This window comes from Peromyscus eremicus, chromosome 23, assembly GCF_949786415.1.
Source record: "Peromyscus eremicus chromosome 23, PerEre_H2_v1, whole genome shotgun sequence".
NCBI lineage: Eukaryota > Metazoa > Chordata > Mammalia > Rodentia > Cricetidae > Peromyscus > Peromyscus eremicus.
In genome coordinates, this window is record NC_081438.1 from 3,808,672 (window position 1) to 3,951,283 (window position 142,612).

Below are 142,612 nucleotides of genomic sequence, written 5' to 3' on the forward strand. Positions count from 1 at the left end.
AATTGAGAATTCCTTAGGAAATCTGCATGGGTTAGATATCCAGCTAGCCTTGCCTCCCAGATAAGAGTGTGTGTGTGTGTGTGTGTGTGTGTGTGTGTGTGTGTATGCGCATGTGTGTGTGTGTTAAACTGCGCACATGTGTGTGGGAGATCGGGGAAGTTTCCCTAATCCTTGCCCAGACGCAGGCCTTGCTCAGGCTGGTGCCCAGCCCACCCAAGCCCTACTTGGGCCAGAGCTCGCTGCCAGGCGCCACCCCAGCCTTGTGTTGTGGCAGATGTTTTCGGATATACCATGGCAACCGCAGAACAGGATGTGCCTCTGCCTCTGGATTGCAGCAGGGACAAGCCCACGCTCTCGGGCTGCCCTGCTCCCCTCCCCAAGGGAAGAACTGCCCAGGACCTGGGGTGGATTCTAGAGATCCTGTACTTTGGATGGGGTCTGTGGGGGAGGATGTGTGCACACCCCTGCTAAAGGTTGCTTCTCCAGTGACCCTGTGTTTGTGTCTCTTCGCCCTTAAAGAGGTACAAAGGAGGCAGGAAGCAGAGGATCTGGTCAGTGAATGGGCCACACATTGTCTTCCTGGACATTACTGTCCTTGAAGGATGACTTATGTCACAACCTGGACCAATGTCACACAATACACAAGATCACAGTTCAGGGGGTTTACTGTGTGCTCATTACACACACACACACACACACACACACACACACACACATGTTTTGTTTTTCGAGACAGAGTTTCTCTGTGTAGCCCTGGCTGTCCTGGAAGTCACTATGTAGGCCAGGCTGGCCTCGAACTCAGAGATCTGCCTGCCTTCCTAGTGCTAGGATTAAAGGCATGCACCACCACACAAGGCTAGTGATATATTTTTTTAAAATAGGATTTCTCTATGTGGCCCAGGTTGGTTTCAAACTCATAATCCTCCTGCGTCAGCCCTCCCAGTCGCTGGATTACAGCTATGTCACACTGTAATTGATTTACTTGGTAATTTTTTTTTTTGTAACTCCATGATGAGGTTATTTCTGTTTTCTCTCTCTCTTTTTTTTTTTTTTTGTTGTTGTTATTGTTTTGTTTTTGAGACAGGGTCTCGAGCAGCACAGGCTGACCTTGAACTTTTGCAGACCTGAGTATCTGTGGGATGACTGTGTGCCCTCCCCCACTCCCTGTCCTGTTAGTGCCTTTGACAGCAGCCATCTAGCGTGGAGTGCGTGCCGTGGACAGAAGTTTTACACACGGTAGTAATAGTTGTCACATCGGCAGACCTCACTGGTAGCACGTCTTCACTGCATCTGTGCGCACTGCCGTTTTGTTCTGGAGACAGAGCCTTAGTCTGTAGACCAGGCTAGCTTTGCATTTGGGATCTTTCTGCCTCAGTCTCCCCAGTGCCAGGTGGCATGTGTGTGCGCCTATGCCCACCTCTGGCCCTACTTTGCTATCCAATCACAAGAAGCCTAGGAAGACTGGCTGATATAACATTTTAGGGAGACATCCCCCCACTTTCTTCTTCTCTTTTCTGTTTTCAAAACAGAGTCTAACTATGTAGCTGGCCTAGAACTCACTATGTAGCCCTGGCTGGCCTCAAACTCATAGACATCCACCTGCTTCTGCTTCCCAAGTACTGGGATTAAAGGCATCTACCACCATGTCCTGTCAGAACATGCCTTTTTAAAAATTCTGACAATAGCCAGGCGGTGGTGGCGCACGCCTTTAATCCCAGCACTCGGGAGGCAGAGCCAGGTGGATCTCTGTGAGTTCGAGGCCAGCCTGGACTACCAAGTGAGTTCCAGGAAAGGCGCAAAGCTACACAGAGAAACCCTGTCTCAAAAACAAAACAAAACAAAACAAAAAAAACAAACAAAAAAAAAAACCGAAAGAAAAAAAAATTCTGACAATAGAGTTTCGTGTAACCCAAGCTGGCCTGAAGTTATGGTTCCTGGTCTTCCTGTCTCCCCGCTCCCAAGTGCTGGAGTTACAGGTGTGCACCACCACTTCTGGACCGTCAGGTCTCTCCTGCCCTCAAGTCCCTCGCTGTCAGGCTCAGCCACTGGACCATGAATCTCCCCATCTCGGGACTTTGAACTGTGCCCACTGGCTTCCCTACATCTCCAAAAGGTGGGCAGTGGAGCAAGGGGCTTCTTGGCCTCCAGGACAAGGTAAGACAAAGTTTTGTTTTAGAAACATGACTTCTTGTAGCCTTGAACTCACTCTGTAGCCATGGGTGACTTTGAATTTCTAATCCTTCTGCCTCCAATTCCTCAGTGCTAGGATTACAGGTATGGAACACCACACACACATTACTTTTTTTCTTTTCTTTTTTCTGGTGTTAAGGATTGAAATTCAGCCTCACACATGCTAGGAAAGTACTCTACCTCTGAGCCACATCCCAGCCCTGAGAATCAGTCTTTCAGTGTTAGGTGTGGGTACGTCCTTCTCTGGCTTGGGCGCTAATAAATAAGACATTTTATTTGCTGGAATAGTTTACCAAAAAAAGGAGTTTTGGGCCCAAAATGGGCTCTTTACATGTCTACTTTACTTGAATATACATGAATAGTATACATGAATACTATGTGGAGCCACCTTGTGTAGCCCAGCAGTATGGAACATGAAATGGAGCGGATTTCTGCAGGGCTGAAGGTCCATCTTCCTGCTACACCTAAAGAGACATCAAGGGCTTCAGAGATGGCTCACAGGCTGAGAGCACTGGCTGCTTTTCCAGGGGACCTGAGTCTTATCTAGTCCCAGCATGCACACGACTGCTCACAACCACCTGTAACTCCAGTTCCAGGAGATCTGACGCCCCCTTCTGGCCTCCTTGGGTACCAAGCACGCACACACACACACACACACACACACACACACACACACACACGTGCACACATTTGGGCAAAACAACCACACAGAAAAAAAAGCAGCATCTTTATACTGTTGTGAGGCTTTCTGAAATCCCAAGCCTTCTGGAGCGTCTTCCAAGCTTTTGCCATGAAAGGGCATCCTCAGCTCAAGTAAACACTAGGTTCCTCCCTAGCAAAACCACTCACACGGCAGGTGTGATCTGGATTGTACCCAACCCTGGGATGGTTACTCTGAAGATAAAATCAAGGTAAAGGCAGCTAGCCAGGTGAGGGACATTCTCCCAGGGCCTGGAGCTCACAGGTATCTGGTAAGTCTGAAGAACACCCACATGCTGTTGGGTGTGTGTGTATGTGTGTGGGGGGTGTTGTCTCAAAGTATGTGTAGAATGTGGTTGTAACTAGCCAAGTGTAAGCCTACATCACATTCTTATTTCAGTGGTTTCTAAATAAGGCTATCAGAATTCCCAGAGTAGTATGGGAAACGTACACATTGTTGGGCCTGCCCCTAGACCAGCAGTTCTCAACCTTCCTAATGCTGCAACCCTTTAATATAGTTCCTCGGGGTGTGGTGACTCCCCCCCCCCAAGTAACCATAAAGTTATTTTCGTTGCTACTTCATAACTGTAAGTTTGCTGGTTATGAATTTTAATGTAAATATCTGATATGCAGGATATCTGATGTGACCCCTGTGAAAGGGTCGTTCAAACACCCCCCCCAGCCGCTGCCACCACCCACCCCCACCAAATGGGTCTCAACCCACAGGTTGAGAACTGCTGCCCTAGATTGATTTGTGGGTGGAGCCCAGAGAGGTGTGGGCTCCAGGCTGGTATCTCTCCGCTTCCAGGGAAGCGCTCGCTCGGACCAGAGATCCATCTGTTTAAAACACGTCTGAGAGGAAGCTGGGGATGGCTGGGAGGTGAGGAGCAAGCCAGTGCTTGCTGTTCCTGCAGAGGGCTGCGGTTAACTCCCGGCACCTACATGGCGGCTCATTAATTTCAGTTCCAGGAGATACAGTGACCTCTTTTGATCTCCTGGGACATCAAGACATGCATGTGGTGCACAAGCATGCAGGTGAGCAACACATCCACACACATGAAATGTAAAAATCTTAAGAAAAACAAAACAACCCACATTTCACAGTGGGAAGTGCTACAGCTTGATTCTTCTCCTGGATTTGTGCCACTGGCCCCTCCCTCCTCTTCCTCGCCACCGTCTTCTTTTCAGTCAGAAGGTGGAATTAAGGGCCTTGTACCCTGGAAGCCGGTGTCCCACTACAAAGTATGCCTGGCCATACTTTGATCTTTTGGAGATGAGTTTCACGTTGTTGTAGCTCAGGCTGGCCTGAATCTCAGAACACTTCCCCTGCCTCAGCCTCCCAAGTGCTGGGATTAAGGGTGTGTGCCACCACTGCCTGGCTTGTATGCCACTTGTCCAATCCCAGGCACGGGTGAGAGGTCTGGGAAGGAGAACAACTCTGGGGTGGTGCCAGTACTGTTCTCCCGTCCTCCAACTTTAGAGAAGGGCCTCAGACTCAGCAGGTACAATAAACCTAAAAAAATGAATGCCCACAACGACAGGGGAAGAACACATGGACGTCTCAGCAAGGGCTAGCAGCAGAGCCCTCTGGTACACACGGGCACTCTCGTGACATTTATAAAGGAAATGTTTATTTTCATCACAAGAAGCACACAGATTATATACAGTACACACCAACAGAAGTAAAAAAAAAAGTGCACTATGCTCTACTGCAAATTCACAGTACAAAAGATACTGCCTTTTAAATATATCATATAAAAAAGTAAAAAAAAAAAAATCAAAGTTGTAATGTGATGCATGGGAACCGGCAGCGGCGGCCTTTGAAAGGTGAAGAACGCGCGGTCTGGTATGGCTCCTCTGGGGTGAGCCGTACCCACAATCTGCTGCCAGGAGCTCAGGGTATGGACAGGAGAACAGGGAGTGTGAAGGGGGACTAGGTGGTAACAGACCTCTATAAACCAGAGGACAACTGTGAGGGGTTTTGGGGGAGGTACCCCCACGGCGGGGCCTGCACCACCTCCCAGCTGCCTGGCAAACCAAATCACATCCTCCATCGGCTACCATGGGCTGTGGTGTTGGCCGATGTCAGCCTGGCCTGCAGGAACTCAACAGCGCCACTTCTCGAAGGCTCTGTGGAGCGGGTAGCGAACCAGTGTCAACTGCACAGCAGAATAAACAGAAGTGGAGCAGGGTGGGGAGGAACTCGGTTCCTGATCTCAACCACCAGGATGAGACAGAGTACCCAGCCACGAAAGATGAGAGCCGAACAGGTGCGCATAAATACACAGTATTTGTAAACGATCATTAAGGCACTCGATTGTAAAACAATAATTACAGTGTAGAGGAGGAAGCAGCCATCTTCTCATGCGGCAAGGCCAATGACCAGGCTGCGCGGTTAGGACTCCTGTTCAAGGGGACTGAGGGAGGGGCTGCGGTGTCTACTGCAAGAAGGAAGGATGAGGTGGTCGTCCTTCTCCAGATGGCCCCAGTGGATTCACTGCCGATGAGTCTAGTGTGATTTACTGCATAGCTGGAGGACCGTGTGTGATGAGATTGCATACACTAGGTTTGATCAGGTACACACACACATACACACACACTACATACACAAGTTACATACACATAGATTCACGCACATATATGCATGTAGAGTGGACTCTCACACTCCCACAGTAACAAAACAAAGGGCTTTGGATAGGGGACCATCAATGACCTTCATCTGGTCTTTCTCGTCAGCAGGAACTCGGGGATGGGGACCAGGTCAGATGCTTCTGCTCCATGCTGGCCAGATGACACCAAGCGTCTACCTACCCGGCTTTCTTGCCACAGGTATTTACCCCATGGAGTTGTATGTGCTTCTGGAGAGCTCTGCTAAGTGACCAGTCAAGCCCTGGGGAGATGAATTCTGGCACCAATAACTGCCAGCCACTCAGAAGTAACTCCCTTTCCTTAGGGTGTCCCGGGCGATGTTTCTTGACGTGGTCTTGTTCTTGCCAAGGATAAATGGTTCCTGAAGAGCAGGAGACTCGTAAGCCTTCCAGGATGGGCCCTGAGACAGGCGCACAAAAGCACAGGGTCTGTTCTCTCCAAACTTGGCTCCATCCTGCAGCACCCTCTGGGCTTCTCTGGGGCAGAGGGAAAGGCTCTAGATTAGCAGGGCTGGATCTTCTGCTAGAGCAGGCTGTGGGGCAGGACTAGAACGGGCCGGAGCAGCTCAGCTGTCTGGGTACCCGTGAGTCATCTGCATGACTGAGCCGTGTGGGGTTGGCAGGGGTCTTCACACTGAGAACAGGGGCTTGGGGACGCACCTTGCTCTTAGTTCACGTCATCGGGCATCCCTCTCTGTCCAGTATCCACCGCCCTCACACTCCAGGAAGCCTTCTGCGTCGAGGTAAGGCGAGGCCACCACAAGGTTTAGGCTTCTGGGAGGCTATGTGAATGCAGGTGAGTGGAAACAGGGGACGGGGGCAGCTGAGAACCCAGGGCATCAAGCTAAGGAGAAAGCTCTCCATTCAGCAAAGACATTCAGTGAAAACGGCAGTCAACGCTGCATAAATCCAGATCCCTCTGCTTGCCCTGTGTGCCTCTTCTGTGCGGACCTCATTTGCTAAGATTACATACAAAGCATTAGCCGGGCAAACTTTTTTGGGGTGGTGGTGGTGGTCAGGATCTATGCAGCCCTGAACTCAGTGATCCTCCTGCCTCTGCTGGGATTAAAGGCATGTGCCACCGATCCCAGCTGGAACAGGCTTTTCATGAGACAATGTGGAGTTGTCACTGCTGAGGTGAGCCTGGCTTGGCAGGATAAATGTCACAGAACCCTTTACATTAAACACCAGTCCACAGTGTTAACAGATAGATCCAACTCTCCAGGCCAGAATGAAAACCATCAAGACAGGGGACTCTTCTGGTGACTTGGGGGGGGAGGGGGCAGCGCCCTGCTGTTTGCACCCTGTTGGCTGACAGGCCAAAGACCCACTTAAGTTTGCCACCTTCCTGTCCTTATCCTTTGGACAGAACAGGACAAACTGTGGCTTTCAAGCTCCAATCACCCTTCCAGACAGGCTTCAAGATCTGGCGGAAGCCTATCATTACCAAATCTAAGGGATTATTTTGACACAAAAATTGATCTACCATGTGAAATTGAACTTGGCGACATCCATTAAAGTTGGCTTTTTTTTTTTTTTTCTCCTTAAAGTTTGCTTTTGTTGGCTGAGGGAGAGTGGAGGAAGCCCACAGGGTCTCAGGAATAAGTAGTGGATAATCACTTTTTAAGGTGATTATTGTTGACATTGGTGGGAAAACAAATCCCTGTAAAATAACACACGTGTTTTGTTTTTTTAAATCATGCCAGGGAGAAAAGCTCCAACACAGAGGTTCACGAAGACCCTGCACTAATGATGAGGACGAGCCTTGTTCCTGGAAACGTTTTGGGTATTCTCCAGGATGGCCGTTTTTGGGACTCCCTTCTAACTAGTGCTGGGTAACTCCAAACCATGCACTTCCGGAACACAGCCAGTCCTGGAAGGCTTTGGGGTCTCGCTCAGCTGTCTGGCTGAACCAGCCAACTGCAGGATGGAGCTGTGGTCACCTCCACAAGGACTCCCTCTGCACAAGAGGGAAAGGGAAATGCTGGCGCCGTTTGGGGCAGGAGGAGGAAGTATTTGGTCTGTGACATCCAAGAAGCACAGGAGGCCTTCTAAAATGTCCCATGTCTTCCTGTTGTACCACACGCAGCCCCGAGGCATCACATAAACCAGTTAGCAAGCTTTCTATGGAGAGCCTGACAGCAGATGCCTGAGGCAGGTAACACAGTCCCAGTCAAGGTTACTCTTTTTGAGGTAGAGTCTCACACTGGGGCCTAGGTTGGGCTTTAACTCATGATGGACCTGCTGGACCTGCCTCAGCTTCCTGATGCAGGAACACAAGGCTGTGCACCAACTTCATCTCTCTCTTGACAAACCCTTAAAAATGTGGCATCCTAGCCCGGGGCATGATGGGATTATACCTGTAATCTCAGCATTTGGGAGGCTGAGGCAGGAGGACTACTGTTGAGTCGGGGGCCAGCTTGGGCTACACAATGAGATTCTACCAAAAAAAAAAATAATAATAATAATAATAACAAACTCAATAGGCACAGGCAGGGAGGCCTTGCTGAGTTTGAGGCTTACTTGGTCTACATAGCAAGTTCCAGGGCAGCGGAAGCTACATAGTAAGACCTTACCTTATCTCAAATGAGAGAGAGAGAGAGAGAGAGAGAGAGAGAGAGAGAGAGAGAGAGAGAGAGAGAGAGAGAGAGCGCGCGCGAGCGCACACGCCAGGCGGCGGTGGTGCACACATTTACTCTGGGAGGCAGAGGCAGGCTGATCTCTATTATGAGTTTGAGGTCAGCCTGGTCTACAGAGTGAGATCCAGGACAGCCAGGGTTACACAGAGAAACCGTCTCAAAAAAAAAAAAAAAAAAACCACAAAACAAAACAAAAAAAAGAAAGAAAGGAGAAAGAAAAACAAAACAAACCCCTAAGAAATAAATCAGAGTAGAACCCACGCTCATTTCACAGGGTGTCTCGTCACAAGTCTGCCAAACACTAAACCAGGCCCTTCCTCTGGTCATTCTGCTCTCTCTTCAAAATACTTAAGCACTGTCATCTTGGTAAACATCAGACAAGGTCCCTAATCTAAACCCAGCGCGCCCAGGCCTCCTGATGCATTGAGCTAACCTGCGCTAACACCTGTGGTGTGGCCCGCCTCCTTGGCCTCATCACTACTGCATGGGAGAGCTGGAGAAAAGGAAGCAGTATTCTACTGACAGGAGGGAGTGTTCTCCCGTGGGAAGGGAATCTTGTAAACACCTGCGAGGCCTTTTCAACAGACTCACTCCTCTAACAGTAGCTCCTGGAGAGGGGCCCACGAGAAAGCATCCCATTGCTGACACGTCCTTCCTCTCACCAAATGTGGAGGTGGCACCTAATGAGCCGGGGAGTTGGGGTGGGGAGGGGGTGTCACAGTGTCTCAATAGGATAATCCACATCCCAGCCCTGTAACCTCATGGACACAAGCTCGTCCCATTCCCAAACATAACGATGCCTATTAGCAGCAGATGTGGCTCAGCGATGCCCGGAGTCCTTCCCCGTGACTGGATGATATGCTAGCAGCTGAGGACCCCACGTACCCCACGGCAGGTGCCAGGATGGAGGGCAACACAGACAACCGCTGCGCCTTCCTCTGTTGATTTCGCCTGGCTGTACTTGGGATGGTCAGGGTTCAAAGCCTTGAAACTTCTGGGGGTCCCCACCCTCCCCCCAAACATCAAAAACAAAACCCCCAACCCCCCACGATTCTCTTGGAAAACCCCCCTTCAGACACAGCATTGTTCCTCAGGACGAGCCTTGGTCGTTACTATCTTAAAAACAAAATGCACAGTGAGAACAGAGGTAGAACTTGTGTGTCGTCGTCGTTGTCTGAGAATTCTCCCTCGAGGACAGGAACGAGCTGGGAACGTGGGCTACAGTGTCGACATCACCACGGTTCTTCTCTCACAGGTTGCAAATTAAATATTTTGGATGTACAGACTCATTCGCCTCTCTCCACCAGACTGGCCTAAAACTCACTTTTATAGCTGAGAAGACTTTGAATTTCTAATCCTTCTGCCTCCACCTCCAGTGCCGGGATGATAGGGGTGCACTACCATGCCTGGTTTTATGGGGTGCTGGGGAATCAAACCCAGGGCGTGTCGTGTGGTGGGCAAGACTCGAACAACGCAGGCCCAGCCCCAGTCTGTGTGTCCATTCTCTTCCCAAAGACAGGGCTTTGGGATCGGAGCTGTTCGGCTCCTGAGTTTCCAGGTCGCCCAGGCCCCACACTGGGTTTCCTTCACGTGCGCTACGGTACTTCTGTGCACTACGGTACTTCTGTTCCTCCCCCCTTCTCTTTGGCAAGAGTGAGGAAAGCCTGGATGACTGAAGTTAACACAAATCAAGACGTGAGTGGCGAGTGGCGGTGGATCAGGACACCACGGAAACCTCAACCCATGCGGCGGAATGCTTGCTGGGTCAGCTTTTATTCATCCTCGACAGGCCTTTCAAGTGTTCTGGGACAGATTTCCCTGATGGTTTACAGGCTGCAGTGGGGTCCTTCGGGGCAGCCTGGGGTTCGTGCGAGAAGGAAGAGTGTGCACACTTGGCATCCTGCGAGTCGGCGATGGTGGAGGTGTCCGCCTCGCTGGACAAGTCCTCCGTGGAGAAGTTGAGACTTCCCAGCTTGGCCAGGGAGTGGGAACGTTTCAGCGGGGATGACACAGTGAGACCCGCCAGCCGGAGTCGGGTCTCGATCTCCTGCGCCCGCTGCTTCACCAGCCCGGGCTTCCCTCGGATGCTGTGGATGCTGTCACTGCTGGAGCTCCGGGTCAGGTTGGAACTCATAGAGGAGGAGGTGGGGGTGTAGCACACGGTCTTCAGGAAGTCTTTCGAGAAGTTACTGGTGTGATCTAGGCGGAGGAGGGTAGGCGTAGGGCTCTTCACCAAGGTTCCTTCTGGAGGCTTCTCTTCAGTCCCTGCTTGGCTGCACAGGGCTGGGTGTCCAGGCTCCTGGCCCTCCTCGGGGATGCTAGCCTCCAGCCTGCTGGTGGATGGTGGGTCTGAAGGCACGCTCTTCAATCTCTCCAGTTCTTTGGTGTGCTTTCGGACCAGGCCCGCCTTCTGCAGCTGGATGATGGACTCCTGATGCTGCATTAGGTAGCTATTGGTGGTCGGCTTCTCCGCCTCGTTACTGAACAGAAGCCTCAGGTCCTTTGCGGGCTTCGGGTCTTTCTTAGCTGGCAATTCTTCCTTCACCGTTTCCACGCCACTGGCGGCAGCGTGCTTATCACAGTAAGAGTTCTTCAACAGGAGGGACTTTGGAAGGGCTTTGGAGGTTTCTCTGGAAGGCTCTAGAAGGCTTGCCGGTGGTGGTTCTGGGGAAGCCCCAGCTGCAGATCCACCGACGGTGACGTCTGGCTTCCTCAAGCCTGCTGGTAGTAGGAATGGGGGGGTGTTGGCCGGACCAGAGGCCAGCCTCTCTGAAGCTTGGGACCTGCTGCTCGTGTGGGCCACCGGGGAGGATGCAACATGGGGCAGGAAGGCTGGCTGGGTGCAGATGGCAGGTGCACCGGGGTCTTCATGCCGTTCCACAAAGGCCTCAGGAGCCCCACCAGCCGCGGGGTACATGCAGTCAGCACAGGATGTGTAGGAAGGCTTCACTTTACTGAGGATCCCAAACACAGCATCGCGCTGCAAGAGACGGAGTACCATGAGCAAACGTGATCCCAAGCCAAAGAAAAGCACAAAGAGGTCCGCTGTGGCGGGGGTGGGTAGGGCTGGATGGCTGTGTGTGTGTGTGTGTGTGTGTGTGTGTGTGTGTGTGTGTGTGTGTGTGTGTGTGTGTAGGGGGCCGGGAAGCAGCGGCTTTCATTTCATTTGCTCAGGATTAGAGACCGTTTGGAACACACTGGATCATTAAGAACAGAGGTCAGAGCGGCCTAAGAGATGTCAATCTTTCTTGACTTTCCACAAGTCAAGACGACGTCCTGGGCAAACCTTAAGCCACAGGGCTGGGACAGAGTCTCCTAGCACCCTCCCTTCTCAATCTGTCTACACCATCCGCCAAGCTGACCCTGCCCTAGCCATCATCCGTTCTGGAGGACAGAGTGACAGGGTTGGAGAGCCGGCTCATGCTCCTCCAGAGGATCTGAGGTCAGTCTCCAGCACCCACGTCAGACTGCTCATGGTCTAACTCCAGCTGCGGGGTAGCCAACGCCTCTGGCTCCCACGAGCACTGGCACTTGTGTGTATGAACCCACACGCCGCCGACACGTCACTCAGAATAACATTTAAAAACAAAAGCGACTAGAATTTAAAAAGCAAACAAATCCAACGCAGCACAGAAGGGAGGCTCTCCCTGGCTGAGGGGGGATCTGAACCGGGGTACCTGCGGTCTGAAGACAGAGCCCTTCCTGGACAGCCTAAAGCCTAACTTGGGAACCACCAACCTGGCACGGTCTCACCATGACGGGTGGCCCGGCAGAAATGGCTCTTGGACTGTCTCCAACACAAACTCAAACACGTGAAACTACACGTTACACGGTCTCCCAAGGACATCTTTGCCCTTTGGTCACTGGGGCCTCAGTGAATGGGACAAGGAGGTCTCTCTCTTTGCCCTCGCCGGCAGGACCACCCTGCACCAGCTCAAAGGCTGATCAACGATGAAGGAGGTGAGCGGGAGAAGGGTGGGCTGAGGGAGCCAGCGCGTTCCCAGCTGCCCGACGGTGAGAGCCCACAGCCGGCGGGAAAGGGAGCCTGCCAGATGACGGCTGTGGAGACGTCTTAGATCTCTCTGCTGCAGGTTGAGCCTGGGTGAGCACTCTTCCGATGATTCCAGGAGGTTAATACCATTCTGTGAGGCCAACTCCAGTCTCGGGGGCTCACGGGCTCTGTTGTTGTCCACCAGCCTGGCTTGTCGGTGTCCCCAGGACACGACACACAGTCTCACCAACGCGCCAGGGAGGCCCCAGCCACTCCCTACCTGCACCTCTCACCACTGCCCACCACGACACGGACATGCAGCTCCTGTCCCTCACACCGGATTCTCTGCCCAGATCCTGACTTGCAATACAGCACTGCTTCTCAGCCTGTCCCTAGCCAGCTGCCCTCCCTCAGGCCATGACGGACCTACCGCCCCCTCGGGTCAAGCTCCGTCCTCCCTCGTGCCCTCCCTCTTGCCCTCCCTCACAAGTCTGCCTTCCCCTCCCCCCATACACGTGGGGCTAAGAGACACAGAACAGGGCAGCCCAGCACACCACAGTTCATACGAGGAGTCGGACATACAAACGGCTACTTGTCTCCAGGTCCAGTCCTCGTGGGTCCTGGTGCTGAGTCCACTGAGCCCCTACCACGCTGCTTCCCTGGTCACCATCCGGTGACTCACAGTCAGGCCACTGGACCTAACCACAGCACCACTGTCCCAGACAAAGGCATTTTATGTCATCTGTCCTCTCTGAGGGAAGTGGCGGGCAGTGTGTGTGTGTGGGGGGGCATGTAGTTCCTTTCTGGTCTGGAACGTATTTCATTACTTAAGAGGCCAGCAAGCAGATAAACCGCCTGGGGTGGTTAGGAGTTTTTTTTGGTTTGTTTTTGTTTTTGCTTAGCATTGGAGCAGAATGTTAATTACAAACCAACTTTCTACTTCAGTGTCCCAAGCCCCTGAAATCACAAGGCTTAGATATCCCTCACGCACGGCATATCCACTAGCTAGGCACATGCTACAGAGTCAGCAGCAGTCCCCTCCTGAAATAAACCCTTGTGGGCTGAAGGGAGAACAGCAGCCCCGCAGGGCAGGCCAGGAAGGTGCTCTGCGGGGTGGGGCAGAAGCGACGTGGCATGCTGTTCCCTACAACAACGGTCCCCTCCTCCACCACCTACCTCAAAGTCCTCCGGGCAGCTTCTCTTGCTGTTGTTGTTATTTAGGTTTTCCTGGTCAAGCAAACTTCTATCGAGCTGGGTGGAGGCCCGCCTCCACCTGCCTGCTCTCTGGCCAGCCCCCTTCTCCATCTCCTCCACCTGTGGCAAAGAGCCACCTCGGGCTTTGGGGCTCCCAAACTCCAGTTTCCTCTTTACGTCCTTTTCACAGAGCCTGGCACCTTCCTGAGGATGCTGAACCAGCTTGTACACCTCCGCGGGCGGAGCCGTATCCTCCAACAGAGCATCCCTCTCAAGATCCTCTAAGTGGACCAGGCCGCCTGCGTCATCGTGGTGGGGGAGGAGGAGGGGGGGGTCCGAGAGTCTCCGGAAACAACAGGGGAGAGAGGGTCCTCCCGGGGCCTGGCTTCCCGGGAGCCCCGGCTGGGTGGTATCCTCCAAGCATGGCAGCCGGGTATCCAGGGTGTCGTCCAGGGTCTCCGGCAAGAACAGGCTGGGCTCCGCTGCAGTGTCCTCGGCAGGCTGCTGGCCCCACAGCTTGTTGTGCCGCTGCTTACTGTGGGGAGAGAGAGCAGGAGGTGAGCCGAGAGGGAGGCAGCAGCAGGTCCTGGCAGGACAGGTAAGGGACGGCCTGCCTCAGACGGGATCAGCAGGCAGAGCTCCCCTCCGTCCACTCACCTGGGCACGCAGGGAGGAGAGCACCCTCCGTCACCACGGCCCACGTGAGGAGCCTTTCGGGGCCGTTGTCTGCCACGTGGTGACAACGTCTGCCACGTGGTGACAATGTGGCAGAGGCAGAGGGAGTTCTGACGGGAGGTCGGTGTCTTCGTGCTTGTGTTCATCTTACCGTGTGAATCGAGTCCTGTCACCGAAGGCTCTCACTCAGTTTGTTTTGTTTGTGTGTTTTTTGGTTTTTCAAGACAGAATTTCTCTATGTAGCCCTGGCTGCCCCCAGTTTGTGTCCTTTTTCTAAAACAGGCTCGCCGGGCGGTGGTGGCGCACGCCTTTAATCCCAGCACTCGGAAGGCAGAGGCAAGCGGATCTCTGTGAATTCGAGGCCAGCCTGGTCTACAGAGCGAGCTCCAGGAAAGGCTCAAAGCTACACAGAGAAACCCTGTCTCGAAAAGAAAAAAAAAACAAAAAACAAAAAACCAGGCTCCAAAGCCCAGTTTGCACTGACATTTTACTCACAGGTGTAGGGGATCCACAAAAACATGGGCGGCCCAGGGGTCTGCCCCAGAAGCCATCAACGTCAACAGCTGCTACGTTGGGGGCAGGGGCTGGCACTGTTTTTATAACACGTTCAAAGGTATAAGCCAAGAATGAAAGAGAGAAAAAACTTTCGAGTGACAGAGGCCATTGCTGAGGTCACCTCCACCTCCCGAGGACTTTGGAGTAAAACCCACACTGTGGGGGTGCGATGGAGAAGTAACAGCAGCACCCCCTGAGGAGCGCTGCTGTCCTGCAGTGCAGGGGCTCATCACAGTCACTGTCCGTCGCCCTGTGTGCTCCCCTCAACAGACCAGCACCGGCTGCAATCCAGGCTCCACGCTGTACTGCTGTGGGCCTGTGGGAGACCCTCAGCTGGGCTGCGACACGGGAAGGCGTCGGGGACTTGAGAGGCTAAGGGAGAGCAGGGTACCTACTTCCTTCCTCTCCCTGCCGCTGCCTAGGGACCTGACGGACACGCTCCGAATGACACGCTCCGCATGACGCAAAACGGTCCCAAGATGGCTGCAGCGGATCTCCGTGCCTGTTCATCCCTGCCGGAGCAGTCCCGCCTCCCTAAACCTGCCCGAGGAGCTGAAGGACTTAGCTTCTGGATTCCTTCCAACCCCACTCAGAAACAATCAGGCGGCTACTTCTGCCCAGACTGGACATCAAGCAGGGAGAAAGTGAGTCCTCCGATACTGGCGTCTGTCCCAGCAGCCTGGGACTGCTGGGGAACCCTCACCACCCGGACAGGGCCCCCCCTGCAACAAGTGCTGCCTCCTACAGCAGTCAACACATGTGGGTGTAAATCTCTCTCCTGGCACCCAGAAGCTGACTCTGTGACAGGAGACAGGTTAACCTTTCAGCGTTGGCCTCTTCTGCTCGCTTGTAAAACGAGGAGCCGAACTTTGAGGTGGGAGACAGATTTAGCAGCCACATGTATTAACTTAGGAGCGGTTAGCTTGCCAAGGACCTGTAGTGATTGCTGGTGCCGTCTCCCAGAGCCCCGTCAATTTTAAGACGGCAGTAAGCCGTGCCATCCTGACCATTTTTATGTACACAGCCTTGCGGGACACACTCAACAACACCGCACCGTGATCCGTCTCCGTAACTGTTCACAGTACACAACAAACATTACCAGCCATCGGATTTGAACTGTCCCCTCTCCAGCCTATGGCCACCAACACCACATTCTCCACCTCTGGGGACCTCATACAGGCATGGGGCCACACAGCTTTTCCTGATGGCTCCGACGTTTGTTCAGGGTGTACCACACATGCCAGAATTTCCCTTTCCTTCCTCCTTAGGGGGCGGGAAGGAGATGGGATCTTGATATATGGCAGAGATTAGCTTTGAACTTCTGGGGCAGGCAATCTTCTAGCTTAAGCAGCCTCACCTACCACCAGGAGCTCCTTCAGCAGGCAGAGGAAGATTCCTATCTGCACTCCGTTCGCTTACCCACCCATCCGCCAATGGACTCGTGGGCAGCCTTTACCTTTGGCCTACTGTGAATAACACTATCATCAATACAAACAACCCCATTATAGTCTCCGGATTTCCAGCCTTCTGGGTGTACACGGTAAAGTGGAATTTTTGGATCATGCAGTGGTTCTACTTTTAGGTTTTTGAGGGGCCACGAGCATCTGATAGACAACCTGGGTGTCAAATCCTTCACGCAGAACAGGGGATTGGGCTTGGAGAAGGTTGCCAGGCTCGTCTGTGGTGAACCAGACCCATGGGCCTCTTCAGCCCCTGAGTTTGGCACAAAGCAGGTACTTAGTTAGGAAATGGATATGCTCAGGCCCACACCACATACCAGGACATGCCCTGGATGAGCAGTTAGGCACCTTCCCTCGCCCAGCAAGACAGGTTTTCTGTGGGTGCCAACAAAATCAAAACGGATCCCTCCTGGAAACCACTAATCACAGCCCGAACAATAGTTGCTTTTTTACAAGCCAGCTCCCCTGAGAGGCTGGCTTCCAGTTGTGAAGGCTCCTGCCAGGCCGACAGGAGAAGAGCGGGATGCCCAGGCTGGCGAGGCCAGCTTGGTCTGCCAGCCTGTCTCTAGGTATTCACTCACCTTGCATCCAGGATGCCTTCATACTCAGACAGCTGTCTCATAAATCCTGCGTTGGGCCGTGTGATGCTACGCTTCTGCTTGACATAGTTATACGCTTTCTCCAGGGGCCAGCCAAATTCCTTCATCGCATAGGCTATGACCGTGGATGCGGATCGGCTGACGCCCATTTTGCAATGGACCAGGCACTTGGAATGATTCCTTCTGCAGGGATTTTGGGGGGAGGGGCAGTGTTAAGAGCAAGGATTTAGAGCCTTCCCTGACTTACCACTTGGGTTTTATTAACCTGATTTTTTTTTTTTTTAAAGCCCTAAAGTTATCACATAGCTCCAACCCTTCTCTGTCCCAATGTTTATGGAACAGATCTCACACACCCTCTAAAGGAAATAACTCCACTGTGAAATCAATTAGCACACAATGGGAGAACAGATGAATCCGCACGGCCTGTCCCAACTTCGCAGGGCCTGCTTCAAAACAGTCTCCCTCGTTGCTGGGAATCTGTGAGGCCACCTACAGCTGCTTCCTGGGCAGCACCTGGACAAGTAAAGGGATTTCTGCAAAAGCCACTCAGCTGCTACAGCAGATGGAGGCCCTGAGTGAGCGACTGTAGAAAATGGGGTCAGCAAGGCGAACATGCTACACCCTGGGGAGAGAGTGAGCGCCCGGAGGGAGTGAGAGGTTGTCAGCAATCTGGCCAAGAGAGAACGGAGCCAGGGGGAAGACGGGGCCAATCGATCCGGGTACTTGTAAGGAGGTGGTGCTGGCCCGGGCGCAGCTGATTTACGAGATACACAGGGGACAATGACCCTCTCCTTGGTGGAGAGGGTGAAGGCATGCCAGGCTGGCAGAGGCTGCATCTGGGAAGCTGGGGTGGGGACGAGCGGGCTCCAGCTTCCCACACTAGGTGTTCAATCCCATCCCCACAGCACCCTTCTTTCCTGAGTTCTACATTCATAAGCGAGGAGCCTGGAGTCTGTGCCCTGGGAAAGCAAGAGAAGAGGCATTTGGTAAGGACAAATGCCTCTTGTAGCTTTGACTGGGAGACTCCAGCGGAAGAGGGCTTTTCTCCATAGCACGGGGTTAGGTGATGGGGTGTCTAGGCATTGGATTTCAACATAATTGCTCCAAAGGAGAATAAGGAGGGGCCTGGGCGCAGGGACAGTGGAGATGGCCCCATCTTGGGACTGCCCTGTTCTAGGCACACAGGAACATGGAACTACAGCCTGTATTCTCTGGGGGAACTATCCAAGAACTCAAGGACCAGCATGTGCTGGCCCTTTCCAGGATGCCCCAGAGAGCTCGCCAGTGGCACTTGGTATTGGACACTGGCCTGGCATCAGTGTTAATGATGAAAACTGGGCTCAATGTCACAATCATGGGCAGGTAGGAGAGAACATGAGGGCATCTTGTGGAGGCCAGTATTTCCCTGCTTTGTGCCTGGTGTCCTGCAGCTAAAGCCAAAGATCCATCAGACAGCAAAGCCTCTCCCGGCACTAGACTTCTGAATCTCGACCACCTACCCCTTGTGGAGCAAGGCTGCTTACTTCCACATCGGGGCTAGCTTCCATACCTAGCCTGCCACTCACTTCTGTCCACCTGTTCCTCCTAAGGCCAGCTCCCCGAACACTTACTTCGCTTTGTTTATAAAATGATACGCTTCGTTCCAGTGGGCAAGAAGGTCTGTGGTCTCCTCATCGTAGACTCGGATGTTATGATATGCAAACAAGCCAGGGAAAAAATTGTCTATTTCTCTAGTGACATTTAGAATGTAGTCAACCCTGCAGAGGAAAGAAGCAAATAGCCTAGAGAACCAGAATGAGGAAGGAGAAAAATAAAGTAACAAAATACTGGCGGAGAAAAATTAATTTATATACACACTAAAGAGCGTATGTTCCTGGAGTGTTTTTTTTTTTTTTTTCTTAACAGTCATTTTCGTGTGTTTCCTCCACATGACAAGAAAGTATTAAAAAACAAAAACAAAACAAAAAAAAAAAACAAAACAAGAGGCCTCCACTCTAATTTTGTTAAGGAGCAGAGTGTATCCTTCTACCACTCAGGTTCTATTTGAGAGCATCTGCTAACCCAAATGCCACAGCCCCTCACCCTTAACTAGTACATTCATTTCCAGAAAACCAAAACAATTTTGGTCATTGAAAAATGTCTCAAAATAGGTTTTGCCATACATGATAACGAATCACGTATTTATTTCCAGTAAGACAGAAGCATGAAGCCTAGCCTCTCACTGGACAACGACTCTGCTGGGGTGACACATTGTGACCAGAGGTTCTAAGGATGTATTTTAAGCTCTGTTTAGTCTCGGTTTTCAACTGCAGTAAGTTCCAGAAGGCTGGCAGGCACATCAGACCACAGAACGGTGATTTTGTGACTGTTTTCTCTAAGGGTTTGGTTTAAAGGTTCACTCTGGCTGCTGAGCATTTCTCAGAGACAGGCAAGTTTCTGCCCAGCAGGAAGTATTCAGTCACAAGAGTCCCACTAAGTATTGCCAGGAGTGGTCCAGTTTTCAGGGTTGCTGATGGCCAAAAGGCCAACAGAGATGTGCGTCTACACTAGGATTCTCAGCAATTCTGCTGGGGAGTGAGGCTGTGGGAGGGAGGTCAGAACCTGCACAGGGCCAGGCCATCCTCCATTCCCAGGGTGATTAAGCTGTTCCCAAATCCCCACCTCCCCCAAGTCACCTAAGACTCCAGGAAAAAATCTAGAACCCATGAATTACTCTGGGCAGCATTCTGAAGCACATGAGACCCTCCAGCCACTGCAGAGACCAGGCTGAGGCAATTAGGGTGGGCGGGCCAAGGTCCGTAAGCTCCCCGACAGAGCAGTGACCGCCTAAGCTGCCTGGAGAGATGGGGGACGTGGGGAGCAGACTCACCCTGAGCCCTGCAGTTCTTCCAGATTGGATGCATTCCACTCGGAGCCCTGGGGGACAGATCACACAAACCCCTGTGAGTGTCACAGAGCTGCTTGTGGGATGCACAGGGCCCCTGAGACTGGGACCTCAGCCTCAGAGCAGAAAGAAGGACCAGAAAGGCCCAGGAGAGGGAAAGGCAGGAGTCTAAGAGGAAGCAGACCCTGCCAACCCCCACTTCATGGAAGCTTGCTTCACATCCCCCCAGTCTTCTTAGCCAGCATGGGCACAGCTACCACAGGCAGTGACCTACGACCTCATCATCAGCCACAGAGGGGACCCTGCTCCTTTCCTGGCAGGTATTTTGGTATTAATTTTAAAGTGCTCACCCTCTGATCCTGAGGGATGACTGGAGCTCACACAGAGACTTAGGAACACCGGCATTTATGGTTATTCACAGGAAAATAACGGGGACCCAAAGGTCTACCAGGATGAAACCATAAGATAAATGACAAGAGATCCTTAGGATGGGCTCTTCCAAAGAAACCATCCCACTTCCAAAAGGCAGAGGCAGAGGCAGGAGGATGGCCATGAATTTGAAACTGAAGGCCAGCCAAGGGTATCCAGTAAGACCTGGTCTCAAAACAAAATAAGCCAGGTGGTGGTGGCACACACCTTTAATCCCAGCACTTGGGAGGCAGAGGCAGATGGTTTTCTGGGTTCAAGGCCAGCCTGGTCTACAGAGTGAATTCCAGAATAGCTGGAGCTACCTACACGGAGAGACTCTGTTTTGAAAAACCAAAAAACCACCCAGAAACAAAACAAAAAAATCATCATGTTCGTAAGGAAAAAATGGAATAAACAAAGAAGAACAGTGTCTACCCACCCGAGCAGAGTGAGCACAGACTCTCTATACAGGCATCAGAGGAACCCAGTGCTCGGGGCCTGAGTTCCAATCCTAACACTACAAGAAACTGAAAACTGGAAAAATTAACACATCAAAATGCTATGAGTGACAACCTCAACATGGGAGATTGGGACTACCCTTCAAATCCTTAACATGACTTCTTTTCCCAACTGTCTGCAGAATGCAGGACTGGATACCTGAATAGTTATACAAACTGTATCATTAAAAACTCCTCTAGGATTGGATACTTGAATAGTTATACAAACTGTATCATTAAAAACTCCTCTCTTCCTGATCATTCAAAGAACACAGACAAGAAACACAACGAAGCCATCGCTACTCTGGAGAATGCAGAGGCCTGCAGTCGTGGCAAGCACGCCCTGGTATCTCAGCCTCCTCCTGACTTCATCTCCTGAGCTTCCCAGGTCCACTGCGGCCCGGGCTCTGACCATGCTGGCATCCTGCAATGTGAGCTGGATTTCCATATCTGAGGGACAGCCTCACTCATCAAAATTCCTTTAATATCTCTCATGGAAAGAATGACACAAGGCACCAAGCCTCCCCAAACTCCAGCAGCTCCAGGGGAGCTGGGAGTCCTCTGGCCATGATCACCACCTAGTGGAGAGAGTGGAGGGAGAGGCCTTCCCATTGCCCTCAGGTAGGCCTGCCAGCCTGTCTTTTGAAGTGATTTAAACCCACCCATTCACATCTCAGTGGATAAAGCATGCAATCTGTACATGCAGGGAGATTCACATATAAACACCAACATAAAAGTACATACATTCAACACTCAGGAGGCTGAGGCAGAGGATCACAAATTCTGGACTAGCCTGAGCTACGGAGTGAGCTCCTGTCTCAAAAACCCTCTGTTCCCACTACAAGCCCACACATACACATGTGTGCGTGTTTATGTATTTATGAAGAGGTTGTTCCCCTCAGCGGCCAGCCGCTCCTGTAAGAGACATTTACTCTTCTAACCATAGTTACCATTCATATTCAAAACCAGGCCTACAGAAACTGCACTTGTCACCCCCAGAATGTATCTTATTTAACCATCACTATCACCCCACGAAGTGCAGAGGCAAGAGGACTCACCACGGGCCACAGGGCAGGTGAGGTGGTGGAGGGGGACCTTGGCCTTGCTAGGTCTGACTTTCAACTGGACTGCATGATCTCCTGGCTAACTTTAACAACCTGCTTGCCTTTGAAAACTGGCCAGTTGCCTTCTATGGAGATTTATGGCATGAAGACACTGAACTGGAGGTACCCAGGTCATCACGGGCGACATGGCGGGGGGTGGACCCTTCAGTGGGCTCTGGGAGCAGGGCTCAGAGGGGAACAGCTCAGCTATCTGTGTTTCAGGTAGATGCCAAGGCACAACTCTGGGGCTCCTTAAGCACGTGTCTGTGAGCACGGTTCCCAAACCAGCATCCACCAGGGGCTGAGCCTCTTACAAGATAAAGATGGTCGAAGATCAGGGAGGGCTTGTCCATCTGGCCCAAGATGAGCAACATCTCGTTATCGATGAACTCCTTGAACTCCTTCAGGTTACAGTTCATTTGCTTCTCCAGCTCATTGCGGATCTGTGGGTGGGACAGAGCAGAGGTGATGCTGGGCGGAACCCAGGAGGGGTGATCTGCTCAGAGAGCCGCCCACCTCTGCACAGTGCTGTTCACAGAAAGGGTGGGTTTGTCCTCTTTCTTCTGCCCAGGACAATGCGTTTAGACACAGGTAGCACATCTGTGTGGGCTGCGGGCACTCACTTCCCTCCACCTCCAACTGAACCCAACGGGAGGAAGCCCATTGTGTTCAACAAGGAAATTAGATTTTTTTTTCTTCCTAAAATCTTTTCTACTGAGTTTAAAACATTTTCATTTTCACAATTAAGTACCAAAAATACTGCAGCGAGAAGGTAATGTCACTTTCCTGTTGGAGAAGGTATCACATTATGATTTTTTAAAGTAATTATCCATTAAACATGAGGATTCATGGCTGAGGCAGGAACACTGAGGTTGAGGCAAGCCTGGGGGAGGGTGCATAGTGAGTTCCAGGCCAGCCTGAGCTACAGAGGGAGATCCTGACTCAAAAAACATCAAAATAATAAATAAATGGGCCTAAACCTCCTATAATTTACTGTATCCTTCAAATAAACAACAACAGATAGGAACGTCACGACAGCTTAGCAGGTAAAAAGAACCAGCCACGAAAACCCAACTACCTGGGTTCGAGCCCCAGAATCTACACAGTGGAAGAAGAAAACTGACCTCTGCAAGCTGTTTTCTCTCCCTCACATGCGCTGTCCACCCCACCCCGGGCCCAGCTAAATATATAAATAAGCACAATACATTTTTTTAAATTTAAGATTTTTATTTTATGAGACCGAGTCTCACTATGTAGACCAGGCTGGTCCTGAAGTCACAGAGAACTTCTGTCCTCGTGCTAGGATTAACGTGTGTGCCCCCACGCACAGCCTCTAGAGCGGTCTGAGTGTTCAGCCTGTGGGTAATGTCTGTGCACCGTGTGCATGCAGTGTCTACAGAGACCAGCAGAGGGCGTCAGATCTCCTGGTGATGGGGTTACAGATGGGGTTGTGCGCTATCTCGTGGGAATGATCTCTTAACCAAGAAGCCATCTCTTTAATTCCCACAGCATCCCCCTGCACCCTCAAAGCAATGCACAACAGAAAAACTGATCAGGGAGGGCTTATAAGGCAGAGGGAGCAGCCTGAGATTCGAATCTCCTGTACGGCAGGGGGCCGAGGGGACACACAAAAGCAGGAAAGGTTATGGAAGGCTGAGGCTCCTTGGAGGAACCTAGGACCTTCTACACCTGTCCCCAGGGCTCAGAGAGGGCCGACAATCCGTGGTCTCCGGAATCAGACTAAAGCCCAACTCTAAGCCTGAACTTTCCACATCTTAGTACCACCACAGAGCAAAGTGCAGGGGAGCCCCCAGGGCGGACAAACCGATGCATGGGAAAACCAAAAGGTCCCGGGGCTTGGGCCTGCGATGGGCTGGGGTAGGGGAGGAGGACTCTTACTTCCTTAGACGTCACATTTTCAAGGTCCTGGCTCATCATGATGCTCCTGAGCTTGGCTTTAATGAGACGCTCAGTTCGTTCCCCCTCAGTGGGCCTAGGAAGAAAGTGGACAGGAAGTTGTAGAACTAAGAGACGGAAGCCTCAGAGGGACATCGGACCCTCACGGGTCTGACCTCAGGTTGTGCAGGCACAGGTTACGGTGGGTGTGTGTGGAGAAGCTCCACCTCCAGTCCCCACAGGAGGAGTCCGGTGTGGGCAGGGACAGGCTCCTCACAGGCCACACACTGTAACTGCCAACGTCCCGCAGCCCCGGGCCATCAGTCTCCACCCGACACTCCTCCCTGGGCCACTGCTACAAGAGTCCTCACACAGAACCCAAGTCTGTGAAATCCCTGTGAACTCTACACGCCAGTCCTGCTAATTAACTCCCAGGGCCATGGAGACTGGGACAATCCTTTCCCCAGTGACTTCCAAGGTCTCAAGAGGCCATCATCATTCCATTTCCTCTCATAAATTCTTGGTGGTGTCTGGTCATCTGAGCAACTCTTCTCTTAAAATTAGTCTCCCAGCCGACACCTCCCTCTGAGGGACTGTGATCACTGAAAAGCCAGAGAGCATGGCCTCGGGTCACTCTCTCTATTGAGGAAGTTGTGAAGGCACACAGCCCTCTGGACCAAGACACCAACACATTGGACTGAATTTGTTACTACCCACCTGTGGGGACAAGGTCTGGGCCCAGAGCACAAACAGATATACGGGGCATACAGAGCGGCAGACTCCTGTGGCAGTCTGACTGAAGCCCAGGAGTGCCCCCCACAATGGTTTTTAAAGTGCAAGGGTGAATGAGTGAGTGAGTGAGTGAGAGAGAGAGAGAGAGAACACAATTCCTTCTTTTAGAGCAGCGTTTCTCAACCTGTGGGTTGACATTTTAGAAGGTGAATGACCCTTTCACAGGGGTCACCTAAGACCATAGGAAAACACGGATATTTACATCGTGATTCATAACAGCAGCATGAAGTAGCAATGAAACCAATTTTATGGTTGGAGGTCACCACACCATGAGGAACTGTATTAAAGGTTGGGAACCACTGCTTCAGAGCCACAGACTCAGGTTAAAAGTTTTACCTGCTCTAGGAAGGGGCTCTCAGTCAAGGGGCTGCAGGGAAGAATGACCTTGAGAGGACCCAGTGTTGGGCAGTGTGACCTTGAGAGGACCCCATATTGAGTAGTGTGACCTTGAGAGGACCCCGTGTTGGGCGGTGTGACCTTGAGAGGACCCAGTGTCGGGCAGTGTGACCTTGAGAGGACCCAGTGTTGGGCAGTGTGACCTTGAGAGGACCCCGGGTTGGGCGGTGTGACCTTGAGAGGACCCCGGGTTGGGCGGTGTGACCTTGAGAGGACCCCGGGTTGGGCGGTGTGACCTTGAGAGGACCCAGTGTTGGGCAGTGTGACCTTGAGAGGACCCCGGGTTGGGCGGTGTGACCTTGAGAGGACCCCGGGTTGGGCGGTGTGACCTTGAGAGGACCCAGTGTTGGGCAGTGTGACCTTGAGAGGACCCCGGGTTGGGCGGTGTGACCTTGAGAGGACCCCGGGTTGAGCAGTGTGGGGAGGCAGCCCCTGCACATACTTGTCCACAAACAGCGCTGGGGAGTCTGGCCTCGTGGATTCCAGGTCCTGCATGGCGTTCCACTCATTAATGCAGCTCTGCTCGGAGCCGATGCAGCTCTCATAGTAGGTGGCCCAGATGAGCGCCACGCCCCCAGGGAAGTAGTTGTGCCTTCGAGCCACTTCGCAGGCCTTGTGAAGCACCTGCAGGGCGGACCTGGGGGGGAGAGGGACGCTCAGGAGTGGGGGCGTGGGCTCTGCAGCTCACGGAAGGACACTCAGCCCTCGGCAGTGGGACGGGCCACGCAGAAAGGACTCTTTCTGCCCGCGAGGTGTGTGAGGGACACACGGCAGCCAGGGACAACTCTCAGTTCCCAGAGGCCGCGTCAGCTAGGCTCACAAGTGGACAGGATATCCCCTTATCATTTCCAAAGGAATAAATGAACACCAGCAGCAGCAGGCCCCACCCCCTAGCCCCTAACTCTCCCAAGCTGGCTGGGTCACATTCCAGCAACCAACTCCAGAGATCTGGAGTATGGGCAGGGCTGTATTCCAGGCACCTACTGATGGGAGAGAAAGATCTTTAAAATTCAGGCTGAAAATCTCTCAGTGAGTAGGCTGCCAAGGGAGGGAGGTGTCGGGCAAGGCAGAAGCGGCCCTGGAGGGGAGGGCGTCACCAGATGGGGGTCTGCATGACAGTGCACAGACACCCCAAGCAGCCTCGTTTTCCATAATTCTACCTGCCCTACCATCTAGGCTGGTTGGGGGAAAGAAACTTGAGCCACTGTTTATTACATTCAGTTCTGGTTCCTAAGAATTAAAAAAAAATGTGGGCAAAACCAAAACAAACCAAAATAATGGTAATGATAATGGTAATAATAACAACAATAACAACTTGGCTGGAGAGAAAAGAGGCAGCAGCGGCCCACAGAAACATTTGGGGCACTCACTGGTTTGACCATCCTCAGGACACTGACTTCGTTACCCCCACCCACCTCAAGTGACCCTGAGCGGAGTTGGCCTAGGGTAACAGAGGAGGAGAGGGCCGGCACTAAGGTGGCCCGTGAGAGACCTCTTCCGGGACTGACTCTCCCTGCCCTGGACAAGAATCATTTGGAAACGCGCATCTGATGCTTCTCGAGCTCCAAGTCTTTCCTCGTTTATTCCCACTGATCTGCTGCCCTTTTACAAGAACGGTTTAGCTCACGGGCGTGTCCAACTTTTAGACACTTCAATGTGACACATTGTGAGTATGTGTGGCCCCAGGACCCCAGGCTGGACGCGCCTAAGACAGAGCTGTAAGAGGAGGCGGGCTCAGGAAGCTGTGGACACTGCCATGTTCACCCACAGCCATTACGGAGGGTCAGGGCAGCCTTCCCCTTCCCCGGCCGGGATCCAGGCCTTACAGCTGGTATTCTCAGGCCTGAGCACCACGAGGACACCCGCCCAGCTGTCCTGGCATGACATCCAAGTTCGTTCACGTGTGCGGAGCACCTCCCTCCAAGATGCTTGAAACTCCAAGAGGAGTCTCACCGTTCTCTTATGACCCCCTCGCCACTGGCCGCTCCAGCGGAGGAGAGTGCTGGTCCCTTCACTGCACAGGCAAAAGCACCTACTGGGCGTCACGTGGACGGAGCCAGAGAGTCTGTGCCAGGATGGCACTCAGCAGGTCGACAGGTCAAGCTGCCTCTTCAGCACTAACACATTTTTTAAAATGGGTAAGGAACTTAAACAGATCATTCCCCAACAGGGACACACAAATATAAAATGCCTATGAGAAAATGATCAGTGCCAACAGTCGTTAGGAAAACATAACTCATGTGCTGCTCATGCAAAAAACCTGAGTCTCCCGCACCCAGGTCTTCTGCTCACAACTCCAGGGCACCCCACACCCTCTTCTGGCCTCTGTGTACTCCTGCAGTCCCTCACGCAAGCGCACACACACACACACACACACACACACACACACTTCCAAACAGAAGTGATTTTTCTAATCACGCTGTCAGGTAGGAAACATTTTCCAAGGAGATCAAAGTCCCCCGAAGCACACTCACCACATGGCCTGGACAGACACGGGCTTGAAGATGTGCATCCTGCCTGCCGTGCTCACGCTGAAGCCGCTGAGAATGGAAAACGGGAAAGACACTGTGAGGATTCAGGCTTTCAGTCACGTCACTCCCGGACTCTGGGCACAGCTTCCACGCCCCCAGATCGGGGACCAGCATGCCTAGTCACCTTCCGGACTGTGGGTACAGTGTCACCACCCCCCACCCCCTCCACCCCGAGCAGGCTTGGGATCAGCACGCCTCCTGCTGTCTGACAAGGGATGGCAGAGAAGCCACATCAGACAGGGACAAAAGACTCCTTTGGATCAGGACTTGTTTCTAAGTCGAGTGTGAGCAGGGTGGCCTCCAGTATCCTGTCACCTGCCTCTAGCACCATACACTCACTTCTTTTACTTTACATAAAAATAAGTTAATGGGTTGGGGATTTAGCTCAGTGGTAGAGCGCTTGCCTAGCAAGCACAAGGCCCTGGGTTCGATCCTCAGCTCAAAAAAAAAAAAAAAAAAAAAAAAAAAAAAAAAAAAAAAAAGTTAATGGAAAAAAAGTATCTTTTTTTTTTTTTGGTGGTGCCGAGATCTAAAGTATCCCGCCACCACGCCACACCCCCACCTTAAAAAAACACCCCCGTGATGCCAGCACTTGCCCTGAGCAGATCTTTCTTCTTCCCTCTGCTCTCGCTGTGAGGCTGTCCCAGAACCCTGCTGCAAGGGCAGCTCCCCTCTCACTCTCCTACACGGGCACTGACTGCACTTCCCGGGACTAAGTGCAGGTGGCATGGACAGCCCTGCAGCCCCCAACCTGCCCAGGCCGAGGTGGGAATGCTTCCTCTGCGGCCCCCAGAGCGGCACCTGGAACTCCGCTGTGTCTGCCAGCTACATCCTTGGCGCCCCAAATGTGAGTTACCCTGGGGTGTCTCACTCCCCAGGAGGGCCCAGAGGGATTTACCCAACACAGCAAGTATGCTCCACGGCAACAGACATGGTGTGCAGACACCCATGCAGTGCTCCTTCCTGAGCAAATCCCTAAAGAACAGCCAGAGCGGCCTTCCCTTGGGCCCGACTAGACTGTAACAACCTCACACACCAGGCTATCTGGAGATGCAGGCTCTGTTGGTGCTTCGGTGTAGAGGGAAATAATGAAGTATACAACATGTTTATGTCAATGTGTGACTGCATACACGTAGGTCTGTGTATCAGGTGCATGTCTGTTGTACACGGAAGTCAAAAAGGGGGTGTAGGATCCCCTGGAACTTAAGTTACAGGTGGCTGTGAGCTGCCACATGGGTGCTGGGACCCAAACCCAGGTCTCCTGCAAGACCAGCCAGTGCTCTGAAACCAAGCTATCTCTCCAGCCCCCAGGAAAGAATCTTTCAAAGGCGTTTCCGTACCCATCCCCATCGAGGTGGATCTTGGTGTCGCTCCACAGGCGAAGTACCATTCCGATGGTGCAGCTTTTGCTACATGGGGAAGAGGAGACACTGGAGTCAGTATCTGCCTGTGTACACACGGTCTTCCCTCGGTGTGTCTGCCCAGCAGCTCAGGCTGCAAGCTCCTGGGCCGGCACCAACTGCGGGGGTCTGTAGGGCGAAGGGGCTCCCAGGCTGTCTGTGCAGTGTCCACTCACTGCTAGATCCCAGAAGACGCAGGCCTAGAACGTCCCTGCTAGTGGGCGTGACAAAGTATCTCAACCGTTTTGGTGTGGCTTTAACTCCACAATGACGGAGGCTCCTGGGGTCCTGGGGCAAGCCCCTGATCACACACACATACACACACAATCTGATCACACCGTGTACACACACATACATTCATACACGCACATATGCACGCACGCTGCGTAGAGTGTCACACCCAATGGCAGTGCATAGGCAGGTAGTAGTGCCAGCCCCTCCCTGGTTTCTGTCCTGGGTGACAGGAGATGGGAGGGTCCCCACACCTCCACTGCTCACACCTCTCTCTCTCTCTCTCTGCCTTTTATGTTGCTGTCACTCCACAGGCCAGTTCAATCCGGTTCTGTTTTGCCCATCCTAGCGGTGAAATGATACTCACCAACGATGGCGGTAGAGACTCTGGCGCCACTGATAAACAGAGGGGAAGGTTTATCACAGGGGCTCCTCAGATTGTGATGAAAACTCTCCAGGCATTTAAAGAGCTGGCTTTTGAGAAATCGCTGCAACTCTGCCAGGGCAGCCCCACGGCTCTCAGAAATTCCAAGCGTCTATCTCTGCATGGCTTACAGCTCTGGACACAGGGGTAGTGGTGAGGGAGGCAGGGGGGTGGGATGTGGGGGTGGGATGTTACTTCTTCCTGTGCCTGGGTGACCAGAGCTCTGGGGCTCAGGGACAGGACTCCCACTTGAGATACGGCCTAGCTCTCGCCATCCTGCCTTTCAGTGTCCACGGGGAAGGAAGCGTTAAGTTCTCCAGGTTAAACCGGATTAAGCTGGCTTGGTGAATTCCTGTTTTCCCCCTTACAATCCTACCCATCTGCAAAGGGTTCCCTCTGTCTCCTTTGGGGGGCTGCAAATGAGAAGCCTGTTGGGCCCCACAGGGCTTTGAAGACTACTGGGCCGTGTCAAGGCCAAGAAGGCATCCTTCGGATGCCCCAGGATGACAGAGATTGCTTGGGTATGCACCCTGGGATGTGTTGGCAGGTCTGGAACATTCCAGGGAAAGCAGAGGCTAAAACTGTAAACATGAGACAGTTCGTTCTATCAGCTGGCCTCCTTCAGACCCAGCCTTGTGGAAGAAGCAGCTGATTGGCACAATAGTGGACGGATGTCCCTGGAGGACTAGGGCTCAGTGTGCTATGTGACTCTGACCAGTAATGGCAACCATCTCATGAATTCGTGAACATCGCCACGGCTATCATTACCGTGACTCTCGTGCATTCCCATGGGACTCACAATAAAGCTGGACAGTGAAGCCAGCTCTGGGGTGACACACAGGAAGTGGGGCAGGGACTGGGTTAGGGAAACTGCATCTTCACAAGTGACAAACGGCCCTGAAGGAGGAAGCAGGTAGGAGCAACCGTGGGAGAGGGGAGCAGGTCCCAGGTCCCCGTGGGTCCAGAACAAAGAAGCTAGCTGAACCGGGGCCAGCCCAGAGGTGCAAGCAGGAGACACAGGCTTGGGAAGAGAGCCCGCCGTGGATGATCTTTACAAAAGCAGGAAGAAATGATGGGCGAGGGCGGCACACCAGCTCGCGGCACTCAACCTGCCCCTGAACCGGAAACGGAAGTTAAGCCCAGGTCAGCCCCGAGAAGGCCTAAGGAGGTGACTGCAGCTACCACAGCTTTAACACAGCCTTTTAAACATGGTCCTTGTGGGTTCTCTCCCTGGGAACTCGTGAGAATGCTCTCGGGGGTTAACACTTACAGCATCCCAAGAAAACAATCTCATAGCAAGAATTCAGGAAAAGAAGAGAATCATTACGTTCATGGGGGGCAGTGGCTTCTGGGGAGGCCCAGGGAGAATAGGAGTCTGATACTCAGCGCTACGCCCAGAAGGCTGGTCCTGTCCTGACCCACCCCTCCCTGAGGGCATGCCCAGGCATAGGGAACATGTATCTCAGTTGCCTCTGTCCCCGTTGTAGAAAAGGCTTTAGTTTCTTTTGACCCCTTTCTATTTTTCTTAAAATTTACTTTAATTATTTACTTATCTTTTATGTATGGGTGTTTTGTCTGCACACCAGCAGAGGGTATCGGATCTCAAGGGACTACAGTTTATAGGCATTTGTGAGCAGCCATGTGGGTGCTGGGAATTGAACCCAGGACCTCTGGAAGAACAACCAGCACTCTTAACCACTGAGCCATCTCTCCAGCCCTGTAGAAGTCCACAACTGCTCTGGGGTTGACCCTGCAGCCAGGCTCTAGCTCTAGCTCAGGGCCTAGAGAGGGAGACACTGCACACACAGCAGAGGCAAGACGACCACAGAGAGAGAGGGACCCATGAGAACCAAAGCCAGAATGCCGAGAGGTGGTGAGGACAGGCAGGACGCCTCAGAATGGGGTGGGGATGAGGGTGGGAGCCCACAGACTGCAGCTGGAGGCATGAAGCTGCGTTGCATAGGAGCGTGTTTAACAACCTCAGACTGCAACGGTACAGGCCACACCTCTTAGGACACGGCTGCACTCCCAGTACATGAGGAGGGCTAACAAGTACACACACACGTCCCCGAATGAGTGAACGAGCAAGGGATGCACAGAGAACTGCAAACGTCAGCAGAGACACAGGGTGTCGCAGGGCACCGTTTCCTACGGTCACAAGATGCCATTCTTAGACGGTGCCCCTGTGCCACAGCAACTGGAACAGAACAGTGTGGTGGTAGCCAGATCTTCAGTAACGAGGACTGCCAGGGAGGGCCAGGAGACTGGTACTGGGGATTCTAGCTGCCCCGCCCAACATGACCTTGGGAGATGCCAGAGTCTACATAGAAGCCAACGGCTGACTGAAAGCGGCCTCTAGGACACACATTCCATAAGGTCACCATTCATCACGAGGTGGGAAAGTCCAATAAACTCACTGGACTCAGCAAACTGGATTTTGGTGAAGTCATACTTAGGTCCGTCACTGGTGCCCATCTGGGACGACTGGACAGTCATTTGCATCCTCTGACAAAAAGTTAATGCAAATGGGCTCTAGTGAGCCTGAGTCCCGCCCCATACATCCTGAGCGACCCTGGTGCATCCACTCAGCTTTTCTGAGCCCCTGAAGTACAACAAGGACCACAGGGTGCACGAGATGAGCTTGGGGACAGCCCTGTGCTCTGCTCTGCTGTACAAACAGAGGTGACCAGGAGGAGACTGGGCTCCTGTGAGGCTTCCGCAGCAAGGACCAGAGCGGGGGGTGTTGTGGGATATTTGCACACCGTGTGAAGGTGTCTTGCTGTGATTGATGCAATAAAAAGCTGGATGGCCAACAGCTAGGCAGGAGGTAGAGGTGGGACTTCTGAGTAGAGAGAGAGAAAGAGGAATCTAGGTACATCAGACATGGGAGGATGCGGAGGAAGCAGGATGGGCGGTACACGACAGACATAGATTCATCAAAACAGGTTAATTTAAGTTATAAGGGCTAACGAGACAAGCCTAAGCTAAGGCCGAGCTTTCGTAATGAATAATAAGTCTCCATGTCATTCTCAGTGGGCTGGTGGTCTGAAGAGAAACTACTACTACACGGGGGCACAGGCTACAGGAGACAGGCCCTGCTCAGGACCGGAATAGGTTACCAGAATGGTCTCCATGGAGTGAGAAAAATTCCTGACCCAGAAAATTCCTACAGGGCTGGGCCATCATCTGAAAAACCGTAACTTCGACACTGCCAAACACGAATGCCCTAGCCTGAAAAGCTGAAGCAGGAGGATCAGGAGTTACACACCACACACACACACACACACACACACACACACACACACACACACACACTCAAAAAGACGGCCTGGCCCACTTCTCCGAGCACCTTCTGGCTGGCACCTCCACCCCACAGATTCCACGCCGCAGCGGCTCTTCTGAGTTGCTCCACCAACAGACAGCACATTGGCTGTTCTTCCAGATCATTCCTCGGCACAAGGAGTCGCAGACGCAGCTCCTCCCCCTTCCTTGTGCCACAGCGAACTTTCTCCCGATGCCACGGGAAGAGGAGTCACAGAATGATTTACCCCCCTTTTGTTTTCATGCAGTACAGTCTTGGTCACCAGCTTATGACACAGCTGCTTGGCCACAAGAAGACCCAACTGCGGTCATGTGACCCCTGGGACTTTCTTCTTGCTACCGACTCTGCCTGAACCACAATTCGGGTTCAGCAGACGCCCCACACACCCGACCTCACTGCGCTGCCTACTGGACCTTAAACCCCACCCTGGCACCAGCCACCTGCCTGCGCTCTCACAGAAGCCTGGCCTCTCGCTTTCCCGGGGGTGACATGGTCTTCTGTGCTATGCTCAATGTGCGCTGTGACATCTTGGCTGACCTGGGGCCTAGCCTACTGCCTCCTGCACAGGGTAGGACAAAAGCCCATCCACTTAGCAACGAGTAGGGGTAACAGGCGAAGATCCAGGGTTTGCAATGACCTCCCACCACACATGGGTCATTTCATGCCACGCTGAAATTTACTTGGCCTCCAATCCTGGGGAACCGCAAACCTTAAAGCTTTCACATAGGGACTCAAACACAATCTACAGAAGACCACCACTGGACCCGGCACTTCACACAAGGCCTATGAGGCACATCCCCCTCTGCAGGCTGTCTGTCTGGGAGGCATCCTCCCAGCTGACTCCAGCTTGTCCTCTGATGCTCACAGTCGCTGTCACACACTCAGGAAGCCTCCCTGCGCAGGATTCCTTTACAAGTTGGAGGGCTCCCCCAAATCTCTCTCTCTGTAGAGACTGGGTCCCCACATCGGCAGCATCGAGGGGGTGGTACATTTATGAGCTGAGACCCGTGGAAGATGGCACCGGGTTCCACCCTCAGAGGGAACTCATGCTGGCTTAGCCTAGCTCCCGCCGCAGCTGGCTTCCTGTCTCGCCACGTGATCTCTTCTGCACGTGTTCCCAGTACTGTGATGTCATCCCCATGGCCAAAGAGAGGCCTCCCATTAAGACCGGCAGCCTCTGAAAGAGCAGGCCAAATAAACACCTTTCCTCTGTAAACTCCCCGGGGATTTCGGGAGAGCAGCAGAGACAGAGCAGGCACACGTGTCCTCTCCAGCCGCTGGCTCTGAGCAGTGTGCATCCTCCAGCGGGCTCACAGCAGCAGGGAAGTGAGAGTTAGAAAAGCATGCCCCATTCCCAGAGCCTGGGTGGCCCCCCATCTTCCAGAGGGACTCACCCCAGGACACCAGGAAGGCTTTTTGCCAGCAGTGACTCCTCTCCTGTTCTGATGGGAACTGCCATCCCCGAGACTCACCTCTCCTTACTGGAAAAGTCAACTCCCAGCAGAATGTTCTCCTCGGTGTCCTGGCGCCCACTGGTGTACACCACGACCATGTAGCGGACACGGTCGGTCCAGACGCTCTCTAGGCGCACGGCCTGTGGACAGGGGCGGGGGGGGGGGGTCACCTCGATGGTTTGCTCCCTTCCTCTGTCCGCCAAACCAAGACCAAGGGCTTCGGTTCTTGACCCCCACCCACATGAAGACCAAGTGCTTGTGAGGACCAGAGGGAGCGTGCGCCTGGCACAGGGGACGGCCAACTGCATGCAGTGGGGGCACAAGGGAAATGTGCAAGTTATATTCACGTTTTAGCACAGATGCATAAGACGCCGTGGAGACGTGAAGTCTCTGCTGGCCCCTTTGGGGTGCTAGGCAAGGAACCCAGGGCATCCTACATCCCAGCGATGCCTCTACCACCGAGAGAAGACATCCAGCTAGAGAAGGGCTCTCACTGCATTTGGAGACCACCCTCGGCTCTCACCAGCTTAATTCTGTCTTCACAGCGTAGGAGGTTGATCATCACTTGAAGGTGCTGAGGCAGGTCACCTGGGGGGCCAATAAGGAGAGGTTTAAATGGAAGGCCAGTTCCAAGGCTGGGGCGGCGCGGTGGTCAGTGGTATTTGCAACAAAGACTTTGGAAGACACACGTGGGCCCACAGGAGAATGTCTTCGTAGCCAAGCAAACATTCCCTGGCAAGGCAGGGAGGCAGAAACTACAGTCGCGGTTGTGGAGGCGCCTGCCAAGGGCTGAACTGTGAGGAAAAGGACTGAGTGTCACCTGCCCTCGTCAAACTCCTGGGCATTTTCCACACAAGCCAGATGTTACTTCCGTACCTGGCAGAAGGGGTCGGGGGAGCCTATCTGACCATAGACAACAGCTGCATGCTGGGTGTCCAGAGAAATGATTTAAGGAAAAACAATCTATCGTTCTCTTTTCATTAAAAAAAAAAAAAAAAAGTTATTAGGGTTGGAGAGATGGCTCAGAGGTTAAGAGCACTGGCTACTCTTCCAGAGGTCCTGAGTTCAATTCCCAGCAACTGCATGGTGGCTCACAACCATCTGTAATGAGATCTGGTGCCCTCTTCTGGTGTGTAAAAAAAATTATTAATCTGTTCGTTTTTCATTGCTAAGAGAAGTAAAAAGATAGTCATCTAAAGCAGCAATTCTCCTGCCTCAGCCTCCTGGGATCTGGGGCTGTGGGTACATACTACCATTTCCAGCCAGAGAAAGTAGTTTTTATTTTTTAAAGACTTCTAAAATGCATTGTACGTTTGTGTGGTGGGGTTATGTGTACGTCTACAGGTAGTTGCCTGCAGAGTCCAGAAGAGGACGCTGGATCCTCTGGAACTAGAGGTACAGGCGGTTGCAGGCTGCCCAACAAGGATGCTGAAAACTGAACTCGGGTCCTCTGCAAAAGCAACACCCGCTCTTCACCACTGAGCTTCCCTCTCCAGACCCATTCCATTCCCCTTTTTAGATACAGAGTCTACACAGCCCAGTCTGGATTCAAGCTCACAACCCTCTTAGGGTGCGATGCGAACGTCTCTGGGAAGTACCCCTGGGTTGGGGTCTGGAGAGTGGGCAGGGCCAGGCAGCAAGCTACTGGAGGGTGGGAGCAGGGCGTTCGAGGGGTGTGAGGGCCGGGACGGGGTGCAGTGTTGCTAAAGTAGATGTAGGGATCCCAGTCCTGCCTTCCATGCCCTGAGGCCTGCGTGCCCTCTGAGGGAAGGCTCATTGGTGAAGATGTTCCCCTGGATGAAGGTACAAGAAATAACTCAGCAAAACCACCCTTTCCAATGGTGTGCAGAGCTCCAAAGAAACCCCATTATCTTTTTTGTTTGATAGGGAGCTGAGGGTATGGACGGCTCCATGGTACACAGCACTTGTCCAGTATGTGCACAGCCCTGGGTTCGAGGCCCAGCGCTGCAAACACAGGAGACAAAGTGAAGCATCAACACCGCGAAGCATTCTCTCCATGCCGGGAACCCTGGAAGGACAAAGCTGCTTACGTAAGCAAACGCCCCAGAAAACCACAGCTACCGCATGCCTGCTGCCAAAGCACACGGTCCTCTCAAGGCACGGACGCGTGACGTCTAAATGGCACTTCCTCTCTCTCTCTCAGAGAAAACCAGGTTTTTAGAACCTGCCCCTGTAGTCGGGAGGGCACAACTCATGCTAAGTGTTCTCCCCACGATAAATAAGATCGGCAAAACACAGACAAAAAAAAAAAAGCCACAGTGCTTCCTATATGATCCTTCCAGAACGGGACTCAGCAAGGATGAACACAGCCTCCCTCCTGCCAGGACTGCTCTGAAGATCCTAGCTCACATCGGGAGTTCCCCACCCTGCTTTCTCTTAAGAGCCTACAGGGTTTCCAATGCCACAGGGCTACACAGCCACCAAGGGCTGGATCTTTCGTTTGTCTGGGTCCTCCCGCCATCCACCCCAAGTCACAGAGATGAGAGTAACCCCACCCCCACGTCTGATAAATGTCCAAGTGAGAGAGGCATTTCGCACATAAACAAACTGCTGACATCCCAGCCTGACATCCACAGACAGATCAGAGGGCATAAGCCTGGAGTGCAAGACCCTCTCCACTGACAGGCGGGCTGAATCGACCCAACCCCACAGGTTAACCCTCTGATTACTCTCCACGGTGGCGAGGGAGGCAATAGAGCAAAGGAACAGCCCAAAGCTGTTTGCTGGCCATGCCAGGCCAGCCAGTGGTTCTGTGCCTTCCTAAGCTCACCACTGGTCCTGGGCTTCAAGGACAGAAGACCCGTTCAGCCAGCAACTGTCTTCCTGCCTGCGTGCATTCAAGGGACACACAGGCGAGCTTTCCCAGGGTCTGACACAAAGCGGCTTCGTACGTGCTGCCCAAGCCCACTCAAGGGAGGGACACATTCCACACTTGAAACAAAGCCTGAGCTTCGAATCGCCGTATACGATACAGACATCACACTGTAAGCCACTGTGGTGATGCTCACAGCAGCTCACAACGCCACCCACTGGAAAAGTTGGTGCATGACTGTGCACACCATCTGTGTTCTGCCTCCCGAGTGCTGGGACTAAAGGCCTGTTTGTCTGGTTTTTGTTTTAATTTATTTAACTTTATTTTACGTGCATGAAGGTATCAGATCCCCTGGAACTGGAGTTTCAGACAGCTGTGAGCTGCCATGTGGGTGCTGGGAATTGAACCCGGGTCCTCTGACAGTCAATGCTCTTAACAGATAAACCTCTCCTGCCCCTGTCTGTCTGTGTTTAACAGAATGGTTGCACTAAGTGACTGAGGTGTCCTGACTACACTATGTAGCCTAGGCTGGCCTTGAACTCATGATCCTCCTGTGAGTGTTGGGCTCACATGGTTTCCATACACCACACTGCCTCCTTGTATGATTTTCTCAGATGACAACAGACATAACTCTCGGCTGACAGGATTAGGATGTGAAAACACAGGCTGAGCTCCGGCATCTGACACAAACTCCAGATGAAAATTCTACCTCAGCGCTTAGACCTGAGATGGAGCTGGGTGAGGAGAGGCCAGGCACACCAAGTGATCACAGTGGTTAGGTGCTCCCTCGGTCTCATCTAGGCTCTTCTGACAAGGGGCCTCCCTACCATGTGGACATTCAGACCCCAGCAGCCTCCCTCAGAAGGACCCCAGGGCCATGGCCTGGGACAAAGGCCCCCTTGTGTACAGGTGCCTCTTGAGTCTCACCTTCAATCTGGCTTCATTTCTAGAGTCAAGCAGCCTAAGAAATCCAGCCTCAGTACTTGGCAGGCATGTTCACCAGTCTGTTTTTGGACCTACATTACTCAATTTGACCCCAACTCTATCACTTCTGTCCTTTCCAAAAGGTAGCCATTACAGGATAAAGACATCCTGTCATATGACTGCTCAGGAGTGCGCCAAAGGCTCTTACATCGCCCCGTCGAGGTTTTCAGATGTTCAGGTGAGATACGAAGAGCCTCGGAGGCTGTTTTCAAAGGGACCGTTTACAGCTGTGGTGCACGCTGGTCCATTTGTTCAAGTCTCACTGTATAAGCTGAGATGTTCAGTTAACAGATAGAGAACACACAGGGAATCTGTGCATGCTTCCAACTGTGCTGATCATTACAAACCCACGATGCACGGCTTCCCCGGCCGTGAGACCCAGCAAATGACTTCCCTCCAACTGTGGAAGGTTCTCCTGTGGCACAGAAAGGGGCCCAACTTAAAGAGTTTCCGTCACCTGCATGCTTGTGAGGGTGCTGTAGACTCCGCTGGCCCTGAGGGCTGCTTCCCTGCTGTAGGAAGAGCGCCGCTCCTTTCACCATGAAAAAGCTCTCGCTCAAGCTGGGAAGAACAAAACCAGAGCCCGGTTAGAGTGATTTTTCGAGAAATACAGGCAAGACATGCTGCAGACGGAACACAGGACACACAAATGGCACATGACACTCAATGGGATGGAACATAATGGCCGCTGCTGCAGTTCTCAGGGGTAAGTGAGGCTTTGGTGGCGCACGCCTTTAATCCCAGCACTCGGGAGGCAGAGGCAGATAGATCTCTGTGAGTTCGAGGCCAGTCTGGTCTACTGAGTTCCAGGACAGCCAGAGCTGTTTCACAGAGAAACCCTGTCTCAAAAACAAACAAACAAAACAACAACAGAAGAAGTCAGAATGAGGGGCAGGCCTATGATTCCTGTTGCTTACAAGACCAGCCTGGGCAAATAGAAAGTAAAAAAAAAAAAAAAAGAGAGAGAGCTGGGGACAGGGAGCTCAGTGGTAGAGCATTTGTCTAACACACAAAAGACCCACGATTAATCCCTAGTGACACACACATGCACGCACCTCTGTCTCTGTCTGTCTGTCTGTCTCTCTCTCTCTCTCTCTCACACACACACGTCTCTGTCTCTCACACACCTATCTCTGTCTCTGTCTCTCACACACACCTATCTCTGTGTCACACACACACACACACACACACACACACACACACACACCCTGTAATAAGGCTAGGATGTACAAAAGGGCAGAGAAGGAACAAAACAACAACAAAACACATTTTTGCAGTTTTCCACTTATAATTTGGTTAACGATTTTCTGCTTTCAGGAGCTGGAGAGATGGCTCAGTGGTTAGGAGCCCTGGCTGTTCTTCCAGAGGACTCAGGATCAGTTTCCAGCACCCACATGGAGGTTATCAACCACCTGTAACTCCACTTCCAGAGGATCCCACACCCTTTTCTGGCCTCTGAGGACACCGTATATATGTGGTGTGCAATCATTAGTGCAGACAAAAGACCACACACATAAAATAAAATTTAAAAAAAATCTTTAAAAAAAAAGTCTTCAGGTGGGTGGTGGTGGTGCATACCTTCAATCCCTGCAGAGGCAGAGAGGCAGGCGATCTCTGTGAGTCTACAAAATGAGCTCCAGGACAGCCAAGGCTACACAGAGAGAGCCTGTCTCGGAAAACAAAAGACAAACAAAAAATCCTTAAATTTAAGAATTCCCTGGGGGGTTGGGGATTTAGCTCAGTGGTAGAGCGCTTGCCTAGCAAGTGCAAGGCCCTGGGTTTGGTCCTCAGCTCTGAAAAAAAAAAAAAAAAAAAATTCCTGGGGAAATGGAAGATACTATCTACAATACGAAAAGGCAAGCTCATCTTTGATACCCAATGTTACTGGCTAAACATTATGATCTACAATTAAAGGCCCCTTCGAAGGAAGCTGCGAGTGGCTACACATGCCCACATCTCAACACTTAAAAGGCAAGACTGGGGGCTGGAGAGACGGCTCAGCAGTTAAGAGCACTGGCTGTTCTTCCAGAGGACCCGGTTCAATTCCCAGCACCCACATAGCAGCTCACAATGCCTGTAACTCCAGTTCCAGAGAATCTGACATCATTATACCAATGCACATAAAAAAAAAGTTAAATAAATTATTTTTTTAAGAAAAGGTGGGACTGAATTCAAGCCAGTCTGGCTATCAAGACCCTACCTCAAAGCAAGCTAAATCTAGCATGTCATGCTAAGTGCTAAGAAAACACCATTTGGGCTTGCATGCAGGCCACCGGCTTCTGAGATAACCTGGCTTCTGTGACAGTGGATTCATTAAAACCCGAACTTTTCCTCATTAAGTTCTCATGGTGAGGGGCTGGAGAGATAACTCTTCGGTTAAGAGCATTGGCTGCGCTTCCAGAAAACCCAGGTTCAATTCTCAGCACCCACAATTTCCTGTAACTGGCAGCTCACAATTTCCTGTTAACTCCACTTCTAGGGGACCCGACACCCTCATACAGACATACATACAGGCAAAACACCAATGCACATAAAATAAAAAGAAGTCACTAAAAAAAAGTTGAAAGAAAAAAAAAAAAAACCTCATGGTAAAAAGAGACTGTTCAACTCTGAAGAACAATCTCAAGCACCGACCTGTGAACACTGACAACCTGGTAACGAGCCCCGGGACACCCAGTGTCGTCACAGACCCCCACAGGAGGGTCATCTTCAGGATATATGCATACATGCTGCACCGTCCCACCCACGCTGTCACACACCTGCACCCAGGAAGCCAGGGTTATAAACAGTCAGGAGTCTCTGCAGGCTCACTCCCAGGCAAAGCGGCGCTCATAGTCAACACCCTGTATGCAAGAGCCGCGCTGTCTCCTTCTATCGGCTGCAGAATCCCATCCCCAACCCTTTCCTGCTCATTTCCACAACCGAGCTTCCAGAACTCTTCTGATCTCCACTACACCCATCCGAATCTCCCAGAGCCACCGAGCCCAGAAAACTTAAAACAGCCAAGTTTGATCAAAGCAGCTGCTGAGTTAATTTTCAAGGCAACATCAACTCCTTTTGTTCACTAATTTGAAAAACAAAAACGGAAAAAAAAAAAAAAAAAAAAAAAAAAAAACCAACTCAGATTGACCAGAAACCAGAGCATGCTGGAAACAGCCAGCCATTAAACAGTGACCTTTGCCTTGGAAACCAAGAGCAAAAATTCCCCTTGGTTTCCCTCGTATTTCCTTTGGAAAAAAAGAAACAATGATAAAGAGCAGGCTGCGCTCACCCTGTGACCTGCTCTGAAGTCAGCTGTTCCTCTGGCTGATAAGAAGGGGCCTCCCCCTCCACTCATGGGGTTCGTCAGGGCCCGGGAGCCACCTCTGTTACTCTCCACAGCCAGCCGGAATGCTGCAGGGAGCCCCACTGCCCTGGGGACTGCAAGGTCCCCTGTGTCCTGGAAATACACAGGAAACAGCAGAACCCAGAGGCCAAGATGACCCTCAGGCTGAGACCTGAATGCTGTGGGGAGGATGGGAGACAGCAGACAAGATGAAGCTACTTCGTGGCCTGGATCCTAGGATGTGTCACGGGCACGGCTGGTACGGGGCCTCTGGTGTCCACAGGTGGCCGAAGTCGGCACCCGGTTTTTTATGCTGAGTTGCTGATGCCAAGAAGCTCAAGACCCCATGACCCTCTCAGACATCCATATCAGTCACGGTGCACACCTTTCTCTGGGTACCCAGTGCAAGGATGCATGCCAATCTACCAACCATCCATCCCAGACAGTGAGAAGAAGAAGAAAAAAAATCCTCCTTCTTACAAGAGATGTTAGAGTCCTAAGAGTTACAGAAAGTCTGACCCAGACAGAGGCAGCATCCTCCTCCACTACCCTAGGAAGTCTCAACCCCTCCCCACAGCCCTGTTCAAGGCTTTTATCTCCACAGCACAAGTCCGTTCTCAGACACTGCCTGCTACCCTTGGGAAGACTGTGTAGGGAAGACAAACACGACCCTCAGTCCCCAAGCCCCGGCTCTCACACAGAGAGTGCCATCCAAACCAGCTCCCAGGGAGAACAGGAGTCAGCCGCGCCGGCTTATGGCTTACGTACTAATGTGGGCTGGAAACCTCTGGACGGCAGAGGTACTGGGTTGGCCGAAGGAAGACACAGAAGTCAGAAAGATAAAAGAGTTCCATGGCCGCGGCGCTCACATCCGTAGTAATCCTGCTGAAACAAGACGGTGCCTGAAGAGGCCCAGCCATCCACAAGGCACGGGCCAGCCCGGCGAGAGGCAGAGGGGCTTTCCAGAGCAACAGTGGAGTCCCTCCTCAGAGGAAGGTCCTACCCAAAGAGCAAGAGGCTCTTGTGGCCCTTGTCTTTTTCTGATGTTTTGGCTTAAAAAGGCCCTTGTCCCAGCATTCCCTGATGAAAGGGTCCATTCAGAGGAAACAGAGCAGCTGAAGGCTATGCAGTCAGGGTGCTCCCACGGGCTTTACTGCGGGCGGGCGTTGGAACAAGCAATGGGTGTGCATTCGGAACCAGGAGGGAAAACAGCTGGCCACCGAGTACCAACCCCCCGTGAGAGGACCCCATCCTGGGTCAAAACCACATACAGGAGGAGGTGGCAGGGCATCGCTTTCTTTCAAATCCCCACCCACCCATCCCACCAGGCAGGGTCGTGGGCGGCTGCCACGGGCAGTGAACAAGGCATTTTCAAAAGCAGCTCTACATCCTATTAAAAAAAAAAAAAAAAAAAAAAAAAAGCTTCAGTCCCGTTTCTACATTTGTAGCTACTTAAAGTTCCTGGTGGCCTCAGCTTGGGACACTGCAGATGGAGGAGGGAATCCCATGTGCTTCTGTGAGGATCTTCAAGAGGTGTGAGGTGTCCCAGCAGGCCACGCTCCAAAGCTAAAGCAAGTCTCTGACCCCAAAGGGCTGGAGACGCCGCCGTAGGTTAAGCACAGGATCCTGGCAGGGTGTGAAACAGGAAGAGCTGGGGACCTGGACTAGTCCCTGGGGGAAGGAGCACTAAGGAGGAGCCCCTGGAAGGTCTTGTCCGGAAGCCTCTCCCAGCTCCAAACGATCATTTAGCCCTCGCTGGAGGAATGAGTGAATCACACACTTCTGGCTCAGCTGATGTATAAAGCATCGCTCATCCAGGAACACACACACATCTTCACCGCTGCGACTGACTCCCATCCACGGGCCCCACACCCGCCGTCTCAACCACGAGGGGGTGGCTTTCCTGCTCCTCCAGATAAGAATCTGCACCACAGCACAGCTGCAGCCTCTGCACACACCTGCTCTGGTGGCCCACCACAGCGTCAGCAAGAACAGGCGACAGAGATTGTGTCCCCGGTCCCCCTTCCAAACATCCAGACACAGAACACAGAGCAAAGGCTGAGGAACAGCCCAGAGAAACAACTCCAGGCTAGGAAGACTTGGCTACAGAACGCCTCTGTGTGCCCAGGGGATAATCAAAAAGGCAGAGGACCGGTCACATCATCTGCCCACTGCCGCCACCACCACCTCCACCACGGCTGTGGGATAGGATACATCACTCAGTCCTTCTTCGCTGAGCAGGGATGGAGAGACCATGGGAGCAGCGGGGATATGCTGACCAAGTGTTCAAGGCTGGCTTCTCACGCTACTTAGACCCTGATCACGGAGCATAAACTCAAGCTGTGACACGTGAAAAGCTGTGAACCAAACCCTTGGCTGGTGGTGCAGCCCCAAGAAGTTCTCAGCACCGGCGTGTGCGGTCCCTACAGGCACTGGGAGTGACCGTGAAGAGTGCTTCGCAGTCTAGAGAGCTCACCCTCCACCGCTACACCTAATTCTTACAATGCCATTCTTCTGATAAAAGATCCACAATGGGAGAAGAACCAACTGTTGGAACTGTGCATTAAACAGGAGCAGGAGGGGCTGGAGACGCTCCCAGATCAATGCCCTACCTGCCCCATCTCCAGGACGGCAGGGCTGTCTGTCTCGCAGCTGAGGGACACCGGGACATTTAGATGGATTCACAGCCCTGGTCCTGGCAACGTGAAGTTCAGGATGTAAAGAAGGATGGAGACTATTTGGAGATAGATCGGGGAAAGGCTGCGAACGGGATGGAAAGTTCTCTCCAGTTTCTCCATGGCATCCTCCTGATGTCTAAATGTCACAGAGAACCCCGGCAGCCCTAGACATCTTTATTTTCTGCCTTCAAGCGTCCGTGGCAGGGTCTGGTTCCAAATACCTTCTTCAGAGTGTAAGAAAACAAGCTCTGGGGACAAATCTTCAACCCATGCCCCAAATGGGTCCCTGAGAGGGGGGGGACACTGGGGTTCTCTGTAGGGCATGGTGTTTTGGAAAGGGGTTATGGAGGAAAAAATGCTGGCAGGGCCAATTGCTAATGTCTTCGGTGCTGAGCTGTGTATTGTTTGGCTGGAGGCGTAGGCTTCCCTCAGAGAGAAGGAATGTCCAGAGGCATTGCAGACAGTTGGAGACATTCTCCGGGCCAGCCACATAGCCCTCCTTCATACCCAGCTGGCAGGAGCAGGCAGCTAGGAGCAAGCTCACAGGAGCAAGACTTTTGTCTCTGCTCAGGTAAGACGGCCAGTGAGTCCGGACACAGCTCTGCAAACCTTAAGACAGTCCATCCGTGACCCTCAAGAGCTCTCAGGCCTGTGGACAGCCTGCCAATGGACCTCTTCCTCATTGGGTAGGCCGGGCCCTAAGCCTTCTACCGAGGGCTGAGGTATAAAGGCTGCATTGTAAGGGGACTCTACAGCAGCAGAAGCAACCCAGCCAGCCAGAATCAACAGGAACGTGAAGGCAGGAGTTTTTAAACAACTCAAAAATTCCAAAAATGGATGATCTCAGCTGTCGCAGGTACTCGTGGCTTTCTGTGGTGTGAGGCCCCACAGGGCATTCATTAGTCAGTGAGGCACAAGCTTTCCAAGAATCCTTCCTTCCTCAGGCTCCAGGACCACCTGGCTCTGGCCTTCTTCATTTCTATGAGTACAACATGCTAGCATAAGAACCTACTGCACAACTCAAACCCGGTCAGTGTGCCCAAAGAACTGAATTGGTGTTTCATTAATAGATGGTATGTAGTGACACCTTTAGTCCCGGCACTTGGGAGGCAGAGGCAGGTGGGTCTCTTGAGTTTGAGGCCAGCCTGGTCTACACACATTCCAGGCCATCAAGGGCTACAATGTCTCCAAAAGAAAAAAAGAAAGAAAAAAGAAAAGGAGATAGTGGTAGGATGCCTGTTGTGTACTTGTGAGCCCCGAGGTCAGCCCTCAGCACCCACCCTCCACGCGGGGCTAGCTGCTACAAGGAATGGGAGCACTCTGCCTGTCTCTGGCCGCAAGCCAGGGCTGCACGGCTCCTAAGCACTGCTGTCCACACTCTTCCTCAGCTCCAGAGCTTTCTACCATGTGCTGCCATCCAGAACTACACGTGCGCTAACTACCCACCTACAGCAGCCACAATGGGCCTTTCCATGTAACGTACCTTCCACGCATCTGACTTTGGAGTCAGGCTCCGACTTAGGAGCTCCCACATCCCTCGGCACATCCTCTGCTGTTCCTCTCCTGTGGTCCCCAGAAACCTGTCTACTCCAGGGCTCTGTGCACAGACTCCTCACCCACCTCCCCACGTGGTGCTTGACAGAGAAAATCCCAGCTCTTCTCTGTACCAGTCCTTGGTGCAAGGTCAAAGTCCAAGCCTTGTTTTCCACACATCCTGTCCCCTGACCCACTGGTTGTAAACTGCTGCCTTGCCAGTATTTTTTAACTTGATAATTGGATGCAGGGGCCAAGACACACCCACTTATCCCAGGCACTAAGATTAAGTAACAGATTTGAAGACACTGAATGAACTAGAAAAACACAAGCCCAGACTGAACTGAATAAATACACCAGAGGGCTGGGGATGTAGCTCAGCCCCAAAGCCCTGCATTGCACAGGGCAGGTGTCGGGCTGCACACCCCACCTGGAACCCCAGCACTTGGGTGAGGGAAGCAAGATGATCAGAGTTCAAGGTCACCCTCTGCTACACAGCAAGTCTGAGCTAGCCTGGGCTACATGAGACTCTGTCTCAAAAAAAACATCTATCATCATTAACAAACCAAACAAACAAATTCACTAAATTGGAAAGTACCTCCGGAGGACAGGATATTAACACAGTTGGGAAGCATCCTCCCAAGGATACCGCCACCAAGACTTCACACCACGGGGGTGGGGGTGGGGGTAATTTCACGGTCCAGCAACCCATGGGTCAGGGCTTGGTCTCCTTCACCCGCTGCAACACACACCTAATCAGAAGGAACTACTAACACGGTCACTCAAAGGGCATTGTTACTAAATCATGCTCTCAGCAAGGAACACCATTAATCCCAGCATCCAGGATGCAGAGGCAGGAGGATGTCTGTAATTTCCAGGCCAGCCTGGTTTACATATGAAGTCCCAGGCTAGCCAGGGTTACATAGTGAGACCCTGTCTCAAACAAACAAAACAAAGCAACAATAACAACAGTAACAAAAGATGATGGTCTTGAATACAAAGTGTCCAGGTCATGAAAGTCAAAGACCATGGAATGTTCCAGATGGAAAGAACAGGTAAATGCAATGAGAAACCCTGACCTGGACTCTCTTCTACAAAGGGAGTCATTGAAATAACTTTTCTGTAAGTGTGAAATGATTTCAAAATTAAAAAAAAAAAAAAAAACAACAACTTTATAACCCACGTCCCACCCATGCAGGGGTACTGAACCCTAGGTTGGAAGCAAGCTAGTTCTACAGCTGAACCACACTCGGGTCCAACTACCAGATCATCTCTTGGTTGTTTCATCTTGTTTTCTGAAACACCATCTCGCTATGCTGCACAGGCTGGCCTTGAACTTCTGATTCTCCTGCCTCTACCTCCTAAGGGCTGGGATGACAGGTGTGTACCACCATATTGTCCTTTTTGTTTTTCGGGACAGGGTTTCTCTGTGTGGCCCTGGCTGTCCTCGAACTTACTCTGTAGACCAGGTTGGCCTCAAACTCTGAGATCCGCCTGCCTCTGCCTCTCGAGAGCTGGGATTAAAGCTGTGCACCACCACCACCTGGCAGATCGTCATTTTTTTAGCTGGCATTTATCACGGCTTCCCTTTACACCACTCAGGTCATTTACTTTCAGGCTTAGTGGCCTCCTGCCTGGGCCCCCTTTTTCCACTTGATGTTTCCTGACACACAAGCTGGACTGGAGTTCTCTGCTTGATCTAACAGTCCAGACTTCGAGAGCTGCTTCCTGGTGTATGTAAGAACTAATTCCACCACTTTCCTGCTCTGAGACCACAGGTTTGGACCAGTGGGTGGGTAGGTGGGGGGTGTTGACCTGCCCAATCGGAACCTCCCATTATGAGGGGCAGAGTACTGGAACCTGTCAGGAAGCGTCTCAGCACCCCACTCGTGATGTCTGGAGTGGCTGCAGCTTTGGCACTAACTACTGCGGCTGTCCTCACCTCTCAGGGCCAAAGTCGCCCTGGTTAATTGGCAGGATGGGCAAGATCAGTGCTCAGAGCCACACCTAAGGCAACCTGCTGCACAGTCATCCTCCTGGGTCTCCCTCTGGGTATCTCCAGGTGTGTCTGATAGGAAGCATCCTTCCGAGGAGCTGACAGGCTTAAGCTTTGGTTTTCACACAGAGTGGGTCTTGAACCAGTGAGCTCAAGTGATGCTCCTGTTCTAGCCTCCTAGGTAGCTGGGGCTACAGCTATACATCATAACACCTGGTGGTCTGACTTGCTGGTGTCCAAGGGTACCACTAGTCAGGCAATAAATGTTTTCCTTTGGCTCTGATGACCAGAAAACTTGAAGTCAGACATGCAGCCAAACTCCTCTGGTAACTATCAGTGTGTCCCAAGTTCCTCCCGTAAGGTTCCCCACTTTATTTCCTCCTTTTTACACGCATGCAGGTGCACATGCAGGCGCGCGAGCGCGCGCACCGCGCGCGCGCGCACACACACACACACACACACATTGTAGAATATTATTTTAAGATGTGCTTGTTTGTTTATGCTGTGGAACATTTAATGATGCAAAGATGTGCTACATTCTTTTGCTGCATTTTTCTAAATGTGAAGCTGTGTTACTGTGCCTGTCTAAAACACCTGGTGGTCTAATAAAGGGCTGAACGGCCAATAGCAAGGCAGGAGAAAGGACAGGCGGGCTAGCAGGCAGTGAGAGTAAATAGAGGAGAAATCTGGGAGGAGAGGAAGAAAGAGAAGGAGCAAGAGAACAATGAGAGGAGGATGTTGGGGCCAGCCACCCAGCCACCCGGCCACACAGCCACACAGCAAGCCATGGAGTAAGAATAAGATTTACAGAAGTAAAAAAAAAGAAAAAGTCCAGAGGCAAAAGGTAGACGGGATAATTTAAAGTTAAGGAAAGCTGGTTAGAAACAAGCCAAGCTAAGGCCGGGCATTTATAAGTAAGAATAAGCCTCTGTGATTTATTTGGGAGCTGGGTAGCAGGTCCCCCAAAAGACCAAAGAGCAAAAGAGTAGAAAAAATAACCAACAACGCACGCACGCACGAGCATGCACACATGAGTGCACACCTACTCTAGAGAGCAGATTTGACAGCAAGACATCTCACTGGCCCCTCACTAATGTTAAGCTCTGTTGTGCTCTACGAACTGATTGGTAAGATGTTTCAAAACTCTTTTGAAAGGAGTTGTGGTTGACATGGGCCTCAGCTCTCCCTGGGGGTGGGGGGTGAGACCATTTTTTACTCAACACAGTATCCCCAGCACTCAATGCAGAGCCCACAAATACTGAACACACACTCACTGATAACCAAGCAAATACCCAACAAAACACACCCCATCACCAGGAAGCTTCACTCTTTGCTATTCTGCATGGGACGCTGTCCCATACACACAGGACGGCTGATCAGGCATTCCTGGAAGTGGGCTCCTTGGGGAGGTACTGAGAATTGAACCTCAGGCCTTGTGTATGTTAGACAAGTGCTCCACCACTGAGCTACACGGTGTTGCTACACAGTCAGTGGTCTCAACTCCAGGCATGTACCTGCAGCAGACCAACACAAGGTGGCTACCAGCTCTGCTCACCACAGCCCATGCCCATGGGAGCTCTGCAGACATTCATATCAGGTCCAGGTTTTGGGAAACTTGCCCAGAGAACTCATGGTCAGCCCATGCCTGGGAGTGAACTCTGTGGTCATAGGGCATCCTCAGCAGAGACAGCCAGAGTCAATTCACATCTAATGGACCTCTTAAGTCTTTTAAAAATACCTTCAAAAGTAGCCATTTAAGGGCCAGAAAGATGGTTTAAGGGGTAAAGGTGCCCGCTGCCAATCCCTGGGACCCACATGGTAGACGACAAGAACTCCTTCAAACTGTCCTCTGACTGCTTCCTGTAAGTTGTGCCATGGGCTCACACACACATACAGGCAATAAATAAATAAATACTGTAACAATAGATTAAAAAAAGAAAGAAAGAAATTTAAACAGCTAATCCAGAAAAGAAAGGGAAGTAAATCTGTAAAACAAAGGTGCATGAGAATGCTGTTTCCAAGCTCAGAAAGATAAGAGTGTGAGTCAGCAGAACCTGGTAGGAACCGTGCATGAGTCAGCAGAACCTGGTAGGAACCGTGCATGAGTCAGCAGAACCTGGTAGGAACCGTGCATGAGTCAGCAGAACCCGGGAGGAACCGTGCATGAGTCAACAGAACCTGGGAGGAACCGTCCAAGCACTGGGGTTCCCTGTACAGGCTCCACCTGGTTGTCCGGGTTCTTCCCGGGGGAAATCACCTGGACTTTTAGCTGCAGCGTAGCAGGAGTGAGTGGCTGTTGACGACACCGTGGATGACAATAATAATCGCTCTTTTGCACCAAGGCAGGGCAACACCACACCAGGACAGGACCCTCTCTAAACCTCACCAGGGTTGGGGATATGGGCTTTTTCTCGGTGAGGTGCTAGCAGGTGGCTGGCCCGAGGTCACAGCCGCACAGGTTAGGTTAAAGGGATGTGGCACACCCCAACTATGAGACCCTGCTGTGCCCACACGGAGCCTATCTGCTGCCAACCATGCTTCTACGGCAGTCCATTTAAACGCTAAACTAGGACAGCCAGAGCGGTCGCTGCATCCGCCCCCGTGGGAAGCATCTCACACTGACCACCCCGGGAATGGGAGCCTGTGACTGGCTCACTGCCCGTGCCCCCTCGCCTGAGGAATGGCTCCTTCATTACTCCTGGCTGCTTCCTTCCTCAAACTTGGGGTGCTGACTGGACCACCCCACCATCACAAAGCTGCCGGCACCCAGGGCTGCCCACAGGACCACATACACCACAGACGAGCACTAAGATTCGAGTCCTTCCTAACAGCTGGTGGCTCTGCACCCAGCTGAGGGACAGCCAAGGGTTCTTGGTGGGAACACACCGTCCAAATCCTCAGTGGTCAAACCAGGTCCTTCCAGATTGGACCAGGACCCTGACCCAGCTACACACCAAAAATGTCTGACCTCGTTCACGGTGGGACTCGAACTCCTGAACGTGTTACAAGTCTAGAGGATGATTAGAAGCTCAACACAGACACACAGAGGCTGGCACGAAGCTCCCCCATGGAGCAGTTATCGTGGTCACCTCACAGAATGAGACTGGTGACCGGTGACTTTAGAACCTAATCTTGTCCTTGAGGTGAAGTGACCGGCCTGAGGTGGCATGGCAGACATCTCCTTCACAAGAACCTCGGCCTTCTAGTACTTTCTCACGACTCTCTCTCTTTGAGTATTTAATTCTGTTTTGTGTCTGTGCGCGCACGCGTGTGTGTGATGTCCGTGGGCGTGTGTCTGTGTGTGTGTATGCGTGTGCGTGTGTGAGATGTCCATGTGTGAATGACTGTCAAGGCACGCATGCAGAGCTCAGAGGACAACCTGTGACTAGCTGGGCAGTTGGTTCTCTCCGTCCACCACGTGGGTTCCAGGGCTGAAACTCCCAGTGTCTTTCCCCATTTCTCTAGTTTGTGAGACAACATCTGTGCAGCCCACACTGACCCGGAACTTCGGATCTTCCTGCCTCCACAACCCAAGCACCGAGACCAAAGGTGATGGGCCGCCGTGTCTGGCTTCACAGCCTCACGGGAGGATGAAAACCGAGACGGTCACAGGTGAACACAGGCATCTGTACAGGCATCACTCGAGTGGAGTGGACGGGAATAAGAACGGCCCCCTGGCATTCTCTTAAAGTCTAAGGATTGGCATTTCACAAGTTTAATGAAACCCACTGAAGTGTAATTCACTTTAACTGCAACAATGAATTTAATTAAACTCTGGCAGAATCAATTTAACTCTTCACCTCTGTCCTCCTTTGTCCCCACTATATGATGGTGCTCTAAATTTAAATGTTTTATACATATATTCTGAGTTTAAAATAAAATCTTCTGGGCTGTCAAGAAAGCTCAGAGGGTAAAGGCACTTGCTGTCAAGCAGGATGACCCAAGTCAGATCCCCAGTGATCGGAGAAGAAGCCCAAAAGTTTCCCTCTGACCTCCCCAAGTACACCGTGTCGGGGTGCAGAAGACGCAGGCTGAACATAAACCGGCACGCAGGCCTCCGGGTCCGGCGTCACCTTCAGAATCTGGCTCCGACCTCTGCACAGCTTCCCTAGAGTGGTTTCCCAAGGTAAGAAATGGCCCTGTGTGCTGCCGAGGTTTGAATGTGAAATGCCTCATGGGCTCACGCGCTTGACCCCTCGGGCTCAGTAGCACTGTTCTGGAATGGAAGGCTTTTGGACAAGAGGCCCTTGGGCCCAGAGGCGGGCTTCAGGGCTACAGACAGGCGGCAATTCTGGTTCAATGTTCCTCATCTACTGGAACGTGAGCAGGCGGCCCCATGCTCCTACCGCCACACAGCTGGCCACAGCTGTGCCTTCTCCACCATGGCGGGACTGTATGCCTCCAGACTGAGGTAAAATCAACCTCCCCCCATGTGTTGCTTCATCAAGTATTTTGTCTCATCGGTAAGGAAAGTAACCGATCCGCGTGCTATCAGAACACCATGAGAACAGATGCCGCTTCAAGCCCACGGCCCACACACAGGCTCCCAGTGAACACAGGGTTGTTATTTCTGCATGGTTTGCCCTGGCTACCCCACGAGCAGAGGGCTACATGACAAATGCTTGCATTGGGCGGAACTCAGAACGGTGCTCTCCTTACAAGACTTCTGTGTAAATGGGATGAGATACTGGATGCAGAGCGAACAGCAGGATGGAGTGTGGCCTAAAGCCTCCCCATCCCGCTGTACTGTTCTCCTTAGTTAGTGTGACACACCATTACTGGACCTGTTCATCTTCCTCCTTGTCTTGTCTCCAAAGCAGGTGCTCAGGAGGTGTTTGTTAACAAGAGGATCCTAAGCCGACTGGGACACTGGTGTACAAAGACTGAGCCACGGGTGCAGACTGGGACACAGGTGTACAGAGACTGGGACATAGGTGTGCAGAGACTGGGACACAGGTGTACAGAGACTGAGCCACAGGTGCAGACTGGGACACAGGTGTACAGAGACTGAGTTACAGGTGCAGACTGGGACACAGGTGTACAGAGACTGGGACACAGGTGTGCAGAGACTGGGACACAGGTATACAGAGACTGAGTTACAGGTGCAGACTGGGACACAGGTGTACAGAGACTGAGCCACGGGTGCAGACTGGGACACAGGTGTACAGAGACTGGGACACAGGTGTGCAGAGACTGGGACACAGGTATACAGAGACTGAGTTACAGGTGCAGACTGGGACACAGGTGTACAGAGACTGGGACACAGGTGTACAGAGACTGGGACACATGTGCACAGAGACTGAGCCACAGGTGTACAGAGACTGGGACACAGGTGCAGACTGGGACACAGGTATAAAGAGACTGGGACCCAGGTGCAGACTGGGACCCAGGTGTACAGAGACTGAGACACAGGTGCAGACTGGGACACAGGTGTACAGAGACTGGGACACAGGTATACAGAGACTGGGACACAGGTGCACAGAGACTGAGTCACAGGTGCAGACTGGGACACAGATGGACAGAGACTGGGACATAGGTGCAGACTGGGACATAGGAGTACAGAGACTGAGTCATGGGTATAGACTGGGACACAGGTGTACAGAGACTGAGTCATGGATATAGACTGGGACACAGGTGTACAGAGACTGGGACACAGGTATACAGAGATTGACCAACAGGTGTCTGTCACCAAAGTGCAGAGGGAAATGTCAAAAGACTCTGTTGTCCCCTGGGTAGTTCAAGATCACAGTCCATAAGACAGCAAGTCTGACCTATGGGACTCCCCAGGCCACCCAGGGCACACCAGGCACCAAGGCTAGAGCCAGTCACAAGAGTCCTTCAAGTATCTCCGACCCCACTGGGCAGGGCTGATTTCTCACACAGCCACAAACTGCTACCACTGAGCAACAAAGGTATATGGATGGCTTCAGCTGTTAAAGTTTCTAGCAACCTGTTACTCAGTTGCAGGTGACTGATAACACTGACCTATACTCCCGCCCACATCATCTCCCTCATGAAGCACCAAGTGGGTGTCCACACCTCAGAGGGCTCCTCCTGGCCTCTGTCAACAGAGGCTCGAAAACCCTCTGAAATAAACCCTTGAGCAAAGCAGGGGGACACCCAAGCGTGGGCAGGCCAAGAGCAGCGTTTCCAAAGGGCAAGTGGCAAAATGGTCTGCAGAGCAGGACAGGCTAGCCCAGCTGGACGCTGTAGGGCAGGGACAGAGGGCAGCCACACTCCCAGCGGCTCCAAAGAGTGGAATCCCCTAGGGAACCCCAAGTCAAGACCACAGGATGAAGGGCAGAGTAAGGGGTAAGAGAGTTCATGGGTTACCTCCCAAACCAAAAAGAACCCAGGAGGCCAAGCCTGCTGCCTTGACCTGAACAAAAGAAAATGAACGGGTTTGTGGCCCTGACTCAGACACACAAGAACAAAGACGAGCCCCCCACTTCTGATCCATACTCCGGGGGTGACACAGCCGTGTCTTCTCCCCAGTGCCCCACATGGCACACAACTACTGGGCCTCATGCCAGCCTCAGGGGCTCCCAGGATGGCGAGGGATCAAGGAGACACTGATGGAGGGCCACATGCTCGCTGACACCCATGGTCTTTGTTTTGTTTTGTTTTTCCGAGACAGGGTTTCTCTGTGTAGTTTTGGTGCCTGTCCTGGAACTCACTCTGTAGACCAGGCTGGCCTCGAACTCACAGAGATCTGCCGGCTCTGCCTCCTCAGTGCTGGGATTAAAGGACTGTGCCACCACTGCCTGGTGACACCCATGGTCTTAATCACACTGCTTCCAGAAGAGGCCAGCAGCCAGGTACATATACAGAAGGCCAGGGGGTCACTATGGGGCGGGGGTGGGGGTGGGGGGTGGGGGGTGGGGGGTGGGGGGGTGGACACCATTTGGCATCCATCTCCTTCATCTCGATGCCTGGTCACTTTCCAAATGTCTTCAGAGTTAGACCCCTGGTGCCCCAGCATCTCACGGGAATGTAGCCAGGTGTGGGCTGCTGGCTGCTCCTAGCCAGGGCATCCTTGGTGACCTTCTGAGGCTGGGACACATACATACAGGCCCACTCGTTCTCCTGTGCCAGCAGCCCTTCATGGCAGCCACACCCGAGAAAGACATTGAGGTCACACATAACCAACCAACACTCATCTGGTCCCACATGAGGAACTTTCCACAGGCTACTAACCAGAAGGCTATTTTCCAGTGTGGTGGTATTGTGTTCCCCAAAATATTGTGCACCCTAATAAACTTATCTGGGGCCAGAGACAGAACAGCCACTAGATACAGAGGTTAGAAAATGGTGGCACTTACACCTTTAATCCTAGCATTCCAGAGGTAGAAATCCCTCTGGATCTCTGTGAGTTCAGGGCCACATTGGAAACAGCCAGGCATGGTGACACACACCTTTAATCCCAGGAAGTGATGGCAGAAAGGAAAGATATATAAGGCGTGAGGACCAGAAACTAGAAGCATTTGGCTGGTTAAGCTTTCAGGCTTTGGAGCAACACAGTTCAGCTGAGATTCATTCTGGATGAGGACTCAGAGGCTTCCAGTCTGAGGAAACAGGACCAGCTGAGAAAGTTGGCCAGGTGAGGTTAGCTGTGGCTTGTTCTGTCTCTCTGATCTTCCAGTGTTCAAACCAATACCTGGCTCAGGTTTGATTTTATTAATAAGACTCTCAAGATTCATGCTACATTCCAGTCCGCAGGTAAGCCCCACAGAGACCTCTCAGGATAAAGAGCTTGGCACAGTGGCGGGGCCGGGATCCACACACGGACTTACCCGACTCAGGGCCCCATATGCTCATCACCCACAGCCCGCCCACTACCTCTCTTGTCTATAATTAACTACAAAGTCCGATCTTCATCCCCTACAACTATGTAAACGCCATGTGTGGGAAGAGAACTCGGTCATATCAGTAATAAGTGCCCTGACAGCAAGAGATGTGATAAAAACCACACAGAGCTGCAGCACACGGGGCGGAGACCAGCCTCCATCACAGAGAGACAAGAGGAGGGCCACCTGCTCTCTCTGGTACCGGAACAGTCCCACGTGAGACGAGAACATGGTTCAGCAGGCAGTGAGGAACGGAGCCTACTGAAAACGACATGGCTTAGGGGACCAGACCAGGGAGCAGGAGCTGTCCTATTGGATCCAAAACAAAAACAACAACAACAAAAAAAAAACGGTATGTGGGCAGGACGAGGGAAGGAAAGGCAGAACACAGTGATGCAGTGATGTGGGGGACTGGGAGAGAGAAGCAGGAAGGACCATGGGGGGGATTCACTGGGGTGCACTGACAGGTGGTCCTGGGACAGGTCCAACGGCAGGACTAGTTGATGGCACTACTCAAGAGACATAGGAAGGAGGAGGCAGGGGGACCCAGAAGACTGAATGGGATTCACCAATGTGCTGCAAAGAGATGAGCCAATCTAATCTCTTCTGTGACCCTGAAGAGCACACCATCACAACTGTCCCTCGGTATCTATAGGGATAAGGGGGGGGTGTCACTCCCACAGAAACAAACGTGCAGGTGTGCACACTCTGTGGCAATCTGTAGTAAAATGTAAATGGGGTAAACCGTCACAATACTGTATCACCTAGTAAATCAATGACAGTTAAACAAATAAAAAATTCTGTGCATGCTGGCTAAACCTTGAGCCTAAGCACATGCCAGCAACAATGTAACACTGAAACCTTCCAGCCACAGCTGCTGACACCAGTATGCAGAACCCAAGGCGACAGAGGTCCAACTGTCATCTGCAGAGAGCAAAGAATGAAGGGAGCATTCCCACCCCACCCCCGCAGGCTTCCCAGGCTTTCCTTCTACCTCAGAAACTGAATAACGGCTGTTTACCACTCTGGACCAATCCAAAGCAAAATCTCTCCCTCGCTCTTCCGCCTCAAACAAAACCACCTGGCGGGCGGGCGGGTCCACCAGTCCACGTCTGTTTTGTTTTTCTAGGAGACTAGAGAGAGGAGAGCGGACATGCAAATGAGCAGTGTCAAAGGTCAGACCGAGACACAGAACTTCCTTGTTGGAAAGCAGGCTGCCGTCCTCGGCCTGAAAAGGGGGCGTAAACCATCAAGGTGAGTCAAGAAGACTGGTAGCACAAACAGAAGCCAGCCAGCAACCCCTCCCCCACTCGGGAACCCGGCATCCCACTCCAGTTAGGGCTTTCTCTCCCTGTGGCCCCGATGGCTTTGGGATCCTGTGTTGGGAGAAGGGTCCAGCTCCGCCTGGTTGGATCCGACATCCCAGGAGCTACTGGCCATGAAGTCGAGGGGAGTTCTGGGTTCTGGTTCTAGAACTGCCTTCAGTCCTTCAGTCAGTTCCCTCATCTGTGGGTCCAAAGGAACTGACTCATCTGGACAGGCAGAGGGCCCCTGGGCTATCAGCCTGGAGGTACTGGCCTCCAGTGCCTGCGTGTGGAGTGCATGCATGTGTGCGCGTGCATGCATGAATGCGGGCATGTGTGACTTGGTTTTTCAGCAGAGTCTTGTGATGTAACCCCGGCTGCCCTTGAACTCTGCAGGCCCCAGAGATCCTCTCACCTCAACCTCTAGAGAGAGCTGGGGGGACAGGTTTGCCCCGCCATGCCACAGACGCTTCACTTTGCAGAGTATCAAGACTTAAGGTTCGGATTCATCACCTGGAATATAGAGGTGTCAATGTACTAGGACACCAACCCTCATCCTGTGTCAGCCCCCCCCCCCCCCCAGCTCCAAACCAAGCAGCTTTCCCTTTCATTAGTAAGACACAAGGACCACGGACACAGTTTCTTATCACGGCTCTAAGTTCTCTGGCTACCAACATCTTCAAGCATGGTGCATTCTGCTAATTAAGGGCAATTAAAGACAAAACAAGCTCAAGGCTCTCTCTGGCCCAATGCCCAGAGAGGAAGGGATGGGTGGAGGGTAGAAGGAATTCTGACCCAAGGGAAGGGTTGCAGGAGGAAGGCACAGGAAGCTGCAGAGGCTCTGGGGGCCCCACTCCCCTCATCAAGTTCTCCTCCCAGTTCCGGGCCTGCACCCAACATCCAGATTCCACAGGCCCTCCTCCTACGCACAGACGCCATGGAGCAAAAGGCAGCCCATTACTGCCCCCAGGAGTTCCAGCCCTGGAACCTTACTCTGGGCCACAAGCTGCTCAAAACCAGGGGCGGGAGAGGCAGTTTGTCCTTCTCCCAGCCTACCGTGACCGACAAGGAGCTGGCACCTGCTACAGCGACCACTTTGTTTTCTGCAGGACAGGCGTCCCCACACATCATCTTCACAAACAATATGAAGACTTCCTTCCCTTCACTCAAACGCATGGAGTCCAGAGACAGACTAGACATATGTCTGTTCTGCAAGAGTTAAAGCAGACCACCAGAGCACAGTACTGAACAGAACCCAGCACAGCACTGAAAGGCCGACCCTTCAGACCTTTCCTTTTTTCACAGTTACTGGTCTTGATCCTCCCACAGTAAAACAGACTTCTCTTTGAAAAAATTCCCAGGGACTGGCTCAGTGATTAGGAGCATTTGTTACCCCTGCAGGTGACCCTGGGTTCAGTTCCCAGCACCCATAGGGTGGCTCCCAACCATCCAAAGGCATGAATGCAGTGTGTAATCATGCAGACAAAACACTCATACACATAAAAATAAATCTTTAAATTAATACAAGTTTGTAAAAAAAAAATACCCGAACGTTTGTCTGCTGCATTTACATATTTACATTCAGTGATTGGTTCGGACTTCAGATGGGCAAAGAGAAGAGAGTCTGCATTTTTGGCAAAGAAGAGACAAGATGACTTTGGTGTCCCTGAGTGAATACAGTAAATGATGACTACATCCTAAGGGAATTTTTTAAAATGCATTATCTGAGAATTTGGCTTGCATGTATCCCTATTACAAGTGGTTGAGTCTCCACGTTGGTCCTGGGAACCGAACTCAGGCGCTCTTAACCGCCGAGCCGTCTCCAGCCCTTAAGAACATTTTTAAGTGAGCACAGCTACAGGTCAATCCCAATCTCACACCACAAGCCCACCTCACAGGAACCGCCTGGCAGAGCAAGCTGGGTATCCATTTCCAAGAAGCAATGCTCTGACTTCAAAAGCAGCAGCAGCTTGTCAAAAGCAGGATGAAAAACAGGGCATCGTGTAACCGTTATTAGACACAAACAGGAATTTCTGCAAGAAAATGTATCAGGGGCCGAGGAGAGGGCTGAGCAGCAAAGGTGTGCTTGCTGCCAGGCCTGAGGACCTGAATTCTATCCATGGGACCCACAAGGGAGGAGAAAACTGATTGCTCCAAGCTCTCTTGTGCTCTCTCGCTCTCTCTCTCTCTCTCTCTCTCTCTCTCTCTCTCTCTCTCACACACACACACACACACACACACACACACACACACCAACAACAACAAAGAGAAAAATGGAGTAGGGCACAGAAAAGGAGTTACTTGCCTCCTTTCCCAACTGCTGTATCAAGGCAGTCCAGGGCTGGGGGTGTCTTTGGCGGTGGAATATTTGCGTAGCATGCTTGAGGCCCTGTGTGTGATCACCAGTACTCCCTCCGCCTGAAGCAGTGAGTAGCTAAACAAGGATGATTCTTCTTAACTTTTTCATTTATTGTGGCGCTGCGGATGGACCCGAGGCCTTGCACACAATGGCCGAGGGTTCTGCCACCAAGCCACACCTCCATCTTTTTATGTTTATAAAGATAGGGGTCTTACTCTGTAGTCCAAGCTGGTTTCCAACTCCCAGTCCTGTCTCGGTGAGATTACAGGTGGATTCCACCACATCCAACTCAACATATATAGTATTTTTTTCTCTCTTTCTTTCTTTCTTTCTTTTTTTTTTTTTTTGGCAAGTTCTCACTATGCAGCCCAAGCCGGCCTTAAACCCCGCAAACCTCCTGCCCTCATCAACTGCTGGAATTACAGGTGTGCACTACAACCAGTAACTTATACAGCACTATCTCACCAGGTAGCCTTGGCTGGCCTCGAACTCAAGCGATCCACGTCCCTCCCAAGGGGTGAGATAACAAACACACAGCACCATTCCCAGCTTCCACGAAGGTGCTTTCCCACAGGTCAACACCAGGCTTTCCAAGCACAGTAACACTGCTCCTTACCTGCTTGTGAGACCTAAGAACACACACAAGTGGACTCACCTGAGGTTCAACTTCCGCTCTTCATCGCTGCCAGCCTCCAACTGCAGAGAGAGAAAGAGAATGTAACCCCACCGACGCCCGACGCTGCTATCATCGGCCCTGACAGCGGGCTCCCCCGGGTGCCGGGAAAAGATAAAGACATCCAGGAAGGAGGCTGGCGTGTGCGACAGACACACCCCTGCCCTCTGCTTGCCAACCTGATGTGCTGTTCCTCTGAGTCATTCCCGCCACATGTTTTCAGGTTCCCAAATGTTTATCCCCATTCCCATCAGTCTATCAAGAGCTGCCTGGGAGCTGAGCCCCTAGGAGGCAGAGTTCCCCAACACATTCCTTCAGCCCTCTGCTCTGGCCTCGCTGGCTCTGAGCCTCCCACTGGTTTAGCTTTTAAGGGAGACGGGGGCGATGTTGTAAGGAAATCACTTCTCTGTCAAGCCAGGCACTACTCAGTCCATCTTTTAAAAAAATCCATTCCAAAGTCCAAAGCGGGGGGGAGGGGGGGGCACACACCTGTCATCCCAGCTACGAAACAGGCTGCAGCAGGGGGACTGCTGGAGCTGGGAATTTAGGAGAGAGCAGCTCAGACAACCTAGCAAGCAGGCCCTTCCCAAAAAAAAAAAAAGCCATCCCATAGAAGGTAGCCAGGCACTGAATTCTAAATGTATACATGTTAACCCCATCACTACTTTTTTTTCTTTTCTTTTTGAGAGGAAACATAAAATGAGAAGAAAACACAAGGCCGCCCCAGGGGGACTTGGTGTGTTTTTTAAGTACCCACTGAATGGAAGAGAACGGGAACCTATGTGATGGCCAAGATTGACACCAGACTGGAGTCAATCCAGCCAGCGGTCAAGGGCAACAGGGAACGGGTGTAGAGTTAAGGTAGGAAGGGTAACAGGCAGCAAGGGTCATACAGCAAGAGGAGGCAACTTCAACCAAGAATGAGCACACCCTACGGCCCCGGCATCCTCCCTGTATGAAGACTCCGTGTACAACTTTACAGATACACACACTGAGAATGGACCACATTTGCTCCGGGGCTGTAAGGGAGAAGGAACCGGGGAAGGCTCCACACACCACAGGGCCAGAGGGAAGCAAGCAAGCTAGGTGCGATCAACACATCAGCATTTGTTCAACCAAGGGCCACTGGGGCATTTCTGGAAGATGCTCTACTGGCATCTAGTGGGTGGAACATGGGATCCTGCTGAACAAGAAGGCTCTGGCCACCAGTGTCGGTGCCAGCATCGAGGCTGAGAAACCCTGGCCCAGCCCAAAGTGTCTGGAGACCTGCCTGTGCCTAGGGAAAAAAAAAAAGAGCGACTATGTACATTTGTCAAAAACAATGTTACTATACACTGGGGGGGGGGGGCGGACTGCTGTATCTTCTCGGCTCCCCTCGTTCTCACAGGGGAGTTCAGATAAGGTGAACAGAGAAACAAGAAGCAGGAGATCATTAAAGATCCAGAAGGAAAGAAAGAAGGGGGGTGGGTGGGGGGGTGGGGGGGTGGGGAGTGAGGGTGTAAACGGGACACAAATTTAGAGGACAGGATTGCTGTAGGGCCAAGGGCTGTGATTTCTCTTGGTTTCCCAGGCTTCACGGCTAGCCTTGCTGTGTCAGGAAACGACTGTGTCCCTGACTCATAAGAGAAGTGGCGTTTTGATAAGTGGTGGTAGTGATGGGGGGAGGGGGAGGGGCGTGTAACAGGCGCCACAGCCATTTCTTTCTCAGTCACCCTCTGAGGTTTTTCCATCGAAAGGTGATGTAAGGCCAGGAATGCCGGAGGAGAAGAGACAGCGAAGACCATCCTCCTTAAGAAGTAATCCAGGCCTCTTGGATGAGCCGACTCGAAGACAGGAAGCCAAGTGAAGGAAGGGCGGGCCAGAGGCACAGCCAATCTGGACCCGGGTCTCCCAACTCAAGGCGCACCTGCTAGCTCCTCTCCGCCTTGCTCCGGACCTCAGCACATCTGGGAGGCTGCCTCGCCATCCCAGGAGCATCCAGGCCTGTTCTACCACTGCAGACAAATGCCATTGACGTACTAAAGTTAGAGAAAAGCTGTCTAGGATTTTAGGGTTTCCATTTGTGCTTTTTGTGTCCCTGTGTGAGAGGCGTGTGTGTGTGTGTGTGTGTGTGTGTGTGTGTGTGTGTGTGTACATGTATGTGTGTGGATGCTGGACACTATGATATTGTCTTCCAGGTTGAGTCAGGGTCTCCTCGCTGAACCCAATCTTAATTCCACTAGTCTGGCGGTGTAGCTTGTTCTGAGGATTTCCTGTCTCCACCTCTCACATCCCTGGGATATGTGGGCTCTGGGCACCTGGCCACTTCCTCCCACTTTCAGGATTCCCCATTTCTCAGCCCTTTGACTGAGTTTTACTCTGTTAACTGGTCATTGAAACTTGGTTTTAAAAAGTTGTCTTATATAGCCAGGCGGTCATGGCACCCACTTTTAATCTCAGCACCAGAGGCAGAGGCAGGAAGGATGTCTGTGAGTTCGAGGCCAGCTTGGTCTACAAAGTGAGATCCAGGACAGCCAGGGCCATACAGAGGAACCCTGTCTTGAAAACAAAACAAGACAAGAGTCTTATGTAATAATTTAATATGTAGCTGGGACAGGGCTGCTGGCAGCTGAGCAGACAAAGCACTTGCTGCTCTTCCAGAGGACCTAAAACCAGATGCCAGCACCCACATCCTGCAGCTCACAAACCCGATGCCCCAGCTCCACAGGACCCAACGTCCTCTTCAGATCTCTGTGGGCACCTGCACTCACATGCACATATCCATCCATCCAGACAGACAGACAGACACAGACACTGACACACACACAATTTAAAAATTTTTTTTTTTTCGAGACAGGGTTTCTCTGTGTAGCTTTGGAGCCTGTCCTGGAACTCACTCTGTAGACCAGGCTGGCCTCGAACTCACAGAGATCCGCCTGCCTCTGCCTCCTGAGTGCTGGGATTAAAGGCGTGCGCCACCATCACCTGGCTTTAAAATAATTTTTTTGGAAAAAAATACACAGGAGCTGGAAAACACACACACACACACACACACACACACACACACACAGCACTGGTTCAAAACTAAGCACTAAAAAATAATAAAATAATAAAAATGTCCTAATGAATGTCCTGAAAAACTTTTAACTTCATGTAATGGATCATTCACTCATAAAATGATACACTGACACGTGATACAACCTGATAACCATTGTGCTAAGAGAGAGAAGCCAGGCAGAGGCAATACTGTATGTTTCTGGTTATATGAAATGCACAGAATGGGCAAATGTAGAGAAAGTAGGTGAAGGGCCGCCTGGGGTGGGGGTGGGGCAAAGACCTCTGCTGGTGGGGACTCAGGAGGGTGGGGTGCTGAAAAGCTTCTGGACTTAGGGGTGATCTACTAAAACTGAACTACATACTTCCCAAAGGTAAATTCACAGGCTGTGAGTTACATCTCAACTGAAAAAAAAAAAAAGATTGAAAACCCAAAACTGTGCCTAAGGCAGGAACAGGAAGTGATCAGGTGTTAAATCACCAAACACAATATGGAAGTTGGTCAGAAATCCAGGCTGAAAGCCAGGTGCGGTGGGCCCTTCTGAAATACCGCACCTGGGCGGCAGCGGCAGGCGGCCAATCCCACGTTTGAGTCCAGCTTTGTCCACACAGTGCCAGGCCAACCAGGGCTACGCGGTGGGTCAGAAGGAGGGAGGGAGGGAGGGAGGCAGGCAGAGAAATCCAGGCTGCAAAGGCCGGTACAGTCCCTCCCCTGAAGCCACACTCTTCCCTAAGCCGCTGTAGCTTTGTCGGAAGAACACGAGATAAAGAGGATAAAAAGTACTTTGTAAACTGATGTGGGAGAACCGAGCTGTGTGGGAAGAGAGTTTCTACTACAATCTAACTTCTCAGTTGTCCTGCCTGATTGTGTGCGAAGAAGAAAAAAAAAAAAAAAAAAAAGAGGCAACCAGAACCTTCTGCCTGGAGATAAAACTCATGAAAGAGCCTCAGACAGAAGGGACCCTGGAGGCTGAAACTCACAGCCACCCAGCCAACGTGCCTGCCAGTCCCGGCTAGACGGAGACCCAAACGCCAACCACACGGGGATCCAGGGGTGTTGAGCCAGAGTCTCAGGCAGGGACACACACAACCCGGGGGACAGGGCCCAGATTCCAGCTGGCAACTTCCTGGGCCTGCAGGGGCTGGTCCAGGCACAGCGAGGCGTCCCCTGCAGCAGGCTGGGGCGTCAGGCATTTACTCGCAGGCCTTTGGGTTCATCAGGGGAGGAGGGGGTTGAGACGGGCCGGGGCAGCGCAGCCCAGGGCAGGCCGCCCTGGGGACCCGGGGGCGCGCCGGTGCCCATCTACCCCGACTCTCAGCAGCATGAGCCCAGGCCCCCAGCGCACCCCGGGAGCGCGAACCCAGAGCCTTTCCCGGTGCCCGGCGCGCTGGCAGGAGCATCTCCCCGCGACCCCGACCCCGCGCATGCTCAGTCCCCGGGACGCGGGGACGCCCGCACCCCCAAGGGCGGACGCGCCTCCGCTTCACACCTTGCGGGAGGGGCGCGGCCCGGCTCACCTCGCTGTTGCTGGCGGAGGACGACGCGGCGCTGGGCGTGGGAGAGCGCTGCAGGGTCACCAGGGCCATCGCGGCGCGGGCCCGGCCCGGGGCCTCCAGCAGCCGGCCGGGCAGCCGCGCCGGGCCCGCCCCTCCTCCCTCCCTCCTCCCTTCTCCCTCCTCCCTCCTCCCTCCTCCCTCCTCCCTCCCTCCCTCCCGCGTCCGCCCCCGCCCCCGCGTCCGCCGGGCCCGCAGCGCGCAGGCAGTGACGCGCATGCGCCGGTGGCCGGCCTGGGGCGGGCCCCGCCGCGCGGTCACGTCCATCCACCCGCGCGCGCGCCCCCCGCGCTGGCTTGCTGCAGTCCATCCCGCGTGGGCCCCGCCTCCGAGGCCCGGCTCGCCCGCCGCGTAGGGGAAACTGAGGCCCCGGAGGGTGGCCGAACCAAGGCTTTGTTAAAAAGAAAAAAAACAAAAAAACAACGCACTCGCTTATTCTTTCAGGAAAGTTATTCCGCTCCTACTGAGTGTGGGGCCTCGAGTATCCAGAAGCCAATTAGGCGTGCCCTCCAGGACTGTTAAATCCGCTTGCAGAGCTGCTTTGCATGGGGTTCGGGTGTAGCCCTGGAGCAGGGTGCCTCAGCTCGCTCCAGATCCTGGATTCCAGCCCCGGCACCACCAGGGGCTGATCTAAGAATTCCTTCTGGTGTCTAGAAACCTAGGGAGCCCGGTGGGAAGAAGGAAGGCTTCTCTATGGAGTCCTGCAGGATCTGTGAGCGGGATTAACCGACGAAGGGAGAGAGAAGCCATCAGGCAGGGAACTGTGGACCGACCAGAGGCCTGCCTGCCCAGGGAGGGCGACAGGAAGGAGCGGGCACGTTGAGTTGGCTCTGGAGAGGTCACCAGTGGAACTGCGGAGCCCTGAGGTGGAGGGAGTGCAGGATGAGGTGCCCAGCAAGGTGGTCCTGGGCGACTTGGTAGCAACTTCTCTTTCATACAGCCCCCACCCCTACCCTGGACCTCCTGTGGTGCCCAGGGCTTGCGGATCATAGGTCTCCAATCCCTCTCGTCCACCTGGGGTTTAATAGACAGCTCCACCTTCCTCCTCAATGCCCAAGCCGAAAACCCAGAAAACCGTCTGGCGTCTCTCTGTCTCTTCCAGGTCATGGGAGTATTAACAGTCCTGGACCTTAAAAAGGATTGTCTTTCTTCCTAAATTTTTATTTATTGCTGGGCATGGTGGCGCGTGCCTTTAATCCCAGCATTCGGGAGGCAGAGGCAGGTGAGTTTGAGGCCAGCCTGGTCTACAAAGCGAGTTCCAGGACAGCTAGACAGCAGGGCTGTTACACAGAGAAACCCTGTCTCGAAAAAACAAACTATATATATATATATATATTTCATTGTGTGTGTGGTGCTATGCATGTGAACACTGGCATTCAAGGTCAGAGGGCAGCTCTGTGGAGTCAGTCACCTTTCGTTGGGCTCCAGGAATCAAATTCAGGGAGTCAGCCTTGGTGAACAGGCTCCTTTACCCCCTGAACTGTCTAACCAGCTCTCAATGGGCTGAAATTGTGGTTCCACTGCAATGTAAGGAAGTTTCCAGTCGCTCACTTCTAAAAGCCACCTGTTAGGTGCAGTCAGGTTTATAAAGATTCCAGAGTGGCCCCAGTGTCGACCTGTGACACAAAGTATCCTCTGTGGTTACAGAACAGCTATGCCAAAACAGAGGGCAGGGGATACTTTTTGTCTGTGAACGTGGTCCACAGTTTTTTCAGCCTTAAGTAAAATAGGTTTTGGATGGCAACACCTGTCAGCAGGGCTCGCCTCAGTTTGGAGCTACGCTTTGACTGACAGATGACCATGAGTGGTCCAGGATGTGATCCAAGAGAACAGGGAGTATCTTCTCAGCCATTGATCAGCATCAGGCACAGTCTTCTGAGACATCTTTCCTGTGTCCATGCCTCTGTGTCGGCAGCGAGTATGGTTTCCTTATGATTATTTGATGCCCTCATAGTTGGGGGTCCCCAGAGAAGACAGTCCCCAGGCTGGCTTAGAGGTGGTGTATTAGCTGGTTATATATCAACTTGACGGAACTAAAGTCATCTGAGAGGAGGGAACCTCACTTGAGAAAAATGTGCCTCCAAAAGATTTGGCTATACAAAAGCCTGTAGGGCATTTTCTTAATTAGCTCATTGTGGGTGGGGCCACCCCTGGGCTGGTGGTCCTGGGTTCTATAAGAAAGCAGGCTGAGCAAGCCATGGGGAACAAGCCAGTAAGCAGCACCCCTCCATGGCCTCTGCATCAGCGTCTGCCTCCAGATTCCTGCCCTGCTTGAGTTCCTGCCCTGACTTCCTCCAAAGATGAACAGTGATGTGGAAGTGTGAGCCAAACAAACCCCCTTCTTCTTGAGTTACTCATGGTCATGGTGTTTCACCACAGCAACAGAAACCTAACGAAAAGGTGAATCTGTCTCCCCAGTCTCTGACCAGGACTAGTTCTCATGCTCTTGGTTTAACCTCTGCCTATACCACTGCCACTGGTCCCTACACCCATTCCTGTGTATGGGCGTAGGGACCATGCCTGCCTATACCATTGCCCTGGTCTTACTACTTCATCCTGCCACAGAACCCCTCTCAAGGCCAGCCCCACCCCTTCTCACTTCCTCCTTCAGCTTAAAGGTTCCTGTCCCACACTTAGACATCACCTCCCTGCCCCAAGACAGTGTCCTTTCCAGGACTACACAGCCCTGCCCCACCTCCACCCCTGACAGCACTAACCTGCATTACCATTACATCTGTATCGATCCCTCTGTACCTCAGGCATTTAGCCAGGAACATCCCTAAGGAAGGTCTCAGAGAGGAGGCTGGGAGTGGGTGTGTGAGTGTGTGGATGAGGAGAGGAGCTGTCAAATACTTAAGAGCATATCCTCACAAATTCAGTGACAGATGCTAGGATGATTTGTTACTATTTTCATTTGCATATATATGTGTCTGTGTGAGGGTGTATGCCTATGCACGTAGGTGCCCAGAAGAGGGCACCACATCCTCCGGAGTTAGAGTTACAGGCCGATGCCAGCTGCCCAGCTCTGGTCCTTTGCAAGAACAGCAAGCACTCTTAATGGCTGATCCATCTCTCTAGCCCTGAGATCGAATTTTAGGATAGCAACATTAATATATAAATCTGCAAGGAACAAAACATCAAAACTTAAAAATACAATATCGCCGGGCGGTGGTGGCGCCACGCCTTTAATCCCAGCACTTGGGAGGCAGAGCCAGGCGGATCTCTGTGAGTTCGAGGCCAGCCTGGGCTACCAAGTGAGTTCTAGGAGAGGCGCAAAGCTACACAGAGAAACCCTGTCTCAAAAACCAAAAAAAAAAGAAAAAGAAAATACAATATCAACACCAAGCTTGGGATTTTTTTTTTTCTTTCACCCCAGGCTCCTGTATGCTCAGCAAGGCACTTTATTGATTTGATTCTGTCTTGAGTTAAACATTTTAGTCTTGGGGCTGAAGAAATGACTCAGTGGTTAAGAGCACTAACTACTCTGGCAGAGGACCTGGGTTCAATTCCCAGCACTCACATGGCAGCTCATAACCATCTGTAACTCCAGTTCCGGGGATCTGATGTCCTCTTTTGGCCTCCTTGGGCACCAGGTATTCATGTGGTACCCAGACATGCAAGCAAGCAAAACACCTATGCACATAAAATAAAATGAATTAAAAATTTTTTAAAGATTGATTTTTTTTTTTAAGAATGAACATAGATTTATTAAGGAAAAGTGAGAAAGAACACCCAGGAATGGGAGAAACTTCAGGGAGAAATACTCTAAAAGTTTGATTTTCCTAACCCCTTCCATGGGCACAGCATGTGGCTTGGCTCCGGAGTCCTGTAAGACAGTATGGAGGAGATAAAGGACAGCTTTCCGCCAACACTCTCCACAACTCTGTCCAAGCAACTTCCAAGGATCTGAGGAGGGCACCAGTTGGCAGGAGGAACTCCGGAGGCCCCTTGCATCCTGCAGATTTTCTTTCTGTATTATTATTATTATTATTATTATTATTATTATTGTTTTTGTTTTTGTTTTTCGAGACAGGGTTTCTCTGTGTAGCTTTGCACCTTTCCTGGAACTCACTTGGTAGCCCAGGCTGGCCTCGAACTCACAGAGATCCGCCTGGCTCTGCCTCCCGAGTGCTGGGATTCAAGGCGTGCGCCACCACCGCCCGGCTTCTTTCTGTATTATTATTTCTTAATTAGATCTTGTTTAATCATGTTTGATCTCAGCGAGGCTTCACTGAATGACCCAGCCTAGCCTTGAACTCATGACCTTCCTGCCTCTTCTGGCAAAGTGCTGGGATTGCAGGCATGAGCCACCATGCCTAGCAAGTTTCATAGCTACTAAAAGCCATGCTGGGGGCCTAGGGAGATAGCTCAGTCTGTCTACGGTGCAAGCATGAGGACCTGGGTCTGGATCCCAGCACCCACATAAAAACTGAGTGTACTGCCTGGCGGTGGTGGCGTACGCCTTTAATCCCAGCACTTGGGAGGCAGAGCCAGGTGGATCTCTGTGAGTTCCAGGCCAGCCTGGGCTACAGAGTGAGTTCCAGGACAGACTCCAAAGCTACACAGAGAAACCCTGTCTTGGAAAAACAACAACAACAAAAACAAAACAAAACAAAAACTGAGTGTAGGAACAGGCATCTGTAACCCCAGACTCAGGGTTGAGGAAGTAAACAAGAGAATCTATGGAGTTCGTTAGCCCAGTGGCATTCTGTGAGAGACCCTTTCTCAGAAAGCAAGGTCACAAGTAATTGAGGAAGACCTTACGGCCTCTGGTCTCCACATATATGCGAGCATACCTGCACGTGTGCACATCCCCACACAATGTTACTGAGCTGTCAGCTCTCACCAGGCATTACATAAAACATTGCTTAGCACATGTGTTAGCAATGCAGTTTGGCAACAGATAACAGTTTGTGGCATCGCCACAAACACCAACTCCCCCCACCCCATCACTTCCTCCAGGAAGCCTTTCCTGGCCTCTGGCTGGGTCTGATAGCAACAATGTTTGGGGCCTGCCCTGTGTGTCTTCTGGTTCTTTGTTTTGTTTTTCAAGACAAGGTCTCACTGTGTAACAGCCCTGGCTGACCTGGAACTCACTCTGTAGACCAGGCTGGCCTCAACCTCCCAGATATCTGCCTGCCTCTGCCTCCTGAGTGCTGGGACTTCCCAGCACCATCAGGTCTGGCAAGAGATATTGGTTCTTGTCACACTGTTGTGAATCTCACTTCATGAATGAGGAAGTAGCTAAGTAGAGCGATTAAGCTGCTCACTAAAGGTCACAGTACCAGAAAAGGGTGAAGCCCTGTGGCTCTGCTTCAGAATTCAAACAATAGCCATTCCCTCAGGACAGCTTAGGAAGGGGAAGGTAGGAAAACTCTACTGATAGTTTTACATTTTAGGAGCAAATGGTTTGCAATTCCTCCTTTAACTGCATGCTCAGAAATTAAATTCCAAGTTAATACAGCCCTAGAAGGCTGAATCACAGCCCATAAAAATGTCCATATCCCAGGCCAGGCAGTGGTGGTGCATGCCTTTAATCCCAACACTCGGGAGACAGAGGCAGGTGGATCTCTGTGAATTCAAGGTCAGGCTGATTTACGTAGCCAGTTCCAGGACAGGCTTTAAAGCTACGCAGAGAGACCCTGTCTCAGGGGGGAAAAAAAGAGTCCATATCCCAGTCCCCAGAACATATCACCTTTTGGGTTTAGCATATGTATTCAATGTTGAACGAGTGTAGGCATGCTATGTTACAAAAAAAAGGGGATGCTGCCGAGGTGACGATGTTAGGATGTCTGCATGGGGTTTGAGTAGACGGCCCAACAGTTCATTCTGTGATGTTCCCTAGGCCTGTGAGGGTGAGGGTAGGGAGGGAGGTTAGAAAGAAGTCCCCTTTGGGGCTGAATAGTCTCTATTAATAATCTCTTATTCTCAGCACTTGGACCAGTTAGGAGTCTCTGCACTCAATGTTGGCCATCCCATGAAGAAGTGTCTCCAGCCAAGGTCGAAGAAACCACTAATCCGTGGATATAAGCATCAATATTTGGAAGGTAGTTTGTCAATAGTAGGTTCCTCCCTATGACCCCTGACCTCCTGAGCCATGGGCTTTTGATCAGCACAGAGCCTGAAATAAATCTTTCCTACGGCAGGCTCAAATCCAATGCAAAAGCCATTGGTGACCTCCATAGCCCTTGTACCATTATTGCACCAGTGAACACCTCTCACCGGGCAGATCAGCAGTGTGGGATGCATGACCATAGCTGTCTTTTCCTGGCCCCTTGACCTGCAGAGCGCCTTTTAGTACTATGAGAAGTACCCATAAGGGAGGGAATTTTCAGGTAAATTTCAACCTGATTGTTCTGTGTCCTGCAACCAAAGCGTGTTTGTGTCTTTGCAACTGGTTTTACCATAGAGTTCTGGTGGGCAGCCAAGAACAATGGTGCCCTGTGTCGTTTTGGAAGCCTCTGTCACCTCCTTGACCAATAACTCCAAAGGAAGTATCCCACATCTTGCACTGAGGCTTTCATATAATAACCCATGTTTTCTGAGGGAAGCATTGCCCATCCATTCAAAGGCCTCGACCTCACAGAGATCTGCCTGGCTCTGCCTCCCCAGTGCTGGGATTAAAGGCGTGCGCCACCACCGTTGTCCGGTTTGCACTTGTAGTTTTCTAAGAGCAGGCTGAGGCTGTACCTCGGAGGCAGGGTACCTGCCCAGCATGCCCAGCATGCATGCCGCCCTGGGCTCTCTCCCATGTCATGCATGCTTCCTTCACCATCTTCCTTTGTGGTGAGTGTTGCTGAAGTCGAGGCTGGTGGTAGAGGCTGGACCATCACAGCTCCCCTCCCGTCTCTGGGCCTCAGGATCCTTATCGGTTTATCCAGACGCGTTTTGTTCTCCCATAGCCAGGCTGGAGGTCTAGCCTTGGCAGAAGAAGGCCTGGAGTCCTAGGGCTTTCGTCTCTGGGATACTGAAACAGAGAGTCACACATCCTCACAGCCCAGACAGGCGTCCCTCCTCGGTGAGCTGGCTGGCTGGCCTGGAAGTCCCTGTCCTCTGTCTTTGGCCCACAGTGGGCCCAGGGAACGATCCTCCCCTCTGCTGAGTGGCAGCAAACAAGGGGGGGAAAGGCTCCTCTCCAGCTGGCCAGGGAGATCGGTCTTCTTGTGCCCATGAGCCCCTCCCTCCCCACAGGCCTGTCCACAGGGGCTTGGGATCAGCCAGAAAAGTCAGGCCGTTCACTAGAGCCAGGGGACATGAGGTCCCTTTGCCAGACTGAGTTCTGTCCCTGGGAGCAGCACGGTGCCCAGCCCCACCCCTTGCTCTGTGCCCCCTCCACTGCCGAAGACTTTGACCTTGTGTTCCAGTCCTTGCTGGTGGGCAGAGGGCTGAAGTCAACACACCCCAGAATCGGGAGCACTCCTGCGGGAACCGAGAACCTGCAACCCCCCACATCTTTCTTCTCCAGACACCCGGCACGAGAGGTAAGTGGCAGAAGTATGCTTGAGCCGGGGCAGGGGACAGAGCAACAGGGCGTCTTCCCCAGGTCAACAACTGTGTTTGACAAAAAAAAAAAAAAAAAAAAGGGACAGGCAAGAAAACATCCTTCAGAGAGATGGCACTGTACCCCTGGAGTCATATGGGAACAGCAGGTTAAGAATGCCACCTCTCCAAACCTCAGTTTCCCCTGATCTGAAACATGGAATCTTTTGTTTGTTTGTTTTTCAAGACAGGGTCTCTCTGTGTAGCTCTGGCTGTCCTGAAACTAACTCTCTCTCTCTCTCTCTCTCTCTCTCTCTCTCTCTCTCTTCTCTCTTCTCTCTTCTCTCTCTTTCTCTTCTCTCTCTCTCTTTTTTTTTTTTTTTGCTTTATAGAACTGAAACTCTCTTTATAGACCAGGCTGGCCTTGAACTCACAGAGATCCTCCTGCCTCTGCCTCCCGAGTGCTGGGATTAAAGGCATGCGCCACCACCGCCCGGCTCGGAACTCAGAATCTTTGAACAAAGTTCTTTATTATATATAGTATTGATTAATTGATTTGGTATGGGGGACTCGCACATGCTGCACTCTGCATGGGGAAGCCAAAGGAAAACTCTGGGACTCACTTCTCTTCTTCTGCCATGTGGGTCCCAGGAGTGACACACAGGCTGTCAGCTCAGTGGTAGGCGCCTTCACCAGCGGAGCCATCTTGAAGGCTCTGGGATATGGGACTTTGACTCATCTTACAGGGTGAATTTGAGAATTAGAAGGCGGTTGGATATAAAATGCCTGGTGCTGAGCTGAGCCTAATAAACACACCCCAAAGTGTCTTTGTCATCATGCTGGGGGGGGGGGGAGGCTTGATTCTCAATCCAACGGTTGTCCCAATTCAAAGACGAACTGGAAATAGCCACTGCACAAGCCATATGGTGTGGCCAGGCAGAGCTGGCTTCTTGGTTTTACAAGTCCTTCATGTTCTGCTGAGAGCACGTGACAATCAAAGGCACAAGCTGCCTCCTCCGATTGCTTTGTAGGGGACAAAGGTTATACGCAGAGACACAAAAAGGAAAAGTCAGGGCCAGCTGATTGCTGTCTGCTTAAAGATTCACAGAGTGCAGTGAGACACAGGCAAGCCGAACTGGATGAGATCTGAGCACATCCCCCACAGGCGGTGGGTGTGGCCGTCAGTTGTACCTCCTCTCCGTCAACTGTCAACTTCTGTCCCTGGCATAGGATGGCAGTAAAGGACATCTCCTAGAGCAGCCAGCTGTAAGGATGAAGGGCTTGTGCCTTCCTGATGGTGGGGTCCAAAGACGCTCTCCTGTGCCATGCTTATACTGACTTCATTATCTCTCTCTGTCTCTGTCTCTCTCTGATAAAGGCAATAGCCCCACTGGTTCATCTTTGAGGATACACACTCCAAGCACTATTGATTATAGTAACTGGCCCAAAACAGGAGCATTGATTGCATCACCAGCATAAAAATGTCAGCAACCGCAAGGAAACGGCTGACTTAATAACAGAACTGCGCACTTGCAGGCCCAGAAGTTCATTACTGCAGGCGTGGATGAACTTACCTGAGGCTGGGTCCATGGCTTCTATAGTCTGGCTCCTGCTCCTAATGAGGACCGCACGCCTTTATACCGCACTCCAATAACAGCTACCCATGTCGGCGTCAAATGTGATTCATGGCTAGCACGTGCTTCCAAAACACCTGCGTGGGACTCAGAACCTTCCCGCTTCTGGGCAGGCTGGGAGCTACTCTCCCTTATCCAGTCAGGTCCAGTGACCCGGCTAGGCTCACACAATCCGTGTGTGTCAGAGCTAGGCTGAGCTGAGCACGTCCGCCCTGCTAATCCAGCACACTATGAGCTTCTGTGTACTGTGTGCTTTGTAGTGTGTGCTGAGTACTAGGCACTGAGTACTGTGCTGTATACTAAGTACTGAGTACTGAGTGTCGTATACTAAGTACTGAGTACTGAATGCTGTGTGTTGTGTACTGTGCACTATGAACTATGCACTGAGTACCGTGTGCTGTGTGGTGAGTACTGTGTAGTGTGTGCTGAGTGCTGTGTGCTGTGTACTATGGACTGTGTACTGTGCACTAAGTACTATGTACTGTGCACTGAGTACTGTGTACTGTGCACTGAGTACTGTGTGCTGTGCACCGAGTACTTACTGTGCACTGAGTACTGTGTAATATGTGCTGAGTACTGTGCATTGAGTACTGTGCTCTATACTAAGTACTGAGTACTGACTGTTATATACTAAGTATTGTGTACCAAGTACCGAGTGCTGTGTGCTGTGTACTGAGTACTTGCACTGGGTACTGGGTACTATGTACTGAAAGCCCTCCAGGCACCGTAACAGGAACCACTGCAGAGCCTGGGGTTGAATCCTCAAGGCAGCTGATGAGATTGGAGTGACTCCTGTTTTACTAATGAAGCGGTCTTGTCTCGGGGGTGGGGGTGCAGAAGGGGGATAGGAAGTTCTGCTCCCTAAACCCCCAGCACCCAGGGGCAGACTTCAAGCTGCCGCCCTCCGTGTGTGGACTCAGTCCCCAATTTGGCATCAGAAACCCCGGGCGAGTCCAGCCTTTGTGGCCCTGCAGCCATCCCCCTTAGCAAAACTAGGCCGTATTGAGAATGTTCCGCTGTCCAGGGCCCAGGGCCCGGGGCCCGTGTTGCCAAGAGCTGGGGTCTGTGGGAGGCCAGCTGAGTGCAGAGGAGGCGAGGTTGAGCTTGGCCCTTCCGGACACACACAACCCCCTTGTTCTGCCTCTCGGGAGCTGGCTGAATGGCGCGAGGTCAAAAGCTGCTAGGCTTAAAACATCTGAAGGTGCATCCAGCTCAGTACTCCAAGACAGTCCCATTCCTCTGCCAGAAGAGCGAGTTCTGAGGGCAAACCCTGCATCAGGCATGCTCAAAGCCGCATCGGCTAGCTGGCAGCCTGGCACACAGTAGGAGTGCAGCAAATGTGTGCTGCATGCACTTGCATTTGAGTTAAATTCCAGCACCACCACTTGGTGGCGCTGTGTGAGGCACTTCAGGGCCTTATCTGCAGCGTGGGACTAAAAATAGCAGCCTTGACCTCGAGCTGTAGGTATGTGTGAAGCTGTAGTTAGGAGGCAGGAGCACAGTAAGTGCTCCCTCAGCTTGGGAGCCCCTCCTCTGCACCGACCTATTTTGCCATCGTTGTCGCCCCTGTCCACCCCTGAGGTGTGTCTCACTAGGCGGCAACTTAGTAGCTTGCCCAGGGTTGACAGCTGGCAGGGCTGAGCCAGTACCCCTGACCACTGGACTACCCTGTGTACCGGTGGCTGGGACCCACCTTGGTGGTGCGGCACCCAGGGAGCTACTGCGATTATCAGCTGAGTGACTTTCGGCAAGTGATTTGCCCCTGCACACCTCCACGCTTCTACTTACAAAGCAGGGACATGGAGGTTGAAAAGATGGCCAACAGTAAAGAGCATGTGCTGCTCTTCCAGGGGACCCACGTCCAGGTCTCGGGGCTCACAACCACCTGTAACTCCAGCTCCAGGGGATCTGATGCCCTCTTCTGGCCTCCACTGACACCTTGCACACACACACACACACACACACACACACACACACACACACACACAAATAACACTTTTTTAAAAATTGGGAGACTACCTCTTACATTCTAGAATCTTGGACTCTCAGTCATCACCCACAGAAGTGACTCGGCAGAGTGTCTGGTGCTTTCTGAGCCTTCAGGAGCCCACCACGGTGGTGGTGACGACAGTGACCCTCAGTCCACTCTCTCCTCTTGCAGGCTGGTGTGATGCGTGTGGTAGTGATTGGAGCGGGAGTCATTGGACTATCCACGGCCCTCTGCATTCATGAGCGTTACCACCCGAGGCAGCCACTGCACATGAAGATCTATGCAGACCGCTTCACCCCATTCACCACCAGTGATGTGGCTGCGGGCTTCTGGCAGCCCTATCTCTCGGACCCCAGCAACCCACAGGAAGTGTGAGTGGGGGTCCCATGTGGTAGTCTGGGGGCCCATGAAGCTGAGTCCACAGAGGGAGCCTTTCATCACAGTCCTCATCACCAAGGACAAGTCCTTTGTAGAAGCTTTGACCTGATGACATGTGTCCCAGGCTTGGGGGGAGAGAGGAGGGGGTTATAAGTTTGAGGTCACTGAGGGCGACACGAGACTCAGATTAAAACATAAACAACCAGGGGAGTGCACCTACCCATCATCCCGTAACTCAGGAAGCAGAGGAAGGGGAAGTCATTGCAAGCTGGAGACTAGCCTGGTCTAAAGTTCTGGGCTAGCCAAGAGTACACAGGGAGACTCTGTATTTTTGTTTGTTTGTTTGGCTTTGTTTTGCTTTGTTTTTTTGAGACAGGGTTTCTCTGCATAACAGTTCTGACTGTCCTAGAACTCAGTTTGTAGACCAGGCTGGCCTCGAACTCACAGAGATCCACCTGCCTCTGCCTCTCGAGTGCTGGGATTAAAGGGGTGTGCCACCACCGCCCGGCACTACCACAATATTATTAAAATACTGGCTAAGATGATGGACACTGGCCAGGTCCATACCCGAGATTCCCAGAGAATGGCCGCATACACCCTGACGTACTTCCTGCCTGTGTGTGATCAAGTACATCCTGTGCGGCTGGGGCAACCAACCTTGTTACAGAAGTGAAAACACATTGTTGCTAGAGTTTTCCTGCCTGGCCCACAGTCAGGACAAATCTCTATCACCTGCCAGTCCCACAGCCTCAGACCCGACCAAGTAAACACAGAGACTTATATTGCTTACAAACTGTATGGCCATGGCAGGCTTCTTGCTAACTGTTCTTACAGCTTAAATTAATCCATTTCCATTAACCTATACCTTGCCACATGGCTCGTGGCTTACCGGCATCTTCACATGCTGTTTCTCATCGTGGTGGCTGGCAGTGTCTCTCTGACTCAGCCTTCCACTTCCCAGCTTTATTCTCCTCCTTGTCCCGCCTACACTTCCTGCCTAGCCAATGGCCAATCAGTGTTTTATTTATTGACTAATTAGCAACACATTTGCCATGCAGAACATCCCACAGCAACACATGGCTGTTCCTCTTACATGAAGAGCAACAAAAGTTCTCTGTCCTTGGGCAATTGGGTTCACAGTTTAGAGGCATTTCCGTTTTATGGATCTCTTTTTTTTTTTTTTTCTTTTTTTTTGGTTTTTTTGAGACAGGGTTTCTCTGTGTAGCTTTGCGCCTTTCCTGGAACTCGCTTTGGAGACCAGGCTGGCCTCGAACTCACAGAGAGCCGCCTGGCTCTGCCTCCCGAGTGCTGGGATTAAAGGCGTGCGCCACCACCGCCCGGCTTCGTTTTATGGATCTCTTAAGCACAATGATTTAAACTTCCGCCCTCAAAGGCATCACCACAGGCTTGTCCCTGAAACTGAAGCAAAGCGTGGCTGGGGAGATGGCTCAGAAGGCAAAGCCTTTGCTGCTCAAGTCTGACCCCCCGGGGCCAATCCCCAGAACCCACTTCAGAGCTGGATGTAGTCCCTCACATCAGTAACCTCAGGCTGTCCTTGCTGGGGAGACTCCAGGAGGACGCCAGAGAATCACCCAAAACTCCCAGCCCAGCTAGCCTGGAGCACACAGCAGCAAACGGTAAACAAGGTGGAAGACCAGGGCAGCACCCAAAGCTATTGTCTGACCTTCCCATGAGGACCACAGCAGGTGTGTGTGTGTGTGTGTGTGTGTGTGTGTGTGTGTGTGCGCGTGCGCGTGCGCGCGCGCGTGTGTGCGTGTGTGTGTGTGTGTGTGTGTGTGTGTGTGTGTCTGTGAGTGTGCACACACAGGAAACAGATACATAGTGCTAGTGACTGTGGATGGCCCATTCTGTGATGAGTTCTGTGCACTGGGACCTTTGCTGTTCTTCCTTGAGCTGAGTGGCTCACAATGCCACAGCACTGATGAATCCAGAGAGCCAGAGCATTGAGGATGTTGACTGAAGAAGGTACGAAGGCCATGATGTGTGTTTAGCAGCTGACAGGTGTCAACAACAACCCCACAGTGAATGGCATCACTCAGACCCTAAGGCTCACTTCTGTCAAGAAACTCTGAAGCCATGTTTCCGTCAATGGTGTTGCCTCCATCTCGGGTCTTTTATCCTCAAACACAGCTCCCAAGGTCACTTACCAGGATGTCTCCCATTTTTTTATTTTTTTATTTTTTTTTAGATATGGTCTCACCATGTAGCTCTGGCACCTCCTATGTAGATCAGGCTGGCCTCGAACTCAGAGATCTGCCTTCCTCTGCCTCCTTCTAGGATTTTAAAGGTGTGTGCTCCTACAGAGAGCCTTGATATTAGCTTCTTGAGGACCTGTAACTGCAGAGAAAACAAGGGACTGACCAGTCACAGAGGCTCCGGCCAGCACGCACTGGACGGCCTGACTGTCCCACCTTCCCCCCCCCCCATCCTGTCCTCACAGTGGGGGTGCTCAGTTCCAGGCTGCACTGTGTGGTTCCCAGTTCTCAAAGCAGTGTGAGCCCAAGCCCCGGGCATGCTCCTCAGGGGTACACAATGGGGACGCTTTTCTTCCTGGGTTTCCATCTAGGAAGCCAGGTGGGGGTGAGCTGTTTGGAGCACTGGAGGAGTGGGCCCCGTGGATGTCTGGGTTTTGCACACAGCCTCACCTCAGTGCAACACAACCTGACCTTCTCAACAGTTCTGCCCAGGGCGCCGCTGAGTGACCAAGACTCTGGTGCCATTTTGATTAGGAATAAGTTTGGAGTCACAAGAGACCAATATTCCACGTGAAGTGTCTGGACAAGGCAACCCTTATCTTGATGTAGAGGGTGTGCTCAGAAGACCAAACATACACAGACAGGAAGTGCATTCGATTTTTATTCCAACTTAAGTGGTGACTGTGTCTTTTCCCCATTGGCTGGGGTCCAACCTCTCATTTTTGTGTGTGTGTGTGTGTGTGTGTGTGTGTGTGTGTGTGTGTGTGTGGTTTGTTTGCTTGTTTTTGATTTTGATTTTTGAGACAGGGTTTCTCTGTGTAGTCCTGGTTGTCTTGGAACTCGCTCTGTAGACCAGGCTGGCCTCAAACTCACAGAGATCCGCCTGCCTCTGCATCCGGAGTGCTGGCATTCGATTGGGTAGTCTAAAAAGAATTGGTGCACAGGAAACAAAGGGGGAGTGGTCTCAGCTCCAGGTCATTGTCAAATTCCTTCAAGGTCTTACAAGATGGGGAGCAAACGAGATTTTAATTCCTTGACCTAAACTCGGGTTTTACAGGAATCGGTAGAAGAGACCCACACATGCTATTTCTTACCCTTCCAGGGAGTGGAACCAGCAAACCTTCGACTACCTGCTGAACCACATTCACTCTCCAAACGCCGAAAAGATGGGCTTGACCCTAATCTCAGGCTACAATCTCTTCCGGGATGAAGTTCCGGTGAGCAGAGAGTCCTTGACCGTAAAGTCAATAAGCGATGGCGCAGAGACACTACAGAGCTAGACCACTCTGTGGGTAGAAAGAAAGGTGATTGGGTTCCAAATTGCCAAGGCTATCTCGGGGTGTACGGGGAGACAGAGAGAAGAGCAAGATGGGAGAAAAGCAGGCTATAGGATTGAGCAGGAACTAATGTCCTTGCCCGAGGTAGCTGACCTCTGAGGGGAGGTTAAGGGAGTTTCCTGAAAGAGTAGGAGTGTTCCCTGTTCTGCCTTTCTGGAGAACAGAAACCCAGAAACCCACCTTTAGACTTGTTTAGCCAATAACAATTTATCTGCTTACCTCGCCAAAGTCCTCTGTTTAGGACAATGTCACCAGCACTGCCGTGTGGGTGGGTGGGTGATTTGGATCTAACAGAGCACAGATGGGGCTGGGCCCTGAGCTGGGGGAGCACTCAGAGGTCACAGACACGGGTCCAAATCAGATCTATCTGTCTATCTATCTATCTATCTATCTATCTATCTATCTATCTATTTTGGTGGAGTTGAGGACCAGGGCTTTGTACGTGCTAGGCAAGTATCTTGTCACTGAGCTACACCCCAGCCTCAGACCCACTGAGAACCTCTGTCTCTCCCCTACACCCAGACTTTACCCCACCACTCACTCTGATGCTAAGTGGAGTGAGAGGCATAGACTTGGGCCAAATTGTGTGAGCTCAGATCTGAGCTCTACCTCTTAGCTACGTGGCTTTAGACAAGTTATGACCTCTCTAAGGTCATTTGGCCCATCTGTAAGGATGCACACAGCATCCGCCTCAGTGGTTGGTTGTGAGGATCAAACAACAGAGCCAGATAAGTAAATGCTGCTGACTGTCTGTCACCCAGCAAGCATTCTGTGAGTGTCTGTTATCCTGATGGTCAAGTCCACCTATCCCTGTGAGCCCGTCTCTGCTTCCACAGGATCCTTTCTGGAGAAACACAGTTCTGGGATTTCGGAAGCTGACCCCCAGAGAGATGGACATATTCCCTGACTACAGGTAGGATTCCTGTCGTGGGCAAAGACATTGGAGCATGACAATTCAAACAGAACTGTCCAGAAGGCAGCCAAGAACAGAAGCACCAATTTGCTATCCCATCTCAGTCCTAGAGCCCCTGATACCCCGTCCTTCTGATGTCCAACCCCTTCCTGGGGTTCCTGGTACACTGGGCTTCGGGCGGAAATGTCAATCAACTTTGTATCCATATGATAAAATACTAGACACAAAGCTACCTGTGGGAAAAAAGGCTTATTTTTAGCTTATGAGAGTGCTTGTCATAATTCAGGAAGCAAAGAGAGGGGACGATGAGGTCCCACATAAAGGCCACTGATAGCTTGAGGACCTTTTCCTAACCCTAACCTTCTAATCCCATCACCTCAGGGCTACCACCTCAGAGACCAAGCCTGTGCCTATGGCCTTTGAAGGATGTTCAACATGTTAACCTGTCTTAGTTAGGGTTTTCTATTGCTGTGAAGAGACACCGTGACCACGGCAACTCTTACAAAGAAAACACTTAATTGAGGTGGTAGCTTACAGTTTCAGAGGCTGATTATGGGGAGCAGGGCATTGTGCAGGCATGGTGCTGGCTACATCTTGACCAGAAGGCAGCAGGAAGTTGACTGACTGTCACACTGGGTGAAGCTTGAGAAAAAGACCTCAGAGCCCGCCCCCACAGTGACACACTTCCTCCAAATAGACCAGACATACTCCAACAAGGCCACACCTCCTAATAGTGCCACTCCCTTTGGGGGCCATTTCCTTTCAAACCACCACAGAACCATGGCACTCCATATTGTCAAACCACTCTCTCAAATGAGGAAACAGAACTTCCAAGAGGCTAAATGACTTCCCAGGGCCACAGAGCCATGTGACCACACTGGGATTCCAGCTCAGCCTGTGTGCGTCCACACTCCTGCCCTCTGGTCCTCTCCTCACCTGACCCCATCCCCCAAAACATCCAACTTCTATTTGCATATCCCAGGATGGCGTGGTTTGATGGGAAATTCCTCCTTGCATTGAGCTGGACTCCCACCATCACCCCACAAATGCCACCTGGTAGCTCAGCTCTAGCCACTGGGGGCTCACAGAATAATACCAAGCCAACCCTCAAACCGCAGGTTCTGACCTCTTTCCCCCACTCTGACTCTAGCTATGGCTGGTTCAACACAAGCCTGATTTTGGAGGGGAAGAGCTACCTGCCGTGGCTGACTGAGAGGTAAGACCGAAAGCTTCCTTTGAGAAGGACAGGTCCCAGGGACCAAGCTTTGGAAGAATAGTCAAGGTGACAAAGACTGAGGAAAATCCCGGGGTGCTGTGTGGGAGCTGTCCCTGGTTCTGACCACTGCTGTGGGCTGAGGCAGTGGTTCTGCACCCCCGCAGAGCATCTGGGCAGATTTTCATTTGTTGTACTTCTTAGCAACATCATGCAAGCCTTCATGCTCATAAAATGGATTGAAATGTTTTTCTAGATAGATTTACGTAGTGTGCATGAATTATCTTTTCAAAAATTTTTTCTCTCCCTTTCATTTTTCTTCTCTAACTGCTCCTGCGAGTATCCCTAGAACAATGCGAAGTGATGGAGCCAAGAACAGATGCCCCCTGTCTTGTCACTGACGTTTTAATAAGGATCGTGTTCCTTGTTAGCAAACATTAGCTGGGGGGATCATGTACATTCCTATTAAAGGAGACTATATAGTTCCTATATTTTATTAAGATTTTGAAGAACTCCGAAATGGAGACTTTGTGATCTGAGAAGAACTTTTAAAATACAGCTTTCAGCCGGGCGGTGGTGGCACACGCCTTTAATCCCAGCACTCGGGAGGCAGAGGCAGGCGGATCTCTGTGAGTTCAAGGCCAGCCTGGTCTCCAAAGCGAGTTCCAGGAAAGGCACAAAGCTACACAGAGAAACCCTGTCTTGAAAAACCAAAAAAAAAAAAAAAGTACAGCTTTCAGGATCCTACTCCACACCTGCTGAGTCCAAGCCCCTGGAGCAACGGTCCAGAATTTGGTTTTCGACTTTGTATTTTTGAGACAGGGTCTCACTACGCATAGCTCTGGCTGGCCTGGAATTCTCTATGTAGACTAGGCTGACCCGGAACTCACAGAGACCCACCTATCACTGCTTCCCAAGCGCTGGGATTAATGGAGAGTCTCATATCTAGTAGGTCCAGAATTTTGTATAAGTTGCCTGGGTGAGTGTAGCTATCAGCCAAACTTGGGAAGCGTGTTGTGTGAGAGCTTTCCTGAAGAGGCACAATACACACACACACACATACACACACACACACACACACACACACACACACACACACGTGACTACTCACCCCAGATAGGGAACCCACAACAGGATCAAAGTCCAGTTTGGTGAAAACCAATGAATGCATTGCGTTAGCAACAGGAGTTTGGGTGAGGGGTCATTCACAGGAGTAAGAATGACTCCAAGACACAGCATCATCCAACAGCACAGCCCAGCATGGGTGAAAGCTGCCATCCTGGGGCTCTCATCTCATCTCAGAGGCAGCTGCCTGGCTGGGAGGATCTCCCCTGGGCTGCTCAGCTGGCCTGAGTCTCCTCCCTTAGCCAGGCATTGATTGTGTAACCTGGGGGAGGGGCCTCATGAATCTTGTGTTTCGTCTTCCCAAGTCATGTGACGTTCATTAACTTCCTGTCTCAGGAGCCTTCCCGCTCCTTCCAGGGAGGGGATGTTAACAAATCTGAGGGAATTGCACCACAGCAAACCATTGTGCCGGTGTGGCTACTCTTGCCCTTGGGACATTGTGACCGCCTCTTCCCAGGTGTCCCATCGTGAAGAAATTATGTAGTTAGAACTTCTTCTGAGGGAACCCTCCAGAGAGTTATGGTTTCTAGCTCTTTTGATGGATTTTCAGTGCCGGAATCAAACCCAGGGCCTCAAATAGTCTGGGCAGACACGGCACCACTGAACACTGGGACATTCAAAGGGAGGGATGAGTGTCCCCAGGCCCACTGTCTCTGGTGTCATGCTCTGCAAAGGTGCATTTGACACTGGTCCAACTCTACCTCTTCTCCCCACACCCTTGAAGTCTGTCCCTTTTGATATAAAGCCCTATGATGACAGGAGAATATAATGAAAAAAGCCGGGGCTTGTGTCCCAATCTCTCAGTGCACTGCTCGCTCTGTGACTCTTAGGAAGACCCTTCTCCAACTCTCAGTGAGTGGCTGGGGCCATCCAAGAGGGCCTTCTTTTCAAAAGGATGATTTTCAGGCCACTGGTCCAGTCAGGTGCCCAGGAACTAAATGGCTACATAGGAGCATCTCGTGGGGCTCTGTCCACAGGAATGTCCCCTGTGCTGCCCTCTAGGAGGGATGTGGCGGAGAAGGGGCTGTTTTGATGTGTCTCATCATCCCAGGTTAAAGGAGAGAGGAGTGGAGTTCTTCCATCGGAAGGTGGAGTCTTTCGAAGAGGTGAGTGGCAGGGGTGTGAGGGGAAGGACATGGGAGCGAGGAAGGGAAGATATTTCCTGCTGCTGTGTGGGAGACCCCTTCTTAGACTTCCGGGGTCCTTGCAGGCCTGCCCCTGGCTCTAAGCCTTGTCTCAATCCCAGGAGGCCTTGGGCGTTCTGAGGGAGGAGGTGTCAGTCTTGATGTCGGTGGTGAGAAGGGAACAGTGAAATCACAGCGGCCAGACGGGACTGGTTTTGTCTGACCCCAGGTGGGTTTTAAAGTCAGAGTCAGCTCTGCTCCACTCCATGGTTCAGACCCTTCCCTGCTTCCCACTGACATCTGGGTTGACATTTCTGCAGCGCCCAGGCACTCAGCTGGGACCACAGGCACACCATCAGCATGAGCAATAATGAGATCAGGTCAGCTACACGCCTTCATGTAGTCCCAGAATGCAGAGTAATGCTTGGCACAGGCAAAGGCCGGCATCTCCAACTGCTGGTGTTGAGCTCCTGGGGGTCAGGACTGGCCCAGATGGACACTTGGGCTGACTCTGACACAGCTCCCCTTCCTGGTGGCTCTAAGACAGAACACACTTAGCAGTTTATGTGTCCATGATGGCCTTGAGGGGAGTCACCAGGGATGGGCTGGAAGCATGGGGGTGCTTACTGTGTCTGACTTGACAAGCCTTTGGGGCATAGGCAGAGCTGAAGCCAGTGTCCTGGCAGAGAGAAGGTAAGAGGATCTTAGAAGGTTTTTTGTTTTATTTTGTTTTGTTTTGTTTTTTTAAGGTTTCAGGGAAGTTCTGCTGTGGAATGTTCTGTATGGCAAATGTGTTGCTAATTAGTCAATAAATAAAACACTGATTGGCCATTGGCTAGGCAGGAAGTGTAGGTGGGACAAGGAGGAGAATAAAGCTGGGAAGTGGAAGGCTGAGGGAGAGAGACACTGCCAGCCGCCACGATGACAAACAGCATATGAAGATGCCGGTAAGCCACGAGCCATGTGGCAAGGTATAGGTTAATGGAAATGGATTAATTTAAGCTGTAAGAACAGTTAGCAAGAAGCCTGCCATGGCCATACAGTTTGTAAGCAATGTAAGTCTCTGTGTTTACTTGGTCGGGTCTGAGCGGCTGTGGGGCTGGCAGGTGAGAGAGATTTGTCCTGACTGTGGGCCAGGCAGGAAAACTCTAGCTACAAAGTTCTCCCTCTACAGTACTCTCTGTCCAGCAGTCTCTCCTCAGGGTCACACGGCATCCTCACAGTAGCCTGTGAACATTATTGTCAGCCGAGTGGTGGTGGCACATACTTTTAATCCCAGCACTCAGGAGGCAGAGGCAGGTGGATCTCTCTGAGTTCAAGGACAGCCTGGTCTACAGAGTGAGATCCAGGACAGACAGGGCTATATAGATTAACCTTGTCTTGGAAAGAAAGAGAGAGACAGAGACAGAGAGACAGAGAGACAGAGAGACAGAGAGAGAGAGACAGAGAGAGACAGAGAGACAGAGAGAGACAGAGAGACAGAGAGACGGAGAGAGAGACAGAGAGACAGAGAGAGGAGAGAGAGAGACAGAGAGAGGAGAGAGAGACACACACACAGAGACAGAGAGAGAGAGAGAGAGAGAGAGAGAGAGAGAGAGAGAGAGAGAGAGAGAGAGAGAATCATTGTCAAATGAGAGTAGAGAGCAGTTGAGCCTCAAGGAGCTAAAAGGACATTCCTAACCAAGGTGTCCCTGGATCACCAGCACACCTCACCCAGCCCCCCAGGCAGCAGACAGCAGTGGTGTGAGAGTCTGAAGGGGCCAGGGCACGGCACAGTCCTCACTCCTCCCTGTCCTTTGTCCTTGCTGCCAGGTGGCAAGAGGAGGCGCGGACGTGATCATCAACTGCACCGGGGTGTGGGCTGGGGCGCTGCAGGCAGATGCCTCGCTGCAGCCAGGCCGGGGCCAGATCATTCAGGTGAGATGCTGCGGTCAACAGAGAGCTGGCCCTTCCTGCCTCCACCACTCCAAAGCTGGTGGACGGCGGTGTTGAGCGACTCCAACCTTTGAGGAGGTGACCCCTGTACCCCAAATGTTCTGTTTTGGATTTTTGTTTTTTTGTGTTTTTTTGTTTTGTTTTATTTTTTGAGACAGGGTTTTGCTGTGTAGCTTTGTGTCTTTCCTGGATCTCACTCTGTAGACCAGGCTGGCCTCGAACTCACAGAGATTCGCCTGCCTCTACTTTCTGTGTGCTGGGATTAAAGGCGTGCGCCACCACCGCCCAGCTGTGTTTTGGAATTTCTTACCCATAGCAAAGTGTATGTTGAGATGTTTTTCCAATGTGAGAACCGTAGCACAGGCCTGAGTTATTAAGAAAACAGCGAACCTTTATGAAGTGCTTATCAAGGGCCAGATTCACACCTGAGCACTTGACAGAGTTGATCATTTAGGCCTTACCACAGCCCTCTGAGATGGTCCTATCATATCACACCGCCACTTAACTGGAGCACAGAGGTGTCAAGTAACACGTGCAAGAATGCACAGCAGAAAATAGTGAGACTGGGATTAGAACCCAGGTCAACTGCTCTGTGGGTGTCACCACTGTCCCATGCTTCTCATGATGCATGGGGACATATATGTACATGCTTGCCTATTTGTGGGCACACCGATGGGTGTGGCCACATGCACATGTGCACGTGTGTGTGTGTTTGCTCCTGTGAGCTAAGGTTTTTCTATAGACGTGTGGTGAGGACATGGGATGCTCCAGGGAACAAGGGGAGGTATCTGTCAGGTGATCCTCATGCGGTTCTGGGTCAGGGAATGAGGGGAGCAAACGAAAGGGGGGACCATCAGCCTCGCTCCCTGACGAGGTGTGTCTGCCTTGAGTCAACAGGTGGAGGCCCCTTGGATGAAGCATTACATCCTCACCCATGACCCAGCCCTCGGCGTCTACAACTCCCCGTACATCATCCCAGGGTAAATCTCTGACTGATCTAAGGTCACAGAGGGGACACTTTCACGGCCTCTTAACACTTCATCCACCTGCCCAGGGTTTCTTCTCCAGGTTTCCTTTCTATCTTCCTTCCTTCCTTCCTTCCTTCCTTCCTTCCTTCCTTCCTTCCTTCCTTCCTTTCTCTTTCTTTCTCTTTTTCTTTTTCTTTCTTTCTCTTTCTTTCTTTCAGTTTTTTTTTTTTTTTTGAGATAGGGTTTCTCTGTGTTGTTTTGGTGCCTGTCCTGGATCTCGCTCTGTAGACCAGGCTGGCCTCGAACTCACAGAGATCTGCCTGCCTCTGCCTCCTGAGTGCTGGGATTAAGAGCGTGTGCCACCATCACCCAGCTTCTCCTCCAGGTTTTATACGTGGGCTTGGGCAATGAAATCCCCGGGATGGTGGGATTCAGCCTTGACTGGACCTTACCTTGAGCATCTCTTTGGGTGGCGGTGGTGTAGAGCCAGGACAAAGACCCTGGATACACAGGCCGTGACACCGAAGGTGGTGGGGATGGCCCCAGAGCGAGCAGGGAGAGCAATGGTGTTGACAGTGTTGATAATGTTGACCTCGGAGGTGATGGCATCTATGGGGCAGTGTTGAGAGGTTGGCAGGGCTGTTGGTGTTGAATGACAGTGGCATGGTTATTGATGGGGAAAGACGGTGCTGATGTGGACGTTGACAGGCGTAGGGTGTCAAAGCATCGATGTTAAGGAGATCAGCATTATTGATGGTGGTGATGGTGGTGGAGGGGAATGGCATTTGGTGTTGATGAAGATGAACCATGTTGCTAGCACGATGGAGATGATGATTTCCAAGGCAGTGAGTGGTGTGGTGGTGCTGGATGCCTTGGGAGGGGAGGTGATTTTATTGGCATGGCGGAGATGGCAATGTCATGGTGATGTTGCTTTGGTGGGATACAGGGTGACTGGGTTGGTGTTGATGATGCTGCTGGTCATGTGCTGCTGTATCTGTCTTTCCATGAGTTCTGGGGATCTGAACTCAGGTTCTCACTGCTGTGCTGCAAGTCCTTTGCCCCCTGAGCATCTCCGTCGTTGATGGAGATGATGGTACTGTTGGCGATGATGGTGCCGGGGATGGGTGGCACAGTGAGTTGATGGAGATCACAATGGCAGTGGGGTGTGTTTAGCGGGGATGGCGATGTTGACAGGAGTGAACAACTCAGTGGAGATGATCGTGAGGGAGAAGGAGAGGAGAGAGATGCCTCCCTCGGCCAGGCTTCATTTTCCTTAGAACTCTTCGTTTTGATCTAGGTTCAAGACAGTTACTCTCGGAGGTGTCTTCCAGCTGGGGAACTGGAATGAATTAAACAGTGTCCACGACCACAACACCATCTGGAAGAGCTGCTGCAAACTGGAGCCCACCCTGAAGGTGAGGGGTGTCAGCGCCCTAGACCAGGGCAGCTTGGTCCTGATGGGGGGATGTCTCTATTGGGGTAAGTGTGCAAGTTAGCCCCAGAGAGATACCGGAGTCTACAGCAGCATTTGACAGTGTTCAGAGACGTCCTCGCTATGCGCTAATGACACCTAATTGGTCCTTCTGAGAACGTCCTTCTTAGGGTGGCATCTTAGTGTTTTCACAGAGAGCGGGTGTCCTTGATGCCTCTGTTTTCGTGTTTGCCTGATCATGGTGATGCTGACGAGGTGGGTGGGAGACAGTGTTGGGGTTGGCGGTGACAGAGCTTCAGTGATGGGAACCGTTGGTTATACCAGGACAGTGGTGGGTGGTTATTGATACAGATAAGCTAGTAAGAGGTGGCAGATGGTACAGGAGATGGCTCAGGGAACAAAGGACTTGCGGCATAGCCGAGTCCAGGTCCCCAGAACTCCTGAAAAGACAGATACAACAGCACACATCTGTAATCCCAGCGCTCATGTGGTGACTCAGAAGGTGGAGACCAGGATTCCTCAGGGTTGTACGCCAGCTAGCCTCGCACATGTAGCAGTGAACAGACCTTGTTTCAAACAAGGTGGAAGGTGAGGATTGATACCTAAGGTTGTGCTCTGACCTCCACTGTGGCATACATGCACATCACTCACACACACACACACACACACACACACACACACACACACACACACGCACACAGGCACATGCACACACACACGGGTACACACACACAGGCACACACATGCATATGCACACACACAGGCACACACACACACACACACAGGAAGAGGGGGGCGGCAACTGATAATGTGTGACTAATGAAGGGGGTGGTGCTGAGATTCTAAAAGCTAACTCACAGCTTCCTAGAATGTCAACAGAGAAAACCATCTAGGTAAGTTGCCAGCATTTTTTTCTCCCCAGAATGCAAGAATCGTTGGGGAACTCACTGGCTTCCGGCCAGTCCGGCCTCAGGTTCGGCTAGAAAGAGAACAGCTTCATTTTGGATCTTCAAGTGCGGAGGTGTGTTGAGTCAAGGGAAGTGACGCCTGCCCCAACTCCAACAACAACCCTACCATTTCCCAAGAAAAGCCACTGACTGACGGAGATCAGGTGGTGTTCACCCCCTCCCATAAATGGGGACACCGGGACAAGATGGGGAAGGACTGAGTAGAGAGAAATGGTATTTCATGCTAAGTGGCAAGACAGACTCATAACCTTCCCTTGTCTACCCTGAAGCTCTTTGGATAGGAACAGCTTTCTCTGCCCTCCTGAGAAAAAACAGGACTTCCGTTGGTGATGTCACCTTGCTTAAGTCAGACCACTGGTGACAGGCAGGGCTGTGTATAACTTGAACCTGACTTGAGACATTTCTAGGATGCTCACTTTGTGGCTGTACTATTTATTATCTTTCACGGGGGTGGGTGGGAGCTGAGAGCATTGAATCCATTGGTTATTCTGTGCCAAAGACACTGAGCTGAGCAGGTGTGGGCTGGAAGCTACCCCGGTACCAAGGTTAGTCTTTCTCCTCTTAGATAGATTGGGGTGTGTGGAGGGTATGTGTGTGAACATTGTGTGCATGTAGACAGAGGGGCACAAATGTAGGTGAGTGTATAGAGGGGCCGTGTATGTCTCTACAGAGCTGTGAGAGTGTGTGGGGAACGATGATGAAGGGAACAATGTAGCAGATGTCCCTGACTTCAGGGTTTCACGGTTCCTCATCTCCTGTGCTAGGGGATGAAGCAAGAGTCTAGGGTACCATCCTACCCCTCCTCAAATACTTTCCCTTAAGCTAGTCCCAGGCCCTGCCCAACATCCCACTAACACACTGATGGAGCCCATGGCATCGGGTTTCACCAAGGCTCTTTAGAAAGTTCCCAGTCTTCCAGTGTAGCCAAGCTTTTCTGAGCACTCCTTGATGTCCCTTCTGTACCTGGCCACCATCTTTCTTGCTTCCCCAGGTCATCCACAACTATGGTCATGGAGGCTACGGGCTCACGATTCACTGGGGTTGTGCCATGGAGGCAGCCAACCTCTTTGGAGAAATTCTAGAAGAAAAGAAGTTGTCCAGGATGCCGCCATCCCACCTCTGAGGACGCTAGTGACCATCATTTGCCCCATGAGGACACCCCAGTGCCATACAGCCAATTAATTGACACTGTCTTCTTGATGATTTTGCAGTCCCCCTTCCCCAGCTTTCTTAGGCAAAGGTGTGAGGAAACCCTGATGCTCTACTCATCCATCACAGCCTGGTCCTTCCCATGCATCCCATCTGGTAAAGCATCTGCAGGGATCCTGGCTGGTCCTAAACTAGTCTACCTGAGACAGGCAAGATCTAAGATCATGTAGCAATCCCGTTCTCACAACAGAACGATGGTACTATGGCTGGTAGTACTGGGTGGCAGGGTCCATGCTCAGTCCATTAGGAGTGGTCTCGAAACCTTTGCTTAGAACTCTCATGAGTGGTTCGCCCCACACTTGATGTCTACCTGTAGTAACTGGTGGAAGGGGTGGGGGGCTCCCACCCTCGGCACTCCGCTGGTCAACGTTATTAAAACACTCTTTGGATATCCAAACTCGCTTCAGGGTTGGTTCTAAGACATGCTTTCCTCTCCTTCTCACCACCACGAAGGGCATCTCCGTGGTCTTGAGAAGACTTGATCTAGGTTGTATGTGTATGTGTAAGGGTGAGGGAAAGGGGGAGAGCAGAGCTCAGGACCTTGAGCGTGCAAGGTAAGTGCTCCACCACTGACCGAACCCCATCCTCTTGAGACCTGAAATCAGAGAGAGGAGTGTACAACCTTGGTACATTGAATAACTATTTTTACTTTGTTAATCTGTCGTGTCCATGTATGTGGGTATGAGCATCCATAGTCGTGATGTCTTGGGGTCAGAGGAAAACCTGTAGCAATCAGTTCTCTCCTTCTACCCTGTGGGTTCCAGAGATCGAATTCAGGGCGTCAGGCTTGGCAGCAAGCACCTTTACCCACCGCGTCACCTCACCAGCCTACTGAACATCTGTCGACATTTTCTGAAATACTTTCTCATGTGGAGAGAAACAGATGACATCCCCACTAATGAACAGGGCGTCTGTAACAGGGTGGCTTCAAATCAGACCCCAGTCCTACTGCTCCGGGTCCAGTGCATTTTTGAGGCATGGAGGCTCTGGGGAAGTCCTTGCACTGCTCAAAAACACTGATCTTTAAAAAAAAAAAAGTTTATTCCATTTATTTGTTGTGTATATGTGTTGAGAGGTCTTAAGTTGGGGTTTCTATGTAGCCAGGGTTGGACTTGAACTCACGGTCTTCCTGCTTCTGCTTCCCAGGTATTAGTGTGTGGAGTCATGCCCAGGTAAAGCAGAATCTGTCCCTCTCTCTCCCTCCTTCCCTCCCTCTATGTCTCTATTTCCCTGTCTTTGTCACTCTGCTGTGCGTGTGTGCGCACACATGTGCATGCGAGAGAGAGAGAGAGAGAGAGAGAGAGAGAGAGAGAGAGAGAGAGAGAGAATGTGTGCATATGTGAGTGTCTTGCTTTTGAGGAGGTCTCATGAATCCCAGGCTGGCCTCAAACTCACTGTATAACTGAGGATAACCTTGAGCTTCTGACCCTCCTGCGTACCCCCTCCCAAGTGCTGGGATTACAGGTGTGTACTTAACTTTAAACTCAAAAACACTTCAAGAGGCCAGGCAGTGATGGTGCATGCCTTTAACCCCAGCACTCAGGAGGCAGAGGTAGGCCTCTGTGAATTGGAGGCCAGCCTGGGCTACAGATCTAGTTCCAGGACAGCCAGGGCTACACAGAGAAACCCTGTCTCGAAAAACAAAACAAAATGAAAAAACACTTGGGTAGAAACTACAACTCTCTTCCTTGTAGGCCCCAGAGAACACTCCTGCCCCGACTGCGAGTTTCTTCCTCACTGGAGCTGGGTTATTTGAGGATGAGGAAGTGAAAATGACGAGTGGGAGGGAGGGAGGGAGGAAGGGAGGGAAAGGAAGAGGAAAGGAAGGGGAGGGGGAAAGGATGGGAGAGGAGAGGGGAGGGGAAGGGAGGGGAGGGGAGAGAAGAAAGGAGAGGGGGAGGGGAGGGGAGGGAAGAAAGGGGAGGGGAGGGGAGGGGAGGGGAGAAAGGGGAGGGGAGGGGAGGGGAGAGGAGAAAGGAGAGGGGAGGGGAGGAGAGGGGAGGGGAGGGGAGAGGAGAAAGGAGAGGGGGAGGGGAGGGGAGGGGAGGGGAGGGGAGAGGAGACAAAGTGCAGGCCTGCCGGTTGTTACTCAGGAGAGCTGAGTTGCCCAGAAATACTTCAAGAAATTCGAGACTCAAGGAAATGTGGCTGAGCTGGGCAGTGGTGGTACAGTAGGGAGCCTGAGACAGGAAGATCAAGGGAATGGGGCTAGCCTGGGCTACACTGCGAAAGTCTGTCTCAATTATCAATAATAATAACAATAATAATAACCACAACAAATGAAAACGTGACTGTAAGGACACGGTTTAAGGGCCGGAAGCCAAACTGTCTCCATGAAGAGGCCACCGTGTCCTCCTCCCTTTGACAGTGTGGTCTCCATCAAACTCAAGGTCCCAACACGGCCTGCAGCCGGGTGACTGCACCTCACAGGAGAGGAGATTGTGTCAAAGCACTTCCTTGGATGGACCGAGTTAGCCGATGTTGGAGCACACTGTCACTAGAAGCTGTCACCAATGACCAGACATAGGCCCTGTCATGTCCGTCACCAACGTTTTAATAAGAGATGAATGCACAACGCACATTCGGCTTCCTTGCAGTGTGCGCATCGAGCCGTGGGTCGGTTTCCTCTGGCCTTGGATGGGGCCTGGCAGTTTCCTTCCTTCCTCCCTCCTCCAGAGTGTTTCCTCCCCGAACCTCAGGAGAAGGCTCGTGTGTTTTGGAATCTGGGAGTATGTGTGGACTGCCGAGACCTCCCTCCCGTCCTTCCTCCCGAGGCCAAGACAATGGCTTTCCCCCTCCCCTCTGACATGGACTTTTCTGATCCTTGCGCCAAGGCATCCTCCCGGGACCCGCCTCTGTAGGGCCAGCGCTGCCCTTGACAGACGGGGCATGAGAGAAAGCAGACCCGGGAGGAGCAGTGGGCTTCTGGCCCCAAGACTGAGTGGCCTGCAGCAGGTGCTTCACCCGGAGACCCCTCAGCCCATGCAGCTGTCTTCACATAGCACGGTCCTGAAGCCTGAGTAAACTGGGACTCACCATTCAGTAGGGCTGAAGAGGGAGCCAGAACAGAGGGCCCAGAAAGCCCTTTGCTGCTTCAGCAGAGACTGGCTTTGGGCTTGAATCTCCCCTCGGCCTCAGTTTCCAATGTCTAGGTTGGGGAACGAGGTAACAGCTTTCTGAGGCGATCCCCTGGTGGGCACCTAGCTCTCCCCAGAGATATAACAGGACCCTCTGCAGCCAGAGATAGCAACTCCAGAGGGAGGGGGCCAGGTGGGGGCTGCTTGGTTCAAACCAGATGCACATTTATCTGCCAGTTTCCACCCGGCAGGCCCCAGAGAGACATCTAGAAGGGCCCAGCCAAGGAAGCAGTGGGCATCTCTGGCTCCATAAAAGCTGCTTGGGCCAGACACTAGCTCACCTTAATTCCAAAGAAAGCCTGGGGCCAGGGAGCAGAAGAAACCTACTGGACAAAATGGCAGGTGTCACGGGGTCTGGGCCTGGACTGTATCTACGGAGCTCTGTGGGTGGTAGCTCCCCAAGGGTATGACTGGGTAACTATATGACATCTGCTCAGCTGGCCCTGAGCATCCTGGGACCCTCCCACAGTAGCAGTTTCCCCATGCAGATGCACAGTGATGTACAAACCTTCCCCCACCACAGAGAACCCCCTGGAGTGAATGCCACCCCATCTTCCCGGGGTGGGTGACCCTCAATGAACATGGCCAAACACAGCTAAGACACAAAACCCTGTTGGTCCACATCACCCTCTTGGGTAAGTTCTCGGTGTCGGCAGTGACCGTAAGTGGCCCGGCTGGGCTCTGCCAGCTCCCTAACCTCAAAGACCAGCTCAACCCCCAGGGGTCGGTCATCATTCCTGAGAGCCAGAGTTCGACCTGGGGACAGCCGCACTGCTGGTCCCCCGACCAACCATTTCCTGGCCCCATTCCCGGTGGCTGGACTCCTGCAGTCCTCGGCCTTTGGTCTCGATGGGCAGAAAGCAGGAGGCCACAGCAGCCAGGAGGCAGCAGCCGCTGTAGACGGCCAAGGTCAGGTACACAGAGGATTCCAGCATCACCTAGGGAGGCAGAGGGAGGTAGAGAACGTCTCAGAGCCACAGGCGGGCCATGTGACGGACAGCAAGCTGAGCACTTCACACACACACACACACACACACACACACACACACACACACACACACACACCGTTTCATACACAGGAGACTGAGGCTCAAGAGGATAGATAAGCCACCAGGTATGTGATGCACATTTCTAATCCTAGCACTGAGAGACTGAAGCAGAAAGACTGCATGAGTTCAAGGCCAGCCTGGGCTACAGAATAAGACATATCTCAACAGATAGCCTAAGGAGCATATTAAAGCTTATATAATGAGGATAGGGCTGAGATTTGAACTCATAGTCTTAAGATTCTGTACACTGGCCGGGCAGTGGTGGCGCACGCCTTGAATCCCAGCACTCAGGAGGGTAGGGGCAAGAGGATCCTGAGTCCGAGATAGTCCCAGATATACAGTAAGACCCTGGGTCAAAAAACCAAAATCAACCAAACAAGACTATAGTCACTGCTGGCTGCCTCCTGGGTCTGTACTGGGGCAACACTTGCCTGAGCAATGAACGGAGTTATGAGGGCGCCCACTCTCGCCATGCCGCTGCAGGTACCCAGGCCCAGTGCCCTCGTCGCCGTGGGGTACACCTGGAATGTCAGTGTGTCAGCCATATGTCATGGGGAATGCAGAAATCCCTCACCCCTTCCCACTCAGGATAGACAAGACTAACTCCCCTGGGCAGGATGGGAAATGGGCAAAGGAGGTAGGAGGTTCCCCCAGGGCAGAGAGCACAAGGTTGGCCGTGAGCAGGAGCCCATTTACCTCTTTGTTTTTCACTGTGGGGAGGTACTCCACAATTGGATTTTCTAGTTAACAACGGTGGGAGTGGGGTGTAGATAGAGTGTTTGCCTGGCATGGTGAGGCCCTGGGTTCCATCCCAGTATAGTGGAAAAAGCTATGCATACAGTTCAGTAGGGAGCGCTGGACACCATGTATAATACACAACACGCAAACATAATTACTGATTATACATAGGTGTCTAGCACATGGCTGGTACTCCATATAGTAAGAAGAAAGGGATTAATTAATACTACAGTTCTGTTTTTCCCTGGGTTGTCACCTATTCAATTAGTTCTTCAGGGTCACCAATGACCAGCTGGCTGAGGCTTAGCCGGGCTTAGAGAATGTGAAAGTTTTTAAAAATATGTTTTTGCTTTATTTTGTTTTTCTCTCTCTCTTTTTTTTTTTTTTTTTTTTTTTTTTTTTTTTTTTTTTTTTTTTTTTTTTTACAGTACTGGGGTCAAATCCAGGACCTCCATCACTTTAACACTGAGCTGCATGTCCAGCTCACGAACATTGCAGAAGGTTGTCTCCAGGAAGGGAGGATGTGGGCCCCACCCCATTCGCTTTGGCGCTACACACCTAGGCAACCTCTGGAACTCTTACACTGCGCTTAAAGCTTGTATGAGCAGAAAAAAAAAATGATTGAAAGGTAAGTGGAAGTAATGAGGGGGCCACAGGGGCCACCCAGAGCCAAGAAGAACTGATGTTCTGGTCTGACAGTACCCCCACCCCCACCCCACTCGCGGGTGCCTGTCCTACCTCAGGTGTGTAAACATAGGCCGCTTGGAAGCCTCCAGAAATAAATGCTCTTGCAATGAAGAGAAGGAGGGTGAGCACGTTTCTGGGGAGGAGAAAACAGCAGGTGAGGGGTTTTTTTCTTCTGGCAAAGGTCTCCCCCAACCCAGCACATCTGCACAGACTCGCTCTAAAGGCTGTGACTAAAGCTCTGCTTTACAGTACCCTGCTCTCCATCCAGCACACCCGGCTGATGGATGGGAACGCCTGTGGTACACAGCTGGGGATGAGGAAGGGGACGATGGTCTGAATGGTTGAAGTTCATGCTGAGGCTCAGTGACAGCGCACTGGCTTAGCGTGTGTGAGGTTCTAGCAGGACCGCAGCTGGCTGTGTTAAGGCATGCCAGATCCCTAACTCTGGGCTCTGTTGTTCCCCTTGATGACCCAGACAACCAACCCTTCCCGGTCTAAGCCCCACCTTTCCCTCCTCCAGTGGCCCATTGATTCTTCATTGGGATTGGTCTGGGGGCCCCTCAGGGGTCACATCTATATTCAGGGGCTCTTAGAAGTTGGGAAACTAGAGAAATGTATCTTCAGTAGGGTCTTTTGAAAAAATGGTCTATTTCCATCAGACAAATCACTTTGACACATGCACAACTTCTGTGGCCACATTGAATTCTTATTTGGGGTAGTCATGGTGTGGTGGTTTGAATAAGAATGGCCCTCATAGGCTCATAGATTTGGATGCTTAGTCATCAGGGAGTGGCACTACTTGAGAAGGATTAAAAGGTGTGTCCTTGTTGGAGGAAGTGTGTCACTGAGGGGTGGGCTTTGAGGTTTCAAAGCCCAAGCCAGGCCCAGCATCTCTTTCTCTTCCTGCTGCCTGCAGATCCAATGTAAAACTCTCAGCTCCTTCTCCAGTACCCTGTCTGCCTGCATGTCACTGTGCTGACTGCCATGAACTACCTCTGAACTATAAGCCAGCCCCAGTTAAATGTTTTCCTTTATAAGAGCTGCTGTGGTCATGATGTCTTTTCACAGCAATAGAACAGTGACGAAGACACATGGGAACTCTAAACTTGATGTTCTTAGAAATGAAACTGAGACATATCCTTGCTCCCCTGGCAGAGGCTTTGACCTTGAGCCTGACCATCTGCTCGTCATGAAGTGCCATGAGCCTTATCCTGGTGGGGGGCTGGGGTTCCCCCTGATACCCACCTTCCAATGCAGATGAACAGTAGGAGGCTGCAGAGGGAGAAGATGATGAAACACAAGGCCATGGTCTTCTTGCGGCCCAGGCGGTCGATGACCCACAGAGTCACAAGGACACCTGCCAGGAGAGCAGGGACATGGTAGGCAGCTCCTCAGCTGGTTCCTAATGACCCACCCTGTGTCGTCTTCCACTCCTGAGATTGGACCAGCTGAGCCGAATCCATGAGCTCCAGGTTCTGGTCCAGCCCAGCTTTCAAACAATACAGCAGACTCTGGGCCAAGGCCTGCTGCATCTCTGTGAGATTCAGTGAAGCGGGGGACCTGGGAAGCCACTTCCAGGTCCCCGATCTATTCAGAGCAACCAGGAGATGAGTGGGCACTGTTTCATGTCTCTCAGGGGAAGGGTGATATGTTGTTAAAAGGAAAGAGGCGCCGGGCGTGGTGGCGCACGCCTTTAATCCCAGCACTCAGGAGGCAGAGGCAGGCAGATCTCTGTGAGTTCGAGGCCAGCCTGGTCTCCAAAGCGAGTTCCAGGAAAGGCGCAAAGCTACACAGAGAAACCCTGTCTCGAAAAAACAAAAAACAAAAAACAAAAAACAAAAAAAAAAAAAAAAAAAGGAAAGAGGCAACTGATATAGGCATCACGGGAGTCTGAGGCTTCAGAACTGTGCACTAAATACACTTCTCTATAAAGTACATGACCTCAGGTATTCCATTATCATAATGGGGAAGAGATTCCCACACACCTGAGCTGCAGATTTTCTGCCTGGCCCTTCCTTATTATGGGTGCAGACGAAGGCAATGGGCCCTGACATCAGTATGTGACCCTTGCCATGGGCCAGAGTTGCAGTAGGGTTCTTGTGACAGTGTGTGGCTGCTTGCTGCAATAGCCCAGGAGTCTGACTCTTTTAACAGAATGCTTGAAATTAGGAAGCCTGACTTGTTAGCCTTCAAGTAGGGCCTGACTCTCAGGCCTCTCACCATAATTTGTAATGTGTATCAAAGAGCTGGAAAAATATCTCAGGTCCTGCTTTTTTTTCCCCCTAAACAGATGATAGGCTTTCCTGCCCCAGCCTCACCTGGGAACTCAGACAGGGTGGTCCACAGTAGGTCCATGTAATCCTCCTTGCTCAGGTACTCACAGGCCAAGCTGCATTTGGCTTCCACCGCCTTTTTCCGGCTGGAGACTAGGGTGAGGAGAGAAGAGCAGGGATGGTCACACAATGTTGCACCACAGCTTCCTGCCCTGAGCCCTTTGTTGTGGAAATGACTTGTACAGTGTAAAGATGTGCTACATTTGTTTAGGCTGCATTTGTTTAACTATGTAAAGATGTGTTACATTTGTTTATACTGCATTTGTTTAACTATGTAAAGATTTGTTACATTTGTTTATGCTGCATTTGTTTAACTATGTAGAGATGTGTTACATTTGTTTAGGCTGCATTTGTTTAACTATGTAGAGATGTGCTACAATTGTTTAGGCTGCATTTGTTTAACTATGTAAAGATGTGTTACATTTGTTTATGCTGTATTTGTTTAACTATGTAGAGATGTGTTACATTTGTTTAGGCTGTATTTGTTTAACTATGTAAAGATGTGTTACATTTGTTTAGGCTGCATTTGTTTAACTATGTAGAGATGTGCTACAATTGTTTAGGTTGCATTTGTTTAACTATGTAAAGATGTGTTACATTTGTTTAGGCTGCATTTAAGGATGTAAAGAGGTGGTACATTTGTTTCACTTTGCCTGTCTAAGGCACTGTATTGGTCTAATAAAGAGCAGAACTGCCCATAGCTAGGCAGGAGAGGGATAGGTGGGGCTGATGGGCAGAGAGAATAAGTAGGAAATAAGTAGGAGGAGAAATCTAAGGCTAGAGGAAAAGAACAAGAGGAAGAAGAGAGGAAAGAACCCAGGGCCAGCCAGGCAGCCACTAGCCAGCAGACATGGAGTATGACATACAGAAAGAAAGGTAAAAAGCCCTGAGGCAAAATGTTGATGAAGAGAAACAGGTTAAGTTAAGTTAAAGAAAAAAAAATAGCTAGCCAGAAACAAGCCTAAGCTAAGGCCAAGCATTCATAACTAATAAGTCTCCATGCCATGATTTGAGAGCTGGTTGGTGGCCCAAAAGATAAAGCCTGGTACATCCCTTCTTGCCTGTGAACAGTCGGCTGGGTAACTGACTGTAAAAGATGACAGTCTGGCCAGGCAGTGGCGATGCACACCTTTAATCCCAACATTTGGGAGGCAGAGGCAGGTGGATTTCTGAGTTTGAGGCCAGCCTGGTCTACAGAGTGAGTTCTAAGACAGCCAGAGCTACACAGAGAAACTCTGTCTCAACAAAACAATAACAACAACACAAAATTCCAGAGTTTGCAGTTTGGATCTGAGACACCACAGAAAGAGCCAGGGAGACAGACAGGCTCATGTGTAAACCCCTCTGCACCCTGGTGAATTTTTATGCATTTTCTCCTATTTTGGAGTAGGCTGTGTAAGCATAGAGGGAAGAGGTAGACTGCTTAGCCGCTAATGCAATCCCAGAGCTGTGTTACATCAGACCCTGCTACAACAGTCAAGGACCCACTAAGGTGACTGCTGCTTTCTGCCATGGGATAATGACCCCCCTCCATGTAATTAGCCTCCCCAAATTGCCTGCTCCCAACACAGCATGATGTGTTGGGAAAAACCCACAGGATTAAAGCCTCTTTAGGGAAATCCTGACCAGGTCCAGGAATTCTCATCCTTTCCCCTCCCACACCTTAACTGCTGAATAACATCCCCCACTCCAAAGTTGACCCATAAAACAAGCTGTCTAAAAGTCCACCTGTGTGGATGCAGCACCCTCTCTCTTAAGAATCCCACACCACCTTGGGATACGTACCAGTGTCTTTAACACATCCCAGCGCTCAGATCACACCGAATCATTCTGAAGGACTGTACAGCCAGGACAAGATCCAGGCTTCACCAGGCCTCTGAAAAGGACTCCTAGGCTGCTACTCCCCAAAGCACCCAGCTACTGTGTCTCCTATTGTCGGTGACAACTGGATCTTTGCTGGTTTACCCCAGCAAATAAAAGTATTTACACACACGCATGCATGCATGTATGCATGCACACATCTCTTGTACAAGGCTGCTTCCCTGCTAGGCATAGCTGAGTCGTATAGCTCTTGAAGCCTGAAACATTCACCATGTGGCTCTTGACAGAAAAAGGGAGCCAACCTCTGTCTTCTGACAGTGCAGTGGGCCCTTGGCTTAGCTCAAATGTCCACTGCCTGAGGGTCATCCCCTCTGCTCAGTCAGTACCAACCCTCCACAATCAGATCTGCAGCTGGGGTGCTTTTGCATAACTTAGCTTCTCATTAACACCCTGTTACCACGGGGCTGTATCATCTAAGACCTGTAATGAATAAATTATGTAATGAATTGTGCTGGACAGATTGAACTCAGGGCCTCAGGGCTTGCTAAATGCATACTTTACCACTGGGGTCCTTCCCAGCACCCAGCGTGTTTGAAACTTGTCACCTACGATCCCTTAGATTTTACATGCAAACCCTGAAGAAACTTGGTTCTTTTACCCTCTGCCCTGAATTCAATGTCAGAATCCCAGTGTTGCCTTCAAATAGAACCCACTGGAAGGCTGCACATCTGCACGCACACATTTCTCTTTATTTCTTTAATTTGTCTGGTGATTCCTGCTTCACAATACAATCCCCCGGGGAGCTTTTAAACCTGACTAATGCATGAACCTCACCCATGCTGATTAAATGTGTCTAGAGAGGGTTTAAATGGCGCTGGCATTGTGTCAAAGTTCCTGCTTGCCTAGCATGCAGGAAGCCCTGGGTTCCATCCCCAGTGGGAAATCCCCTAGTAGGGCAGGGGTGGAGCTCCGCCCTGCTGACTTGTTCTCACAGGAGAAGGGCACATTAGCTGCTGCCCAGGATCGCATGCATAAAACCAGGAACTGTGTTTTGGGTCCTTTGTGGGGATTTGGAGACTGTTTCAGCTCTGTGCCAATCCTCGACTTAAAGGCCATTATTAGTGAAAAATGGATCAGGAGGCCCCAGGGCTGAGGCAGCCCAGGGCTTGGGGATCCTCTGTAGACAAGCTCCAAATGGCTGAGTCTCCGAACCAACCAGAAACTGCAGGTCTGGAAGGGTTCCAGGACACTCCAACCTGCTGTTGAGCTAATCAGTCCTTTCCTTGTCTCACCGGTGGGGCAGCGGGGCAGCGGGGCAGCGGGACAGCTATTGCTCCTCTGTGAGCTCCAGCCTTCCTGTACCAAACGGAGCCCCCAGGCTAAGGGACAGAATTTAACCCAGGAGATTCATGGAAACATAATGCATGGTTTTGTAGAATGAGGTTTTTCTCCAATTCTACAACTGGTTTGTTTGTTTATTTTTTGAGATAGGCTTTCTCTATGTAGCCCTGGCTGTCCTGGAACTCACTTTGTAGACAGGCTGGCTTTGAACTCACAGAGATCCACCTGCCTCTGCCTCCCGAGTGCTGGGATTAACGAAGTGAGCCACCACCACCCAGCTCTACAACTGCTCTTAAAAGTCCAGAAGAAGGCTGGGCGTGGTGGTGTACGCCTTTAATCCCAGCATTGGGAGGCAGGGACGGGTGGTTCTCTGTGAGTTTGAGGTCAGCCTGGTCTATGTAAAGATTTCCAGGCTAGCCAGGGCTATATAGTGAGGCCTTATCTAAAAGCATAAAAGCCTACTAGGGAACTAGGCATGGTGGTCCATTCTTGTAATCCAGCATTTATCTAAATGTGGTGGTACATGACTGTAATCCCAGCACTTAGGACGCTGAGGCAAGAGCTTCGTGAGTTTGAGGCCAGCCTCTGCCTTAAAAAAACAAAACAAAAATAGATCTTTATTTCATTTAGTTAGTTATTTTGGTGGTGGGGAATGAACCCAGGCTGTCACACATGCTAAGTGGCAGTGTCCCTTAGCTCCTAGAATGTGTTCTCCTTGGGTCTTTTGGCAGAGATAGAAGTGTCCCTCACATCCCTTCAGCGGGGTGCAAACAGATTGCTCCTTCCTCAAGTGAGATTGAGCAGTGATGCCTCAGTTTATCGGTCAATGCTGGTAACTTCAGAGCCCGAGCCCTGACTTAGGGTGGGACTGGGCAAGTGTCATCTCCGTCACCGCAAAGTTGCCCAGAGTCTTGGGAACTTGGAATTTACTCTACAGCAATGATGGCAGAACCTTGCAGGGGAGAGAGTGTGACTGACTGTGTTCACGGGGATGGGTGAAGGTGGAGGGTGAAGATAGAGCGAAGTGATACTCACTGCTGCAGACATCTCCTGCCTGGAAGAGTTCCGTGGTGAGCAGAACCAAGCCGTAGTAAGAAAAGGCATTGGAAAACCTGTGGGGGGAAGTCAGGATGGAGACATCATCAGACGGGTGCAAGGCTCCTTCCAGCCATGGGGGGTCTATCCCTCACTAGTCTTGGGGTCTTGGAGCCTTTTGGGGACCCTGAGCAGGAAGATGGCTGGCGTGAAGCATCATGATGGGATAGAGGGACATGATCCTGTGTTCTTGGAAGGATCAAGGTAGACTGTGTGACATCCCAAGATGGACAGCATGACATTCCCACTGGCATCTACAGGGGCTCCTGGGCTAACACTGGGGGGATTGAACATGATTTTTAGAATTTCAGAGTGCAATGACACTTCTTTACTCCTGCATGGACCTGGAATTTGCATTCAGAGCATGCAAAACTAGAATATTTGTAAAAGGGCCACACGGGGACTCAGACACAACAGAGGCTGAAGGTGAGCCTCCCAGGTTACAATGATGCTTGCAAACCTCAGCTGCTATGGTTCAGTCAGCCTAACTGAAGTGGAGCTGTTTTGACAGGTTATAATGCCGTTTCCATTTCCTTCATCTTCTATATTTCTTCTTCTTCTTCTTCTTCTTCTTCTTCTTCTTCTTCTTCTTCTTCTCCTCCTCCTCCTCCTCCTCCTCCTCCTCCTCCTCCTCCTCCTCCTTCTTCTTTTTTTTCCAAGACAGGGTTTCTCTTTGTAGTTTTGGTTCCTGTCCTGGATCTCACTCTGTAGACCAGGCTGGCTTCGAACTCACAGAGATCTGCCTGGATCTGCCTCCCAAGTGCTGGGAATAAAGGCGTGCGCCCCCACTGCCTGGCCTATATCTATTTCTTTAGACCATCCTGTGTTCTTGACCATTATAACCTCAAGCATAACATTCTTGTAATATGTTCCATGTTAAGTGTCAGATACAGAAGGTGGAGGGGGGAATTTCTCACATGATTCATGATGGCTAGTGATGTCAGAAGGCTTTGTCCATCACGGCTCTATGAGCGACTGCCCAGTCACCTGACGATTGCCCTCTTGCCTGCCCAGTCTCAGTCCATCAAATCTTAGGAATGAGCCCCCTCGTGCCACAGGATGTAAATCAACACTTGGCCTCTGCTTACACAAAACGTGATGCTGAGCCGGGCGGTGTGGCGCACACCTTTAATCCCAGCACTCGGGAGGCAGAGCCAGGCGGATCTCTGTGAGTTCGAGGCCAGCCTGGGCTACCAAGTGAGTTCCAGGAGAGGCGCAAAGCTACACAGAGAAACCCTGTCTCGAAAAAACAAAACAAAACAAAACAAAACAAAAACAAAACAAAACAAAAAAAAAACCAAAACGTGACGCTGGGTCAACATGGAGAAATATAAACTAAAGTTGCCCGAAACAAACAAAATGTCATGCTGAAGGTCCCACAAGGCTGAGAGAATGATTGTGGAGAGTTGGAACATTGCAGACTCAGAGCCAAAACCCTCTTGGGCTACCTTTTTTTTTTTTTTTTTGGTTTTTCGAGACAGGGTTTCTCTGTGTAGCTTTGCGCCTTTCCTGGGACTCACTTGGTAGCCCAGGCTGGCCTCGACCTCACAGAGATCCGCCTGGCTCTGCCTCCCGAGTGCTGGGATTAAAGGCGTGCGCCACCACCGCCCGGCTTGGGCTACCTTAATAGCCATGTGTTTACCCACCATCTGTATTTGACCCAACATCCATTCAACTATCAAGGAAAACCGTTGGAATGGATTAACTTGGCAGACCACTCGCTCCCGCCAAATACATAAATAAATATTTAAGAAAAAGAAAAAAGAGCTAAGAATGTCATCAGGTTGCAGTAACTGAGGCTGGCCAGAGGAGTCTTTCGGCAAATGCCCTGCTTTATGGCTTTCCTGTTTCCTTGACTATAGCTCTTTATTTAACCACTGCCACATGGGGACACATCGTATTGCTTCTGAATAAACTCTGTTCTCTTTGAGGTAAGACCTGGGTTTGACATTGACAGGGTTAAAATTAGCCTCTCACAAATTGCTCTTGGGATTCAAAATCAATTCAAGTGAATTACAGATTCTTTAATACAATTATTTAATTTTTTTTCTTTGGAATTATAGATTCTTAAAGGCAGGTATTTCAGTTCTGTCTAACTCCCCTTACTAAAATCCCTACGGGCACCACTTTGTACCAGGCACACAGCAGGTGTTTAATAAATGCTTGGTGAATTGATTCAGCTCTTAGGAATGCGGAGGCAGAACTCAAGCCTGGCTCCATGCTATCAAGCCTTTCTTCCCTCTCCCCTGTAATTGACCCTGCTGGGAACACCTCTCTCATAATCGATGCCTCTGTTCAAAAGTGAAAAGGAAGCTTGGAACCAGGTTAAAAATAGAACACAAGTCCTCCAGCCGAACAGTGCCCTGCACAGGCGCTGCTGTGGCCGAGATTTGGAAAAGAGAGAAGAATGGCTGTGCTTGGACTTGCTACAAAGAGGGAGGAAATTACTCTGTGCATTTGCCTCCCTTCCAGTCTCCTCCCATGCCTGTCACTTAAGAAAAATTAAACCGGGCAGGAGCTGGGGGAATCTCATGAATGGCTGTGTGGACCACGTCTTGGTTTTTAAAGGATGGGCTGTGTACCACCAGCGGTAGCCAAGACAACACATGCAGAGAGGAAGGCCCTGGCTGGTGTCAACAGTGGCCTCCTGTAGAAAGGTCCCTTAGAAGTGTTCTTTCTGTTCCTTTACCGTATCTACCTTCGAGAGCATCATTAAGGATGGCTTGCAGTTTAAGCATTTTCTTGAAGAGCAGAAATAGAAATGTCTCCTTTAAAAGCTACGATCTGAGTAGCTCCACGTCAAGCTCAGAGCATGAAGAAGTGAACAGCCCATGTGGTCCTCGATGCAGATGGGGACAGGAGTGTGACGCTGACAGCATACATCGTGGCCAGCCTGTCATCCCAGCATTCCAGATCTGGCAAAGACCAGGTCTCTATAGCAAGTTGGCCAGCTCCAAGTGAGAGACCCTGCCTTGATTTATAAAGCTGAGAGAGATTGTGGCAGATACCTGATGTCATCTTTGGGTGACCCATGTATACATATGCATATACATGTGTGCAAACATCCACATACACGCAAAATAAGTAAATCTCAAGTCCCAATGGTGTGCAGTGGGCAGGCCTCACAATGGGCGGGGCTCACAGTGGGTGGGGCTCACAGTGGGTGACCAGCAGCTCTTACCATATAAACCACAGCAGCAGAGTTGTCCATCGAAAGTGGGGTGTGAAAAGGTCCCTCATTTTGCCTCGGTCTTCCTGTTTCAAGACAAGGACATGTGGGTTTTTGGCTATCTCCCAGTGCATAGGGGCCTTGGCTGGGGCCCTGATAGACACATACACACACACACACACACACACACACACACACACACACACTCAGATACACACAGAGACACATAGATACACAGACACACAGACACGTACACAGACATACCCAGACAGACACAGACACACACACACATAAACACAAAGACACACACTCAGACACACACAGGAACACACCAACACACACACACACACCCACACACACACACACACACACACACACACTGTTAGTGGCATAGCTAGGGTAAGTGGACACAAGTTTGGGAAGCCAAGACTCATCTCATTCCTTCCTGCTGAGACTTTGATTATCACAGACCAGAACCATTCTGTGCTTACAACATGAGGCAGGAGGCAGACCCCTGAGGTGGGCGGTATGGGCCCCTGGGTCTGTTTCAGCACAAGGGATATGAAATCGTTCCACACACATATAGCCAGCTCCTGGTCAGGGGCACCACAGCACATGTGCTGAGAGCCAACTCAACATAGGCCAATGTGCCCAAAGACTGACTATCTAACTGACCCATTTGTCAATTCCACAAGAATTTAAAGAATTTACTAGCATTAAATTTTTTTTTCAAATCTTTGCTTAACAATGCTTTTTAAAAATCAAGCTGGGGGCAAAACAGAAGCAGTTATAATACTCACTGGCTGGCAGGACGTCTCCCTAATCGCTGCCTAGATTCTCCAGCGGTAGTTCAGAATTTGCCAGTCAAACTACCAATCAGAGTTGCCAAATCCCCTTTACCAGTTCCACATCAGCTTCCCAGTTCAAGTACACAGACATGCACAAACACAAATGTAGGGCTACACCAGGTATCTGCACTCACCCACACATGAGCCCACACATGCATGCCAGCCTCATGCCATCACTTCCATGCATGCACACACACATGTGCCCACACATGCATGTCGGCCTTATGCAATTGCTTCCTTGAGTGCTCACACACACATGTGCCCACACATGCATGTCGGCCTCATGCAATTGCTTCCTTGAGTGCACACACACACATGTGCCCACACATGCATGTCGGCCTCATGCAATCGCTTCCTTGAGTGCACACACACACACACACACACACACACACACACACACACACGAGCCTACACATGCATGCCAGCCTCATGTAATTGCTTCCTTGAGTGCACACACACATGTGCCTACACATGTATGCCAGCCTCATGTAACTGATTCCTTGAGTGCACACACACATGTGCCTACACATGCATGCCAGCCTCATGTAATCGCTTCCTTGAGTGTACACACACACATGCCCACACATGTATGCCAGCCTCATGTAACTGATTCCTTGAGTGAAAACACACATGTGCCTACACATGCATGCCAGCCTCATGCAATCACTTCCATGCATGCACACACACATATGCCCACACATGGCATACTGGTCTCATGTAATCAGTTACTCCTTGCGCACGTGTACACACACACACACACACACACACACACACACACACACACACACAGAGTTTCCAGACACTGACCTGCCTGGAGATGATGAGCTTTCCCAGAGGCATGGGGGCTCCATTTTCTGTTGCTATCCGCTTTAAGGTGGCAATGGCCTTTTCCTGGTTCCCGGACAGCACATCATACCTCGCACTCTCTGGTAGCCACTGAGGGAACGGGAGACCCAAGTGTGGCTGGTTAGTGTAGACCAGAGCACTCTCTCCAGGCCACCCTCTCTCATCTGTGTGGGACTCTCTGAGCGTTAGGTCTCTGGAGACAGAGACCTAGCTTCAAATGCTGACTCCTCTGTATGTTACATGGCCACAGGAGCCTGTGCAGTGACGTCACTTCCCTATGCCTGTTTCTTCCTTCATACCTTCAGGTGTTTAGAGGATTAAATGGGATCATAGAAGCAGAGAGCTTGGTGAAGCGCTGCCGTGGGTTCATGTAACTCATCACTGTCATGGTTGCTTTTAGAGTTTGGGGGAGAGGCAGAGTAAATAATGACCACCATCAAAAAAATCTCCCCCTCAACTCTTGAGAAAACCTACCTTCTTGGGCTTAGCGTCTTCTTGCAAACTAAGTCAGAGAGAGAGAAATCAGAAAGTTTTAAGCCTAAGTCCCAGCTCCAGGTGCATTCCTGTGAAGGGAAATAGTGGTTTGTACAACCACTGACTTAGTAGAGAAACCGTGGGACTGGGACTCAGCCAGTTCAAATACGGTCTGATGTTTGGAAAATCAGCTGGCCTCTGGAATTCAGTTTCCTCATTAGTAAAATGAGGACGGGGCAGAGTTTGTCAATGCCCACCAAAATTCACGCCATTGTGTGGAATTCTCCGTGGACATGGCTGCCTTGCCGTGGACCACTTTCCCAGCCTCCCTTGCAACTAGGTGAGCCCATATAACTAGCGATCACCAATGTAAGCAGGTGTTAAACAAGGAGGGTGTGAGCCTCCGCTTTGCTTCCTATACCCATTGCCCGCACCCCCACCCCAGACCCCAGTGTCCTGGGGGATGGCTGAGCCAGCGGCTACAAAAACAAGATTAGACAAAAAATAACAAAACTTGAGCCGAGATCCCCCATGGGAACCAGAATGCTCTTTCTAGACTGTTCTGCTGCAAAGAAGCAACCTCCTTCTGCATGGAGCTGCTGAGTTGGTGGCTTTGTCACAAGAACAGATGTCACCCTAACTAACATGGGCTTCATCACAGCCCTTCCCCACATGGTTATGGAGAGAAAAAAGAATCAAATGCGTGTGAGTAGCCTAGCACACAGGCTCCCTCACAGCTAAGCTCAGTGATATGTGTGTGTGTGTGTGTACACGAAAGAGTGCATGTACATGCTCTACACGTGATATGCAAGAAGTGAGGTGTGTTCTCATTTCAGGGTGGGCTGAAGAGACTGAGCTCCTGAATCCAGCCATGCCTGAAAGCCAGACACAGACTCCTCTATCACGTGTCTGTTCCTGTGTTTTGCTCAAGTCACTTTGAATTGTGTGTCTGTCACATGATATTAAGAGTTCCAGCGGGTCTAGTGAAGTCACTCTAAGCCTAAGTCTTACAGAGAACATCTCAAAAGAGATGGCATGCAGGCACTCACTCCAACACCGAGTTCTGTGGCCACTCCAGGCCTCATTTCACAATTTTAAAAAAATTATATATGCATATATTCAGTTTTGAGACAGGGTTTCTCTGTGTAAAAGCCCTGGCCATCCTGGAACTTGCTCTGTAGACCAGGCTGGCCTCACATACTGACAAAGATTGGCCCCCCTCTCCTTCCCAGGGGTAAAGTCATGAGCTACCATGTCCCGCTAATAAACAATAGTCTGAAGAGGTAGAGCTTGGTGTTGTCTTCCACTCCTTTCCCACTAAAACACCATGTCCCCCGGACCGGCAAGGAGATGACATCTTTAAACATACGTACGAAACACAGAACCGCGAAGAGAAGCAGCGGGGCAGCCGAGAGCATGAGCAGCCAGCGCCAGCCCAGGCTGGGCATCACGAACACAGCCAGGAGGACTTCGAACACTGTCCCGATGGCCCAAAAGACCTGGCACAGGAGAGTGAGAGTCAGTGGTGGGGGAGTGTGGCCCACAGTGTCAACTGTGGGGTACTGTGGATGAGAGTGGAAGATCAGAGTGCACACACACATGCGCACACACACACACGCACACACATGTCACTCTGGCTGGACTGTGCAATATGTTGCCACGGTGAAGGAGGTGGAAAAGACCAGTATTCTGTGATACTGGTATGACAGTGGGCATTTCAAGGGATTTTGGTTTCGGCTTATTTCCAATTTTTCCTAATCCTGTCTGGATTACTTCACCAAGCATAATATCCCGGTGGCTCCCCAATGTTGTAGCAGAAGCCACAATTTCTCCCTTTTCAGGGCTTGATACTATTCCATCGTATTTGGGTCTACCACATCTTCCTTACATCTGTCTCCACTGGTGGGCACGTGACGGCTTCCACCTGCTCTGCACGTGGTTACACTCATCGACACTCTGGCTTTTGTCTACTGACATCTACCTCCCTTGCCCCCCGGGCTCCAGCATCCTCCTTTGGAATCATCTCTCCCTTACCTCCCCAAGTCACCCTCCATCTTTTCCTACTTTTGAAAGGATCCCACCACCAGGCTCTCTGCCTGTGGCTTCCCACTGTGTGCTGCTAGTAGGGAAGCAGGGTGGACGAGAGACCAGGGTTGATGTACTGTCCTGGCGCCTCCCCTGCAGGGTGGTCACAGGCTGGCCCAGTTGAAGGGCAGCCGCTCATTGCTGCCTCCTGGTCCTCCAGGACTGGGCTTGGTAACACACTCGTGGGGAGACTTTACTGCTGTTATTATTTTTCAATTACAGTTATCTGTTTGCTTGTTTGATGAGGGAGTGATGAATGGTTTTCGGGAGTCAGTTCTCTCCTTACGTAACTTGGGTCCTGGGTTTGGAACTCAGGTCATCCATCAGGCTTGGTTGCAGGTGCTTTACGAGCCATCTCACTGGCCCTGTTATTATGGTTATTATCTGAAGTACTGGGTATGAAGCCAGGGCCTTGTGAGGCGAGCCCTCTACCAAATGAGCTACAGCCCTCTTTTTGCTTTGCATCTGGAGGCAGGGTCTCACTAAGTTGCCTAGGCAGACTTGGAAGTTATGACGCTCGCCTCAGCCTCCCCGGGAGCTGGGATGACAAGCTTGGTCCACCAGGCTCATCGGGGACTTTATGGTGACTTTCTAAGTCCTCCTCAGACTGATATGTTGTATCAGGCAGGACTCTCTATCTGCAAGCACCGCCCATGCTAAAGCCCACCCCACTAAGCTGGCCCCACTAAGGCCTCCCCTCTAAGGGCCCCACTAAGGCCCCAGAGCCTTCCTACCACCCAGCCCCTCCCACCCCCCTTTCCTCCCACCCCCATCCCCCTATCTCCCCACCCCTGCTTCACTTAAAGGAGCCACAATCCATTTCTGTTGTCAACCATCACAGGTGACGATTAAAATGTCTAATGACAGGTATGTTAAGGATGCTGGCCAGTTAGGATGGATATTAGTCATGCCACTTAACCAGGTATGAACTTAAAACAATTTTTTTTTGAGACAGGGTCTTGCTATGTGGTCCTGACTGGGCTGGAACTAGCAGCAATCCTCCTGCCTCTGCCTACTGAGTTTGGAGGTTGCAGATCGGAACCACCACTGTCAGCTTTAGTTGCTGGATCCTGGGAAGCCTCAGAGAGAACTGAGTGTGACCAGGGTTAGCCCGATTTCAGGATCAGCTGGCCCAGGCGCGTTCTGTCATTGGAACAACTAGCTGGGATGGCGGTAAATGCCTAGCATCTTAACATTAAGGAGGCAGAGGCAGGAGGATTGCCGCCAGTCCAAGGCCAGTTTGAGTCACATATCGGGTTCTAGGCCACCCAGGGCTACCTAGGGAAAGTCTGTCTGAAAACAAACAAGCACATAGATTCAGTATTCACACAACAGATTATCCACGTCTGTGTCAGGCAGCTGGGAGTCGGCCTCTCGGATGGATTAGAGGCAGCTGTTAGGAGGTCCAAGTCAGTGGGCACAGTGAACAGTGATAGCTATGCTCGGTGTGATCATGTGACTGAGGAGTCAGCACTGAGAACACCTGTAAGCTTCCACCGTCCCTGCAAGGCAGGGAGTTCAAGGCCAACCTGAGCAATTTAGCAAGACTCTGTCCTCAAAAAGGCCAAAGAGGGCTGGGAACAGGGGGGTGGGAGTGGAGAGGGGGGTGTAGCTCAGAGGTGGAGCCCTTGTCCAACGTGTATGAGGTTCTAGATCAGTGGTTCTCAACTTGTAGGTCACGACCTCTCTGGGGGGGTCAAATGACCCTTTTACAGGGCTTGCCTATCAGATATTTACATTACGATCGTAACAGTAGCAAAATTATGGTTATGAAGTAGCAATAAAAATAATTTCAGGGTTGGGGGGTCACCACAATGTGAGGAGCTGTATTAAAGAGTTGCAGCCTTAGGAAGGTTGAGAACTGCTGATCCAATTAAAGAAAAACGGGGAGAAGGGGGAGGAAGTGGGGGGAATATACTGTATATTCATGTACATATTTGCCAATTGAGTCTGTCACGTTTTTCTGAAACTCCCCTTTGCAGTCCTGTGGCTCCATACATCCGAGAACTGATTGCCAGTCAGTTAGCATTCCCCAGAGACCGCCACCCTCTCCTTACCTCTATCAGCAAAATACACTTGGCTCTGGCTTTCATGGGAAGAAACTCAGCGTACAGCGTCACCCTAGGCAAGCAAAGAGACAGGGGCTAAGAGGGTGGGAAGATGGCAGATTCTGAATCACATCCTCCAATAATGATCCTACGTCAGAATTTCCTGGGATCACGGCTAAAGTCAGAAAACCAACAGGTTCTCACGGTGGCTCAAGGCTACCTTCAAACTCTCTATCCGCTTGCCTCCACCTCCTGAGCACTGGGTTGTCTGCGTGCACCATTGCGTTCTAGAAGTGTGTGAATCTCTTCTAGAGTACGAGGTTCCAGGCTCCTGCATGTCCCCCAAACCATCCTCAGATTCCATCATGCTTCCATGGAGGTCGATTGTAGCTGCAGCGTCTGGGGAAGGTCTGGTCATGGGTTTATGGGCAGCTGTGTTAGCTGTTGCTATCCCTGTGTCATATATGGCCTTTTGTCCTGGGGGACACCCTCATCCTGGGTCCCTGATGTCTGTCTGTGCATCCCTGGGGACAACCCCAGAGGTGAGGTCGAGTTGCTCCCAGGAGTTGCATCCATGGTGTCCAGTGCCAGCCTGCTCCCTCCCTGGTATGGCAATCTCCATAGATGGGTGGAGTTGGTGTCAGACAGATGTCTCCACTCTAAGGTATCATTTTAACACTGATGACTATTCAGGACATATTCATATTTCCCAGTATCTTGTTCTCCACAAAACCTCGACCCACAAGCTGTAGCTACTGGCTCTTTCTGCTTGAACTGACCATGACTGCATTGGTGATAAAATGTGGTTTTAATTTGTTTTTCTTTTCGCATTTATTAATCACTTCCTAATATAAGAAAGAGCTCTTCTGGGATGGGTGAGATGGATCAGCAGATAAAAGTATCTGCTGCCAATTCCGATGACCTGAGTTTGATCTCTATAACTCCACATGGTAGAAAGAGAGAGCTAAATCCTACAAGGGGTCCTCTGACCTCCACTGTGTACTAAATCACCTGGAAGGAGCCCTGGACCTGCGTATCTTCCCATCTGTCACTTGACCTGAATGATGCTCTGTGGATGCTCACAGCTCCCCCTACTGGACATAAAAAGCTACTATCACTGTCACCCTCTGGATTTTGTTTATGCTCATGAAAGGACACTTGCAGCTTTAGTGAGATTTTTGTCCATTTTTTTTTTTTGCACTTTATAACCCAAAATGTCTCTTGTAATAATAGATACAGAGCACTGTTTAACTCCACTTTAAAAATTAGAATCCAAATCTTGGGGCTGGAGACTGCTTAGTGATTAAGAGCTCAGAGGACTGGAGTTAGATTCCCAGCACCCACGTGGTGGTTCACAACCACCTGCAACTCCAGTTCTGGGGGGATCAGACACCCTCTTCCAACCCATTCAGGTATTGCATGCACATGGTGCACATACACACACATGCAGGCAAAATGCTATACACATAAAATAAATATTTTTTTTTTTTTTGGTTTTTTTCGAGACAGGGTTTCTCTGTGTAGCTTTGCGCCTCTCCTGGAACTCACTTGGTAGCCCAGGCTGGCCTCGAACTCACAGAGATCCGCCTGGCTCTGCCTCCTGAGTGCTGGGATTAAAGGCGTGCGCCACCACCGCCCAGCAAAATAAATAATTTTTAATCCATTTTTTCCCTTTGATGCTGGAGACTGAGCTCAGGGCCATGTGCAAGCTGGGCAAGTGCTCTACCACTAAGCTAGATCCTAAGCCACCAAATCTAACATTTTTACAATTTAAGAAAAGAAAAACAATTGTTTTTATTGCATGTGTGTGTGTGTGAGTGTGTGTGTGTGTGTGTGTCTGTGCGCGTGCCTTGCACATGTGCAGTGCCCTCACAGACCAGAAGAGGGCACTGGATCCTCTGGATCTAGAGTTACAGTCGTTATGAGCTATCTAACATGGGTGCTGAGAATTAAACTCGACTCCCCTCCAAGAGCAATGAGCACTCAACCACGGAGTCATCTCTCCGCACCAAACCAAACTCTTTTACGCTCTCCATAGACGTAAAGGGAGATTACTCAGCATCTCACTGTGACTTCTCTATCCTGCCTTAAAAAGGACAGAAACCTTCCGCGGGGAAAAGCTCCACACCTCTGGCATCGCCCTCAGAGTAGGGCAGGCTCCGTGAGCAACATGCTCATCTCACTGTGTAAGTGCACAGCTCCATGCAATATTCGTCCTACACAGACACTGTCTGGCATCAGCCAGGTCTGGATTTGAACTCAGTTGCAACCGGCCTGGGAGAGCAGCCCCGGAATCCCTCTGCCGTCCCTGCTACTCTGGGGCCTGATTCTGCTGCCCTTCCCATTGTGAGTTGATTTCAGGGCTGCATGGCTCATTCAGCAGCTGTAAGCCCTGGGTTTGATTCCCAGCACCCTGGGTTTGATTCCCAGCACCCTGGGTTTGATTCCCAGCACCGCTGGCTGTGAACTTAGGCTACAGGAGACTCTGTGGCTTTGACTTCCTGTCTTGGATCCCAGGTGGCTGTGCCTGGGTGGAGCCAGATGGAGCCTCCTAGGTTCATCAGGTCATATAATCATCAGATCATCTAATCTACCCGATGACTGAAAACGTAAGCAAGCGCCACCGATACAGCTGAACCACCAAGTGCAGAACCGAGTTAAGTAAATCCTGGCCGTAAACCCTGACTGCTGGGCGGTCCGTGCCCCACAGCAGCTCACTCTCACCTTCGCTTCCTGAGCACCCGACTTTGATCAAGCCTCCATGAGCTGAGTTTTCTAATTAGTTAGGGTTGAGCTAAACTCTGTGTGACGACACATCGCACAGCTGTCCTGTGATTCCCAGGTGTCATCAATGTCAACAATGAACGCTCTGTACTGTGGCTCTCGTCACCAAAGTAAATGTGTGTTTGGGGAAGGGGGGAATGAAGGGGGCGGGGGCAGAGGCAGAGAAGAGGGCTCCTTACAGGTAATTTGTCTTCACATTGTTGTGGTTTGGGTGTCTGGCGCACACGCCTGGGGTTTCATGTGTTGACACCTCATCCTCATCCTGCTCAACCTGATCCAGTTGTGGTGTCTGAGGGTGGGGACTCAGGGCTAGGGGAGGTGATCAGGGTTAGACAATATTGTTAGGGCCAGTCCCAAAATTGAATCCTGGACTTTTATGTGGGGTATGTTAGTTCTTGCTAACCTGGAACTCGCTCTGTAGCCCAGACTGGCCTCAGACCCGTGGTGATCCTCCTTGGCTCTCCCTCCCCCAAACTCAGATTACAGGAGAGAGTTACCATGTTCACCTTGAATCTTGGAGGTTTGGTTAGGGAACCTGGGGACCTGTGTGTGTCTCCTGTCTCTGGCCAGGTTATGTCTGAGCCAGCTCAGTGGCTGCCAGCAAGGTGGCCGGCCACCACCAGATGCGGCCCCTAGCTTTGAGCCTGGACGATGAGCTGAGATAAATCTCCTTTCTTTATAACCTACGCCACCTGTGGCATTGTGTTCTCGCAACAGCAAACCAGCTGTTACCATTACATTCTGGCTGTTGACTTATTTTAAAACTATATCCCAAGATGTTGTTCTTCTGATTTTCTGAGGAGCTCTGGCTGGGCAAAGTTACTGTAAACGAATGGAAACTTTTTTTGAGACAGGGTTTCTCTGTGTAGTTTTGGAGCCTGTCCTAGAATTTGCTCTGTAGACCAGGCTGGCCTCGAACTCACAGAGATCCGCCTGGCTCTGCCTCCTGAGTGCTGGGATTAAAGGCGTGCCCCACCACCACCTAGCATGAATGGAAACTTTTAATATTACCTAACTACCTGAAAATATTGTCACCTAAATGTTTCCCAACAAAGCACTTAAGGGAGCTATCTTTATAACTAGATAAGAGCTCTGTCTAATTAAGACATAATTAGGTTTATGTAAATGACTCCGTCTGAAGTGCTAAGGAGCCCAAGCCCTCTCAGGTGGCTTGGTAATTCTTCTGTAATTTTGCTTGAAGTTTTACCTGTATTCTTCACAGACAAAACAGCTCTTTAGCTGCAGAAATGAGTAAGTAAGTTGTAGTAAGTCTCAGGTCAGCCATTAACTAGCTGTGGGACTTAGGGCAGATAAATTCCCCCAGACCCCCCTTTTTCGGGCATATGTGTATGGAGCTTTGCTGGCTTTGCTGAGCCCTTTGGTGGGACAAGATCTTTATAAAGTAGGAAAGGCTTTGGCAGATCTCAGTGACTTAGACCATCATTGTAAGGAGTGCCCGTAAGTGAGAAAATAACCTAAGAAGGATTTTCTTTAAAAAATGGTAAAACAGAGAAAGGGGTCTGTCTGGGTTACTTGAAAACAACTGTGGCAAGGTTAGTGTAGAGCTGGAGATCCTAAGGAGAAAATCGATAGAAAGTCAAACCATGTGCTAAAGAGTCACGGGAAGGTGTTGAAGCCCGGGGAACAGTTCTCAGAAGATATTCCTGACAGAACAGTCCAGGTGAAGCCCACCAGGCCTGACCCAGGGTGGGTGATTATCCCCCCAGACTAACACAAGGGGTGGAGATGGCCTACCCAGCCAGGAACTCCCCTAACAGCCGGGTATGGTGACCGGAGAGACAACAGCTAAAGCCACATCCAAGTGCCAATCCAGGGCAGCTCCGTCCTAGGGAGCCAGCAGGTGCACCCCAGAAAGCATGGCCTCGCTCCCTCTTGGTCCTGGGTAGGTCTGAGCAAATTAAGTCAGGCCCACTGAATTCACTGGGCATAGAGACAGGTAGGGAGGCTCCGTGGAAGAACTCCAGGATGTGGAAATATAACGGCTCAGAGCAAATGACTGAGGGTTACGGTGAGCTAATCAACTTAGCACCTCTGTGTGTCCAGCCTCCCTCTGCGGAGGAGGCAACTGATACAAATGGATGGACCCTTCCCCCGCTCCCCTAGACCTCGCTGATGTTTGACCTTGCTATCTTCTTAGCTGTGAACTTCTGGGATCGCCTGACTCTTCCTGAGAAGTGGTGACCACAGACTTTCAGGATGCTTCACCAGGGTTATCTTTGTTATGGGATGGCGGTTTGGGATGCTGCCTTACCCTGCCTGCCCTCTGGAAAAAGTTGTTATAGAGGTGACAGAATGCTGACTTCTGAGTGTTTTCGCAGATTTGGAAAGCCATTGGAGAGACAACTGGGTACTCCTACCCACCATCCAACCCTATTGGGGCTGGGTTAATTGAGAGAAAATATAGGTTGTTAAAACAATAACTACCAAGTTTAAGTCCAAAAGGTACCCGATCTGGATGGAAAAGGACACTCCAAAATGCCATAAGGTTATTGAGTGACAACCTCAATGGCTGGGGTGTGCTACCTCCCTGTGCGCCGCTAGCCACGAAGGCTACTGCTGCTGCTGCTGGTGGTTGTATCCCAGAACCACACAGTAAGACCCTATTGCTTTGACTGTAGGACATGGAGAAATCAAGCTGGGATTGAACTGGAAACTCCCAACCGCCGGCTGGCTTTCAAAAGCGACAGAAAGGGCCACACAGGCTGCTGGTGGAGAAGTGTCACCAACATTCCCACTTGGCTGTGAATCCTGCGTACTAAAACACCACCATTCCAGGCAGGATGTGCCTGCCTGTGCAGTGGCGGCTCAACTATGGTGGGTAAAACCAGCAGCCTTCCAACTGCCTTTAAGGCCTGCTCCACAAGAGAGAGCTCACATCTGGTACTGTCATCTGGGACAAAAACCCATGGCCTGGGGAGGGGAGGTCATAGGACCTAATGGGGAAGCAACTTCTATGGTTTTTCTAGATGGATGTGATGTCCCAGCCAAACTGCCTTCTAAACATGTGTGTTGACATCCATAGATCACAGTTGTTATCAGCCTCAACTCATACCCACTGGTGAAGCGCCTGGGAACAAGTGTTACTGTGGCATGATGGGCGATGTCTCAGCCATAGGTAGACATCTGTAGTCACCCCCTCCAAGGCTCAGGGATTATTTAGGAAGAGGAGGCAGATTATAAGAGCTGGAGGAAGAGGTGGAGTGTTGTGTAACCGTTTCCCTCAGAAATTGAGACATTCCATCCTTCAGGGAGGCTCCTTAAGCAGGAAGGTAAACAAAGTAGCTTCAGGAAGTCCCTGAAACTGACCAGACTCACTAAGCCCCTCCCTGACATAGTAAGCAATCAAAGCCGAGAGACCCTCCCAGAGGAGTAGAGCCAAGCTGGGCTGCAAAGGAAGAGGTTTAGACCAACTGAGGCACCAGGAAGGGACATGCTCCAACCTGCTGAGCTGCCCGCAGGCTGTGCAGTGTGCTCCAGGGTCCTAGACTTTGTGAGCTGTCACCCGTGCTGGAGCGGGCCTTGGTGATACAGCTGCCTTTGAGTCATTTCTGCTCCTATAAGTGACCTCAATAAAACTCACTGGTTCACCAAGTAGGACTTGGGTGGCGTCTGTATTTTGGTCCGTAGTGGGATCCCTCTGTGGGGTGTGTCGACATGTGTCTTGTGTCCCCAGGAAAAGTTTTGTCTCCCAGCACCTGGTGTCCTCTTGGCCTTCTCTGTCCTGGGGACTCTGGGAATCCTTTTCATTGTGTGGTCCTCTATGGTTGGTTTGGGGTGTAATCTCTCTTTGTTCTAATTATCCTGCCTTGTAATTCCATTTACTCACAGGCTTCCAGAAGTTTCTCAAAATTTCTGGTTGTTGGACACCATCCTTTCCTTGCTTATGAGCTCCACTAAAGGTTCCTGTCACCTTTATGTCATTTCCAAGGGAATCTGTGAGCAGAAGTTCAGGGTGCGACACATCTCTTCCCAACACCTGGAACCCTGCTCTAGCCTCCCTGAGCATCCCTGGAGAAGGCATTTGACCTGAGGCAGAACAGTTCCTCCAGCCACCAGGGGGCGCTGCTGTGCGGCCAGTGGCTCATGTGCCACTGGAACTGGGCCACAATCTGGTTAGCAGCTGCTGCCAGCCCAGATTTATGGCTGTGTCTCTGTTAATGGCCTCTGCTTAGAGCTCCAATGGGTTTTAATTCCTAAATACTGTGAAATCAGGCTTTTCCACTCCAGGAAAGCATGCCAGATGCCAGCTCTACAGAGCCCTGGATGAAGCCATATGGCAGACCCGGGGAAGGAGTGGACAGACGGCATTGACCTGCTAACACGGCTAAACACGGGTGTGAGAGCCACGTGGTCAGTCTGCCCTTCACACTACACTCCGTCTATGATCCACCCCCATACCCTGTGACTTTCTTATCCATGCCTTGGGAAGCTGGGTGCTTGCCAGGCTCCGACTTCTTAGGAAAGTGTTGCTTTGTTTTGAAGCATGGTGTAAGTCTCCCAAGCTGGCCTTGGAATGATTACTTAACCAAGGATGACTTTGAGCTTACCCATCCTCCTGCCTCCAACTCCTCAGTTCTCCGATCACAGGAATGAGGGGCCACACTCAGTTTATGGTGCTGGGGATCAAACCAAGGGCATACCAGGCAGGCAAACCTCAGGGTGATTGAGTCCCTCATATGAAGTGACCCAGCATTTGACAAAGTCTATGTGGTAGCCCAGGAGAATATTTGGTAGGAAGGGAGAACTCCCCCAGGCATCGTCCTGGGCACTTCATATGTGGTATTATAATGCTCTCAGGGACCCACTTGATGGGGGTCAGTGACCTGACAGGTCTTCTGGGTTGCAGAGCCCATGATCCAACCACACTGATTTAGGATGAACCTGCCCTTTCTAGAGATCATGTCTCCGAATTGTCCCAAAAGTGGCCTAGCAGGCGGTTTATGACTGCAGAGTCCATGGGGCATATGTACCACATGCTGTGCCACTCTGGCACTGGTGGCCTGAGCAATGGCTAGGCACCAGCTTGGACATGGCACTCTTTAAGAATGAAGCATGTGCCGGGCGGTGGTGGCGCACGCCTTTAATCCCAGCACTCGGGAGGCAGAGTCAGGCGGATCTCTGTGAGTTCGAGGCCAGCCTGGGCTACCAAGTGAGTTCCAGGAAAGGCGCAAAGCTACACAGAGAAACCCTGTCTCGAAAAACAAAAACAAAAAAACAAACAAACAAAAAAGAATGAAGCATGCGCTGGGTGGTGGTGGCACACACCTTTAACCCCAGCACTCGGGAGGCAGAGGCAGGTGGATCTCTGTGAGCTCAAGGCCAGCCTGGTCTACAGAGCGAGTTCCAGGACAGCCAAGGCTACACAGAGAGACCCTGTCTCGAAAACAAACAAACAAAAATGAAGCATGCCTTTGGATGCTGTGCAGATGCTGTTCTTAGCTGGAGGATACTGATGTTAATGCCGCTTGTCCTATGGTGACTCTAGGTTCTAGAAGCCCTGCACAGCCATCTCCATGAAGTCCAAGGCAATGAAGGCACACAGCCCAGCCATCCCCCTTATCTCCAGGGCACCAGAACCTAAACCTGGGGCTGTTCAGCTCCCTCCTATGAAGTGACGTAATATTCGATAGACATATTCACACCCTTGTAAGCTGTGGCTGCTGCCAGCACAGACCATGGTACAAATGCTACCCAATGGCCAACCGTTGTACATTCTTTAGTGACTAGTAACAAGGGAGGAGGTTCGACCTGTTCACTTCTTCCCTGGGTATTTTTAAATCCCAGGTGGCTGAACCTGTGCCTACAGAAGGTGGTTGTTAGGGCAGAGCTGGGTATTTACTTACGACTGGGGCACCCCTCCGATCCCAAAGCCCACCAGGCCTCGGAGCACCAGGATCCAACTATACACAGGCGCAAAAGCACTGAGGACGCCGTAGTACAGGGTCCAGAGCACGCTGATCTTCAGCCCCTGTGGAGAAGGAGACAGGAAGTCACAAGAGCCTTGGGCGCATCCAGGTGGCATGCTCCTACAAACATATAAAGCTACCAATCAAGGATGAATGCGGCCCGGGTACAGCACCTGCTTTGGGCTTCATCCCTGGTGTTGCTTTTTTTTTTTTTTTTTTTTTTTAATTAAAAAGTTACCAATGGGGAGCTGGAGAGATGGCTCCACAGTTAAGAGTGCTGTCTGCTCTTCTAGGGGACCTGAGTTCAATTCTCAGCACTCATTTGGTGGCTTAACTGTCTGTAACTACAGTTCCAGGTGATCCGATATCCTCTTCTGGCTTCCCTGGGCACAGCAGGCACATGGCACACAGCCGTACGCAAAGGTAAAACACTCATGCATATAAAATAAAAATCAATAAAATCTCAAGATTTTAAGTTATCAATGGTCTCTTTACAAGCAACTGGCACAGGCAGGGGGAGGCTGGGTGTGATCTGTGTGCTGTCAAGCAGACCGGGCCATCCTGGGTGTCCACTGATTACCAGTCAGGGTCCAGAGGGTCAGGCATGAGGCACACAGATGGCTTCATGTCTCACACCATCCCCAATATCCTGATCATCACACAGTAGAAAAATGCTTATGTTGGCTCTTCTTCTTCTTCTTCTTCTTTTTTTTTTTGGTTTTTCGAGACAGGGTTTCTCTGTGTACTTTTGGTGCCTGTCCTGGATCTATCTCGCTCTGTAGACCAGGCTGGCCTCGAACTCACAGAGAACCGCCTGGCTCTGCCTCACGAGTGCTGGGATCAAAGGCGTGTGCCACCGTCACCCAGCACATTCACTCTTCTTTACCTCACAGGATGAGGGGACATAGACAGAATGCACTTGGACCAAAGCTAATCGTGAACCTTCCACAGACTGAAAACAGAGCTTCCACAGACTGTGAGCCAAACAAACCTTTTATCTTTATAAACTGATTTGTCTCAGGTACTTGTTATAGCAGAGGATAGCCAGCTAACAGTGTGACTCATATTGTTTATGAGCTTTAAATAAAGGGGGCATGACATCCATTGGGGTTGAGAATCAGACAGAGACATCAGGACAGGCATGGTACCAAGTTTAGAAAGTGTTCATTTTAATTACTCTTAGAGATGGAGAAACAAATTCAGGATAAATGTTATTTAAGGGATGCCAGATACTGACAGATATCATTCATTTGCTAATTATTCAATGTATACGTGTATTGAACACTTACTATGTGCCTAGCATAACAACACATGCACACACACACACACACACATTATGCATCTTTTTCTTCAATATGCATATATTGAGCACCCATTGTGTACTTAGCCATAGGACTACTGGAATATACCTTCCATCTACCCATCCATCCACCCACCCACCCACCCATCCACCCATCCATCCGTCATCCATCCATCCACCTATCACATGGCATGTATGTACTGAGTTTTCTGCTGCACTGAATTGCAGGAAGGAACCTGACAGTTGAGGAGTCTCTGGCATCACAGGACTCTTGTCTGCATTTGAAAACCTGCTCTTGTACTATTATGTGGGTTCACTATAGCAAACCTGCAGAAAGAAGGTTTTTCTCGTCTCTGTTTTATGAATGATCTCGACAGCATAGAAGAGTGATTTGCCCAAAATCAGCACTTGGCGGGGCCAAACCCTCAGCCAGAGCTTCTAAGGCCTGAGACTTGAGCTGTGAAGGAGCCATTCCCTTCCTCTGGGGCCTTGGGTAGCTCTCTCTAACACCCAACAGACCGTGAACTCCTCAGGTAGGTGAGATACAGCAGGGACAGGTGAGGACTGTGTCAGTGAGAGGACTCGCCTCGCTTCATGGGTTCCTACTCAGCTTTGGCCAAAAGTCACTGTGACAGATCATGAGTCCCAGTCACTAGGTAATCCAGGTTTCCAAAGAAGCCATAAGCCACATTTTTTAATGCAAAATGTATCTTTTTTTTAAATAGAGGCAACTAATTGAAAACCCCATAAAACCCTGTGAGGATAAATAAAATATAGCATAGGGTTTAGCTCAGGGTTAGCATGCACAATTAGCATGCTGCGGGCCCTGGGATCAAGCCCCAGCACTAAAATCTGGACTGTACCAGCACATGCCCTTCTCTGGGTTACCAGTTTGCAACCTATAGCCCAGAAAGCCTGGGATGCATTCTTGGATCGCTCTGACTGGGTGACCCGATTACACCACCCACAGCTCTGAACTGTGGTAATTACAACTAGAATGATCTAACACGCCTTGGCAAACACCCATGCATACGCCACAGACTTCATTTTGTATTTTGAGATAGTCTGATTCAGTCCAAGCTAGCCTTGGACTCACTGTGTAGCAGGGGTGACCTTGAACTGCTTGCTGATTCTCCTGCTCCCTCCCAAGGGCTGGGGTTACAGGCCTGTGCCCCCCAGACCCAGGTTCATTCGGTGCTGACATGGAACATGGCCTTGTGTGTATTGGGCAAGCACCCGGTTCACTGAGCTGCACCCCAGCGTGTTTCCTTTGCATGCCGGGAAACTCAGGCTCAGAGAGCTGATGCAATTTGCCTTGCTCCACGGGGGTGGGGGGATGGGGTGAAGAGATGGGACGTGGGATGGGACAGGGGATGGGGGGGTGAGGGGATAGGATGGGGACATAAGCATCCCTTGCCCTCACCTTTCCATGGCATTAGGAACTTCCATAGGAACCAAAGTGTCTCACTGAGAACCCTAATGCAGATGTGGGGGAGGTAGCCCCAAACAGTTTGACCACACAACTGCCATGACCGGCTTAGACACAGCTTCTGTGACAGGCTTACTGGCAGGCAACACCTGGATCCAGGAGAAGCCGTGAGCTGACCCCACCCAGGGAGGGCCTGCATCTAAGCGGAAATACCTGACATCCAAACATTCCCTATACCCCTAGACAAATGTCAGCCCATCAGGGTCCTGAACCCTGGAAATCCCTTCACCCTAACCTCTGCTATAATAAAATCCCTACCCCACCTGGGCTCGGGGCTCTCTGCTCTGACCGCTGCATAGCTCAGAGCCCAAGCTCTGAGCTTGAAATAAAGGCTCTTTGCTTTTACATGTGAGATTTGGTCTCTTTGGTGGCCTTTTGGGGGTCCCCGCAATCTGGGCATAACAACAGATACCCACGTGGACATGGAAATCTGCCTCCCGGACCAAGACTAAGATACAGCCCCTCTGTGTTTGATGCGGCTGGTAGGTTGCCTGGTGTGCCCAGGCCCCTGGAGGAGCCCGGGGGAGGCTTCCTAATTACAGCCTGCTCCTTGCTTCCTGAGTTTGCACAGAAACTCCATCGTGGGAGGAAAAGCCGTTGGGAGATGCGTCTCCTTTCTCTCTGGTCATGCCAGCTGCCTGTCGGGTGTGAAACTTAGCTAGCCTGGGAGCAGAGCCAGCAGAGCACGTAATGGGCAGCCCTCCACGCAGCCTCGTTCATTTGGGACTGATCTCTTTGGGGAGAACTCAGGTCTGCCAGCAGCCAAGGTCAGGGTGAAGGATGTGGATTCTGGAGGCAGACACCAGTGTGTGAATGCTGGCCGCAATGAATGGGGACAAGGTTGGCATGCGGCAAGAGTAATAGTAGACATTTATGAGATGATTTATCTGTGCCAAGACCTCGCGTGCAAGGTCCTTCACTCTTTGAAATCACTCCATGGCATGTCTGAGCCATCCCACATCTGCATGAGAACACAAGGCTCAAGGACTCTGTATGAGGAGCAGCTGGGACCTGACCCCAAGCAGCTTGGTTCTGGCCCATGGTTTACACAGAGAGATGTTTCTTCTTTGTTTGCCAAAATGAACCAACCATGTGGGTCTTGGATAAAGCCTTAGTGATCTCAGGTGATGGGAAAGGGGGCCATGGAATTAACTCTGCAGGTGACAGCAATGTTGGGAAGCCTGGCACACTCTCTCTGGATCCGCTCCCTCAATGCCAATCACATGTTGTAGTGCAGGGTGCCCTGTGGGGGACTGGATGGGATTCCTGGCTTTTACCTATGAGATGTCATTATCACTTCTTCCCTTCGTTGTGACAACCCAGTCTGTCCCACACATCGTCAAATGTTCCCCTCTCCTGTATTGAGAAGTAGTACTCTAGAAGGTGCAAAAATGGGGTTATAATTTACAAGATTTAGTAAACATCACTATTGAAAACCCATTCAGGGGGCTGGAGAGATGGCTCAGAGGTTAAGGGCACTGACTGCTCTTCCAGAGGTCCTGAGTTCAATTCCTAGCACCCACATGGTGGCTCACAACCATCTGTAATGAGATCTGGCGTCCTCTTCTGGTGTGCAGGGACACATGCAGACAGAACACTGTATACAGAAAGAAAGAAAGAGAAAGAAAGAAAGAAAGAAAGAAAGAAAGAAAGAAAGAAAAAAGAGGGAAACGCTCATCCAAAGCCTTGGAGGTACCTAGTGGGACTCCAGCTGCCTTTCCTTTCCCTCCTGTGTGTAAAGCCCTTTCGCGTCATTAACACAGACCTTGATCTAAGTCCAGCACAAATGGTGTTTTGTTTCACTCCAGACAGGGTCTCTCTATGTAGCCCAGACTGACCTCAGATTCATCGAAATCCTCTTGCCGGGGCCTTCTGAATGCTGGGATTACAGATGTTCACCGCCATGCCCACCTCAAACATTTAAACCTGGCAGTGATCCAATCAGGGCAGTGGATATGGAAGGCAAGCCAGGGAAGGCTCCTGACTTGGTGGACTGAGACGGGGCCTGTTCCTCTAGGATAATAAAGCTGATGTCATCTACCATTCGTCATCTGCTCTGGCCTCATGTAAGGGACACAAGTTGGCATTAAGAACATCCCCTGGCCTCTCAGATGCTCCTTCTTCAGCTCAGGAGAGGGCACAAACACATCCTGCCCCTGCTAAAGCATCAGACTGTGCTGTGCCACCCCCCTCCCCCTTGCTGTCTGGACCACGGAGCGTGAGCTTTTAGAAGAGGAGACTTACTGTTTTCCTGCCGTACTGATCCGAGATGTTTCCCCAGAGCGTGGAACTGGACATCATGCCGATGAACACCACCTGTGGGCAGACAGACGGTTTCTGTTAGCAGCAGGGAGTGACAGAGAACAGCAACACGCACGCACACGCACATACACACACACACACACACACACACACACACACACACACACACACCGAGCGGGTAAACCTGTCACTGAAACATGGTTCTTTTTTCTTTTTGAGACAAGGGTCTGTCTGTGTAGTTCAGGCTGGCTTCAAATTCTCAATCCTCCTACCTCAGCCTCCTGAGAGCTAGGGTTACAGGTGGGTATCACCGCACCTACTTTTAGGCAGGTTCCCCAACAATCACCTTGGGGGAGGGGTGTGCCATTGTTACCCCCATTTCTTAGATGGGGACGCTGAGGCTCAGTAAAGGAAAGCCACCTGTGGGCTCCCACAGCTGTTAAGTATGTAAGTACATGTCTCACTATGTAGATCAGGCTGGCCCTGAACTCCCAGAGATCCTGCTGCCTCAGCCTCCTGAGTGCTGGGAATAAAGTGTGCCAAGATGTCTGGATTTTTGTTGTTGTTACAGGTTCTGCCTATATAGCCCTAGCTGGTCTTGAACTTGCAATCCTCTGGTCATAGTTTTCAGGTGTGCAGCACTGTGCATGGCTTCTCTGTCATAGTCCTCCTCCCCTTCTTCCCCTTCCTCCTCTCCCTCCTCTCTCTCCCCCTCTTCCCCCACCTTTCCCTCCCACTCTTCCTCCTCCCCTTCCTCCTCCTTTCCCTCCTCTCTCTCCCCCTCTTCCTCCTTCCCTTCCTCTTCCTTCTTCTCCCTCCTCCCCTCCTCCTCTTCCTCCTCCTCTCCCTCCCCTTCTCTTCTTTCTCTCTCTCCCTCTCCCTCATCCTCTTCTTCTCCTTCCCCCGCCCCCTTCTCTTCCTCCTTTTTTCTATACAAGGCTTCTTACTGGCTTCTCTCATCCCTGGTTTCCTTCTCCACAAAAATGGATCTCTAAGGAATCTCAGAGCCTTAGAACCATTTCTACAGGACAAAGAGAGTTAAAGAAACAACATATACAAAACCCTCTGCACCGGGCCTGGCCCATCAGGGTCTGTCAGGGTCTTCTGAGTCTCGGTTATGAGCCCAAACCTCATGAAAGAGACTAGCAAGAAAAGACAGGCCTGTTATTCTCCAGAGAGAGTGCAGGGGTGGCGGGGAGGGGGGAACGGGGGGAGGAATCACTCTCATTTAATCAGCAACCCCCCCCATGCCGCCCCACCATTTTTCACTCTAGGCTGCGCCTCAACCACAAAAATATAGGCGAGTGTGCTGTACCTGACTCCCGCTGGGCTGTGACCTCACTGCTCAAATCAGCCGGGTTTTGCCTGGGATAGCACCCCCCAAACAATCAGATAAAACCCGCAGTCATGATCAAACTCACAGTGTCCTGGGATCCGTCACTAATGAGCCACTGCACTTGGCCACAGCTGGGCTGCGTGACCTGGAGTGAGCAGCTTAATCTATCTGCGCCTCGTCTCCCACCAGGAGGAACCACTCCAGCAGGAAGAGTTAGGAGGGTTAAGAGGCATGATGGAAACTGTGCTGTGGTCATTGGCGTTGACCGCAACCTGACAGAGTCACCGAGGAGGTGAGCCTGTGGGCGTGCCTGTGAAGGGTTCTAGACCGGGCTGATTGAGGTGGGAAGGCCCTTCCTAAATGCAGATGGCACCATCCCATGAGCCAGACTGAGTCAGAGGGGGAGAGACATGGGTACCAGCAATCATCTCTCTGTTTCCTGACCTGGAATGTCATGTGACCAGCTGCCCTTCAGTCCTCCTTCATGCCTTGCCCACCAAGATGGACTGTATCTCTTCAGACCACCTGTCAAGTCAACCCTGACTCCCTTAAATTGCTTCTTGTTGGGGTTACAGTCATAGCAATGAGGCTAGGAGCGAAGACAGGCGTACACTGTATCCAACATGGCTCCCGCCCTTTGGTCATCAGGCTCTCAGGGAGCATTAGTTGTTGTTGCTGCCCTCTCTCCTGGCCCTTATCCCCTCCTCAGAATTCCCAGAGCAAAAAGGGAGGGGTCTGCCTCACCCATCTTCAGAGCGTCTCTCCAGAGCGCACACCACTTACTGCTACCCATCAGGGGCCATGTTTCTAGCCCTCACATTGCCCTCCTGGGAGGAAGGATGGCACTTCCTATCTGCAGCTAGGAGAAGTGAGGCGCCTAGAGTGTACATGACACAGGCTGGTGGGTTCCAGATGTTCTGAGGTCCCCAAGGAGCTAAAGTCCTGGATGGTAGAGTTGGCTGCTAACTTGCAGGTCACAGAGGAAGAGGGGATGGGGTGGGGTGACTAAGAGAGCTGACGTCACCGTTTTGTAAAGGGCTAGTGGGCTGCCTAGTTTCGGGTCAGCTTGACACAGCTACAGTCATTTCAGAAGAGGGAACCTCAGCTGAGAAAATTCCCACACCAGATTGGCCTGTGGACTAGCCTGTGGTATATTTTCTTTATGGATGGTGATTCATGTAGGAGGTCCTGGCTCACTGTGGATGATCACTACCAGGTGATCCTGGGTGCTGTAGAAAGGTAAACCGGGCAAGCCATGAGGAGGAGACAGTAGTAGGCTCCTGCCTCCAGGTTCCCTCCTTGAGTCCCTGCCCTGACTCCCTCAGGGGTGCACTGTGATGTGGGACTGTGAGCTGGAACAAGCCCCTTCCTCCCCACATTGCTTTAGGTCCCGGTGCCCATCACAGCGACGGAAAGCATGGGAAGACAGCCTGGCTCTTTTCTGCACAGCCCTGGCGGCAGGAGATGGGCAACAACATCCCACAGGTCATCCGGGGAATCTGTGGGCGCCGGGGCTGCCTACCGAAGTCAGCAGTGCCACCTGCCAGCTGGGGAGTCGCCACTCACAATGCAGCTGAGGGGCCAGGATGCTCAGAATCATCATCTCCATGGCGTCGGCCATCTGTGGGAGGAAGGGACACTGTGAGGACCAAGTGCGTCCTGCCCTGGCCTCGGAGAGTACGGCCATCCCCTCTGCTTCCTGCTGGTACCTGGCCAGATGTCCCATGGGAAAGCGTCTGGGATTGAACCGGTGAGTGGCAACACAGGGACCCAGGTGACAGCTGACATGCTTGGTGTGTTTCCCCACACTGTGTTTGTCTGCTTGCTTTCGAATTTTATTTTTAAATTTTGTATTGATTTCTTTTATATGGGTGGGTGTTTTGCCTGCATGTGTGTCTCTGGACTATGTGCATGCAGTGCCCTTGGAGACTAGAAGAGGGCATCAGATGTCCCTGGAACTGGAGTTACAGGCAGTTGTGAGCCGCTGTGTGGGTGCTGGGAATTGTGGAAATTGAGCCTGGGTCCTGCAGATGAGCAACCGGCACTCTTAACCACTGAGCCATCTCTCCAGTTTTTAAAATTACATTTGTGTGTGTGTGTGTGTGTGTGTGTGTGTGTGTGTGTGTGTACCATCTCACCGGCCCCTTTATGTGTTGTTTGTTTGTTTTTGAGACAGGGTCTCATTATGCAGCCCAGACTGGCCCAAACCAGCGATCTTCCTGCCTCTGCCCCCCAAGCACTGGGATTACACCAGTGTAGTGTACCCCCATGTACAGCATCATTTCCTCATATTTTTAAAAACACAGGTTCTTGGGTCAATGCGATGGTGCAGTGGGTAAAGGAGCCTGCTGCCAAGCCTCAGGCCATGAATTTGATCCCCAGGAGCCACATGGTGGAAGGAAAGAGCCAACTCCTGTCCCTGCCAGCTGCCCTCTGACCACCACATACATGTTCACCACGGCGCGCGCGCGCACACACACACACACACACACACACACACACACACACACACACGCTATAAAAATGTGGTAAGAAATACAGGTGCTCCCCAGATGAAGTGAGAAAGCGTCATGTGTCTAAAAGCGGATCACACATTTTCACAGAGGGAGAGAGACAGTGTGGTCTGTTTTCTCCAGTGCAGTTACTCCTTTGTCTTTGGTCGGTAGGTCATGTGTTCATGAAGAATTGTCTGCTTCTTTAATGAATACAGTGTTTGAATACATTAGCATATATTCAGAAGCCCCAGATACTAAATGTCTTGATTCTACTTTATGACTAGACAGAATATTGGAAGGTTAAAAGCAGACCCACACACAGGCCATGGGAGTGTGGGGCCCAGGAAAGGTCTGTTTCTAGTTAGTGAGAGACATGGCAGAGGGAATAGATGGTCCACTTTGAAAAACACAGGCCTAGGTCACTTCTCACATCATGCTCAGAGAAGCATCGCAGCTGGATTAAAGACCTGATGTGCTTTGGGTTGGAGCTCCATAAGGGGTCCTCAGTGAGGGGCTGTGAACCCCTTGAATCAGAAAGCATTCTTAATTTTACTTCTCCAGTGCTCGGGGGGGTGGAGCCCAGTGCGTTGCCCACAGCTAGGCAAACACCCGGAACTGTACTTCCAGCCCAGACAGCAAATGTTTCCTATGAGCTCTGTGTTCCTGGGCGGAGATACGACCCAATACCATCACCTCACAGTAGCCCTGAGTCCCCAAGGGCAGAGATCCTCTTCTGTAGCTTGATGCTTCCTGAGGGTGATGCCAATCATGTCTACCTCCCTCCCAGCATGCACCTGGGCCAACACTATATGTGAGCTTTGCTGATTGGCATTCAGGCAGAAGTTATATGTGGGGAGAACTGTGCATTTCCTGTGGCCATGGTACCCAGCTGAGCTTCAGGGGATCCTTGGAGTGTCCATGAGGTACTGTGGCTAGATACTTACCCAAGCCAAGCCAGTGAGAACAGAGAGCTTCCACTGAAATCTTCCAAACCCAATGGCTTCCACCGCATCTTCCACCATGAAAGTGTCTAGGAGGGGAGGAGAAGGGGGATCAAGACATCTTGTATTTGTCTAATGTGGCATCTGGGGCGGTCCCCAGACAGACTAATTAACTGTAGCATGTGCTGTTACAAGAACTAACATCACAGCCATTACCCTTCTCATCAACACCATCATCACCACCAGTCATGATCATCACCATCATCATCATCACCACCAGTCATGATCACCACATCATAGTCACCATCATCATCATCATCATCATCATCATCATCACCACCAGTTATGATCATCACCATCATCACTACTGTGGTGATTTGAAAGAAAATGTCCCTCAAAGACCCAGAGGGAGTGGCACTATTAGGAGGTGTGGCCTTGTTGGAGGAAGTGTGGGGCTGGGCTTTGAGGTCTCTTATGCTCAGGCTACACCTGATGTGGCACACAGTTCACTTCTGTTGCCTGAGGATCAAGATGGAGAACTCTCAGGTCCTTCTCCAGCACCATGTCTGTCTGCACGCTGCCATGTCCCGCCATGACAATGATGGACTAAACCTCTGAACTGTAAGCCACCCCAATTAAATGTTTGTTGTAGGAACTGAGCAGAGTTGCTGTATCTGTGATAGATACTAGAATCAATAGCTGTTTTCTAGAAGTGCTTTGACCTTGAAGAATCGTTGTGGAAAACAGTGATTGTTTTCTGTGATTTGTAGAATTGTTTTTCTGACGGGGTGTCGCCTCTGACTGGTCACAAGCCGCCTGAGGCTCTTGGATTATGTACTGCAAACGGTGCACAGTAAAGGGCTCAAGCCATGAGGGCATGTGACGCTCTCCTTTAGAGAGACATAGATTAGATTAGGGACCTTGGTGTGAGGAAATACTTTACCTAAAAAAACCACTTTGTGTAACAACCAATCAATGTGCCTTTGTATGGCTGTTGGGGGTTCAGTTCATCAGAGGCTGGTCCTTCCTGCTGCCAGAGGCCTTAACATTTCATCTTGGAGTGACCTCTTTCTTCAGTCAGCCCACACAACACAGAACACCCTGACAAATGCTTCCCTTTACAAGAGTTGCTGTGGTCATGGTGACTCCTCACAGCAATAGAAAACCTAACTAGGACAACCACCACGGGCACCATCACCATCATTACTACTATCACCACAGTGTCAGCATCATGATTATCACCATCACCACCACCATCACCACGACCACCACCATCACCAATCACCATCACCACATCATAGTCACCATCATTACTATTGTCATCACCACAAACATTATCAACATCAGAATCATCACCACCACCACCACCACCCTTAGCAGCAGCAGCATTATAGTCATCACCATAATCACCATCACCATCACCATCACCACCATCATCACCACCATCACCATCATCATCATCACCATCACCATAATCACCACCATCACCATCATCATCACATCATCATCACCATCACCATCACCATTATCACCACCATCATCACCATCATCACCATCACCATAATCACCACCATCACCATCACCATCACCATTATCACCACCATCACCATCACCACCATCATCACCATCAGCAGCATCATCAGCCCTGTGCTGCGCGTCTCAGTCAAGTGTGCAATGATGTACCTAGCAGGGATTGTGATGTAACCATGCCTCCTGAAGTAAGCCTTGTAGTCCCAGCCTACCCTCCCAGGGCCACCCTTGGGTGGCCTGTGTCTTCCCAACTGCCCCTTCACAAGAACTTTCTAAGACCACCACTGAGGCAGGCAACACAGGATGCCAGGCTAATGCCTGAGCCGATGGGCTTTCTTACCATCCGTGGGATTGGCAAACTCCTTGGGCACAGCAGCCCCATCATCCAGCTCAACTGCTTCTAGGCCCACTCGGACCCCCTCAATCTGGATATCATGCTCTCCAGAAGCCAAATCGTCCTCTGACCTTGCACTCTCTCCTGTACGGCGGAATTTCACCACCCTGGAGAAGAAAGCAAATAAATGTGATCAGGATGGCTAGAGCTCCCTCCGGACGGCCTTGCTGCGCAACTTTCCCACCCAAGACAAGTAAAGAGCATTTTCTCACCATCTGGAGGGCTAGGCAGGTAGGCTGGCATTTTATGTTGAATTCGGTTGGACGGGAAATGGGGGTGGTGGTGATGTTGGGAGTTTATTGATCAGTTGATGGTTGGACAGTTGGGCGCTGCACAGTACCGTTCTCATGTGCATGACTAGCCTTTGTTCCAGGCCTGAGTTCTCTTTTGACACAGGACCACACATTGCTTAATAGTTCTCAGAATGCGCCATTGGCCATTTCCTAGCTGTGGGAACATCATAGTGTGTGTTTACAGACAGCAACGAAGTGACCTAGCCTCATGGGTTCACTGTCACATGTCCAAGAGCATCACTGAGCGGTGTGTGTGTGTGTGTGTGTGTGTGTGTGTGTGTGTGTGTGTGTGTGCAGAGCAGGGCTATTTGTTTGGGTCTTCAGACACATCTGTCTGTAACAGGCAACGACTGGGTCACACACCCAAGGCTTATGATTAAAAGTCGCTCTGTTCTGGCCCCACTTGGACTTACAGTAGGGCTTCTCAACCTCCCTAACGCTGTGACCCTTTCCTCATGTGCGGCGACCGCCACCCATGAAATGATTTTCATTGCTACTTCCTGAGTAGAATGTTGCTACTGTTATGAATCGTAACGTAAATATCTGATATGCAAGGTTTCTGTTATCACAGGGTGAGAACTGCTGACTTAAAGGGACCACCCAAAACTTTAAATTGGGGGTATTCACATTAAAAGCCACATTCCCAGGTCTCTTGACTGTGACAGGGACATAACTCCATCCTGACCTCAGTCTTCTTTTCTGTGAAGACCTCCAGCCCTGAGGACTGTGATCTCATCTCCACGCTCCTCTGCTTCTCCTCACTTTCCACTTTGCCCATTTTTCTGGCCCTGGAGACATTTGAATCTGAGACTCCCTAGACCTCCACACTGTGCCACTCACTCCTCAAACTATGTACTCCTACTTCCCTCCTTCCCTCCATCCTTCCCTCCCTCCCTTCCTTCCTTCCTTCACTCCCTCCCTTTTTTAAGGTAAAGACAGGGTCTCACTATACAGCCCAGGCTGGCCTTGAACTCTTGATCCCCCCACCTCAGCCTCCAGGTGCTTCATAGGTGTGCATCACTACTCCTGGTCCAGACTAGGCTATCTCTCATCTCTCTGGGTGGAGACACGGTGTTTATGAAAGACTGTTTCTTTACCTGAGACTCTGGACAGAGCGAACAGTCTCCTTGCAAATTTTTCCCTTCCAAACACAAGACCCCCGCTGTCTGTCACCCCAGGTTTGAGGGTCACGGCACCGACAGTCAAATGTGCCTCCCAGCTCCAGGAGAGAGAGCTGTCCAGTGTGAGTGGCTTATTTATATGTGACTTTGAAAAATCACAAACAGCAAAGTGGTCATGTGAGCAACTGAGCAAAATGAACCCTTGGTTTAAAGAGGCTGAAGAGTTGGGCAAGCTTAGTACAAACTGCTGCTATTATTATTATAATTATTATTATTATTATTATCATTGCTACTACTACTACTACTACTACTACTACTACTACTACTACTACTACTGTTGAGATGGTCTTACATAGCCCAGGCTGGCCCTGAATTAGTTATACAGCTGAGGATGACTTTGAACTTCAGATCTCCCAGCCTCTACCCCTGAGTGATGGGATGATCGACACACTCTATCTATGCTGACACAAACCCAGGGCCTCACATATGCTGGGCCGATGCTCTCCCAGCTGACCGCCCTGCTGTGTAGAATTCTTGAATTATTCTGTGGACCCGTGGAGACTTGCTGTGCTCTGGCATAGAACATGCTTGTTTCAGAAGCACAGGGAAGCTGCCCTGCTTGGGAAGCTTCTAGAATACACAGATGCCGGGTCATAGGGATGTGAGGACAGACAGGAGCTTCATCCTTAGCAACACTGTGCCTGGAAAGGGGCCAAGTGCAGGGTGAGGTGGCAGAGTTCTGTCTCTGGCATTCCATGGAATAGTATGGGACCCGTGTGCTTTGTGTGGCTTTGGCTGGCGTTTCCTGCAGGCTTGGTTTGCACAGCAGCTCTGTGAGGTGGCTGAGGCCCTGACATCATGTGACATACCCAAGTCCATGTCACAGGACTCCAGAGGCATGGAACGCGGGGTCCATCCCCGGTCTGCCTGGCTCAAAGTCTCACGTTCCAGGCAAACTAAACATGTCTTTTCAGGTCTGTCCATAGCTCCCATATACGCCAAACCTTTGTGGAAAACACTTTAGGTAAAACCATTTCAAGTCTATAAAACTCTACAGCAATCTCTTTTCTCCTCTCCACTCAACGCTTCCCTCAGGCTGAGCCAGGACACGCAGCCAACCCTGGGGTGTCATTCAGTTGATGTCACAGACTTGTCCCCACATGTTTTCACAGGTGACTCTTCGTCAGTCATATGTGCCTCATTATTCAATTTAACCCTCGAAACAACCTGAGACAGGGGCCTGTCATCATCTCCTCAGGAGGCCGTTTACATCTTTACACATGGCCTAGAACAGCTGTGCTGTTTTCCAGAAGTACGGCCTAAAACAGGGGCTTCATTTCTTATTCCTCCTTCTTCCTCTGTCTTGTTTTTGATGATGTGAAATGCCCATAACCTAACCGTGGGCACCCTAACCATTTTAAGTGTCCCATTCAGCAGGATAAAGTATGCTCACAGCCATCACCTCCCCTTCCCCCATCTCTGGACCTGTTCCATCTTTACATCTTAAACTCTGTCCCCTTAAACCCCAACTCCCCATCTCTTCCTGCGTCCAGCACCCAGTGGTTGACGTTCTCTGTCTCTGCGAACTCAGCTGCCCTGGAGAGCTCACGTAAGTGACTCAGAATTTTATTCCTGTTCCTCTTCAGTCCTGGGGGTTGGATCTAGGGCCTTGTGCATAAAAGAGTCAAGCACTGAGATAAGCCCATCACTCTCTTTTTACTTTCAAAATGGTCAAAGTTTCATGAAGATACCAGGCTAGCCTTAAACTCACTCTGTAGCTAAGGCTAGCTAGCTTTGAACTTGTGACCCTCCTGACTCAACCTCTTGAATGGCTAAGGTTACTAGCCTGAACCATTCCCAAGCCCAGCCCCCTACTCCTTTGCAAGGGTTGAGTAATATTCCATTGTATGGACATACCACAGTTTGTCCGTTCACCAGCTGACAGGGACTTGGATGGCTCCCATCTTTCCATTCATTGTGAAGAACACAGTGGCAAACATGACCGTACAGATTCCTGTCTGAGTCCTCGATTTTACTTCTTTGGGGTATAAACAATGTTTAAAATTCTGAGGAACTGCCAGAGTGACTCACACACCACTTAATATTCCCACGGATTCCTGTTTCTGCGTGTACTTGCCAATCATTGCTCGTTTCCATGTGGTTTGAACACAGACAGCTGACTAGTATGCTGTGGCAGCTAGCTCGGGGGGGGGGGGGGGGGCTTTCATTTGCATCTTTCTTTTTTAAATATATGTTTCAAATTTAAAATTGCGGGGGCTAGAGAGATGGCTCAGAGGTTAAGAGCACTGGCTGCTCTTCCAGAGGTCCTGAGTTCAATTCCCAGCAACCACATGGTGGCTCACAACCATTTATAATGAGATCTGGTGTCCTCTTCTGGCCTACATATATATATATATATATATATGCTGTGTACATAATACATAACAAATAATAATATACATAAATACATATAATAAATAAATCTTTTAAAAATTTTTTTAATTGAATAGGTGTGTATATGCACACTCCACATCACATACCTGGAGGTCAGAAGACAAATTCCAAGGGTCAGTTCTCTCCTTCTACCATGGAGGACCCAGGCACCAAACTCAGGCTGTCTGGACAGTGGCGGGAGCCTTTACTGCCTAAGCCACCCTGCCGGCCCTTCTTTGGCATCTTTCTGACATTGAGCTCACACAGGCTGTTGGGAAACAGACTTGGGAGCAATGTCTGTTCAAGTGTTTTCAATTAAATATCTGCTTTTCAGATTTTCTCTGTGTTGTCCATTCTGCCCTCAAACTCACCATCCTCCTGCCTCAGCCTCCAGAGTGCTGGGGTTAGAAGCCCATGTCAGCACAGCTCCCGGCTTGTCCTTGCTCCTTCTGGGCAGCAGACTCCCAGCAGCTATCTAATTGGCAAATGTTTTCTTGAGTCCATGCCCATGCTTTTTCACTGGAGTGTGATTGTTAGACACAAGGAAGGTTTTCACATCGGCGTGGTCTAACATCTGGTTTTGCTTTGATTGCCTGTGCCTTTGTGGTGTCCAGAACAGTCACCACGGGACCCAAGATCATGGAGTGTTCTGTTCTCTTCTAACCATTTATTAACGTGTGTGTGTGTGTGTGTGTGTGTGTGTGTGTGTTAGTTACTCGTGTACATGTTCATATGTGTGTGCACACATGCTTGTACATACATATGGGGGCCAGAAATCAACATCAAATGTCTTCCTGTATTTTTCTTTTCTTTCTTTCTTTTTTTTCTTTTTTTTTTTTTTTTGGTTTTTCGAGACAGGGTTTCTCTGTGTAGCTTTGTGCCTTTCCTGGGACTCACTTGGTAGCCCAGGCTGGCCTCGAACTCACAGAGATCCGCCAGGCTCTGCCTCCCGAGTGCTGGGATTAAAGGCGTGCGCCACCACCGCCCGGCTTTCTTTTTTTTTTTTTTTTTTTTTGGTTTTTCGAGACAGGGTTTCTCTGTGTAGCTTTGCGCCTTTCCTGGAACTCACTCTGTAGCCCAGGCTGGCCTCGAACTCACAGAGATCCACCTGCCTCTGCTTCCCGAGTGCTGGGATTAAAGGCATGTGCCACCACCAAACGGCCTTCTTGTATTTTTCACATTATTGTTTTTAATGGGTTTTTTTGGGGGGGGATTTTATTTATTTTTACTTTATATAGGTGAGTGTTTTGCCTGCATGTATGTCTGCATCACGTGAATGCAGTGCCCTTGGAGGCCAGAAGAGGGCATCAGATCCTCTGGTATTGGAGTCACAGATGGTTGTGAGCTGCCATGTGGGTGCTGGGGACTGAACCTGGGTCTTCTGGAAGAGCAGCCAGTGCTCTTAGCCACTGAGCCATCTCCCCATCCCTTCTGCCTTCTCTTTTGAGTGACAGTCTCTCGCTCAATCTGGAGCTCGGGGCTGACCAGTGCTCCAGGCATCTATCTGCCTGTCTCCACCTCCAGCACCAAGATTACAGGTTCACAGTACGTAGGTGCTGGGGACCAAACTCAGGTCCTCGTGCTTGTACAGCAAGGACTTTACCAACCGGACCATTCTCCCCAGCCTCTGACAGCCTTAGTTTTCAGAAAAGTCATTTCCTGTTTCCATGACAACCAACCTAAGCGTTAGGTTCTAGTTCACGGATGTGAATGAGGTGCTCAGAGGGATGCAGGACTTGCCCTGGGCCACACAGGTTGAAGGAGCTGCACCTCCAGCCTGGCTTTCTTTGCAGTCGCAACCCTGAGTTATAATCACTCGGCTCCTGGTCAGAGTCATCCTGAGCATCTACCGTGTGGAAATGAATGTGTGACCCGAGCTGAGCAGATTAGAGCAAGCTGGCTATCCTGACACAGAGGATGGTGTGTTCTAGAGCCAGAGTCCAAGCACAGAGCTCAGTCCCAGCCTGCTGACCTCTGCAGAGTGTCACCATGGTACAGGGGTCGCCAAAACCCTCAAGCTGTTGACAACATAGGTGACTGGGCCCAAAGGTCTCCCCTGGGGACGGAGAACTTCCATTTTGAAGTTCTTGGGAGCTGCTTGGAATCAGACAAGAGTTCCCATCACTCCTGGGACACCTCACCATGAAGCAGGGCTACCAGGGAGAGCCAACACCAAGGGACCTCCACGTTCCCTATGGGCTGAACATCTAAGGACACAGGACGTGTCCCATCAGGCTGGAGCTGGAGCGTCCCATGCAGCTGGATGGCAGGTGTCCTTTAGGAGCAAAGGAGAGGAGAGGAACTGCCTTTGACAGGGACACAGCTGAGAGAGGGCCTGCATGCCCCTCTTGAGAAGCAGCTATCCAGAAAGAGCCGGATCTTGCTAAGAGTTTGGGTTTATGGGGCAACTTTTGGGCCTGCTGATAGAGGCCACAGGAGGCCTTTGAAACCAGGACCTTGCTGAAAACTGGCTTTCGTGAATCCCATCTTGTTTGGACCATTTGTTAGCACCAGTGACATGATGGATGGCCAAGTTCAAGTCACCAGTGGGTAAATAACAGGCTCTGAAATGTCCTGACTGTTTAAAAGCGAGCGTGCCCCTGGACAGCTGGTCCAGTGTAGCAATCTCCAGTGACCAGCACAGGCTCCAGAGCACATGAAATCTTCACCCTGAGACAAAGAAGCCAATCACAAGAGGCCTCGTAAGCCTGGCGCACGTGTAACGCGTCCAGAGCTGGGGTATCTGGAGAGACAGAAGGGCAGGTTGCTGGTTGCCAGGAGCCAGACAGTTGCCAAGCAACAGGGAGTGACTTCTAAGTGGGGACCAGGCTTCCATCTGGGGTGAGAGCGATACAGCTTTGTGAATACCTGAAACGCCACTGAGTTGTACATTTTAAAATCGTTAAAACAATAAACTTTGTGTTATGTTTATCTCTCTACCTGAGACGAACACAGGCCACCCAAACTCTCAACCCTCACACTGCATGGGCACCACAGGAGTGCCATCGTTTGTTTATTCGACAAATATTTGCGGACTGTGCCAGGCTGAAAGGTGCATCTGGCATTATTATAAAAGCGAACAGGAAATGGGCAGACCTGTCCAATCATTGTCACCCTGCCCTGGGAGGGGACCCACACCACAAAGCCAGATAACTGGCCTAGGGCAGGCATGTGCCTGAAGTCCCAGCTACTCAGGAGGGCAAAACAGTGAGACCTCATCTCAAAAACCAAACCAAATCCACCCCTACCCCGTGTGCAAGTGTGCATGCATTTGTGCATACGTGTGTGCATGTGTGTGTGTATGTGTATGTGTGTATATTGTTCCCTATAGTATGCACAAAAAATGAAAACGTAATTACTGAAGGAGTGTCTGGTTTCATTTCTGTTGCTGTGATAAAATACCCTGTAGCTTGAGTTTTCCTGCCTGGCCCACGGTCAGGGCAAATCTCTATCACCTGTCAGTCCCACAGCCGCTCAGACCCGACCAAGTAAACACAGAGACTTATATTGGTTACAAACTGTATGGCCGTGGCAGGCTTCTTGCTAACTGTTCTTACAGCTTAAATTAATCCATTTCTATAAATCTATACCTTGCCACATGGCTTGTGGCTTACCGGCATCTTCACATGCTGTTTGTCATCGTGGCAGCTGGCAGTGTCTCTCTGACTCAGCCTTCCTCTTCCCAGCTTTATTCTCCTTCTTGTCCCGCCTATACTTCCTGCCTAGCCACTGGCCAATCAGTGATTTATTTATTGACCAATCAGCAACACACTTGACATACAGAACATCCCACAGCAATACCCCATCAAAAATCAGCTCTGGAGAGAAAGGGGTTTATTTCAGCTCACAGTTCCAGGTTATAGTCCAGAATTTGGGGGACGTCCAGGCAGGCACTTCAGACAGCTAGTGCACACCACACTCACAGTCAGGAACAGAGAGAGATGAATGCTTGTGTGCTCCATCACTCCTCTCTTACACCGTTCAGGACCCCCCTGCCTAGGGGATGGTGCCACCCACAGTGGGCTGGGGCTTCCTGCCTCGATTAACAAGACAGTCCCCCACAAACACGCTGACAGGCCAACCCAGTGTAGACAACCCCTCACTGCGACTCTTCCCAAGTGACTCTAGGTTGTGTCAAGCTGACAATTGCAGCTGACCAATGCCACAGGGAGGAGAGAGAACACTTTACGTCTATTTACAAATGTATTTATTCACCGGTTTGTTTTGGAGATACAGGGAAGATCAGCAGATCTCCCCTGATTCTGCCTTCGGGGCCTGATAACATCCCTGCACATCCTCTCTGTAAGGACTGTCAGTGGCTCCCAACTTCTGTGACCAACATTGATCGGTGAAATTTTTGGGGACCGTAACTGTGAATATTGCTGCTGCATGGAGTCATTCTGCTGGTGATTCATGACAGGGATCCACACTTGTACAGGATGACGGTTGCTATGGGTGACTGTGATGTGGACCGATAAAGACTTGTCACGTGTCAGGCCCGGGGTTGAATGAGTAGTTTAACTTTCGCTCTCCCCATTTTATCGAGGGGGACACCTAGGCTTGGAGGGGCGGGGAGCTCACTCCATGTCCGACAGCAAGTGGCTTTGGTTCAGCCATCTTCAGAGTTTCCATTCCCAGACGTGTCTCTTCTGGGATAGCATGCTGCTGGCAGTTTTGTTTGTGCGTATCTAAAACTGGAACGTTCTTCAGGAGGGGAGGGACTTATCTATGTGTGGATTGTTCATTTAAGAATGTATGTCACAGAAGCTGGGTGGTGGTGGTGGTGGTGATGGTGGTGGTGCACTCCTTTAATCCTAGCACTCAGGAGGCAGAGGCAGGCAGATCTCTGTGAGTTCGAGGCCAGCCTGGGCTACAGAGTGAGTTCCAGGAAAGGCGCAAAGCTACACAGAGAAACCCTGTCTTGAAAAACCATAAAAACAAAACAAAACTGTGTGTCATGGGTGGGAGAGATGGCTCAGCAGTTTAGAGCACTGGCTGCTCATCCAGAGGCCCTGAGTTCAATTCCTAGCAACCACATGGTGGCTCACAACTATCTGTAATGAGACCTGGTGCCCTCTTCTGGCCTGCAGGGATACATGCAGACAGAATGCTGCATACATAATAAATAAATCTTTAAAAAAAAAAAGTATGTCACAACATGCAATGTGCCATCACACTAATTAAAGGTGGAAACAACCCAAGTGTTTTTTGTGAGGTGGATAGATAAACTGTGGTACATCCATACAATAGAATATTAAACAGCCTTAGAAAGGAAGCAAATTCCGACACTGTACAGCTTAGAGAAATCTTAAAAGCATTACACTAGGAGAATAAATAGACACAGGACGAGCCCTTTGTGAGTCTACTCTGAGGAGGGGACCCAGAACAGGCAACTTCAGAGATAAACGGTAGAACCATGGTTCGCAGGGACTGGAAGGAGAGGGATGGGGAATGGATGGCTTTATTATCTGTTCTACTGTTTGTTCTTGGTTTTTGAGACCAAGTCTCATTAAGTAGCTCAGGCTGGCTTTGAGCTCATCATGCTTCTGCCTCAGAACTGTTGCCTAGAACTACAGGTGTGGCCCTCACGTCTAGCTCAAGGATCAGTGTTTAATGAGCACAGAGCATGAGAAGGGGGAAGATGCAAAGCTTTAGGGAGGGATATGATGGTGGCTGCATGTTATCCACTGTCCTCCAAAATATCAAAATAGTTCTGTGCATGTTTTTCTACAATAGACATGTGTCTTAGTTAAGGTTTCTATTGCTGTGAAGAGACACCATGACCACAGCAACTCTTATAAAGGAAACCATTTAATTGGGGTGGCTTGCAGTTCAGAGGTTTAGTCTATCATCATCATGGCAGGACATGGTGGTGTGCAGGCAGACATGGTGCTGGAGGAGCTAAGAGTTCCACATTTTGATCCACAGGCAACAGGAAGTGAACTGTCCCACACTGAGCATTGCTTGAACATATATGAGAACTCAAAGCCCGCCCCCACAGGGACACACCTCCTCCAACAAGGCCACACCTCCTAAGAGTGCCACTCCCTACATGCCAAGCATTCAAACAGGAGTCCATGGGGGCCATTCCTACTCCAACCACGACAGCGTGCATTACATTATGCATATGTTTTCCCACATCAGCATCACATGCCTCCACACAAGCTGGTCTATACTGGCCAACGGGAACCCAGTGGGGCTTCCTTGGTAGATGTGTGAGAACAGGGCACTGAGACTTCAGTGCAGTCCTGAACCAGGCTTCCTGCCTCCCTCAGGAGCTTTCAGAACCTGGGCTGAACTGTACCTCAGTGGTATGGTTCCTGCCTAGGGGTAGCCAGGTCATGGGTTCAAGCCCTAACATCCCCTAAAAAAGAGTATCAGGTCTTGGCCCCACCCTACTGAATCGACATTTGAGGCATTGTCCTGAGGTGGAGGGCTGGAGGGGAATGGGGTCTCCTGAGAGGAGAAAACCATTTTCCTTTCCTTTTGGATTCATTAATTTTTTGCTTTTTTTTTTTTTTTTTTTTTGGTGTTTTGTTTTAGTTTTTTGAGACAAGGTTTCTCTGGGTAGCTCAGGCTGTCCTGGAACTTGCTCTGTAGACTAGGCT

The 142,612-nt window shown here is 51.0% G+C and overlaps 3 protein-coding genes across 4 annotated transcripts; 1 reads left to right on the top strand and 2 right to left on the bottom strand.

Moving 5' to 3' along the window:
- Nucleotides 1-9,789: 9,789 nt before the first annotated feature.
- Nucleotides 9,790-64,177, bottom strand: Ssh1 (slingshot protein phosphatase 1). The gene is made up of 15 exons (XM_059249382.1): nt 64,072-64,177; nt 59,503-59,543; nt 38,263-38,366; nt 34,512-34,576; nt 34,007-34,128; nt 28,498-28,566; nt 27,101-27,166; nt 25,069-25,263; nt 23,442-23,535; nt 21,857-21,985; nt 19,520-19,566; nt 18,261-18,407; nt 16,633-16,833; nt 13,344-13,896; nt 9,790-11,156 (listed from the first exon to the last, which is right to left on the bottom strand). The coding sequence occupies exons 1-15, from the start codon at nt 64,138-64,140 to the stop codon at nt 9,942-9,944; spliced, it is 3,117 nt and encodes a 1,038-aa protein (XP_059105365.1). The 5' UTR covers nt 64,141-64,177; the 3' UTR covers nt 9,790-9,941.
- An 11,213-nt stretch (nt 64,178-75,390) lies between these two features.
- On the top strand, nt 75,391-89,949 carry Dao (D-amino acid oxidase). 2 transcript variants are annotated; one of them, XM_059249637.1, is made up of 10 exons: nt 75,391-75,581; nt 78,907-79,021; nt 79,978-80,054; nt 81,205-81,270; nt 83,444-83,498; nt 85,329-85,433; nt 86,349-86,431; nt 87,717-87,834; nt 88,774-88,872; nt 89,811-89,949. In XM_059249637.1, exons 1-10 carry the CDS (start codon nt 75,391-75,393, stop codon nt 89,940-89,942), a joined length of 1,041 nt encoding a protein of 346 aa, XP_059105620.1. In that variant the 3' UTR covers nt 89,943-89,949. The 2 variants fall into 2 exon arrangements, with proteins under 2 accessions (XP_059105620.1, XP_059105622.1); XM_059249639.1 differs by lacking the exons at nt 87,717-87,834; nt 89,811-89,949 and having other exon boundaries at nt 88,774-88,834.
- A 2,612-nt stretch (nt 89,950-92,561) lies between these two features.
- Svop (SV2 related protein) lies at nt 92,562-134,202 on the bottom strand. Its single transcript, XM_059248779.1, has 16 exons — nt 134,056-134,202; nt 132,104-132,264; nt 130,237-130,322; nt 128,320-128,418; nt 125,444-125,515; nt 120,348-120,472; nt 111,709-111,772; nt 108,940-109,065; nt 107,054-107,182; nt 105,411-105,484; nt 102,170-102,246; nt 97,958-98,065; nt 96,885-96,996; nt 95,691-95,772; nt 94,646-94,735; nt 92,562-94,103 (listed from the first exon to the last, which is right to left on the bottom strand). The coding sequence occupies exons 1-16, from the start codon at nt 134,148-134,150 to the stop codon at nt 93,897-93,899; spliced, it is 1,707 nt and encodes a 568-aa protein (XP_059104762.1). The 5' UTR covers nt 134,151-134,202; the 3' UTR covers nt 92,562-93,896.
- Between the last annotated feature and the right edge of the window lie 8,410 nt (nt 134,203-142,612).

Excerpts from the sequence above, each read along its gene's own strand:
- Ssh1 (XM_059249382.1), bottom strand. The coding sequence starts at position 64,140 with ATGGCCCTGGTGACCCTGCAGCGCTCTCCCACGCCCAGCGCCGCGTCG. Across the intron at positions 21,986-23,441 it reads AAAATGTGACGTCTAAGGAA|ATCCGCAATGAGCTGGAGAA; the intron begins GTAAGAGTCCTC and ends TCCCACCCACAG. Across the intron at positions 16,834-18,260 it reads CATTTTATAAACAAAGCGAA|AAGGAATCATTCCAAGTGCC; the intron begins GTAAGTGTTCGG and ends AAATCCCTGCAG.
- Dao (XM_059249637.1), top strand. The coding sequence starts at position 75,391 with ATGCGTGTGGTAGTGATTGGAGCGGGAGTCATTGGACTATCCACGGCC. Across the intron at positions 85,434-86,348 it reads GCCGGGGCCAGATCATTCAG|GTGGAGGCCCCTTGGATGAA; the intron begins GTGAGATGCTGC and ends TTGAGTCAACAG. Across the intron at positions 88,873-89,810 it reads TTGGATCTTCAAGTGCGGAG|GTCATCCACAACTATGGTCA; the intron begins GTGTGTTGAGTC and ends TTGCTTCCCCAG.
- Svop (XM_059248779.1), bottom strand. The coding sequence starts at position 134,150 with ATGCCAGAGCACAGCAAGTCTCCACGGGTCCACAGAATAATTCAAGAA. Across the intron at positions 132,265-134,055 it reads AGAGCATCGGCCCAGCATAT|GGTGGTGAAATTCCGCCGTA; the intron begins GTGAGGCCCTGG and ends TTTCTTCTCCAG. Across the intron at positions 94,104-94,645 it reads TAACTCCGTTCATTGCTCAG|GTGATGCTGGAATCCTCTGT; the intron begins GCAAGTGTTGCC and ends CTGCCTCCCTAG.